The following is a 144,179-nucleotide window of genomic DNA, read 5'->3' as shown; positions in this document are numbered from 1 at the left end:
TGTGCTTTTAGGACCACTATTGGACTCAGTCCAAAATACTACTGCAAAAGCTTCAATAAGAAGCCCTGAATCTCAAGTAGTACTTTTTCTTCAAGTATCACTAATCACGACAAGTGATATTTGAAAAAAAAAAAAGACACCAATGGGGGCAATAACTCGGGGCAATCACTGGGCGCAATCACTATGGGCAATCACTAGGGGGCAATGGGGCAATAACTGACATGGAAACAAGCACGGACATGTGCAGAACATACCTTCACAGCAACAAACAAGCATCCTAGGTGGTAGAGAAAACTGTTACCACAGCCCCAAAGCAGTTAGGAGCAGGAAGAAGGGAAATTATTTTAATTTTACATCCCTACATCTCTACAAAGTATGTTTTGAAATGTATGGCAAAGTCAGACTCATTAACAAAAAAAGACATGCATAAACACTGAATAAACCAACATGGCTGCTTCGTGCTAATGGGCAAAGAATGTGAGGGTGTGTGGTCTGGATGGGAATTTTAACTTCCATCTCTCTAATGAGGTCTGTGTTTCATTAGAGAGATGGAACACGACATAATATAAAACTACCCAGTGACTAAACTAGTTACACCAGGGAATCTGGCAAAGGGAAACGCACATGTGGAAAGTTCCTGGATCACAATCAGAGATAACATGGTGAACACAGTAACCAGTACACAGTGACTGCACTTTCATAAACATTACACAACATTTCCAGTTAGATTCACTTTAAGGCAGCGTACTGTCGCTCTCTGTAAATGAACTCAACCATGATGCTAACTTGGCAGCGAACCAGAGCAATAAAACATCACAATTCAGGCAGAAAGCAGGACTAAACACAGCAACGGTCATTAGTAATCTGTAGTGAATGTGTGATCACCACAGCCAAGGATTTAGATTCGCCGTGACTGCAGTGACTCAAAACAAACCACATTCACAGCAACTTTTTGGTATCTGTCTAACACTCCACTATCATTGTTTTTAATGAGAATGATGCTTTGAGCATGCAGACACAGAGCATGCCGATACATAAAAATTACACTCCGTCATCTGTTAAATAGTTCACCAACTTTTTTGTTCTTTTCTAGTGGTTTTGCATTGGGCCTCATCACACCATCCTGTCATTGATTATTTTCCTATAACAGCATAGTCCCATCCTGGTTTATTCTTTATTTAATCTACTGTTTTTAATTAGACTGTACTGCACAGTGGGGGAAAGTGAACTCACTCGTGCATCCTGTTATCCTCAATATGGCGATGGAGGGATATCTTGTCACTGACGTAGATGTTGATGGCATAGCGCTCGATGCTGTCCTGCTCTTGCTTCTTCTCCTCGGAGTTAAGGTTCAGTCGGGTGGCTCTGCCCCACTCTCCATTTGCCCTTGGGTCAGGAGGGGGCTTCACATAAACGGGCCGCTTTAAGGTCTCTGTGTCCTCTTCTCCCTGCGTAAAGACACCCCGGGCCTGTATACTGTGTTTGCCACCGTCTTTGGCCGGAGCTGTGTTGGAAGAGCGGAACAGGAGGAGGTAGAAGAGCCACAGAACAGAGAGGAAGAAGCCGGCCTTTGTCACAAGAGCCACCTTCCTCGACCAGCGCACCCTCATCCTCCTGGCCACGGGTGGCACTCACAGCTGCCAATCAAAGCACCCTAGTCACTAAGACACAATTTCAACAGAGACATGAATAATAAACATTAGTATTCATATAATACAAAATTGCAAACATCAGTCAGGTTAGGACAAAGGTTTTGTTCACACTGTAAATCTTAAACTAAACTATTTCAGTTTGTTTGACTATAGATGCAATTGCTCGCATGTCCATATCGGTTGTTATAGTAACAATGCAGATATGCTGCGTAGTTCAAGTGAAATTTAACTAGATAGCTAGCTACCAAAATGGAGATTTCACTATTTTTGTTTTCCATATGGGCAATGCCCAGTGTTGTTTCTAAATATATTCAGCAAAAATTACAGCAACATGTACTGAAGCAAAAAAATTGAAGAAGGTGGCGAATGACATGTTTGTTGCAGCTTTGATCACTATGAGATTCTCTCCTGAGGTGCTTTCATGCTAGTTTTTATCCATATTGTCATTCTGGCCTCAAATGTTTAGCATCAAGAAGGTCTGCTCAAACTGAGTCAGGTTTATTGGGTCCATAAACCCAAATTTTAATTAGGTTTGAAACCACATACAAGTGTGGCTTGAAGTAAAATTTGTCTGAATTTGTGTTTTCTTTCCTGACATTCAGAGTGCTGAAAATCTTTCCTGCTGACATGCCAAAAAATCGGATTTGAGCAGGCTGTCTGAGCAAAGCGTTAATGATGCTTTGATGATTTGGTCACACATGGTTTAGACATTTAAAAACTCCAAATAAGCTTCACCATAATGAGATACAGAGAGAAATCAATTCTCCACACCAACCTGTAATCCGCAACACTCCCACATCTTTAACTATTCTGATGACTGTTAAATAAACCTTGCAATCAGCGAAACTGACTGTGACAGTGTCTGGCATTTATCAACAACAGGCAGGGCTGATATCTTTCTAACATTATATGTCGTATAAATTTGTTAGCTTGATCACACGCATTTCTGTCATGGTACTCCAAGCAGGATCGTAGGCTAGGGGATTTTTTTAATCATTAAACACTTAAAAGTCGTTAGACGCAAACAAACCATAAACTCAAATAAAGTTAAAATCACTAACTTAAGTAATCAATTGAGTGCTACAACAACGGTAACAAGCTACTTACATCTGTAGACGAAGTACGAAAATATGACGTCATTTGAAGTAAGGGAACGTAGTGAGCATTGATGCTCCCTGCTTTTTGCGTTGCACTGTGGGATTTTTTAGGGAGCAAACATTCCAGGGCACTGGAAGGATATTGCGATTGAGACAGCCCTTAAAATGGCCGACTCCCTGATCAGTGCCCTGACTACTGAACTAGGGAGCTGATTGAGATGCACCCATATATACTTCACCTTTATTTGGCCTCTTCCGCCTTGTGAAAGGTGTTGTATACTCACTGGACAAACACAAGCTATTCTACTCACTTTAGTGGAGACAGGAATGTGCAAGCCACCAAAAATGAATCTGACAGAATCCTACAGGACACAAGACATCCATTCCATGCATTTTATCTCCTCAACTGAACTGTCACTACCCCTCACATACAACCATTGTAGCTAAGATCCGTTATCCTTTCCGTCAAGGGCCTTTAAATTATATCAACAGATTTTTCCTGATATTTTCCTATTTACATTTGTTCTTCCACAACAACAACAACAACAACAATAATAATAATAACAATAAGTATTTTATAAAGCGCCTTTAAATAGGCCTCTCAAGGAACTTTACATGGAAAAGAAAACAGAACCAGAAGTACATAGTATAAAAGAAAGTATATAAGCATGTATCACAAACAGTTAATGTGATATTGTGAAACAGTTAAACTGATATTAATGTGACACATTTATTTATTATTTAATTGAATATAGATTGCATTGTCTTGTTTGATATTTATTTATTTAAACAGATATTTATTAGACATTCTAGTTTCGGGGAGTGTCTTGAATGTAAAAACATCTCAGGCCGTGATTTCTGAACCAAGGTTCCCGGCTCGATCCTGAGCCCAGGTACTTACTGTCTGAGTGAAGATTCACATGTTCTGCTTGGTTTCCACTCACCTCCAAAAATATGCTGCCAGGTGGATTAGATACGCTATATTGCCCCTAGATGTGAATGAGTGTGTGAATGTGTGTATGAGTGTGTGTGTGTGTGTATGGGGTGCCCTGTGATGGAGTGTCATCCTATCCAAAGTGTATTCCAGCTCTGTGCCCAGTATTCCCAGGATAGGCCCTGGATTCACTGCAACCCTGACCAGGATAAAGCAGTTACATAAGATGGATGGATGGATGGATGGATGGACGGACGAATGAATAAATGAATGAATGAGTTTTATAGTTAAAACCTGTCAAAACTGGTCACTTGAATTGAATGGGTTTAATCCAAACAACAAAAAACCAAGCAGCTCTATAAGTAATAACACAATTATAATAAAGAAATAAGCCGAATATTACTGTACACATTTAAATAATGAGTCCAATATTTGAATAGTTTATAGGATTATATTCATAGATAGAGGGATTTATTAGATTCCTCACATAGGGCTCAACACAGAGGGATGTGTGTAACAGTTAAAGAGCCCCTGACTGTAAAAGCTTGAGAACCACTGCATTAGTTTGATTAGTATTAACTCAAAGCAGAAGCTGAACACTTTTAAAAGAATAATTAGTGTTAAAATAATGCTAGAAGAAATGTAGGAAGAATAAAACGCGCTGTCTCGGTAGACAGGAGGAAGGAGGAAGGAGGAGGAGGAGAAAAAGTTTTTCAAGAACAACAGGAGCTCCTGCTCCAGCTCTGCCAGTCAGCGGAATGTAAGATGGAAGCTATTCTAGCTAACTTTTCCTTTTCCTGCTCAGTTTTCACCACTGTTTCTTTGTCTGAGCCACGGCATACACTGACACAAGGCTTATACATGTCATAGCAACAAAAGTGACGAACAGAATTGTGTTTAGCATAGCATAAAAAGACTGAAGCCTTGTTCTGTAAATCATAAACAGTCCTACCGGTTCTCGGCATTCCGTGTTTCTCCTGGACCACCACCACAGCAGCAGCAGAAAGCTCGCCAAACAACTTCACAGAAATGCTGGACGTTTAGCAAGCTAGCTGTTTTCCTGGCCGCTCGAGCGCAGTGTAATGTTATAACATTAGCCCGCTATCAGCACATCTTCATCCACAGCTCCATTCTCAGCAGGACACAGTGAGATTAGTCACTAATCAGACATCTGAAGTGCGCTGTGTCTGTGCTGGGCTGTTTTACCCTCGCATTGCTGAAGTCACGCTACAACACTGCTGCCACGTACAACACACTCGCGCTGGTACTCGTGTGCAGGATCCCGGAACAAGATCAAAAAGTAGCGCTACAGTAAATCCGCATGTAACGCTCGTCTTAACTGACACTCTCGCACGCTACCGCTGTGCCTTGGCCCCTGACACGCTGTGACGCGCTGCCACGGTCACGTGACCCGAGCCGTACGCTCGCAGTTTTGATTAACATTCTGCACCGGTTCCTTTTCCTTTGGTCATAAAACAGAAAAGCACAAATGAGCCGGAGGAAAAAGAGATAAGGACAACTGTAATGGCGATAATGACGATCTAGGGAAGAGGACTGCAGTATGAACTGAATACAAAGCAAGTCAGTTACAGCGACTGCATGAATATGAAGTAATGAAGTAAAGATTTGCAACTATTCTGCGGTGCAGTGAAGGTCATCCGCGTGAGCCTGCACGTGATAGCCAGCAAAGAGCAGCCTTACATGCACATGTTTATAGACAGACAGACAGACTGACTGACAGACAATTACACTGACAGACAGACAGACAATTACACAGACAGACAGACAGACACGTACACAGACAGACAGACAGACAGATAATTACATAGACAGACTGACAGACAGCGAGACAGACAGACAGACAGACAGATAATTACATAGACAGAGAGACAGACAGAGAGACAGACAGACAGATAATTACATAGACAGATAGACAGACAGAGATACAGACAGATACCTACACAGACAGACTGACAGACAGACTGACTGACAGACAGACAGAGAGACAGACAGATAATTACATAGACAGACTGACAGACAGAGAGACAAACAGACAGACAGACAGATAATTACACAGACTGACAGACAGAAAGACAGACAGATAATTACATAAACAGACAGAGAGACAGACAGATGCTTACATAGACAGGCAGATAAACTGACAGATAGACAGACATAATTACATATACAGACTGACAGATAGATAGATAGATAGATAGATAGAGGGGTGAATAGATAGACTGACAGACAGATGAATGGATGGATGGATGGATGGATGACCAAATAGATAGATAGATAGATAGATAGATAGATAGATAGCATTCCCATTGCCGAACCACACGTGAGGAACAAAAGTGCTCAGCTTGGATAATAATATGATTCATCTTCAGTAACCACTTTATTCTAGTCAGAGTGGCAGTGGATACAAAGCCGATTCTGGGAACACTGGGGCAGGGCAGGAATACACCCTGAATGAGACACCAGTCCATCACTGGGCACCACACACACAAAGATACACCTAAAGACCATTTGGAGCACCCAGTCCATCTGCCAGCAAGTTCCGGGAGGTGGGAAGAACCTGCAGAAAACTCCAGGAGTGAACTGCAATATTACACATCTTTGGTGTTATATTAATAGTCTTATTAATATAACATGTCATACTAACTAGCCTGCATTAAAATTAATAACTCTTCTACTAAATTTTAAAACCTAACTGGTTCACTCTACTGGAAGGCCTCGTGAAGTGTGTGCTTGAGCAATGGAATTTTAGGAATTCTTGACTATAACCAAGAAGCCATTAATCCACGAAACACTTTGCTACGTGGCAGCATTTACAGTTGACAATAAATGCTGCCAAAACTACTAATCATTCTTTGTTTCCTCTTTATTTGGTACAAGCTGGAACCCATTTACAAGTCATTCTGTAGAGTTTTACAATGTCATGCCTATTCAACAACAAGAACAAAAAAAACCTTCAAGTGCATATTCAACATATTTGATTCCAAGATAAATATAATAATAAATTTTATAATAAGAAATTATGTAGTGTATTTTACATATACTCAGGGAGTGAGACATTTATGTTTTTGTATTAATGTATTAAAAGCAATTGCATGAATTTTACAATTTTTTGACTGAGTACAAGTAATCACTTATTTATACTTATAATTAATTAATTACGTATGAGCAGAGAAACTAACCATATATTATATCAAATTTTATGGTTGATTCTCAGTCATCACAAGACCCAAACACTGGCCAATATGAGTATTTCAGAAACTGCTGAATGGTGCAGAAAACAGAAGAATAGCCAAACTGGTTTGAGCTGACAGGGAGGTTATGGTAACTTAAATAATCACTGTTTACAACCATGGTGAGCAGAAAAGCATCTCAGATTGCAGAACACATTGAACCTTGAGGCAGATGGGCTACAACAGCAGAAGACTATGTTAGGTTCCACTCCTGTCAGCCAAGAACAGGAATGTGAGTCTACAGTGGGACAGGCACACACACACACCCACTTAAGGTGTTTTGCCACCATCAGCTGCCAGAACAGCTTCAATTCACCTTTGCATATAAGCCTTCATTTGTCGCATATACTTTACAGCACAGTGAAATATTCCTTCACATATCCCAGCTTTCTAGGAAGTTGGGGTCAAAGCACAGGGTCAGCCATGGTATGGCTTAAGGGCCTTGTTCAAGAGCCCAACAGTGGCAGCTTGGTGGTGCTAGGGCTTGAACCCCTGACCTTCTGATCAGGAACCCAGAGCCTTAACTGTTGAGACACCACTGCCCAAAGCCACCACCGCCCACTGCCCTGGGGATGGGGGCAGAGTCATCCTGGAAGAGAGCACTCCCATCAGGCTAGAAATGTTTCATCATACAATAAAAGTGATCAGTCAGAAGAATTTTGTATTGATTTGCAGTGATCACTCGCTCTAAGGGGACAAGGGGAAACAAACCAAACCAGCACAAAACCGAGCATTCTTTTTTCCTTTAATTTGTCACTGGTCTGTGTATGGTTGTTTTATTTTAATACCATTCTAACTGAAAGCTTTATTTTGCATAACAATACCATTCTAACTGAAAGCTTTGTTTTGCGTAACAATGTTTTTTATAAAGTGGATGAACAGGAATTTCATATTTACTTCACACACTTTTTGAATATGCAAAGTATGTAATAATGCCATTGTCCAAATAAGCTGTTATTTCACCTTTGTACGTGGACTGACTGGTTTCCACATTCTCCACCCATTTTGTTTACCATTGGTGGAACCAACCTTTCCCTACATGTCCTGCTAATGCCGGATACCGGCTGGTGTCTATGGAGCATGACAATATTCAAACACAGAGTTTGCCAGACACCTGTGACACTTGGCATTTCCCCAACTTTGGTGATCTTTGCTTCTCTTTCTTCTCCTTGTTCAAGCCAACTGACGTCTCTTTTTCTCCTCCAGGATTCTTGTTGCAAGTGCTAGAGTTCTATTTCCCTGATAAGATCTCAAGCAACCTTTAAAAGGCAGGTGTTTATGTCGCATGTCTTACATTACTGCCTTTCTTCAGTGCACAAACCTAATCAGCCTCTGAAGCCTTTGTGTTTGTCCTTGTGTGTTCTTGAATGGATTTTCTAGGAGTTCAAAACAATTAGTTATAAATTACAGTCAATTATTAAGGGATGTATGTGTCTTTGCAGAGTAATGGATATATGTGGAACTGAATTAATATTTTAAATTGATATAAATCATTCTAATCTGCTCTTCTTGAGAGGACCATTATCCATCATCATCATTATGTGCTATCAAAGGGCAATTGTCTGATTTTTTTTTTTAAATTGGACTCAAAATAGAAATTTCTCTGTTTAAGCTAATCTCACAGACCAGAGCAGATCAGATTTAGTTGAATGATTAAGAGTGTGCTGTCACCTAGTGGTAATAATCCAGTAAACAGATTTAATTAAATGCTGCGTTAAATCATATTCACAGACATAGAATCACAATTAGCTTTTTCTTCTATGCATGAAACCATACACATGCATTTTACTCATTGATTTATTCATTTAATTTATTCTATAAATCATTTGAATTCTCGGGAGGCCACCATTTTGCCTTAATCGAAATCGATCCTGATCCACTACGTGGAATAATATAAAGAGTGACCTTGCAAGACCTTGCAAACAAAACCTTTTTTTTTTAAGTTGCAGGCCAACCTCTTTACCCCATGTTACCCTCCTTTTGGGAGTCATCACACTTAAATTATTTAAAATTTTATTTTATATTGCATGTAAAGCAAGTACTCATCCATTCATCCATATCTGAAGGTGCTGACAACCTTGATCATGATGACCATTTGTCTTTTTGCTGAATCCAACTAAATTCATACACAGGCTATCACAATATACACATTCTATCAATTTAATTAGCAGAATAAATTGAGAATCAATATTTGTGGTAAGGTTTAATTGGACATTTACACTCTTCTTATACCACACAGTTGTTCTCAAACCTGATTGGTCAGAAGGTGTTGATTAATGTTCTATAACAGCAGCTTGGACAATAGTTTCGGCTGCAAGTCAGATCACAGTTTTATATTTATGTACTGATTCTATATGTTATCATCTGTACAGTAGTGGTTCATTCACAGGGACATGTATGGTGGATGCTCCATATAATCTAACACTAATAATAAACAGATTGTTGTTATTTAGCAAAGAAAAACATATAATCATTGATATGGTGAAACTTTCTTTTAAGGAGACGTTTATTGAACATTTATGGAAGTAGTGTACAGGGTCAGCACTTTGTAAAAATAAGTAAGCTTTTTGCGCCACTGGAAAGTCTTCAAGACAGACTTCTTGGTAACATGACAAGCTGTGGAGTTTTTGTCTTACTATGTTTAAGAGAGAGAAAACTAAAGGCTGGAGAGGGAACGACAGTTTATAGCTGCTATAAAGTAAGTGATCACAGGAACTAATTTTCCTCATGGAGGTTCTACAACATTAAAAAGGTGTGGGTGGGTGCATTTTGTGTATTCTGTGCCTTATGTTATGTGTAAGCAATTTTCCTGCATTTTAATTTTTAATAAGCATTTTAATTCACATGTCTTGAAATACTGAAAATGATAAATAAACTTGACATGATTTGACAGTGGGAAGGAAAAAAATCCCTGAGATGACATGACAAAAACGATCTTGAGAGGAACCAGAATCAAAAGAGAACCCATACTCTTCTGGATGACACTGGATAGTGGGATTGTAAATCACTAAATCACAGGTATAGATGAGTGAAATCAAACCATACTAAGTGTGAAGTGTGGATTATATCTCCATTGCTGTATATAATCCTCTAATTGTCAGGAAGAGGTTTTGGATAGGTGAAATTTTTCTAGGCAATATTCACAATCAGTGAGCCTTTCATTCTTCCTTGGCTTTTCCCCACCACTTCCCCACATGACACTAACATACGCATCTGTGCGTAATGCCCAAGCAACACTCTGAGCCATTCGTTTGTGCCTTAAAGTAAGATAAAGAAAGGAATGGAAAAAAGAGGTAGCATGAAGGACACTGTTGGTTAATATGACCAGTAGGCATGAGGAAACTGAATGTACTGTACTGAAGTAAAAATCTGTTCTGGGCACTTGGCTGGGAACGGCATCTTTGTTTAGCTCACTGACAGAGTGCATCTGCAATTGTAGCTTTCTGACATATTGCCCTTGTGAAACTTGTGAAAGCAAAAGCCAAAAAAAAAAGCATGACCTGGTGACTTTTGTGACCTAGATATTCATTTGTACTGTAATATTTATTTCTATAGTGTGCAATGTCCAATTCCCTGTGCAATTTAGTTTAGTTTTGATAATTAAAACTGAAAAAAATATTATATGGTACCTGTATATGACACTTTATATGTCTTAATTGATGTTTTAATTCCACTTATATTTGAAATTTTAATGAATAATGAGTTCTTCATGTTAAACTAAGCTAAATTACTAGTCTGGCTTGCTAGCTATCTAACTGGTATATAAAGCTTTTTTCCTTCTTAGGCACATTTACACCACCAGTGTAAAATTAAGTTTTGTCCCCTTGTTAAATTGCTTTTCAATTTTAAGTGTAATTTAATGATATAGCTGTATGTTTCATTACAGCCAAAATAATATACAAATGCCTCCAGTCACATTTCGTGGTGTACAGTAATGTTTTGTTGTGATATAAAACTACTGATGTCCTGATAAATTCTAATGATGGTATAATAACCATGGTAAAAGGCAAGCAATGAAACTTACCATTATATGGAAGGATCTTTGTGGCAGATAATGATTGTTCCATTTATTATGGCAAAACAAAATTTGGCTAAATAGACCAAAAAGTTCTTTAGGTTGCCAAAAATTGTTCTCCTATGGCATTGTTCTAAAGAAACTTTTTATGCCACTATTATTTTTGTGTATATGTTTTAGTTAATCATAACAGCATGTCGCCATCCATTTTAATACTAACCAACATCTTTTTGTCTTTTGTATATCTCTTAGTCTTGCCCTTAATAACCAAACATAAAGCAAGTGATATGTGGAATCCACCTTTTCTATGGTCCTTATAATGCTTTTCTGAGCACAGCTGGAAAATTGTGAATCAGTTACAAATTAACAGTAGGCCTAAAATGGATTCACTATGAAAAATAAAGCAATCCTCACAGTTTTAGACTGTTTCACTTATAAAAGCGATCATTATCTGCACTTCCTTTCAGTTTAGTATAATAACTGTGTGGTGGTGTGCAACAGTAAGGATGTGAATTATGCAATATCAAACTTGCAACCCAGCAAATGTCACCTACAAAAAATGTTTTAACTTCTACTGAATCATTTAAAATAGTCGTAGCTCTTTGTTGATTGTGATACACCATTTTGTTTGGCTTAAAAAACCTGGAATTTCTCATGTATGTAATGTGGCAGTGATGCTTACTATAACTAGTGATATATTAACTGAAATATTGTACTGTATTCAAAGAAAATGTGGATTTAAGCACTAGAGAAACATTCAAACATCTCCAACACTCCTGCAGTACACTGTGATTGTGCTGATGTGTTTGTATTTATGTGTGTGACAGGAAGTAAGAAAGAGAGAGATCACTCCTTTGCAGTCGAGCCTCCTGAGTCTCTGGCTGGTTGCTCCTGATAACACTGGAGGAATTGTTCTTCATCTCCTCGGCACTTTTATAAATAGTTGCCACAACCATATCCTTCAGTGTGGATGCTTACTGAGGTGTTTGTCTGCTGGCCATAAAAGCACATCTTCATGGATCTCACACATCAATCTTGAGTGCATGGGCTAAGAATTTTTCTGTATTATTTCTGTTCCATTTCTGTAACATCTTTGGATTAAGCAAAAAACACCTACCCAGTTAATCAGTGTGATGCACATGAATTGTTAATGGATTCCCATTAAATAATGGCAATACAATTACTTATTGTGCTAGCAAATATTACTCATCATTTATAATAAGTAAGACTTCCTCAGCAAATATACTGTTTTACAAAAAATATCTTTGAAACAGAGAATAATGAGCTTTTTTTTACCCCGTAAGACAAAATCATGATGACAGTGAAAGACATTCTTGCTTTTTGTCAGATGACAAGTAAATGAAAAGGCCATTAATAAACAAGAATGAGGTAAAAAAAAAATGTTTTAAACAGATACAAATACAGATACGAGTAGGAGGTGCACTATTGTTATGGGTTTTATTTATTTATTTATTTTTCTTTCTTTTTTTTTTTTTTTTTAAGAAAGCTTGCCAGAAAAGTTTACATGGGCCTGGGATTCTGCTGTATGCAACTAAGAAATCTTTCAAGAGCCAGATTTTTTTTTTTTTCATGCAGGGAGCAGTCAGATATGACTGGTTGTGAAAGCTAGCAGGACAAAGAAAGACCACATTCATTAATTAATAATTCATTAATAACTCTGCCTGGTCCAAGTCATTTAATTTGGGCAACTAGTTTGTTTATATTTTGGGAAATAGAATCAGCAAAATTTGTTGGAATATGTTGAGGGTGGGTATGAACAAAAATAATAACTGTAATGACTAACAAATAAAAAACGCTTCAGGATTAGGCCACGCCCACTTTAAGTTTAAATCCGAATGCAGATTCAGATACAAAAGTTTGGGGCACTAAACAGATACAGACACAGATTGTGGCATTGTGTTACACCCCTAGTCTGCATAGGTCCTCCATTTCACACTGTATGTTCACACAAAGTGAGCTGTCTAAGGAAAATATCAATTTCCGGTATAGCAGATCCTGCAGCTACATTACACTGGTGAGTTAAAATAGTACAGTAGAGCAGTTATCCCATGCAGGTCTACACACTGTGCAGTGTGGTGTTATATCTCTGGATTTCAATTTCCAGATGTTGTAGATTGCTTTTCTATGGTCTCTTTATTGCATTTTACACCCTGTCTAGTTAGCAGTCAGTGAGCAAAAAGTGTAATATCCATTGAAGGGGAATTGCACACGGTCTCCTTCAATCATTTTGCATTTCTCGTAGCCCACAGAGAAGAGCAGATGGTGATGCGCACCTTATCAAACTCTGGCTGCCACTCCAGCTTGGCCTGCAGGGGAACGGATGAAACTACATCTGTCTGTGTCCTTCCCTGCTATGCCTCGGCGCCTTTACTGGACCTCAGCCACAATGTCGTCAAACCATTCTCAAAGTCATTCTGACCCCCAAATCTCTCTACCTCACAGTTACGTGACTTTATTTAATTACTGCACCAGATAGGTAGAAGTGCAGCTTCTGGATTGCCTTAACATCATGGATCATTTACATTTGCTCATTTGGCAGATGCTTTTTTATCCAAAGCGACTTATAGGGTACAACTGAGCCGATGAAGGTTAATGGTCTTGCTTAAAGACCCATATATGGTAGCTTAGTGGTGCTGGGATTTGAACTAACCACCTTCCAGTCTTCCCATTTTAATAAATCTCTCAGGGGAGGAATGTTGAATGAGCACGCTTTTGAGTCCTTGAATGACCTTGTCAGGTGTGGAGAGGTCTTTTCACTATAAAAGATAATTTAAAAAAAACTTTTAGTAAAGCATGTTGACACTGAGTGTAAAAGAATGCAAAGAAATATGGCTGATAAAGAACTTGATGAATGGATGTGTTAAGTGGAAACTCCCTCTCCATATTTAGCCCATAAATCTCAGGCTTGGGGTGAGCATTTGATGCATTGATGGACCCTGGATATATTTCTTTCTAAAGGACAAAGGATGACAATACCAACCATTGGACTTCTAACTTGTGCAGACCGACAATGTACCGACAATGACCGCCTGGTGCAGCAATGATCCAAAGTAAATCCCTGCATTTCATGTGATGTCACACTTTATAACCACTGCCATTTTGAGGGCAGAACAGGGGACTGACTGAATGAATAAATGAATCTGTGCTTCATTAGGAAGGTTTTTTTTTTCATTTATACTGATAAATGACTGCCCTAATACACCTAACTACCTACAATACAGTAGCTATGCACTCTATGCATAGCTATGTATCATATAACAAGCAGCAGTGCTTGTTATAGTGTATAGTTACGTTAGCTAGCTGGCTATGTTATGGGACAGCTGGGAAGTTTATCTTGGCAGCAAGTATAGCTAACATTACCATGTTAGTTAGCTGATTTTCATTTATTCCCTTCTGAAGTAAGGTGAATAATTTTATCTTTTACCTCTAGTCGACTGAAACTCCAGTTTTAGTCTAGACTGAAATGACTTTAACAGAAATGTTAGGATAGAGAAATCTTCAGTGGAGCAGAAAGACGTAGGAATAAGAAGTCTGTCAAGGAATAAAAAAAATTCAGCAGCACCGAGGAGCTTGATTGGTGCTGAGCCTATTTATTACACATGTCGTAAATTTAATCTGGTGTGCTTGATGTGCTTGCAAAATTGTTTATGCTTTGTGTCTAAAATTGATGGCAATTTACCCACTAAAATAAAAGAAATTGATGGCAACACATTCATTCTGACACATGAAAACAAAATACTGTCTTCAGCATGCTACTATGTTTGGATGTCATTATGTCATCAGCTTCTGTGTTGCTATGCCTGTTCGAAAAATATCATTATTTTAACTGCCATTAGTCTAAACATTGCAGTCATTCCTGTTCTGCTGTATTCAGAACCCTAGCGAGAGAGCTTAGACATGATTGAAATACCTTTTAGATGTACTCTTGGGTCTAAATTCCAATCAAGTGAAACTCTGACAGAAAATTATTTTGTTTTGCGAGTTTAAATTATGACTTTGGCCATGAATCCACTTCCTCAGCCTGGCAACTATGAATAGGAAGAGCAGCAACATGCAGAAAATGCAATCTTGTGTTTCTCCATCTGTGTTATTCAACCCTAACCTTGAAGAAGATTATGCACCATTAATACAGGAGCAGACAAGCAGTGTGTGCACGCTTGCACACACACACACAAATACAGGTGCAATATTGTTGACCTTGTCTATTGCTCTGCTGTAATATTTGCCTATATGAGCAAAAACTCCCATTTCAACTAGAATGGATTTACTGTCACCCAGCAAAATGTTTATGAATTTTTATTTAGGAATGCACACATTTCTGTACACACTAAACAAAAAAAAGACCACTGGAGCTTGGCTCTGAGGAGGACGTCCTTCTGATGTGCACAGCGCAGCAGTTCCACTGGCTGCAACACAAGACACGAGCGGGAGTGAGAGGCAGCTCCCATGTCCTGTGTTGCAGCCCCTGGCCCAGCCACAGGTCACCTTCAGCTTCCACGCTCCCTGAGAGACAGATAGAGAGAGCGAGAAAGAAAAAGAGACATGCTATGGACTGCATATTCATCACGCACACTCGAAATAGCCCTCATGTTTCACTTTACATCTGAGACAGGCAGCCCCTCTCCCACAGCCACTCCAGAAGAAAAAAAAAACACCACCATGGCCCAAATTGCCTGAAAGTGAGGTTAATGACATTTTAAGTCACCTTCTAGCAAAAAGACAAAAAGAATCTCTTGAGAGCTTTATGCCTGAGAAATCGGTCACTGTTGGTGCAGAATATTTTCCATTTTTATCTCAGGTATTTAAATCCCAAAAGACTGTGGCAGATGAATGGCTATCTCTCCGAAAATTCTAATGTCTTCAGAAATGTCCTTGTTTAAGGTGCTTTCTGATACTCTACATCTGAGCACTTTATCTCTCGTGAAGTCTTCCCTACTGTATAATGCATAATCTGCCTCGCTCACATTAATTTGAAAGACATAATCAGCGATACCTCATAGCTCCTTGAGTGTTAATGGGTTCAAGCTACTTCCGAGGTTACAGGACCAAGCAGCATGCGACACCAGGCAGCCCAAGGACATCGAGGTGAACAGAAAGAGGAGTCGATGGGGAAAACTTGCACGCTGACAAAACGGCGAAATCCGGCCTGGGCTCAATCAGATAGCAGGGAAATTAGAGAGCATGGATATGGATGTGCTGTTCTGTTCTGTACAGCTTTGACATTGTCGGGCCAGAAAGGACGTGTGACGTGATTTTGTATTTTGTAAGTGACAATAAATTGCAAAAGTCAACAACACTAACCGGAATTGGACAATCTAATCTGTTTTGGTTTCGACCAATATGAGATCTAGGAGAACGTATTAAAATGCAGACAAAGAGGAAACCATATAATGGAAGTCGTATTTCAGCTCACCTTAGTTTTGTTTAAGAAGAAAATTATGCCACCCATTAATGCATTTATCCCATTCCTTATCTGAAAAGCCTTTTATTATCAGTTTGACAGCAAAATAGAGTAATGAGCTTGCATGGTGCCTTGCTGCAGTGGCTGCAGGGTATTAATGAGACTTGTAATTACAGTATTGATGCAAGGTAATAAGTAGCTGTTAGACAATCAGGACAACGGCAGATACGTGACTGGGACTCTGCTTTCAGTAAAACCTCTCTCGTTGGCTGTCTTATTGTAACAATGGGCTACTGTACACACTGCAGAGACACGAGAGGCACCAAGGCCAACGGGAGTAGCCACAATGAACACTTCCGAAAGCATTTCCCACCTTAAAGCTGAGGCATAACGCGTGGGCTGTGATGTTGAGGTCGGTATGAGGCTGCTTTGTACTGTGTCCTCTTTGTACTCCAGACCCACCACAAATAGAGCCATAGCTCTGCCTGCCACCAGAACAATGCTGCACACTGTTCCATTAGCCTACTGGTACCCCACTATCCACAATCCTCAGCCCAGACAACATCCTTCCTCTGTACCAGCAGCGGCCAATCCGCATATTTAGTGCCAGGAGTGGAATCAGACAGTAAGCGTAGGAGTCCTGTGCACTTTATGTGCTTTATTCAAAAGGAAAATCTGAGTGCTCAGCATCTGCCATATTTGAGTAACTTTCCTGATTCCTGTTTGATCAGCACTAATCGCATGTAATTTCATAAGAGAAGCTCACTAGGCTGACATGACTAGGCTGATGCACTGTAAAATGGAATATGTCAAGATTGTAAAAAAAAAAAAAAAAAGCTCAGTAGAGCTTAAATAAATGATCATTTCTTTTTATCAAAACTCTTTCTGACTTCTAATCCACATGAAACACCTAGCTTTGGTTGGGCCAGGGCCATGTTGGGGAATTTATCAGCATTGTTTTCTAAAAGCTCACATCAACAGCCTATTTACCTCATGAGGTATTAGAATAAAAGTGGAAAAAGAAGTCATATTTGCCACGATTTCTTTATTCTTCCCTTCACAGACACCATAGCTAATAGTTAAGAGGTATGTATTTACTGATTTTAGCTACATTTCAAGAAATGGCATGAACTAATGTGCTCTATAGAAATACTAGTACATTTATTTTAGCCCAAATGCTCTGTGCCCTACTCTGAGCAAAATTTGACAAGATTACATGCACCTAAAATATGCTTTATTAACTTGTGGCTATTTAGGTTTATTCAAAAGTGTCCCTCCAGTTCATCATCTCTCTTATTATCATCAAAATAATTTCTAAGAAGCCTTGCCTATGCCAAACTACCAAAGGCACTTAAATGTCATTGTGTGTCTCTGATAGGTGATCTGAGAGGACAAGGATATGAGATTGAGAGCATTATTTGCACTGAATAAAAAGGAAACAGCAGTTGAATGAGGTGTTTGAATTTCTCTCATCAGTTCTCTTGGTCAAGAATGCGTTCTAATATTAGCTATTTCTACACTTCAAGGATTTTTCATAGTTTTTAACTTCAGAAAGGATTCTACTCAGGCTTTCTACATTGAAAAGTTAAGGGTTCTACTCATCACAGTGGTTCTCAAATCAATTCCTGGGGACGCCTATCCTGTAAAGTTTTTCATATTGCCAACTGATCAGCTAATTATTAGGTACTTAAAGTGGGTTAGGTTTGTTGAGGACAGGGAACAAAGCCGCAGTATTGCAGCTAAGAACCTCTGACCTATTTCGTCATACACTGAGGAAAATCAAGTGGACTAGATAAAATCTGCACTTTCCACATTCTTCCTCATGAACTGGCACACTCCTTGACTCCTTGACTTGTACATCAATCCCTGTAACACATCAGGACTGAGTGGCACATTTTTCACAGATTGGTTTAGAATGGTTGCTATATGGTTCTTATCAAGTCCTGAATGAGAAATACTGTTTTCGGGCTAATGCAAGGTATAGACTCTAAAGGACTGCCAACACACTGACACTTAAAAACGAACGGAACTGTGCAGAAAGCATTTTGAGCTGCAACCCTGTGGGGGAAAGGCACTACAGGAAATTAAAATGTCAATGTGCAAACCATTAGATAGCAAACATGTACTTCACAGCATGCCATTAGGGGGAAAAAAGGGTTCTTTGGATTGTTAATGATTCTATCTGTCTAGAGAGGTTCTACCTGGAACACTCTCTCAAAGAAAAACCTATTTCTTCAGTTCTACATAGAACCTTTAAGGGTTCTTTAGATTTTAAGGGTGTTAGATTTATCCTTATTAATATAAGACGGTAGGTAGCTAAATAAAGGAGGAGAGTATGGGAGAGACTAAGATATGTGGTTTAATTTTTATAGAAAAAAGGGAGAGAAATAGCCTAGAAAATATTACTTTAACTTGCAACAAGCTTCTATTCACACCAGGTCACACCAAGGTGAAGAATAAAGACTATCAGTATGTAGTGAAAATTGCTAATTAAACTTTATATACACTCTCAAAACAAGGTACTAAACCATACTTCCCCTTGTAGCTGGGGCGAGGTACCTTCAAGGGTACACCTTTCTTTTTTTAGGGTTTAGTATGCATCTTTTACCTAGAAATAAATATTCAGTGTGTTACTCTAGTAAAGTATTACTCTCAAAGCTAATTAAATTAAATCACGGGGTCTCAAAGTGGGGTCAAGGACCCCCAGGGGACTGTGAATTTTTTTTATTATTATTTTTATGATGAAAAGCACAACCTACTATGACCAAAGGTATTATAGTACTGAGTTTTTATAGTTAACCTTATATCTTATACTGAATGGGTTTAATCTAAACCTCAGTAACTCGAAAACACAAATTTATAAGCAATGTTAACATGGACCTAATGTGTTGTGTGGGTGGAAAGTTCAGGAATAGAAAGCTCTAGAACTCCAATGAATAATCAAAATATTATTGTACACATATAAATAATATTAATGAAATAAATCTGCACTCAGGTCAATGGAATTTATTTTACAGTTAAAGGGCTGCAAAAAGTTTGAGAGCCACTGTCTTAAATCATTTTAAAGGTTGAGAATGTCTATGTTTCCAGGTGAATGATACATACAGAAGGAACAAAAGATGTACCCTTGAAGGTGTCCTCACAGCAGCAAGTAAAGATAGAGGTTAGTACTATTTCTGATAATAATAATAATAATAATCTTCATCATCATCTTCATTATCACCTTCATTATCATTATCATCATCATCATCATCATCATCATCACCATCATCATTATCATCATCATATTATTACTATAAGAAGTAGAGAACAGGTCTAGGAATCAGAATTATAAGGTGTAATCCAGATGTTGGCTTTAGTGCGCTGCATTTACCTGACCTGAAGTTGGAGTTGCTCCTCAGGAAGCGCGCGCTGGGTTTTCATGTCTGTGTGAACCGCGGGATGGTTTAGATACTGATCTGAGCTGCTCTTTCAGCTTCATCTCTGTCTTAAACAGCTCTGATGCTTACCACATACCGTCTCTGCCTCATGATCTGCTCAGTCACGTTTATAGACGCGCAGCACTGCACGAGCGTCCTCTTCCTCCGCCTGCTCCATACCGCGTTCAGTCCTTATCATCCCTCTCAGTGTGTGCGTGTGTGTGTGTCCGCTGGCACCGCCGATCCGAGCCTTTAAATATCCAGTTTCACACACACACACACGCACGCACGCACGCACACTGCGCCACCTCGGCGCGCTGGAGAAGTCCGTGCGCTCAGTCTTGCGCGCATGTGAGAGATGACACAGCGCGCTGCGCAGACAGAGATATAGGCTGTGTTCTCTGACGATGTTAACCGAAAAGGAAGTTATTTTCAGCCTCACAACCCCTGTAATTGCGGACAAAACACAATTCTCCAAGCAATCAATCTTCATTGTCCCTGGGCGCTTAAAACTTTAACCTTCACTCCACTTTCCTGCGCGGATTGAAATTCCCGGCTCACCTCTCCAGTCCTCATGCTGCGTCTACTACCTGCAATTTCTCATCCAGAAAATAGAGCTCTGGTCCTCTTGACCTTGGCATGCCCTGAAATCACCAGTCCAGTGGGATACAGCCTACTGCAGCATTGCATCACAAGGTCCAACTAGTAACTAGGTCTAAGAGGCACTTATGCACGTCTAGGTTTGATCAAATGGATGGGTAATGTAGTCCTTTATCTCTGTAGCTCCACAAGAAGTTTATTCATTACTTATTAAGAGCATGGAGCTTTGAGCATGGAATTCGGAGGCACCAGTACACCCTAGATGGGAAGCAAATCCATCTGTGGGCATCATGGATAAACAGATTCATACATTTATTCACATCTAAGGGCAATTGAACATAGACAATCTACCTACAGGTATGATTTTGGGAAGTGGGAGGAAACCAGAGAACCCAGAGGAAACCCAGGCAGACATAGGGAGAACATGCAGAATTAACCTGAGCTCAGAACTGAACCAGGGAACCCTGGAGGTGTAATAATAATAATAATAATAATAAGAAGAAGAAGAAGAAGAAGAAGAAGCAACATTAACATTCTATTTAAAATTACAATTACAGCTATATATATATATTAGGAATGTACAGGGTGTCCTAAAATGTCCATACATAGGGGAACACTTTTAACACTTTTTAGCAAAATATCTTCCAAAATTTTCCATATTTATTTTATATTATATATAGTTTTTTCAGATAGCCTTTAAGAATGCCTTTGACAAAAAAAGAATGTATTGAAATCATTCTCATGGCTGGATCGGGAAGCTGTCGCAAGGTTGCGATGGACTTTAACAGGAAACATGGCAAGCACATCACACACACACTGTTGCCAAACTTACTAACAAATTCAAAAAGACTGGAAGTGTTGAGGACCAGCCATGAAGTGGACGTCCACGAACATCCACTGACGAGAGCACAACCGACGTGCTGGCAAACAGAGTCCCTTACGTATGGAGACTTTTGGGACACTGTGTAAATGCAATACCACTAGCTGTATCTGTTTAGTGCTCAAAATAATCGTAGCTGTATCTGTGTGGGAATTTAAACCTGAAGTGAACATGTTTGAAACGGGAAGGTTTTTTTAAAAAATATGAAATCTACCACTATGCCCCAAGAAACACTGAAAAAAAAGAACAAACAAACAAACAAACCCAAGGCAGAAATGGCAGCAGTGTCAGTACGGTCAGTGAATTCTGGCTCTGACAGTTCCTCAACCTCAGCTGCATCACTCGAGTGCATTATTGGTCTCAACCAATAATGTTTTGTTTTGTTTTTTTTTTAAATTTCCACTTGTGCAATTATTGTATTTGTCTGTACCTGATCACAATAACTAGCTTAGCTGATTTATTTCCTGAAATGTAAACAAACTAGTAGCCCGGTCCCTGGTGCTCTAGTGGCTAAGGATCCCGCGCTCTCACTGCTGTGGCCCAGGATCAATTCCCGGAACCCAGTACACAGCCACTGCGAGTGTACACTCAGTGCCGGTCCCAAGCCTGGATAAAAATGGTAGGGTTGTGTCAGGAAGGGTATCCGGCGTGTAACCTGAGCCAAATCAAACATGTGGGCCAGTGATCCATTGAGACGACCCCTAATGCGAGCAACCGAAAGAACAACAAACAACCTAGTAGCCTACAGTAAACCACCGCAATCCTGACCAAGCAGTTACTAAGGATGAGTGTCAGAACACTGTACGTTCATGTTAATGAACATCCCCTGTGAGCTTCATATATGACTGCTCATTCACACCCGCAGGAAAGTTAAAACCTCAACCTTGTGCAACTTTCTGTTGTGTCCCAACGCACATCTCAACCAAGCTTTCTAAAAATAATAATAATAATAAAAAAAAATTAATAAATAAAAAAATTAATAATGTGCTTCAAATTCATATTTGTATTTGTTTAGAGCACATTATCTGTTCAATCCAAATAATGTATCTATGTTCTGTAGCCCTTAAACCTGTGTTTTGTATAGTGTCATATATAATGAAGTTGTGTTTAGTACACAGCTACAGGAGTTTTATATATTAGGCTAAACACATAACAATCTGTCATGTTTATGTGTCGTATATTATAACTTAGAAAGTGTATGTAACCTTTTCTACAAAATATTTTTAATATTACAGCTTTGTCCTCTTAGTAATCTTTTTATTGGCAGCAAAATGGTAACATTTATGCGCATTGCTTTTATTTTCGGATAAATAACTTTTATTTTGACAAAATCGTACAGAACTGACCCGGAAGTAAAAATTTGCCGTCCTTCTCTCTTGTAGCTTGATGCTGGAACGCAAAGATAAAAGATCCCAGTTTCAGAGTTGTGTTTTTGTAAATCTGTCTTTATTTTTTAGTGCTAAACCTCCACATTGGACCTGGTTTATTTTTTTTCCGTTCTTGCACGATGGAAAAAGTGGTCCTGAGTAAAACCCAGGTGTTTTTAACCAACGCCTCGCTGCTTTATAAGGACATGTGTCCAGAGCAGGCGCGTTTCCTCATGTGAGTAACTGCTTTATTTTATTTGTGTCGAGATTCTGAAGTGTTTAATGTGTGTTACTGGTGTAATAGGATTAGATTGGCGTTAGATGGCAGAGCCAGCCTTCACTCCTGTCCACGTGTTTATACACTGAGTGTCATGAGGTACGTCTACCATCAGGGGCGGACTGGGAACAAACATCAGCTTTAAAGTTCCAACCAAATATTTCCTAAATAACATAAATGAAAGCGCATCAACTGGTATGACAACGGGATACATCAGGTCCAACACATAACGCCACACTGTCATAAATAAGAAAAATGTAGCCATAAACATCCATCCATTTTCTGTACCACTTATCCTACACAGGGTCACGGGGAGCCTGGAGCCTATCCCAGGGGACTTGGGGCACAAGGCAGGGGGACACCCTGGACAGGGTGCCAACCCATCGCATGGCACAATCCCACACACACTCACACACTACGGACAATTTGGAAATGCCCGTCAACCTACAACACATGACTTTGGGCTAGGGGAGGAAACCGGAGTACCCGGAGGAAACCCCCAAAGCACAGGGAGAACATGCAAACCCTGAGCACACAGGAGGCGGGATTTGAACCTGCAACCCAGGAGGTGTGAGGCAACAGTGCTAACCACTAAGCCACCATGCCTCCCCACCTAGTAGCCATAAAAAATAAAACAGTGTTATGTGTAAATAACAATATACAATTTGTTAACACAGCACTACTGCACAGTTTCTACTTACAGCATTACTGCACACTTTCTATTTAATTAAAATGTTTTGAGGTTTTTTGTCCATTCATGACCACTGCATAATCTGAAACTTGACTGGTTTAAATTGGCATTAATTCAAAATTCCAAAGGGTTTGGAATTTTGAATGATTTTTCTTTTAATGCTAGAGTTTGTGTGATCCATTCAGACTCATAGCAGTGTATAACAAAACAAAGCTGTGCATTACAGTATAACTAAATACAACACAACTAATTAAACATTAGCTCTCTGGCCAAGACAGCTAATGTGCACTGGTGTGCAGGGTCGCCAGGTCTTATCAAAAGTTCCACCACAACTACAACTCAAAACCCACAAAAAAACCCTATCCCAAATGAATGAATCTATCCTGTGAAATTGAGGAATTTGAAAAAAGGAGTCACATTTTTCTTCTTTTTCCATGCCTTCGCATTGGAAACATGTTCACCATGGTGCACACGCATTTCTGATTTGTTGTTTCAAAACGAGCTCAAACCTCAACCCTGGCAACCCCGTCGGCTTGATTCCAGGAGGTGTGTCTGATGCATGAGGTGCTTTATTTCACGCTGGCTAGTATGCTACTCGTGTGTGTGAACTCGTGAAAAAGAGTGTACTTAAGTGTTTTTTTTTGTAAACGCTGTAGATATAGAGGAAGCTACTTTTTCAGAGAAGGGAGTTTCGTATTGAAAAAGTTTAAATGTACTGTATATCACACCTCACGTACTACAAAGCGCAATTTTATGACAAATAAGCTACTTTATGCAGTTTATTGAATATATTGTCCGATACACAGATGCATTGAATCGAGAGCTTCATATCGAACGATATGTTACACCATATCCTTACATCCCTAATAAATATCTAATAATTCAGACATGAAATCTGCTGATTTCTCCAACACTGATACATCAGTTCAGCATTAGTAAATGGTTACAATACAGAAATAGAAGAAATATGGGATTCTTAATTTATTACTGCACTGTACCACACCACACTGTCCAGAGGAAAAGCACTATACGTTCCTGTCCCTGTCATACGTCTATATTGCATATTGTTCTCATTCCTTATTCCAATTTAATTGCAGTTTGTTTTGATGAGTTCCATAGTAGACAGGGATTAAATGAGTTTTTCCTGTAAACATTGTTGCATAATAAGCTTATGGAGCAATCATCACTTTAAATGCTTCCTTTAGGGAAACTGGATCCTGAGCACTTTTTATTTATAGCTGTGTAATCCATGATCGTTACACAGCAGTGTGGACGTCTCTTTCTTTAGATTGTCATCGATGGTTCTGTGGCACGCACCATTCATTAAAAAGGCAAAGGATTTTCTATAATAAAAAGGCAGTAATCTGGGAGAAGTTGTAATCTAATTAACTTGAGAGAGAGAGAGAGAGAGAGAGAGAGAGAGAGTGGGGGAAACAAGTATAGACTTGATTTTGTTTAGCTTTGTTCATGCGCTTCTTGTCTCATGTGAAATGCCGCTGTGTGTCCTGTGACAATGGCACGCATGCTTCGAGTGTTTGCCTTGCTGTGCATATTACATGCGCTATGCGTTTATTTATGTTCCTGCACATGAGCCGAGTGGCATTGGCTTGACTCGCACCAGGCCGTACGTGTCTCACTGGAAGCACAATTTCAGAGGCATGTGAGATGACAGCTTTGATGAAGGGCTTTACTGTGGACATTTAAGATCGTTCCTTTCTAATTTTAAACATTTTAACTGTTTGTACAAGACGAGGCAGCAGCATTGTCACTAGGACATGTGCAGAAGACTGTTTGTACCCACAGTTTGTGGGCATCAGTGAGTTTTGTTTCTTTTTTTCGGATCACGTTTCCTTCCTTTATTGTACAAGAAAGTTATTAGGTATGACGGTTATCTGTGAAGCTTAAGTGATCAGGATATACTTTCTCCTCCCTTGATTTTATCAGGTGTCTGTTGAGAGATCGCTCGTCGTCCCAAGTGCTTTGTTGATAGCATCTTGTACAGGCTTGAGTGTGTGCTTATAAGGAGATGTAGAAGAGGAATTTTAATTAGACAAGGCTTTTATGATGGTGTCCTGTGCCTAAAATACTTGTTCAGATAGAGAAGTAGTAAACAGCTATGGCAGGAGTAGATGGAACCAACTTGACAAGGTTTTAAAACACCTGCTTTTAAAAGAGATTCCACAGCTGTGGTGCCTTGTAGCCAACAACATTAAAAATAAAAAAAAATTATATATATATATATATATATATATATATATATATATATATATATATAATTTTTCCAATGTTGAATCAAAATATGGTTAACTAGCATGCATGTTAGTGGCATACAGACATTCTTATTTTTTACTTAGATTTAAAGTGAATTATTACTTTTTTAAATTATCATTTGGATAAGAGTTGTACTTTTGAAACAACCTCATTAGTCATTATCATAATATCACTGAAAATAAAGAAAAAAGAATGAGTAAACTTCCTTTTCTTCTTCTCGTGATCTTCAGGAAATTTGATGATGCCTTCCTGTGGAACATGTGACTTCATAACCTATAAAGGATGACTCATGGAAAAGGGTGTTTTAAACATGGGATATTAATGGATTCGCACATTAATGCAAATAATAAGATCATTTTTAAATATTTTAATGATTATATTTCAAGGTAATGCATAGTTATAGTGGGCTGTAGATAAGTGTTGATACACCGATCGTGGAATTACCCATAAATCCTGCAACCTGACATTCTCTCATATTGATGAACATTTTAACTGTCCAGTAGATTTAACGTCTTTGAAAACAGCTGATAAAAGTTGTATTATTTGGCCTTCACTGCTGTGGATGTTGGGCTGGTGTGTACAGTAAACATTTTGTGGCCTTGGAATTATAAGATTTAAGGATGTGTGTTCTGCTTAAAAGTGTAGTATTTTGTAGACATTGTAGAGAGAACTAATGATATTTAAACACACAGGAAAAGCTTGACAGAATTTGAACATCAAAACTTGATCTGCCACCGAGTTTAGGAGTGAAAATCTCACTGGATTAACAAACATATTGCGAGCACAGTGGCACTGCATGTTTATAACAGTCTTAGAGTCAGTACAGATATTTGCACTTTATATCTACTAGACCAGTAAAGGAAATTCCAACATGAGTTAATATTAATGAGTTATTATGGTTTTTACATGCCATTGAATATAGGAGAAGTTTTACACTAAAATAATGCTTAAAATATAAAAAATAAGTTAAAATGTTGTATCTGCACACATTATTGACATTCCCTTTATGGTTCAATATCTTAAAACCACACATCAGATAGAACCTTATAATTCTCGATTTTCTCAAAGTTCTCGATTTTTATAGATTATATTTGTCTCTCTATTTGTAGATTATATAATCAATATATTTAATAGATTTATTTATATTCTATTTGTCCAGAAGCAATGCAAAATGAAAGCTTACAGCTAAGAAAATACTGCTCATTTGGACATGTGAATTTGAATTTAAACAAACATTTATGAATTAATTAATAAACATAACATAACATAACATAACATAACATGTATATTGTGCATGTGTCTCAATTTTGCTTTCTGCTCAGTTCAGGTATTCACATTTAGCATTGTGATGATTAATTATAAGAGAGGTTTGTAAGCTTAGTTGAATTGTGTGGTTCACAATCACCGCATTGCAAAAATACACACACACACACACACACACACACACACACACACACACGGAAATTAACCAGCTGACTACTATTTTGGGAAGGTCATCTATGAAAAGAAGATACTTATTTTGTGCATGTTGCTAATTAAAATGTTCTCTTATATTCACCTAAATAAAACACGCAGCAGGCTTGAACTAACCGCTCTGTTTCCTGTCTTTTCTCTATTTCAGGCAGAAGCAGCAGATGAATGGTAAGTTCTGAAAGCAATTCTGGTGTATTGTTTGATTTTGAGGCTGGATTTTCATACACGGCTGATTTGATGTATTTCAGTAGTGGCCTTACAGCGTCTAGAAAAGATTTTAAGGGCACGATGGGTCAATAAAAATAGCAACCCTGGCTAAAATGAAATCTGATGGCACACCATACAGTCAAACCAGGCTCCATACACACTAGGACAAATGTTCATCATCTTTACAGTATGTGTTAAAAAAAAAAAATTATATTTGAAAGTTTTCTTTATAGTTCCATGACATAAGTCAATAAAAACAATGGCAAAATTAGGGTAAAAAAATTACTGTCTTTTTATTGCTAATTAATGAACATTTTTATTATGTGTCAATGTCCTAATTAAAATTTCAAGCAAAGTCCTAAAAGTGATCTTAGGTTTGATTTTCACAGTATTTTTCATGCGTTCGCATTGTGTAGCACTACTGCAATTTAAGTTCCCTTCTGTCTATGGAAGCATAAAATTATGGGCTAGTTACAGGATAAAATATTCAAATGCATTTTAAGTAATTACAATTTGAATGCAGTTTTTTAAGGACTTGACAGATTTAACAATCCAAACGTGAACATCTGCTGTTCAGAAGAATAACATGAACAGCACACATGAAAAAAAAAACAAAACAAAACATCCAAACCTTAATCCTGTATGTGAAAGAAATACAGTACAGCGGTGCATGCTCTCATCCGCTTATTTCAATCTCGGAAGACATGTTGTAAACAAGCTCTCAGAAATCAAAGAAGCAGAGAGAGAAGAAAAGCAAAATAAGCGTTAGATTAAATTATTAAATTAATTATGAGCACAGTTGTGTAATGGTATTCCTTAATATGGCTGAGTGTGATTAGAGGTTCTGTTTTCAAGGTTTCAGGATTTTAGGTAACAGGTCTAAACACATGTAATGAATGAATGCTGTTTGTTTCAGGCGCTGCGCTGCCAGACACAGTGCTGTGCTCATTCTGTTTTCAGTGGCGCCGGCCTGGAGAGTACCACGTGCGGTTACAGCCCAAGTGCAGACCCTCGGTGCGTATCAGGAAGCTGCTCAGGAGGGAGCAGGCCCACAAGAGGCTCGGGTCACAGGAAATCAAGCTTCTTCAGAGGTTCAGAAGAGCTTCCACTGTTCTGGTGAGGATCCATGTACAGTACATCTTACATCTTAAATAATCATCTTATCTTGAATTACCCCTAATCGCAGTGGTCTGAATTTTTTTTTTTTACTCTTCTCTGGAAACATTTTACTTGTCTCTCTGGGAATTGCGTGCGTGTTCTGTTTACTCTCTGACTCACTTCCACGGCAGCAGGGTAGAGAACAGACAGATAGCAGAAAGTGGCTTGTCACTTTTTGCCTGTATTCCGAGGCGATAGAACAAATGTGGCATATTACAGCGCTTCTTTTTTTCAGAGCAGGGAAAGTACAATCGACTCTACCCTCATTACTGTGCCACAGTGTTGGTATGGAAGCTCTGCTAGAGCATTTTGGCTTAATCCACAGATCTCTGTCGCCGCGCTGCATTTTCAGACATTTGTATTTTGACACTTTAATACATCTCTTTAGACTTGCTCCAGTTTGCATTTGAAACTATTTGAAGGTGAGGCTTTTTTTTTTTTTTTTTTTTTTTTTTTTTTTTTTTGCAAAATATAGCACACTATAATATCTGCTTCTCAGTTCATCTCACATTCTGGAAGCTGTCAATAAAATATCTGCTCAGAGTAAAAGCTCCGGGCTCCGTGGCGTCCCAAGGTTTGTAAGACAAGAAGGCAACTCTACTTGCCCATCAATCATGTTGCCAGTCATTTCAAAAAACTGCTCCTCTTGCACTAGCATCCAGGAGTTCTATCTTAAGCCTTTTTTGCATGGACGGCCTGGCTTACTTACTTACCAACTTACTTACTGACCTACTGACTTCCTGAATGACTTACTGACATACTTAGTGATTTAGTGACTGAATTCTTGGCATACTTACTGACTTCCTGACTGACTGACTGACTTAATTACTGACTGACTTACTGAAATACTGACTTACTGAATTTACTGACTGACTTAGTGACTTCCTGACTTGCTTACTGTCCTCTTGACTGACTGACTTATTGACTTCTCAAATTGTGTGCTTACTTACAGCCTTACTTACCTACAGACATACTGAATTCCTGTCTGTCTGTCTGTCTGGCTGACTGACTTGCATACTGATTTAAACATTGGCTGACTTACTGACTGACTTACTGACATACATACAGATTTACAGACTTACCTCCTGACTTACTGACTGATTTGCATACTGACTAACTGAGTTACCAACTGACTGATTTATCGACTTCCTGTATTGTGTACTTACTTACTGACTCACTGACTCACGTACTTACTTTATTGAACCCAGAGGAGAAATTACACTATTTAGGAATTTCTTGGATTATTTTCATATTGTAGCCATAATCATTTTTAATATGGATATAAATAATGCAGTGATTAATAAATGATATATTGTGTAAACAGAAGAAGTAGTAATAATAACTCTTAGTAATGTAGAAGTGAGGGTTGTACAAGCGCAAGAGGTGCTGCATAGCTGTGTGATTATACTGAGACACTGGGGTGCCTGGGGAAAGTTTAGCTGGAGTGTTTAGATGCTGTTCATAGTTGTGTGTGCATGTGTGTGCATGTGTGTGTGTTAATAGTGTACAAGGAGTAACATGTATGAGTAAGCTGATCTCTGTCCTGGATTGCAAAACCCATCATTTTATTTATTTTGTACTTTATTGCTTTTAGTGTTTTGTAGGTTTTGTGTGTGTGTTGGTGAAAAAGGTTTTAGTTGTTAATTGTGAATGATCCTTCTCCATTTTCATTTGATTTTGTTTGCTGGATGTTGTGGTTTTTTTTTTTTTTTTTTTTTTTTTTTTTAAATACCCTCTGAAAAGTGTTTGCACCCAGCTGCTTAATTTACATTCACTCACCAAACAAATGCTGATTTGTACTAAATTGGTTTGTCAACATGGCTTGCAATTTCTTAGTTTCGCTCAGCATCAGCAGCTTTCTAGTCTAAGATATAAGAAACGGCTTTGGAATTTTAAACAGCGAGAGGCAGCCAGATAGCGCCAGTGCGGAGGTGCTCAACCGCTATTACCTCATGTTGTAGTAACTTATTTAGGGAATAACTTTAGATTTTCTTTGTTTGAATATACAATATCCATGTTCAAGAAGTAGTGGGGTTTTCATCTGGTCAAAAAAAAAAAACACCCACTAACAATTACAGTAATAAGCAGCTCATTGGACGTTAAAGTCTGGTTTTGTACTGATCCAATACAGACTTTCCCCCACAGTGCGGTTGAATTTTTGATGCTGATTGGTCAGAAGGCGTTGATTAATTTTCTAGAACAGCAGCTCTGACAGTAGTGCAGGCTACAAGACAATTCACAGTTTTATATTAATGCACTCATTCAAGTATGGTATTGTTTTTATAATAACCTTCTACACAGGGACTTGTATTGTGGATCCGCCACATAAACAGGTTAAACAATGTGTGTAATTGTTGATATGGTGAAGTTTTCTGCAAGGAGATATTTATTTAGTACTGTTGGAAGGGGTCTGCGGTATCAGTGCTTTGTAGTAGTCAGAGGTAATGCTGTAACTTTACGTTTTCCATCATGGGAAGTTCTTTAGGACAGGGCACTTTGGTTTGACAAACTGCATTTTTTGTCAAAAACTGCAATTGTTGTCTTGTTTTTATTAATTTAAAGAGAGAGAAAATGGAGAAGCTGGTGAGCTTCTGTGTTGTGTTTTATTCCTTACATAATGCCTAATTCTAGTGAAGTGTCCATTAAAACACTGATCACTGAAATCAACTAGTGAATCTTGTTTTAGAAGTATTGTGCAAAATTGTATTTATTTCTCACAGTTGAAGAAATAGCCAATGATCTCACTGTGAGCAAATACGAAGTGCCGTTTTAAACATTGAAGTTGGGTTGCAGGTTCAAATCTGAAACTCTTTGGAGTAATCTCAAGGTCATGCAGGCAACGCGCTATATTAATCCAGCTCTATATTAATCCAGCATGCTCATGTGACCGTCTCCAGCACACATGTTGTACACTCATAAATTTGTCATTATTCTTACAAGTTTATGAATATGCTTGTTATATGGCATTAAATATTAAAGTACATGTCTAAACCACGTTTAGACGTCTGTGCAACACTGATGCCAGTGTGTTGGCATATATTTACAGAAATCCACTTAACTATTCCTTTAATAACTTTCCAAAGCCATTCCTAATGGGGAAAAAAGCTGCTCTCTGATTGGCCACTATTACCCAAAACCATTTGTATAGAGCTTAACAGTACTCAAAATAATTGAATCAGGATAATGGGATGATTATAGTTTTGACTTGCCCTTGAAAGGTTAAAGCTGATTTATAGGATGGATGGGGCTGTGTTTTCTTTCCAGTCTGCTTGCAGGTCCTGATGTGGGTGACATGCTGTTTTTTTTCCGTGAAAAGGCTGAGGGCGACCGGAATGTTTTGCCCATGTTTGGACAAGAGGAATCGATCGTCACAGAGAGCAGTCGGGTTTCAGTAATGGCTTAGGCACGAGTGCAAGTTTGCCTCTTTCCAGCTGAAACCATAGCACCAAGGTCACATCAGCCAGCGAAACCCAGCTTGCGGTGACCGAGGGAGGGTATTTTAGGACCCAGGTCTATTAATAGATTGATCTGCTGGATTGATTTTTAGTGTGTGCTTGTTTGTGTGTATGGGGTGGTGTTGGGGGTGTTCAGGAAGTGTGTAGAAGTGCTACTGGTTCAGGCTAGAGAAAAACTGACATCTCCTGTTATTAATTACCTTGAAAAGCTCCTTCATGAAACCGTGTATTCAGTTACATTTGTGGTTTTCATGCAAACCTTTCCTCACAATTTGCTGAGCTGCTGAGAGTTGTCATCATGTTGGAAATGGTCCGAGATTCTGTGTGAAGAAATCTGTAATGCAGTGCTCATGTTTCAGGCCTGACTTTATAATCTGCCCGACACTAAGCTAAATACAGCTGGTCTCACTTCACTTCACTCTTTTCACGTTCACAGCCGCTCTCTGAGCTCAAGCAGCTGCTGTTGATTGATCGCATGAGTCTCATTAGAGCTGTCAGGTTTTCACTGGTATATACGTGCATGCTTAGGAGCATTTACAAATTCATCCTGACATATATTAACAGCAGTGGCATAAATTCCAGGCTTGTGCATGTTTAATAGCACTGGATAAAATTGCATTGTTCTGGTAATAATGAAAGCAAGCTTATGGGTGTCGTCAGTACTTGTCGGATTTGGTGTGTTTGTATTCTGAGTGAAATCTGCAGCAGGATTGTCCTTGAGAGTTGGTTTTCTGGATCAGTTCTTCCATCTCTACCCCCCTGCAGAGGTTTCTGTTACAATTCTCCATCTCGCCTGCGCACCCGAGATGCCTCGACCCTGCTGCTCCTCTGTTACCTGACCTCAAACCAGTTTTTTTTTTTCTGACATTCACTCATTCAGCAGAGGCTTTTATCCAAAGTGACGTACAATTAAGCTGAACAGATGAAGGTCTTGTTCAAGGACCCGACAGTGGCAGCTTGGCAGTGCACGGACACTTGAGTAGGAAGTAAGAATGTGCAGTTCTTGAATGTGAAGTGTTTATATGACGCACCACGACATTATTACAGACGCTTCAGAAATATCAGTACTCTACATTCCATTTAGGATGCTTCTACTTCAGAAGGCAACATTTTCGCTCAGAATTGTATTCTCACATGATAAACACTCCCTATCCTTAAGTCATCGTATTACAGCTGTCGTCTAACGGGCTGTATCCCACAGCGCCGTTGAATTCTCAAATCAAGATTGGTGAGAAGGTGTTGATTAATTTTCTATAACAGCAGCTCTGGAAGTAGTTCTGGTACTTTATATTAATGTGCTCTTTCAAATGATTTAACGTTTCTATAGCAATGACTAATTCACGGTAATTTGCCAGAGGGACAACAAATGGATAACAAATGGATTAAAAAGTGTTGTTTAACAAAGAAAAACACACACAATATCTCAGAAGGTCTTCAGGACAGAGAGCTTTGCGCTTTCAGTTCCTCTGTAACATGACAAGCTGAGTTTTTTTGGTCTTATTTTCCTAAAAGCCCACCCCCTCGTGTTTTATTCTTTACTTATTTTAGCCACATTCGATGGCGCCACCGGAGAAAAAAAGTCAATAATTTGTTCCATGATCATTCCATGATAGTTTGAAAAACAAATGACATGACTGAGTAGTACATTCACAAAGATAAGTTGATTTCTCTATTTCTTTTTAAAGGAGAGGTTTATAATTATTTAAGAGCCCTCTTTCAGCTTCTTTCAGGATGAATCACAATTGCAGGGAAAACAGATAAGCCTTCTGCTTCCTCCCAACTACAGCCTCTGTTAAAACCACGCATGCCTTGTGGGTTTTCTTTTAAGGAAAACGAGGAAGACTTGAGTAGTGTTCATTTCTGTGCCAGAAAATGTAAATACAAGTCTGAAATAAAAAAAAGCCATTCCATTGCATGGCAATATTGCATATCAGTTTTAAATCTTGATCATATTTAAATTATATACTATAATAGGTCGAGATAATGGTAGACCTTTTATGTAGGATTTTACATACTGCACCTTTAATCATGTTTATGTTCCATATGTTCTCAATGTGATATCTCCCAAAGCTCTTTAATGGTTAAGACAAAAAACATGTAAGCATATTAGAAATAAATATTACAAATAAATGTGTAAGCAAGTAGAATATTGTTGTAAAATTTAAAATAAAATGTTAGGGTGGTTGTAGACATCTGGTTTTAACTACTTGACATTTTCCTGTGTCTTCCTGCTGGCTGGAGGTGTGTTTGAGCTAGTACATGGTGTGTTTGTGGTTGTTTTATAGCTTGATGGTTATCGTAGTGGGTAAGTTACTTTGAGAACGTTTCTGTCTCTGATATATTATTATAGTTAGAAGCTGAGGTTCGAGGAGCAGTTCATAGCTACATATGGATGCGGGCTCATCTTTTTATGACTAGTTTCTACAGGTAATGTGCTATTGTTGGCTAATCAGTGCTATCATGATATTTCATAGCTCTTGAATATTTATTATTGCCTACAAACCATGTATAATACCATAATTTTAAAATAATTTAGTATTCAATAATATATTAATTGTTTATTCATCTCATGCTCAGTGTAATCTTTATCTCAAAAATTGGCTTTTTTTTTTTTTTTTTTTTTTAAACAGTAACTTGTTCTTTTTTTGTTTTATTTACAATGGTCCAGTTAAACATTGAACCAAGAGACAGTTGATTTTAATTATTAGTTATTTTTTAACTATTAGTTTTTTATTTAATATATACAGTAAATCAGTAAAACAAGGTCATATTAAGTAGAATGAGTGGATAATTTCCCAGAAGTTCATATGATAGATCGGGAAAAGAGTCGACTACAGTTGAGTGCAAAAGTTTGCACGCCGTTGTGGCAAAGTAAAGACAAAGATTTATTTTATACCAACAAGATGTTTAAAGTGTTAGGTTTAAGTATTCTTTTAACATTACCATGAGATAGCAGAATGGACACACAGTGTATGTTATTGTGATATTAACAGTAAATATATTGAAATGATGTCGGGTCATACGTTTATATCTCTGATTCTGAAAGGGACGTAAATTATAAAACATTCTCTAATAACTCATAGGCCCATTTTGTCTTAATAACTTTTATTTTTTCTTTTTTAATATCATTCTCTGAGTAGCTTTTGGATCTTCTCACCAAAACATTTAGCCTTTGTTTCTTTTCAAACTATTTTTATTTAAATTTTTTACTTTTTTTTGTGTTGATTATTTTGCTTTACATAATTCTTTATATTTGTAGCTAAATTGTAAAATAGATACATTTTTTGCAGTCAGAAACCATGAGCTTGCAAACCTTTACACTGAAGGGTCTGTATTCATAGCTTGACTATAATGTTATGTTGATCACAGATTTTTCTCAGCCTGAAAAATGTTTTACTTTGTGTAACAGATTAGATTTATAAGAAACGAGGTTGTAGTATTAACCAATGGACCCACGGTTAGTCGAACTGTCTCCGCCTCAGTCAGGGTGATTGGCTGGAGTTGTGTGTGTGTGTGTGTGTGTGTTTGTGTGTATGTGTATGTGTGTCACTGTGCTTTATAATAATAGTGTGTGCAGTGTGTCTAAAGTCACAGACAACCTGTATCACTCTTCAGCTCCACCACCTGTTCCCATCAGCAAACATGGCTAACTTTGTGTCGGTGAGTTTAAACTTTTGTAAAACAAAGCTTTACTCTGCCAGTGATGGAAACTACTATTGGATTTGTAAATGGATATTTGTTCATGCTGCACAAAACAGGTTTCATGTCTCTGCAGAAGTGAGTGGGTGAGTAAGTGGCTGGCTGTTATGTCCAGGCTTTGGTCTATGTTTGGTTCATGCGTATTAATTTGGCATGCAAGTTATTCAAAGTGTTTTTGTAGGACAACTGAATATATAATTTGCTATTGACCTTTGCAATACTGATATCAAATAAGTTAGCAATTTGACAAAACACAATTTATTGTGTTATTTAAGCATTCTGACAAATCTGTGGGATTTTTGTGGGCATTTGTATAAATTGTGGGATCGGTGTTAACCAAAAAAAAAAAAAAAAAATTACATCAGGCAATTTAATGCCGTCTTTAATCATGACACATTAGGGGTTCACCAGTTCAATTTAAAGTATTTCAAGGCATACTGTCATCACACTGTATAGCAATATATTCTCCATAAGTCTTTTAAATCCATATATTCCAGCCCTGAAAGAGTCTAAGCATAGAGCTGATAGTGAGTTAAGTTTTTTTCCCCCAAATGACCAGGAGTAAGTGTAATAATTTCCCTGCCTTTTTTTTTTTTCCTCTTTTTCTAATTACAAACTAGAAGGAGCTGATGTGATGTTAAATCTGGTACTGAATGTTTAAAATTGTAAAATGTTGTACACTTTTTACAGATTTTTTCCCCCTCCTTTTCAGTTTATTTTATAAACATTAAAAGTATCATATGGAATATTTTATGATGCATATGCAGTTTTTTTTTTTTTTAAATAATCTTTCAACAAAATTTCATAAGCATCACACTTCATAGCAGAAGTACCTTTATTTCCCAGCAGGTCATCTCAAACACAGTTCATAGTTGTTTACGCAGGAGGCTTTATATGACGCACATGTTGTACCCAACTGTAATGACTCACACAATAATAATCAGCAATTCCAGCACAGCCATCACTCCACACACATGATTCATTAGTGCTGATCCTCACAATCAGCACCGCATTCACTCCCACCCCTTCCCGTTCTCTTCCTCCACTCCAATCATACAGCTTCTGAAATGTCATTTTTGACTTTTAGCCACAGCAGAGAATTAATATTGCTGCAGTTAAGCCTGCTATGTACGTGGTGTATTCATTGTTATCATTTATTGTGTGAAACCAAGTGCAGTATTTGAGAAAGTTAAGCATAAGGAGTAAGCTAAGGGCGATGCTTTTTAGTGAATTTATTGCACATTTACTGCATCTAATTTTGATGACTTTTGATTACTAATGAATTGTTGCTTCTTTGCTAACGCTGGGTTACTTTTTTGTCTCCTAGATGGCCACCTGCCACACTTGTAATAAGACGTCCAGGCAAATTGGGATGAACAGGGATTTTCTGGGGACCTTACCGAAGAACACCCCAGTGAGAATGTCAAAGTGCAGGACTCCTCAGTCTGCTAACAAAGCGACACCTCAGCCCAACCTCCATGACAAAACACCAAGCAGAACACCAGTGTAAGTTACTTCACATGCTGTTTTATTTGAAATAAAAAAAAAAAAAGGTATCCCCTCCGACAATGCCACAGATATCCATGGCGAGGAGCGAAGGGAGCAAAATTGGCCATGCTGTCTGGGTGGGAGGGGCATACACTCTCTCCCTTGTCAATCACAGTGACACTAGCCAATCATGGGCATCTGTGAGCTTATGTATGCGGAAGAGGGTGGATACACACTTTCCTCCAAGTGTGTTACGCTGCACTGTGACGCAGCACGCAGCAATAGGTGAAAGCTAAGTTTGACTGGCTTCATGTGTCTCAAAGGAAGCGAGTGTTAACCTTCACTCTCCCCAGTTGGTAGCTGTCGTATGGTAGGAGTGAACTGGCTGGTGGGAGGAAATTGGCAAATGACCAAACTGTACTTATATACTTATAATAAGTACACAATTTATATGTATATAATTTTTTTTATTATTATAAGTACATAAGTTTGCATTCCCTATATATTCTAGGTGAATGAAATGAAAATGTATCTCTGTTTAAAAATGTATCTACAAAAAAATATACAAGTTAAATATGAAAAATGGATACAGTATATGCACCAACTAGTCAACAATCCAAAATATGCAGAAAAAAATGAACAAAAAAAGGAAGGTGTCAAAGTCCAAGCTGAGAGGATCCAAAAGTGACTCGGAGGATATGAAAGAAGTTATTAAGCATATAAGTTTTTAGAGAGTGTTCGTATCACATTCAGAAATTGAGATGTAAACATATGAACTGATATTATTTAGATTTTATTACTATTAATATCTTAACATACACTATTTGACGGTTTTGGTTAGTAGTGGAAAAGAAGGAACATCCAGGAAACCAAAAGTATTGAATGTTTTAATGGTATAAATAATTTTTTATAGTGTGCAAACTTATGCAACTGTACACAACAGTATACACCTGTAAGTGCATTCTCTGTAATGCCAGGCTCACTCAGATATCCTGAAACACAAAATGCATATTCACGCAAGATAGTAGGACCTTAGAGAAATTGAGCAGTCCTCTAAATTTGCCGAGTAGAGTGTCTAACCATGTACTATGACCATTTTTAAAATCTTCTCCACAGGGCAAGATCATCTGAATGCACCAGCGCCTCGAAGTCAGGCAGCGGGAAAAAATCTGCTTTCTCACGTCTTAAGAAGCTTCTGATGCTTGAGGGCAGCCAGAAGAATAAGAAAGGGGGTCTGAAAGACTTCCTCACCTCTCTTTAAGAATCTCATGGACCACAAAACCCAGAAACCCCACAACAACATGGTCTAGCCTACTTTAGTTTAGAACAACAGGCTTACGGGGGAATGGAGCAGGAGATGGCTGGTTGTGCTCACTTTAGTGTACACTGCAGTGACACCTGGTGGATGACTCACTGAAGCCTGGTTTACAGATGTGACGCCCTTTTACCCTCCGTGTCTTCATCCCCGTCCCAGTCAGGTTGAGGACTAGAAGAGAACTGACTGCCTTTGCAGGGTTTTTTCAGTACAGCTGATAGGCTGTAAACCCTATATCTACATGAAATAAATGTTATTCATTCCTGTCACTGTTGTGATGACAGGTGTGTGTTAGCCAACATGCTTCATTTTCCCCATTTCTCCATCTTGTGTAGTGCTCCCTCAGAGACACTCACATGGTTCACATTTTACTCTCTCGGTATTCGGTGTTCATGTTTGCTTAATTCAGCAGGAATAGAGTTTTGAAAATGTGGGCTCTCCAGGAGTCTCAGAGGATTCAGTCGGCTCGAGAAAGCATTGCTCATGTCATGCTTTTGAAGTGGGATAAATTATAGATATATAGATATGCTGTGTGTATATAGATGCATTTTGGAGTTTACACACAATCTTTTTAAGTAGATCACGGCCACTTTTTGTATCTTGTACTCTTTTGTAACAGGACTGTTTTTGGACACTTAAGGTTCACACAGTGGTCAGTGGTGATTAGTATTTAAGGGCTATTAGTGCTTTACTAAAGGTTTACATTTAATGGACTGTTTTGCCCTAAAACTGTATTGCAAAGACCAAATATGTGTTGCTGTAGCCACATTAAGATACAGTGTTAAATGAATGCAACTTATATGCAAACTTCACTTATTTTCAATAAATCAGTTGTGAATCAGATGAAAGTGTGTTTTGTGAGTTTACTACATGCTGCTCCCTCTGAAGGCGACAGTCTGAAGAGTCGTCCTCAGTAGGGGCGAAAATAACAACCATTTGGAACACAGTTGAAAGTAATTTTATAAAGCCAAAGCTTCTGATTTACAGCACAGAGCACTGAGCCTTATGTTTTCAAAATAAAGGCTTCCTTTCTCTAAAGTGTTGATTAATATTCTATAACAGCTGCTCTGACAGTAGTGATGGCTGTAATTAAAATGACAGGTATATAGTAATGTGCTTTTTCTAATGTTATTGTTTCTACAGTAATACATGTGCACACACACACGTGTATATATATATATATATATATATATATGTGTGTGTATATATACATGGACTTAACAGAGATGTTTAATTGCTCACATGGTGAAGGAGATTTTATTTTATGTTAATGGAAGGAGTCTCCAGTGTCAGCACTTTGTAACAGTCGGTAAGTTTTCCACCACATGAAAGACTTCAGAAGAGAGGACTTTTCTCTTTCCGGTTTCTCTGTAACATGACAAGCTGCATTTTTTTTTATAACTTGGAGAGAGAGGAAAAAGAGAGAGGCTGGTTATACGGCTTGAGAGAGCAGTGTGTGAAGCCAGTAGTGAGCTTATTTCCTCATGACCTACTCACTGCCGCTGCTTCATTTTGTCTGTGTTCTTGACAGAAGTTCTAGCATTTTGTAAATATGTAAATAGTGGTTTGTGGTGCTGTGACCATAGAACACTTCTTTCTGTAAGAAGTAAATTCTATTCTATTCTTTTCTGTTCTGTTCTTATAAAACTATTCTTTTATATTCTCTCCTGATAAAAATTTGTTCTACACTATTGTGAAAAAAATTCTAATCTATATAATTTTCTATTCCCATAAAACTATTCTTTTCTATTCTACCCTGATAATATTCGATTCTATACTATTGTGAAAAAAATTCTATTCTATTCTCATAAGATGATTCTTGTCTGTTCTACCCAAATAATATGCTATTCTGTACTATTTGAGGAAAAACTTTTTAATCTATACTGATAATATTCTATTGTATACTCTTACGGAAAAATATTCTATTCTCTGTTTCCATAAAACTATTCTTTTTTATTCTATCCTGATAATATTCTATTCTACACGATTTGGGGAAAAGGTTCTATTCTATTTATTCTATTCTATACTGATAATATTCTGTTGTATACTATTTGGGAGAAAATATTCTATTCTATTCTATTCTATTCCAGTAAAATTCTATTCTATACTATTATGGGAAAAATGTTCTATTCTCACAAAACCATTCTTTTCGATTCTATCCTGAAAATATTCTATTCTATGCTTCCGTCTTCCTGTAACACGTTTTGAGATGCAAATGATCATAACTATTCAATCAATATGCCCGTTAGCACGTCACGTGATCCGGTGACTTGTTCTTTTAGAGCAGGGGTCATCAATCTTCTCCACAAAGGGCCGGTGTGGCTGCAGGCTTTTATTCCAGCCAGGCAGGAGTCACACCTGATTGTTTAATCATTCATCTTGGTCTCCAGTCAGCTATCAAGTGTTTGCCTCTTGTTTGGCTGGAATGAAAGCTGTAGGCACAGCGGTGTTTCTGCGGAGTAGACTGAAGAGCCCTGTTTTACAGCATTCCTCTACTTTCCCCTGAAAAAAGCTAGCGACAGCGGCAGGGACTCTTATTGTGACACACAGTTCACCCGGAAGTCGAAGAGGAGCTGTTCTATTTTTTTTTCTTTGCTATGCTTTAGCTAAACCAGTGTGAAGCATGTATGAAGCATTTTGTAAAGAAAAATTATAATATTAAAATAAAAAATAAATAAATAAAAAAGGCGCTGTAGTAGTACTATGCAGCATATAGTTGTGCACTAAAGTAACCGCCATGTCAGACAGAAAGCGACGGAGAGAAGAGCGAGAGGAAAGACGAGACAGAAAGAGGCTGAAAGACTCTGAAAAGGAGGAGAAGAAATACAACACACACACTAAAAAACTCAGCCAAGAGGTGCAGAAACTGAAACATGTGGAGACTTTGTAAGTCCGAGTGCATTTACAAGACTGAAATGTAGAGGGGTTTGGGCTTTAGCTAAGACAGATAACATTCCTGTGCAAAACAGGGCCAAGTTAACGCTATCATACTAAATAATATCTCTTTAAAAGTAGTAAGTTAGTATGCAGGTTTGAACAGCCATAAGATTTCTTACCTGCTCAGATTTTAGCAAAGTCATGTAAATGTCTCTCTCTCTCTCTCTCTCTCTCTCTCTCTTTCAGCTATGAGAAACCTCCTCCTGGACTTATAAAGGTTTGCAAAAATTTTAATTCACTATATATATATATATATATATATATATATATATATGTGTGTGTGTATGTATGTGTGTGTGTGTGTGTGTTTATATATGTATACAGTACTGTGCAAAAGTCTTAAAGTCTTAGACACCCTTTTTTTTTTTCCTTTTTTTTTTAGTACAAAGGCATTTTAGATTTCCAGCACAAAATTAAATGTTACAGAAAAATGTTTGTATGTCAATAAAGAAAGCAGCATTTTACATAAGGGACCACTTTTTTCAATAAATCAGAAAACATATTGAAGGCTGCTGGGTTTCGCTGCAAAAATAAAAAGAAATTGTGATAGTCATAGTCTCCAGAAGAACTGTGGCTGGTTCAACAACATGCTCAGTAACACTTACAGCTCATTTCCTTATAAAACTTCACACATTGTACCTGAGACTACTAATTTTTTTTTCAAGCGAAAGATCATCACACCAAAAATGCCTCTTTTTTTTTTTTTTTTTTTTTTTTTACATTTATTACTGTTTACTGCGTTTTATTTTTTTTAATGTAGAAACATTTAATTTCATTATTTGAAGGCATTTTTGCTCTACAGCATTTCTTTGCATGTGCCTAAGACTTTTGCACAGTTCTGTATGTGTGTGTGTGTGTGTGTGTGTGTGTATATAGAGAGAGAGAGAGAGAGAGAGCACCATTTGGGACGTGAAGGTTTTGTATCTTCTGCTCAGGAGGAAGAAGAGAAACCAGAGGACTGTATTCCTGATGTCCCCGGGAATGAGCACGCCAGGGAGTTCCTGGCTCATGCACCCACTAGAGGCCTGTGGATGCCTCTGGGCAAAGAGGTGAAAGTCATGCAGTGTGAGTGATCTTTTTTCCCATGTCCAGTACGCTGTTCTAATCCCTATTCCCTATGAGCAGGGAAATGCATTATGGGTATTCTGTACTCACACATTTGAACACAAACCAGCTGCAGAGCATTATGGGCATGGTGTTCAATAACACCCTGGAAGGAGAGAGTTCAGTGAGTGTGCAGATACGAAGTAAAGCAGAACTAAATGTTCCAGCTGAAGTATGTCTTTGCTGAGGTTTGTGTCGTTTAGCGGAAGAAATGGAAAGATGCATGAAAAAATGGCAGCTGTGCATTTGTAAAGGATGTAAATGTCGACGACGTTTCTGTGATGCATGATATGTTTCACAATAAAGAGATTTGCTACAAAAAGCCAGCAAAACAGTAGTGTGACATTTAAAAAATTCAAAATTATACAGAAATATTTTTAAATACAAAATTTAAAAATAAAATTTGTTTTATTTATACAAATATCTAAGACTAAAAAGGAGAAAAAATAATCTGCAAAAATGTTAACATTTTTACAATAGTAAACATTAAGTACAAAATTTTAACATCAAATCAGCTGCGTTGTCAACTTGTAATTATTAAAAAAAAAAGAAGAAAAAAAAGGATATCACAATATCTAAGAAAATTATTATGACATAATTGTCACAATATTACATTATATTATATCAGTGGTCATCAACAAACCTAATTGAGATTCATATTATTAATAATTACTAATTATCCCTAATTTTCTTTTTCTTTTTTTCTTTTTTTTTTTTTTTTTGATCCTTTACTGACTACTTCAGGCCAGCTGGTGTCACCTTTGTCCTGCAACTATGTCCAGGACATCATAGTTGTTTGTACTCCTCTCTTAATTAGAATGGTCTCATTGTGCCCTTTTTTCATTGTGAATGAGCTTTGCAGCTCACAAGTAACTGATATGAGAGTGAAATTGAGTAAGACATGTGCCTTAGTTAGTGATTCATCCTAGTGATTTATCCAAAATCCGATGAAGATGACTGTTAGAGGTGTCCTGTGTGTATTTCAGGCTGGAGATGCAAGCGTTATGGCCACAGGACCGGGGACAGAGAATGTCCTTTCTTCATCAAAGGCAATCAGAAACTGGAACAGTTCAGAGTGGTGAGTTCCTCAGAAGCATGTCTTATAATAAAATCTCGTACTAATCAGCAGCTAACGCACAGGGAATTGTTACGTAAAGGTGGTCTGAGTTATGTTAATGTTGCTGTTGCAAGAAAACAAGATCTCTGATATGTTGACATTTGAGCATGCTAAAGCTTCAAGCCTGGTTTGGCTTATATTTAAAAAATTGCAGTAGATTATTTTGATAACATGACATTGAAACATAACCCAAAGGTTATATAACTTATATTTCCTGATCTGTGTACATATTAATCAATAATTTGTTTGCAGGCACATGAAGACCCGATGTATGACATCATTAGGGAAAACAAGCGCAATGAGAAGGAGACGAGGTACATTTTCCTGCACTGTCCACAAATTTGAGTACTTGAGCTATGGCACCGTGTTGTCGTCCATACCCGCAGTTGTAATGTGATCTCTCAGATGCATCATATAACAGACATTTTAGTATCCTGGTGGTATTTCATCCTGTAATAAAGTTCAAGGGCAGGAAGCGCAATTAGATGCCAGTTAATATTAAATAATTTATCAGTTAAATGGATCGTTGCTGAGCAATTATCTGTAAACTTGCACGTTTTAATGTATTTTTTAATGAAACTGACCACATTGCTCATCAGAGAGTGTGTAAAATGAGTAAAGCCAGGCTTACACTGTATGACTTTGCCATAATTTATGCATTAATTTTGCTGTCAGTAACATTTTTTTTTTTTTGAATTGTGGTTAAATCAAGTGCAAATCATAGAGTGAGACAGGGTAAATGGAGAGGGTAAATCTGATGATGGTCTGGGCTTTGACCGGGTCATTCTAACACATTCAGGTTTTTCGTTTTGAACCACTCCAGTGTAGCTTTGGCAGCATGCCTAGGGTTGTCGTCCTGTTAGAAGGTGACTGTCTGCTCCAGTCTCATGTCTTTCGCAGACTGGAACAGATTTTGTTCTAGGATTGCCCTACCTTTAACTCAACCGATCTTGCCCTCAACCCTGGCCAGTTTCCCAGTCCCTGCTGATAAAAAGCAGCTTGATGCCACCACCACCATGCTTCACTGTGGGGATGGTGTTCTCACAGTGATGAGCCGTGTTGGGTTTCCGCCAAATCTAGAGTTTTGTGCCAAGGTCAAAAAGTTCAATGTTTTTATTTACTTAGATGAGAGAATCCCTTTCCACATTGTTGCTGTCTCCAAATATAATTTCACATGACTGTTTTTTTCGGTTCTTCTCACTGCTATTCCATAAAGCCTAGCTTTGTGGTGTGTCTGGGCTGTGGTTGTTCTGTGGAGAGCTTCTCTAAAAAAAAAATCTGGGGCCCTCCGGGAGCAGGTTTATTTATAATGTGATCACATGGTACTTTAATTCCAGCAGCAAACTAGGTTGTCACTGAGAGAGAAAAAAATCACAGCTGATTAAATCAGCACTAAGTGAACAGCGGCATTAGAGTCTTACGCGTCCTTATTTCTTTTCTTTTGAAGTTTTAGCACATAAAACTTTGCAAACAGCACACTGTCTGCTTGTTTGTGTTTTGTCAGACGGAGGTGACTAGTGGTATCATTGACATTTAACTTTGAAAGGTCACGCAATATAATTATGTTTGTGATGCGATTTTTAGCGCCGCATCAAGAGATTAAATCGTGCAGTGTAAAGTCCAGCTTAAGCATGACAGAAGACATTTGAATATAAAAGGATCTAGTGAACAGAGTAGACTTCAATGTCCCCAAGTGGAAAATTTGGCTTGGACTCAGTATGTAGTGGCCAGTCAGCACCATAACCATACATACACTCAATCACATGTGAAATCATACACACAATCCAGATACACACAAGAAAAACAGAGGGAGAGAGGAAAAAAATAAAAATAATAATAAGTATCTGTCCCTATTAATTGCTCCCTCCTGATTACCTAACCAATGCATCACACACATCACTTGCATATCACATACAGTACCATATGCAGCCAATACATGATATATGTAGTTTTGTTTCCCCTATTACACAGTGCCATAAATCCTTAATATCAACTCATAAAAAACTAATAGAACCCTACTTTATTTGTTGCAAAGTCTGGCTGAGGTTGGCACAGATTAATTTTTAAAATGATTTAGCCTACATTGAGCAAGTGTTATTTTCTACCCGATGGTAAGTTCATATTCACCGGCAGAGTGTGAGAAGGATCACCTAGAAATGCACAGGTTTAGAGGGAAGTGGTCTATTAATTTAAATGGGAGTCTTTCATTATGGTTCCTACCTCAGTGTCCTACATATATATATGTATTACATATGTAACATCTACAGAAATGTTGAAATTTTTAACATGGAAAAGAAGGGAAAAAATAAAACATTATCTGTTAGTGGCACTGAACAGCAATGGAGTCAGTCAGTGTTACAAGAGAACATGTATTAATAAGATTAATAATAAAATACTCATATTATATTATTGCCCAGCCACAATATGAAGAAAAAGGCCTTTGATTTGCGATGTCACAACATCCCCTGTGTTTTTTTTTTTCCAGTGGCACTGTAATGCATTTCCCAGTGTGTACAGCCCAAGAACATGACAAAGTTGTTTTTTTTTTTTTTTAAATAAAATAAGTCTATTCTTATCACTTATATAATTGTTCAGCTCACTGTAATTATCGTTATGTATGCAATGGTTCCTGTTACCAAGGGAGTAATTAAACAGTTCTTATTAAAAGAACACTGATAAATTGTAAACAGGAATATCAGGACTGGTTGGAAAGGTTCTTTTGATGCTTCGCCTTGCGATGTAGGATTGTCATTGTACGCATATCAAATCAATCAATAGGGATTAGATAAAAAAAAAGATTGAGGCCTGTCCTGATGTAAAGAACATGACAGCATGTGTGTGTGTTTTTTGAATAATCCTATTCACAGCGATTATGTAACTGCAGAGCTCACTGTAATTATCATGATGTATGTGATGACATTGTTTCTGTTACAAAGGGAGTAATTACACTCTGCTGGGGGAGAAATGAAGTGTACACCATGGAGTCAGTTTAGTGTCCAAATACTGGTACACAGAACTTTCCAAAGAATAAAGAAGAATTACTGTGCTGTCTTTCAGGAATGCCAGTTGATTGTAGTAACTTTTTCTGACAGTGTAGATTAGGGGGAAATATATATATATAATCATTCAGAATTTTTGTGGCCGGAACAATGTGAAATATTACTCTCTCTTCCGTCAGTTTCCGTCCAAAAAGTTTCAGTTCAGCAGTAAAGGGTTGACTCGTTTTATTGATGGTTTGCAGCCGCGTGTCAGAAAACAAAGCATGGATTATTAAAAGCCGGAGTTGAAAAACAGATTCGGCTTTGGGACTGATGCAACCGTCTGAGCAGCAGGAGAAAAAAATCAATAGAGAAAAGAGACAGGGGGTTGCTGCTGTGCAGTTCCTAGGGATACAGACGTCTAGGAGATGATGTAGAAATTCTCAGAAAGACTGATAAGTTGTGAATTGACTTTCAGGACTGGCTGAAAAAGTTATTTTGCCCTGCAGTGTAGGCAGGCCACTATATAAAAAGCAGATCAGATGTTTGTGCTTGCCCCAGTGTAAAGAGAATCAAAGTGTGATATTTTTTTTCTTTTGTACTTTTTAAAAAAAATTTTTTTTTTTTTTTTAGATAAATCGAGCTTGAGTACTATCACAAGTGTTCTTAGTAGAAACTATAAATCCTAATGGCTTCTTCATTTCCAATGCACACACTGATTATATTGATCCTTTGTCATTTGCTCACCACAGGATCCAGCAGCTGAGACAGCTCCTACAGGATACAACATCCGACTCAGACTCCAGCTCCTCTTCCTCCTCCTCCCCCTCCTCTCACCACGCCCATAAGAAGAAGAAGAAGAAAAAGGAAAAGAAGAAGAAAAAGAAGAAGAAGAAACAAAAGAAGAATCAGAAGCACGAGTCAAAGTGTAGTGATAGCTCAGACTGAGAGGAGAATGTTGTTACTGGTGGCTCTGCTGGGAGATGACAGGGGCAGCTGTAGAGACCTTTGCTAAGCCACTGAGCTCTGCTTTCTCCCCCCCGCCGCTCTTCCTCCCATCCTGCTGACTCTGCTTAATAATACATGCAGGCATTTCATTTCCCCTGTCATCAGAAACGGTTTGCTTATGTGACGTCTCTATCAGCTCTGTCTCACATTAGACCGTTGTCATGTTTGTGCCGCAGGCTTCAGACGGTCCGTGCCTGAAGATGATGTAATGTCAGCTCTGAATGGGTGTGGTGTAAGAGGAATATTGCTCGCTGCTGTAATGTATTTATTGCTTTTTCCTGTCTGAATGAGTTGAGTTTTGTTCAGAATTGATTCCTCGTGGATTCTGAAAATGTTTATTGATCAAGCAAAGCCTTGCAATAATACTGAATACTTCCCCAAAATGTTGGAGATTATATTTCTGTAAATACATGGATGAAGTGAAAATGGTGTTATTAAATACATTTGCAGTGTTTTATGTGTGTGTGTGTACTTGTTCTAAGATACTGCCAGTAAACTCAGTGTTTGGCACTTACTCAAGTCATAATCACACCCTTTTATGTTAGGAACAAACACAATAGGGTGTGCTGTTATAGGAAAATAATATATCATAGTGTTTATCGTGACATATACAAGTACACTGACCAATCAGTGAAATTCTTTTCTTTGCATATCCCAGCTTATCAGGAAGGTTAAAGCACAGGGTCAACACTGATTTAGGGCCATGCTCAAGAGCCTGACAGTGAAAGCGTTTGAACTCATGAACTTCTGAGTAGTAATCCACAAGCTTAACCACTCAGCCACCACTGCCCCAGAGTAGTCCCCTACTACTCAAAATTACCTTGATGAGATTGCCACATTTGGGGGACTCATAGATTATACTTTTTATCTGTTTATTGTTACATTTAATGTTTATTGTTACATCCATGAAACCAGTTCTTTTCTGTTATCACTTACCTTATAGCAATTATAAACAGTCGCTCCCTTACCACTCTCTTTGTTTCTTTCTCTTAAGTTTCCTCTCTTTTTCTTTCTCTTAACTTAATGTTACAAAGCACTGACACTAGAGACTCCTTCTCAAAATCTCACAGAAAGCTTTGCCATATCAATATAGTTTTTTGTTTATGTGGGGCATCCGCCATACAAGTCCCTGTGATTGAGCTGTTATTATAGAAACAATCAGGTATTAGAATGGGTGCATTAATATAAACCTGCTATAGAAAATTAATCAACACATTCTGACCAATCAGAATCAAGAGTTCAACAGTGATGTGGTGTAACAGCATTTAAAGGGCACTGATATTTGGCTGTCAATAAATGTTTAAAACATATGGCTATTTAATATGAATTCAAAACTCATACACTCTTACCAAAGCTGTTTTTATATCAAATCTTGTGATAGCCAGGCACTATCAAGCAGAAGCTAGGGCACTTTAAGCTACATTGATTATGCTGTTAACACAAAGCCCTCTGAAAAAGCCTCGGAAAGGATGAATTATACAGATTTATTGTCTGTGGTGATAGCACATACACTACAGATGCAGTACATAGATTTTTGGTTGATAAATGGTACAGCATTTAACTTCTAGAAATGGAGAAAGTTAGTGAAAGAAAATGTCGCCTCCTTAATCTTAAGACTAAAAAATCATTAATATTATAATGACAATACTCCATATGAATACATGGTGTAATTAAGAACTATTTTAATATGCGTGAGCTGGACAGCAAAAAAAGAACGCCGGTAGTCACTAAATCTGATGAGATGGCTATTAATTGTAGCCTTGGGACAGATTTTATTTGCATTTAGAATAATCTGTTGGCGTGGTGAAATTGCTGACCTCAAGCAAGTATGTCTGTGTGTGTGTGTGCATGCCACGGGCCTCCCTTGCCACCCCTCTTTTCCATGGTAACTTTATCTGGCTATGTAGCCTAAGGCATTAGATAAAAAGCAGCATTAGGACTGTGTGAGTGTGTGTGCAGCTCTTTTATCTCAGTGGAGACATCAGTATCACAGAAGAACCTTCATAATGTTCCTCAGCCACAGCGAAACCACATTCTCTTTACTGAATTTGAAAAAGGATGTTCACTTTTTTAATGTCACTGCAGCACAAGTAAAGCTGAATAATATATCCATTGGCTAAAACTTGTGTGTCACCACCCATGGAAGAAAAAAGTGTCTGAGCAGGCAGAAAATCTGCGAGTAGGCACTTCTTTTTAGAAAGTAACAGCACAAAGCTCAATTCAGGGCAAAATGTGTTTTACAGCGATACATAATTGGTGTGAAGAAGAATGATTTACATTTTTTCTAGCGTATATGAACAATGCACCAAATAGCTGTACAAATCATTATCTCTAATTCTAGGATGTCTACAGGATTCCATTTTCTATCATAGGATTTAAAAAAAGACATCTACTGACAGTGATCAGGCCGTCTAAACCCAGAGAGATAAGTCTAGTTGAAATGTTTTGCTAGATATCAAATATGTTAAATGAACAAAAGCAGTTCTGTAATGAAGTTTATGCCACTGGGATTGAAAATGAAATATGAAATTTGCACAATAGAATTCAGATTTGCCATGGTGACCTTGTCATTTCCAGATGATTGGCTTTTAAAAAAATCCAATGTTGTTTGCTTTTCCAGAGTGCTTGGTTGGAGCATTGTGTAAATTTGAATTTGAAGAACTTTTATTTTAATTTGATGAACCTGTTGGAGCATTGTGTACATTTGAATTTGAAGAATCTGATGGAGCTTCATGTAAATTTGAATTGTATACAGTGGGTTGTTTAAAGCTGAATTCTGTTTTAAAGCCTTACATACAAATGAAAAATATTTAAGGTAGCTTTGCCACTTCACAGCTCTAGCATTCCCGGTTTAACCCTGAGCTTGGGTTATTGTCTTGGGTGGAGTTTTGCATGTTCTCCCTGCATCCTTTTGGGTTTCCTCCAGGTTCTCCAGTTTCCTCTAACTTCCCAAAAACATCAGTAGGTGAATTGGCTACACTAGGTGTGCATATGCATGATTCCCACTGATGTACTGGCATCCTATCCATGGTATATTATTGCCTCGTGCTCAATGTTCCTGGGATAGACTCCAGGTCCACCATGACTGTGAACAGGATAAAGCGGCTACAGAAGATGAATGAATGAATAAAAATTTAAATCATCTTCAGAACTTGATATACAATTACAAAATTAATTAAAATTCAGATTTACAACATTTAAATCCAAATCACAGTGGCACATACTGTACATATTCCAAATATGACTAATATTAGACAACAAATTTGAATTTTCCAGTAAAAACTCTTCATGCATCAGCTTGAGATGTTTACAGCCTACAGATTATTTTAAACTGAATTCTGTTTGTAAACTATACTTACAAATTAAAAAGCAATTAAATACAAGTTAAACTGATGTCATCTTCGGATATACAATAATTTCAAAAGCATTAATAAAAAATCAGCTTTACAAAATTTAAATCCAAATCTTAGTGGCACACCTTTTCCAAATATTCATTTGAATGCAAATAATATTGTTTTGATATTAAACTATTCCTACAACATAATTTTACAAACAACCTGCAATTATTATAATATCATATAACAGATTATTAAAACCATTGTCATTTAACAATGGCATGTATATATTAGTATGACCATATTTAATAAATTTGGCTTTTATTTAATAAATAAATGAAAAGATGCTTCATTTATGTCCAAACAAGCGACGTAACACTGTCACGTTTAGCGTTCTGGATGAATGAAAGAGCTGGACTGCGTCCAAAGCCGCATACTACCATACTAAACAGTGTGCTACACTATAGGTGGCGTACTGTTGTAGCATACTTGTCTCTGTAGTACTGTAGTAGCCACTGCACAGAGGGCGCGGCTTGTTCGCCCCTCCCTGTTCAGTGGTCGGGATTTGCTGTGCTCTGATTGGTCTCTGTGGCACGCGGCGCTGAACCAACCAGCACGCGGAGGAGGAAGGAGGAAGTGAAAGCATCAGCGCTATCTGTTTGGAGGAGAGACAGAGAGAAAGACAGGGAGCGCGCAGAGACGCTACGGCTACAGCTACAGAAGTCCCCCGCAGCAGTCCTCCGGCGGAGCAGGGCTCCACTCGCCGCTTCAGGTGAGTCACATTCGCGTCAGCACGCGGACAGGACACGCGGGCTGCGGGGCTTCGGGTTTGGATATAAAACAGCAGGTCGAAGCTCGTGCGTGTTTTAGTTTAGCGCGCGGAGTGAAGCGCGCGCGCTGAGTCAATCTCCTTCTCGTGACCCGTGGCTCGCGCTGTGTCGCTCGTGTTGATGTGTCGCTGGATCAGCGCGAAAGGGCGGATGGGAGTCACACTGGAGCTTAAATCAGTTCAGCACTAAAACTGAGCTCAGTTTTACTCACTCAGCTTAGTTTTCAGTTTTTAGTTTATTTACTAAACACCACCTGCGTTTCGTGTTGGTGAGAATTGGATATTTAAGCCAGCAGAAGTGGTTTACATTGTTTCTGTGTTTAGGTTGGAGGCTGAAACAGCTAGGATTAGATTACACAAATTAGAGTTAGGATTTGTTGACTCAAGTTTTATTTTAATTTTGAGCTGCAAATCACTTCATTGTAATCCTGTCTTCACAGGGTTTAGTGCTAATAAAGGATTTGTTGATCTTAGTTTCGTTTTAATTTGAGTTGTGCTGAATCACTTCATTTTAATCCTGTCTTAACAGGGTTTAGTGCTAATAAAGGATTTGTTATTCTAAATTTTATTTTAATTTGAGTTGGAAGGCAGCAATTAGTCTTAATCCTGTCTTAACATAGTTTAGAGCTAATAAAGGATTTGCATCACATAACTTTAAACCTGGTTTAACAAATCAGTGATTAAAGTCTTAATCTGGGATTAAAATCTGATTATCTGCCAATATTTAATTTGCCTAAAACTAATCAGCAAAAATATTGCTCTTGAGATAAGTCATTTTCAATCGTTTTTTTCACCCTTTTTGAGTTAAAAAATAAATAAATAAATAAATATATATATATAAATATATATATATATATATATATGAAAACTTTTAAAGGAGCTCTTCACTGGTGCAGGCTTTGCGTTGGTGAATGGCAGGTTTAACTCTGCATGCACCACACACTCATTCACGGGGACTTGTATGGCAAATGATCCACATAATCTAAAACTAATAATAAAAAAACAGATTAACTCTGTGTAGTTATTTAGTAAAGAAAAAAATATCATCTGTGTTATGGTGACGCTTTCTGTGAAGAGATGTTTATTGAACGTTTATGTAAGGAAACGCCAGCGCTTTGTAACAGTCAGCAAGTTTTATGTCACAGGAAAGTCTTCAGTACAGCGACTTCCAGTTTCAGAGGCTTTCCAGTTTCTCTGTAACATGACAAGCTAACAGGAACTAACTTGTTTTGCAGTTGTTCCACAACATTATATGTAACTATAGATGGGTAAAAAGTATGGCTTATTGTTCTTTAGTTAATACAGAATGTAATTGTTGGCAAATTGCTGTGGATTAAGAGGAATACAGCACTTCTGGATGTACTATTATTGGAAAATAATCAGTTTCTGGGTGGTAATTGTTCACATCCAACCACATAACACCAGCACAACATTGATTATTGTCCTATAACAGCACCCCCTCAATAAGTTCTTTACTTATGTATGTAGGGCTGCTAGTGCGTTGTTAATAACGTCTTTTTCTTTTTTTGTGAAAGTGTATTATTTACCATTTATCATCTGCCAAAAATGCTACATTATTGCCACGCTTTATTTTAAGCAGTTTGTCAGAAGACTGTCTTTTCACAGTGACAGTGGATTCAAGTCATCCTGAATTAGTTGAGTCACTTGTGTGGCTGACAGTCATGTAGACGCCACCGCCTTTGCTTCGTACTAGCTCTTCTGATTTTCTGATGACTGTCAGAGAGAGAGAGATCATACTCTAGTGTGTATCCAGCAACCCAGAAACACACACCGTACACTTTTGGGTGCTAATTAAACCACTGCAAAGTCATGCATAATCATCAGGTTAATAACAGTTGATGCTCACATTCACATGTGGTTAGTGTGTAGGGCCTAACTGCTTATTTGAGGCCTGTATCTGTTATTATGAAAAGGGTTGATTATAGCGCAGTGTGTGCTCACTAAGAGCTGGGTTGGGCATCATGCATCATGTTGTTTGAATGACCACTTGATGTTTCAAATAAGCTCCAGGGTAGCCTCTGGCATCCTGGCTTTGGAAAAGCAGTTACTGACGATGAATGAATGAGTGAATAATGTCAGTATTATAGTGTCACAAGATGAGTATTGCAGAGTATCGTATACCTGATTCTTGCATATTCCTGGTTGTGGTGATCTTATGCACTTATCCTGCACACTTAGTTCACATTCTGACCTTGTTAGAGTCACTCAACTTGAAGATTGCAGCCTAAAATGAGAGCTGCACATGTGAATTTATTGCACATACCACATGGATATAAATTCCCTCATACACTTCCTTCCTCAGTCTCTCACTTTCCACTGTCAATGTACAGCAGTGTCTGTGATTTTTTTTTTTTCACTTCTCTTTTTCTAGCACCCTACCCCCCTCTAAAACATCCCAACTCACTTTAACAGAGGTGTTACTTTGTAAATTGTTCCCCTGCTGATAGATTCCTCACTGAATTTGTCTGTAGCTAATGTTTTTTTGTTTTTTGCACAGAAGTTGAAGCGCTTTGCTCACCAGGCTTTCAGGGACCAGCAGGTACTCTCAGACAGCAGGTACATCAACACCCCTCCTCCTCCTCCTCCTCTGTCCATAGTTTCCAGGCTCAGATTAATTTGCTTTTTCAGTTGAGATGAGAGTTGCCATGCATGTAATTACCGCCTCTAGATTAATTACAGAAGAAGACAGGTGCAAATGGAGGTGTCAGTGTCACAGTGTTGCAAGTGATGTACAAAGGAGGAGGAGCTTTGCCTGTAACTTGAGCACATTTAGTTCTAGTTTTCACTATACTTCTCAGTGAATGACAAATAAACTGAACTGCTCAGCAGGGTTGTCAAATGCCTTTGCTTTGAAAAGCTTTACCATTTTCAGTAAAGCTCCAGGACACTTAAATCCTTAATTGCTTTCCATATTTATGGTGGTTTAGTGGGTCACATTTTATATATGTGTATATATAAGGTGTGTATATATAATATGTATGTATGTATGTATGTGTATATATGTGTGTTCCTGCAAGTGTTAACCTAGAAAATAACTCTAGACATTTTAATTTCAAAAACCTGCAACAATACATAAAGCAAAATCAGCAAAAGAAGTTTTGCCATGAGCCTTTCAGCACCTGATTTGAAAACAGAGCAAAGTTTGGCTGAGCATTGTGCCAGAGTTAGAACGGATGTGTCTGGAAGGATTAAAAGCTCTTTAGAGGATTAGGGGTGGGTGATATGGCAAAAAGATCAAATCACAATTCTTGAAAACATCTTCATAATACACAATATTTATTGTTATATATTATTTTGCTGAGATGTTGCTGACAAAGTGCCAACGAGTAGGTTCATAGAGTGTTGTCTGGCCTTTATAAAAATTTACATTAGTTGGTGCAAAATTGCTTTTATTGTGTAGTCAGTTACTTATGCTTTATTATGACTAACAAAAGAACCACTAAACACTGACACCTGACCGTAATGATGACAGTGATCATGATATTGATATATCATCATATTGTCAAACCCTACAGAGAATACGATACAGGATGGAGACAGTTGTAAAGGTAAAGGGTAGGTGTACAGATTCTTCTTCAGTAAGTGGTTTATCCTAGTTGGGGTCATGGTGGATCCGGAGTCTGTCCCAGGAACTCTGGGCGTAAGGTGGGAATACGCCCTGAATGAAACACCAGTCCAGTCATAGGGTACCATACACACACATTCACCCACTCAGATCTAGGGCAATTTAGAGTCAGCAGTCCACCCACTGGCATGTTTTTAGGAAGCTGGAGACAACCAGAGAACCGGGGAGCCTGGAGCGGCGAGGCGACAATACTGTTAGTGTCATAGCATATACTGTTTGGCCATTTTGTTGTGATAATGAAGGAAAAACTGTCACTTCTAACAGACTTTTTGCTAAACTTCTTTGTATTTTTTCCTGTGTCTTAAGGGGATGGAAATGCTTGCTCTTGACTGTGAAGTTGAACATTCCTGATTCTTCCAGCATGCGTCATTGTGTTTAGTTTTGTTTGGTGTACACTATGTGGGCGTCTCAGACAGAGGGATGTCAATCATGCACGCTAATTAGAATTTTGCGATCATGTCTTGGAAATTTTCTGATCTGTCTGATTGGTGAATTCAGCTGATATTTGAGTGGTGTTATTACATTTTGAATTGTTCTTTCATTAAAGTTTTGTGGATGTTTAACACTTATTGTTGTTTGTCACTAAATTTCTTTGGAACAACAATCTTATCAGGTCTAGCAGGATTCTTTATCATGCACTTTGGTTCTCAGGATGATCTGGCCTTGCATTCGCTGCCCAGACAAGCAGGAAACGTTGTGCAGATGTTCACTTGCTGCAGCTGTATGCTCAGAGTCCATCCAGCTGTGCTTGCGTGGATTGCCCGTGGGGTTTCTGTAAAAGTTTTCCTCTCTGATAGTCGGCATATGTGGTGGCTTGTGGCCTAGCGTGCATGCTAGAAGTAAGGCTGTGTCCCTGTGTGGTGATCTGCTCTCTCTTGCCTCCTCTGTGCCACCTCTGCAGCTCTGGCACTGTCATTACCAGAGCATGTGAGTATCTGTTATGACGCTAATGAACCGCTCTAACGCAGATCCGCATAAATCCTGCTGCGATCCTGATAGCACTCCATGGATCATGTGGATTTAAAGTGCAGCACTTGTGGCTCAGGCCTTGAACTTTTTTTCCGAGACTTTCTCTAAAGTCAGGATTTACTGGGTATGTGCCAGGACCTGGCAGGTGCGTCGGATTTATCGCGTGAGGTGCCACTAATTCACTGGCTTTCTGTCTAAAGGAGGAGGAGTGTGATGAACAGCGTGGGACCTTGTCTCGAATGAGCCTGTGCTGATATAGTGTGAAAGAGTAAGAGTGTGTGCCAGAGAGAGCCTCTTTTCCCTCTTGTAATGCAGGTCATGTCAAACTAAAACTTATCAAGGTGAAGAGAACATTCGGATGACTGCGGCAGTGAAGTGGAAGTGAAAGGTTTCAGCCACGTTAGAAGCACAGCACATTAATTCCTTTGAAAAATCGTAGCTTGACCTGCTTTGCCTTCGCACAACGTTCTAGCAGTCTTGAATTTCTTTCTTTGTCAGCTTCAGTCGGATATCACACTGCTGACCTCAGCTTGTTTGTTTTAAGAATCTAAATTGCCTGCGTTTTTGGTTGCGTTCCATTATGTTTCGTGAGGTGTTTGTTTTGGGTGTGTCTACTTCTGCACTGCTCTCCTTGAGCTGAAAGTGATGAAAATTGTTATTGGTTTTGTTTTCACACAAGACCCCACCAAGCTTTTGTGTGCACATCAGTGTGGTATCTGTTACAGTACGAAGAGTGCTGATTCTATTACGCCGTGTCTGAGTTCTTCATTTACACACTGACCTTGACTTTCTCTGCAGAAAGCAAATAAAACTGAATGGCAGATGCTGAAATGCGCAGTTATGACGTGGACACTTGATTGACTCTTGGGGGAAAAATGACCCATTTACGATGAGATGTAAAAATGTACTAGATGTGCTGCAGCGGATCTCAGTGCAGACAGCAGATCTTTTTTAATCCTCTTGATGCACGACCGTATTTCTCAGCAAAGGCGGCGCAGTATTAAAGTAGACAAGCTGTCAGTGTGGTTGTGTAATTTTAGTTATTCGTTTGCATGCCCTATATCATTTAAGACACTCCATTTTAACCCATTCATGCCCATTTTATTAGTCCATTTGTCTCCTGGGATATGAACTGAGAAGAGCCTCCCAGCCCAGCAGTAATCAAATTTTATGTCAAACATCTGAAGAAGAACATAACAAATTGGTTTGGGCAAAATGCGGACCACCACAAAGAGACACCCTCCTCGGCGCATTTCTACGTGGTATGCATTTGTAACATTGAGAGTTAGGTTGAGAAGTACTGAGCGCAGCAAAAGGTGATACCTCTGCATTAGAGATGAGATTGCTGAGATATAATTAGAGACCACAACTCACTGATGTCAACTCATTGACACAAAAGGCACTAAAGACACTAAAACGCTCAGGACGGCATTTTAGAGACTTTAAAGTGTGTATTTCTTTGGACGAAAGCCAAAATGCAGAGAAAATCTGTGGATGATTCTAAGTCAGAGATACTTTGGGGTGTTTTCTGTTTGGTTTTCTATTGATTCATTTTAGGTCTAAGGTCACTCTTGATTCAGTAGATAATCTCACCCAGATACTGTAGCCTTCTCAGAACTGTTACATAACTTTATAACTGTTTGCCTTTACTCTTCTACAGCTGTATAATGTAATGAATTCTAATCCCACTAGCCGGTTTCTTCTTCATCATGTATCAGGGAGTTTTGCTTGCTGGTAGCAGAATAAGGCCAAATGGTCTCAGCTTTTTGGTCTCCACCAAAGTGTGATTGGTGTGTTTACACCTTCCCAAACGAACAGCACCAGGTTTCAGTTCAAATGGGCTGAATAAAGCATATGTTTTCACACCTGGTTCATTTGCTCAAGTCCTCACCAGAGATTTTGTGTGACACATTTTGTCTCTTTTTCATTTTGTTTCAGTTTGTTTCACATCGCAGTCATTTCCAAGTGCATCAAATGGTTTGCACATGCTGGTGTTCCTTGATTGGTCAGAAATTTTGCGGGGACGTTATGGGATACTTCTCACTGGCGCCAGTACCATCCATAGTTTAAGATCAATAAAGCAATATCTCTGGTGTTTCTACACGGACTTACAAAGCTATTACCATTTTCCTAGGCCGGTTTCTGCTGTCCTTTCAGAAGATGAATATTCCTTAAAATGTATTTAAGCCATTTAAAGTAAAACAAATGCACTGATCTACATATGCTCTAGAAGTAAATGCTTTGTGTTCATAAAGAGGTGATCTATATAGTTCCATATTAACACAGAGTCGTTTCCATAATTTTTATTACAGCAGATTGCTGCTGAATTCTCAATTCACTTGGTTTGAAGGTGTTGACTAACAACTCTGTAACAACTCTGACAGTAGTGCCAGCTGTAACTGTATTATGGTGGATGCTCCACGTAATCTAAGACTAATAATAAATGAATTAAAACATGCTGGTATTCCAGATTCTCAGTAACATGAGAATCTGCTTTTTTTTAAGGTCTTATTAACTTTGAGAGAGCAAAAAGTGTCTGGGATGTTAGAGCTACTGTAATTTCAGTGATAACAGAAACTAACATTAAATGTAACGCAATGCATCATTTCAATGTGACTATAAATAAACAAATTTCAACTACACATGGATTGGATAAGAAGTATGATGTGTTGTTTAATTAATCTAAAATATAATCGTTGGCAAAATAAAACAACTTGTGATGGGCTGTTTTAGGAAAATAATCAACATCCTGTTTTGTTCCTTACTTAAGACTACAAAATGTGGAGTGCATTATTCTATGTGGTCATAGCGATGCGAATGTGTAATCCTGTAAGGGATACCACAGTCCATCCAAAAGTATAGATGAAAAGACGAAATTTGATCTCCCGAGTGGCGTGATAGAAGAACGTTCGCCCTATCATCTGGAGATTGCGAATTTGAATCCTGACAATGTCACAGCCATTCATGGCCGGGAGTCCAAGAGAGCAGAACTGGTTTCTTTGGGTGGGAAGGGTGGCATGCTCTCTCTCCTCTGACATTCAGAGTGATGCTAGCCAATCATGGGCATCTGTGAGCTCATGTATGAGGAAGTGGGTAGATAGTGCTTTCCTCCAGGTATAGTATGCTACCCTGTGACGCAGAAAACACAGTGTGATTCAGGAATTGATTCACTTGGATGAGGATGTAGATCCCTTTTTTGTTAGATCAGTGTGCCTGTGGATGGATGGATGGATGGATGGATGGAGTTATCACCCCTGTCAAAACAAATGATAAAGAATAAGATTAATTAGCATTCAGCATCAAACAGCATGGGTCTATAAGCACAATAAAACACAAGTTATCTGATGGAGAAGGTTGACTCTGTTAGTTTGACTCAGTTTAACTGCTTTTGACTCTTCAACTCGACTGATTAAAGTGGATCACCAGCTGTGTTAGGAATCTGGATGCTGCAGCTGGTAGGAGACCATCACAGCGACTTGTTTTTCCTCCCATCATTATATAGAAAGGTGACTGTGCCAATGCAGCTGTGTTAAAAGAAACTGCTGCGCCATGAATCTTTCCTCATTTTGACAGAAACTCTCCTGAGCCTTCTAACGCTGGCGCTGATGCACTGCTGCTTTCTAACAAGCGCTGTGTGAGCTGCACCGTGCCTCTGACAGCACTGATACCCATAAGCAGTGTGTATACATCTGCAGGCAGTCGCTTTCCCTCTGTGAAGCCTGAAATCATGGAGACGAATTGCTACGTGGTGTAACAGACTGTGAATCTGTTTTTCTTTTGTACATATGTGAGCTGCCGGAGTGCTCCCATGCCAGTCTTCTGTTTGAGACATGCTTGACGTGGCATACTGCTTTAGTCGGGATGCACGTCAGGTGGCTTTCTTCTCCGCTGCTGCGCTTTAGTTGTGCTCTGTTTGATCTGATTATCGCTGTGTCCGTTTCTCTCTCTCTCTCTCTCTCTCTCTCTCTCTCTCTCTCTCTCTCGCCAGATGAGGCATCTGTCCACAGTACGCTTCTTCACCCTGTTTGCCCTCTCAGCACTGTATGCAAACAAACCGTAGCAGTATCGTGCAGTGATTTAACCAAAATGAAGCCTCAGTAGGGACACGTCTGCATCATCATCGAGTCAAGTGCAAAAGTTTGCACCCTCTCAGAACAAAGTAATTTATTTTATACTGATCAGACATTTAATCTATTAGCTTTCATAGATATTTCTTCATAAGTGATGGGTGGTCAAACAGAGTGCTTTAAGATACTAATAAAGGAAAAATAACTTCAATAGTTTGTATTTTCCTGTCTGAATATGATCTAAATATTGAATAAAAAATATTTAGGATGGTCCAGCTGCATATAATGGCTACAAAAAAGACACAACAGTTTGAAGTGGTTATGATTTTGTTTTTGCACAATATCACGTTTGAATAGCGCTGCACATTCTGAACAGATGACACGTGTTTTGAAGTGGAAGTGGAGAATAAACACATGCTCTGCTGTCCAGTCATGCTTAAACATTTGGCTTTTGTCACTTTTTTTTTTTTTCAACCAGCCATGTCATCACTTCTAATCAGACCAGAGAGGGTAAATTCTGCAAAAGTCTGTGAAATCTCTTCCCTTTTCTCCATTCTTTAGGTAAATAATTTACATGAACTCGAACAGTTTGGAGACTGAGAAGGCTTTTTAATGCTTTTTAAACTATTTTTATAGTATAGAGTTTCTGTTCTCTTCATTTCCATGTGGGTTTCCTCTGGGTTCTATGGTTTTCTCCCACTACCCAGAAACATGCAGGTGGATTGGTACGCTAAATTGCCCCTGGGTGTGAATGAGAGTGTGAATGTGTGTGTGCACGGTGCCAATCCAGGGTGTAGGCCTATTCCTGCCTCATATCCTTTGTTCCTGGGATAGACTCCAACTCCACTATGACCCTGTGATAGAAAAAAGAGCTTAATGAAGCTGAATGAATGATGAAAGATGAATATTTATACTGTAAAATATGGTAGATATTATCCATAGATAACTAATATCCTAAAAAATAAAATAAGCAATATGTATCTGGACGCAGTAACTATGTAGCACATAAAACTGTTATCAGAATGTACACAATTGCAATTTAAGCAAATCTAGTTCAGTGGAAAACATCTTGTAGGGTAATCTTCTTATGAAGATGCATAGGGAATTTTAATTAAAAAAAAAAAAATTATGTGACTCTGGCAAAGATAAGCAACTTTATTTAAAATGAAACAACGAAAAGTTATTATTTGTTGTCTACAATCACTAATCATTGATAAATCCTTCAATTACTGGAATTGCTAGTTTTGGTTTTTCTCTTATTTAGGGCTAGCCTTGCTGCCTTATAAGCCATTACACACGTGCACACACACACACACAGACATCCGTCCTCTGTGTGTAGAGGAAATGTCTGAGAACAGAATCAGGTGAGTGACTTCCTGTTACAGCCCGCAGTGGGCTCACGTTCATTTCCTGCTTTAATACACACTTGAAGCAGTTATTGCACTTATCTTATGCATTTATCCCAGATTCTATCAGAGTAACTTTCAAGAGGATGCGAGTGTTATGTCAGTTGTTGTTCATGAGCAATCTGCAGTTTATTATTAGCTGTTATTTTTTATAATCAGGTAATCACAGATCGCAGGCTTTTTAAAGCTGAAGAGTGTTTTTCTACTGACATGTTTTTCAGACTTGTTTTTCCTGTCTTGCACTTGCAAAAAAAAAAAAGTGCAAGCCACAATTTAGGCATAAAAGGGCAGAAAATAATACAGTGGTAGGTCAACATGCCTCTGTTCCTAGCTGAAAATAGACTTACAGCAGTCACATCAAAGCTTGTGCTCCGAAAGCGGGACGTCACTCAGAGTTGTAAGGTTTAACCACCATAAAAAAAAAATAAATAAAGAGAGCCTCAATGAATGGGCAGGGCTGAGGATGAGGAAAAGTGTGTGTGTGTGTGTGTGTGGGAACATACTAACAGCAGTTTGGCATTGTGGGTGGGGTTTAAGGGCGTTCCCACTGGCAGAGCTTGGTCTGGTGGCAATGACTCGTCCGTCTGTCCGGTCAGCGTGTTAAGCCCTGGACCTCCGGGACTCTGGGCTAAGGGTGTGTAGTAGACGCAGTGAGGGTGAAGGAGGAGTAAAGGACAGCTGGGTGGCTTTGTGTGTGTGAGAGAGTGTGTGAGTGTGTGGTGGGGGTGCTTAAATCACAGTGTCGTCTTTGTTTCCCTCTCTGTGCCAGTCACAAAGTGAATCGTTTTAAGAGTGCAGCCGCTGAGAGAACGCTGAGCCTCAGTGTCAGTGTGCTGCTTCACTCCTTATGGATCATGTAAGGCTTAAAGGGAAAGGCTGGAGCTCGGAGCAGGCCATAGACAGGCCGTTATCATTCAGTCATAGTGCTGCGTGGTAATTACAGTGTGTTAGTCATATAGTGTGGAGACTGGAGCATTAAATCTGCTGCTATGAAGTTTACTGTGTTTAAAAACCAGGTTTCTGAGGGAGTGAAGAGCAGCACTGAGGCTGCTGGGGAGTTTAACCCTGTTAGTGTGCCTTATGGTAGCTGTGTGTCTGCCTCTGTGTGTGTGTTTGCCTGTGTGTGTGTTTGTGTGTGTGTGTGTGTGTGTGTGTGTGTGTTTGTCTGTCTGCCTGTGTGTGTGTGTTTGCCTGTGTGTGTGTTTGTGTGTGTGTGTGTTTGTGTTTGTCTGTCTGCCTGTGTGTGTTGTATGTGTGTGTGTCTGTCTGCTTGTATGTGTGTGTGTCTGTCTGCTTGTATGTGTGTGTGTCTGTCTGCTTGTATGTGTGTGTGTCTGTCTGCTTGTATGTGTGTGTGTCTGTCTGCTTGTATGTGTGTGTGTCTGTCTGCTTGTGTGTGTGTGTGTCTGGCTGCCTGTGTGTGTGTGTCTGGCTGCCTGTGTGTGTGTGTCTGGCTGCCTGTGTGTGTGTGTCTGGCTGCCTGTGTGTGTGTCTTTTGTGTGTATCCACATGTCCGTATGCTTCTGTATGTATGTGTGTGTGCGTCTGTGTTTATGCATCTGTGGGTGTGTACATCTGTGTGAGTGTCTGTGCGTGCGTGTTTGTGTGTGCAAGTCTGTGGATGTGTGTCTCTGTGTGCACATTTATGTTTCTCTGTGTATCTGTCTCTGTGTGTGTTTGTGTGTGCACATCTGTGTGCGTATGTTCGTCTGTGTGTATCTCTGTGTGCGTCTTTGTGTGTTTGTATGCGCAAGTCTGTGTGTGTTCATGTGTACACGTGTGTGTGTGTGTGTGTGTGAGAATGGAAACACGTTTATTTTTGTTGCTCTCAAGAATAGTTTCCTGTAGAGGAAATAGACAGTGAAGCTTGAAGCATTGCTGTGTTGTGTGTTTGTCACAGTGAATGCTAGCTTGTTCATTTTGTCTAGGGAATTTTGAACTTATCTTTTTTAAGATGTTCTGTACCTTGCTGTCCCTGTCTGTGCTGAACCATTTTTCTTGAAGTAGGACGTATAAAAATAGCAATAAATCAATCATGGAACTTTCCAGGTCTCAATCTAGGCTAGCAAAACCCGTCGGGGATTTTCTCTGATGTGCTGCTCTGATTAGCAGAAATGCTAACCTTGCCATTTAAAACTGGATTTTTTTAATGTTAGTGTAGCCTGTAATTTTGCTCTTTAGACACAAGCTTGTGTAGAAATGTCTAATTTGACTTTTGACTTTGAGCAGAGAGTAAAATTTGCTCTGAGGGTTTGAAAATATTTTTTTCTTCTTTATGAAAAGGACAGGTCACCATGGTTTTCAAAAACAAGAATGTAGGAATGATAGTGATTAGAAGACATTATAGATGGAAAAGTATTTAATTCTTAGATGCATCTCAGTTCTTGCAGAAAAACATCAGACGTTTCCATAAAAATAAAAAAGATTTTTTTTTAAATTGAAATGGTATTAACATTTTGCTGACAAACACTAGGGCATTTTATATTTTATTATGAAAGGATAATTTTTTTATTATTATAACAGCCCTTTTTTTTTTTTTTTTTGAGATTTTATGGCTATTCATCACATTAACAGGAGGATTTTGCTTAGAACAGATATACTGGTGTATTCGGTTTTGTTTAGTGATTTAGGATGTTAGGAAGAAGTCCATATTAATTCATTTTTTTTGTTGATAGTATTGTGTTGATAAACAGTAATGGAAATGCATTAGGCCTAGTGTTTTTCATGATAGATGAAAATAATATGTTTTGAAAGCAGCAAGAGGTCATGCCAGGAAAAAAAATCATAATGAAGGCGGTGAAATAAATAATAAAAAAATCAATATGAATCAAAGTTAGAGAAAGCATGATATCACTTGTTCTTTTCAGGTAGCCATACTGAAACCTTAAGTATCGGCCCATTACGATACTGATCGCAGATTTTCACAGCTAAGCTTTTAAATGAAGTGCTGTACAGGAAGAGATACATAACCATCAACATGACTTACACAAAAGTACAGTTTATTTAAATGAGCTCTTTCAAAGGGAAAAAAAAAACCATCACAGGGTGAATGTGTGCAAAAATAGACAATTTTAAATCAAAGGTAATGAATGAAATTAAATGTAATTGCACTATAATATGTAAGGAATAAACCATGATGACATGGTGTGATGCAAAGTCCTGACACTGGAGACTAATAAATATCTTCTTACAGATGTTTTTTTTAATCTCCTTACTTATGTTTTTCTTTGTTAGATAACAGCACATTTTAAAAATTTGTTTTAAATTATGTGGAGCATTTGCTGTGAATTAGCTGTTACTGTAGAAACAACAAGTTCAAGTCCAACGGCGTCAACAGGTTATGCCTCCACCACCACCAAGTCTGGTCCTTCTTGTTACTAATTTATGTGCTAAAAATACCCTTAAAATATACTTCAGACATAAAGCTGACCATAACATTTGGCCTTGCTGTGACCTTGACCCTGTTTGGATCAGTTCCAAAATCTGATCAGTTCATCTGCTGTTTATAGTGATATTTACATATAAATCTTACAAACAATCAAGCACTCGTTCTTGAGCTATCACAGTAACGAGAATCTCAGGCAATCTCGGAAAATTAAGCAACACCTTCTGATCGGTCCGATTCGAGAATTCAACAGCGCCAATTAGCTAGCTGTTTACCTGCTCGATGGCACATTGTTACTTTACAAGCAATTCTGTGATATTTCAGTCAAGGTTTGATACAGAATTGTATCAAAATTTCTTTTTTTTTTATCAAAATGAAATTTAATCATACCATGGTTAATGATTTACACCTCTATTTGACATAGTTGCACAGATAATGTTGTAATTTAGCCTCTGTTCCCTTACAGGACGATAGTAAGGTACAATCTCCATTTTTGTAGTTCACCTCACAGAAAGGTAAAATATGTGACCTAATTTACACTAGTTCACATCCTGTCTGAGAATCCTCCTGCATACACCACGTGTGGTACTGAACATATTAACAGACCTTTCAGCAAAGAGACACAGAGCCGTAGTGTGAAAGTGCTCAGGCCTGGGAATCCGCTAGCTAAATGACAGTCGTCATTAATCTCTTAACCGTGTGATATATTACGAGCAGTATGTTGGGCCACATAACACTGGTGTGTTTGTTTTCTAGATTGCCTGTGAATAGCTCGGTCTGTCTGTAAGTCTGACCGCGGCTGGAACTGATGAGTGCCGAGTACTCCTCGTGTCATGTGGACTCGCCTCACCTCACCTCACACAAGAACAACCAGAATGGTAGATTTACATGCATTTTAGCATGCTGCAGTACAGAAAAATGAATTTGTCTCTGTTTACAGGGAGCACTTTAGAGGAAAAGACTTCGGCTGTAGGGCGAATAAGTGTAATGGAACGTAACGCCTTGTAGTTATGGTAATGTTTTTGTTTGCTTGTTCCTTTTCTGCGATGGGGGAAGGATTATCCTCGTGGTTTTATCACTAATGAGGGAGGCAGAGTGTTTAGCTTCAGCACTGTGTTTATGTAATCCTGCTGCTCATTGCTGGCTCCAGCACACAGGCGTTTCCCAGAACCGTAGATGTGCTCCACCAGTTTTATGAATGAAGGTCAGACTTGAGCTTGACTGAATATTAACCCTCCCTCTAACTTTGTTATAAATTTCCTCAGCTCACTGTGGCATTTTGTTCAAAAGGATTAAAAGTTAATTACGTAAGCTTCCTCACAGGCAGATACATTAGAGGCAAAGCACTAAAGGTGTATAAGCACCCTATTTTAATTGTATGATTTCTTCTTATTATTTCTTCTTATATAGTGTAGAAACACGAGTCCGGTTTCTCTGATGCTTTGGGTCGTGTTGAGTTTAACGTCATGTTGAATTTTCCACCATTTGGAAATTTTTTCTAAAACAGTTTTGTTGCTCCTTCTCTTGCAAACTTTGTCTGTTTATCACGAAATTCGGATCACTGCATCATGAGATCAATCCAAACAAAAGGTGTTTCTTGGATTTTTGATATGCAGAATGGTTCATCCATAATGCGCATGCGAATTTGATCACAAAGTTACCAAACAGGAAGTGAGGCCAATTCTCAGCAACACTTTTAAATATTGACACCCAACTTGGCACATACTATTTTTAGCAGCATGACCTGATGTTGACCAGCAAGCTTTGAGTTTGTTTGCAACTTGGGTGGACTAATGAAAACAGGAAGTGAAGCAGTAGCTCAGCACCAGCTTGACACTTTGCCTTGAGGTTAAGTATATATCCTAGGGAACAAGCGCATGGTGTCAATGGCTTTTGGTCTTCCTCCATCGCTGAGGGGTTGGGCAAAAAAGTGCTTGGCCCCCTTAATCACTGCTTGCAACTATATTTAAACTTGGTTTATGGTTTATCCTGATGGCCAGAAATCAGCCAGGATGTATTCACAGCATAGGCAGCTATGGCCAGTAAGTGTCCAGGTTCTGTTTAGGTTTTGATGGTAAAGATCAGACTTGGAAGCATCAGTATGTAGAGCCACAGGACAAAGAAACATTTAGCTGTAGATGTTTTATGTTTAGCTGATGAGAGTAATAAAAGGTAAGTGTACTACAAAACAAGATCGGCCTTAGTCCACTGCAGGGTTATTAAACTAAAATATGTGAAGTTCCATTTACATAAAACGTCTTGCTTTCAGGTGTCTGGGTAAGTGGCTGCCATGACTGAATGTTGACAACAGTTATCTTTTAATGCTTAACCATTAGTGATTATTTCATTGCTATAAATAAGATGCATCAGTTCAAAGTAGTTATTTTCTGTTTCATAATGGCACATCACGCTATCGCTTTTGATTAGTGCCATGAACTCTTAGCTGATGAGGCATCAGTTTTGAACTTGCAGGAAGAATAAATGCATGCTTCTCTGTCTTCAAACATTCTGTTCCTGCCGTCTACTTTTCTTTTTGTTTTTGTAAAAGCCATGTCGACACATTACTAATCAGACAAGAGAATGTAAATGAAATGAAAAAAATGTATGAAAGTCTCTGAAAATTTGTCGCTTTCTGACCTAAGGTCTCTAGCTCGTATTCAATAATTTACATAAATGCATATGACTGGATAAGAAACAGCAGAGAATCTGGTCCAGAAGCTGTGCTGGTTCATGGTTAGCAAATTGGAGTCACTGAACCGTTTTTTTTTTCCCTTCCATATGGTGCTTGGCTCTGCTACTGTATTTTTTTCATACAGTACCTCAGTCTACCAGTTGTAAATACCTGATCAACTATATTCAGTTGTCTTAAAAAGTGTTAAACCTTAAAAGATCTTTCTTACAGCAGAAAAAGCTAATATTCTAGTTAATGTCAGAATATAAGAGCATTAAATATAACAGATGTAAATTAGTTACATGCAATGAAAGTTCTCTAAAATCTCAGCATGGCTGTTCTCCTAGATATGACCTTGTAATACTTGTAAAAGGTTACAATTTCATTCCTAGCTGCTTTGTAATTTCTGATGACACAGTGTGTTTTGTTGAATTTCATGTTTGAAACCCTGTATTCCCCTTGTCAATCACTGTTTTAAAGAACTGTTTGAATAAAGAGCCTAGACATGCCCTATTTTTACATTTGGGGGAAATGTGCTCTTCCACTTCCTTTTTTTTTTCTTTGCGTTTACACAAACTAAGCCAAACCGAAGGTCTTTTATGTTTCAATATTGCTTTTCAGCTGGAACAACAATAACGTGCGTACGAAAAGTCTTGCATCTCGCATATTGTGCTGCCTAACTTTGGCAGGAAGCCAAGAGCAATAGAAAAGAAAGAGGTGGCTTAGCGTTCTCCCAGTGTGCTTCCCGATGTACATTACAGCCGGCTCTTTGTGCTCCTGACGTTAACATAGAAGATTCTACCTTTATTTTGAAGACGAGTTTTGCCATTGTGTGGGACTTTAATAAGGAACTGGTGCTCTGTGGTTAAACTGAGATTTCTGATATCCTGGTTACCTAACAAACAGTTTATTTTCAGTGTAAGGTATGTTTCATAACCCACGTATCCAGGCCACTTAGTGCTTTTTATAACACTGAATATTTTTGAAAGAGCTGTTTAGGATTTTTTTTTTTTAAACATACCCAAAACTGCCCACTCTGTGCAAAGTAGTGCTGAGTGCAGCAGTGCCTTCATGTTGTGCATTCATAGCTGTTTCAATATTATGGTGCTTTTGCTTTCAGAGCTGCTGAATAAAGGTTTTCTCTTTCTCTGGAGATCTTTGCCTCTCCCTCCTCCACCACTGTTGGTCTGTTTAGACGAGGACAATGGAGATGGAGGGAGGTTCCTCTTTGTCCGCCTGTTTGCCAGGGTCGAGGACAAATGGCTCGTGCAGTCAGAGGTCAGCTCTGATTTTGTTCTTTTTACGCAACCATGCTCAGAAAACATTCACGTAACCACCTTATCGATCTCCACCACGTCCTTGACATGTGTCATTTAGTTTCCTGAAGTATGTGCTAATCCCAAGTTGTTAAGTGTCAAAGAAATTGCTGATGCCTTCACCTGACTTGATTCTTGAAGAATGATAAACCCTCAGAGACTCATGACAAATGAGAGTTTAGTCTTGGCTGGCCTTGGAGGGCTCTGCTGATGGAGAGTGTTATAAAAAATCCAGACCGTGCCGGTCGGACCATTAGCATCCAAGCTCACATTCCTGACACAGAGCTGTTGTTCAGCTGTGAATGACTCCAGCCTCAGGCGTAAGTCCTCAGCTATGTCAATTACCCATTTCAGTGAGCCAAGAGTCATGCTGGTCTTATGGGGATGTAGAGGAAATCTCTAGAATTTCTCTCCTCCCATCTCTTCCCCTGTTAGATAAACATAATTAAGTGGAAAAGACCACTGTGATCTGACAGAAATTGATTTAAGAGCACAGGGTATCTCCATTTAATCAGGGTGAGAGAGTTCACAATGACAGTTCAGTCAAGTTCTTCTTACTGTATACTCTTTCACATTAACAACACCGGCATAGTGAAGTGAAATGTGTAATGCATGAAGAAATTTTAATACACTTCCTAAAACAATGAGTTCCTAGAATTTTGGTCTTCCATTATAGATCTGCCTACATATAAAGAACAATCTCAGTTCCAGTGTCACTTTCTGTCTGTTGGTGATAGTGCTTGCAAGCTTGACTCCTCTGATCTCTCTCCTGCCCGTAGCGAGTGTGTGTTGGGCTCAGTTAGGAGTGACGTGATTAGCCTGTTGCCTACTGAGCGCCTGAGCCTGGTAGCAGAAGGTCACACACTGAGAGGTCATATTCACAGTGAGAGGAGCTTTAGCACTACTGACCCTTTAGGTTGCTTAGCCTTTGATCTTAACAGATCCCTGACATGCCAAGCCATCATTTGAGAATGAGGGTCAGCCATGACTGACTGATCATCACCGCCTGTCTTGTGTGAGAATTTGCATTAAAATGAATTGCAAAGGTTGATGGTGGTCATATCTGTGTCAAAGGAAATAACTCTCCAAATTAGGAGTTGGCAATAACCTATATTCATACAAAAAAAAAAAAAAAAAACAGTCTGCCCATCACTGTGGCATGAGAAAACCTAAATTATATACTGTACTAAATAGTATATCAAAGTAGTACAATGACCATGTGCTAGTGTCAATATCTGTAGTGAAGTATGATATCGACATTTACTAGAGAGTGTGGTATGTTTTGTCAGAAATGTGGTAAAGACCTGCCTACTTTCACAGAAAGAGACCATTTGACTGACAGTTAAAATGACTCAGCCTGGACTTTTTCCTCTTAGCCCATTAGCAAATCTCATTTACTCACCGCTAACTGCTTCCAACAAAACCTCTGAAGATGGTATTCTGGAAATGTTTGTCATTTCAGTCCAGTGACTATATCTTGACCCGAAAAGCTTATTGTGACACAGAAGTGTGATTGCAGCCTTCATTATTCTGAAGCTTGTGGCCAGGAAACTGCGGCTCAGATGCTCCACAGGCCAAAGAGTGCCTGAAGCTGAGACTAATTGGCACACTATTTAGTTCCATAGTATGCGGCTTAATTATGGGATGCAGCCAAACAAATGAGGCTATGCACCATTTTCATTCCACTGTACATGTTTCTTTGGAATTTAAATGGTTTGTTATTTTGTTCCAAAAATTGAGAAGTTGTTGAGAAATATTGAGCCGGAGCTGGAAAATTAGATGTTGTATGTGTGTCCTGTTGTGAGGGTGCTTGCTTGCTTTGGTTTCTATTCTCTTGCCTTGATCAGAAAACTTTCTCACCATAGACCATTGACATTGATTCATGATGTTCATTTAGTCAATTCAGCACTGATAAAGGCCTATTACTGCCAATTGTTCAGTACGTGTAATCAAATTTTATGATGATGGCCGGCTTTAGACAGTTGACTTGTGTTCTTAAACGCTAAGCCATGTGCTGTCTGGACCTTTTTTTTAAATCTATTGCTGCAGAAAGTCAGATTTTTCTTGGAAGTCAGTTTATCGACTGCGACCAGAATATCATGGGAGCTAAACTGCAGCTTTGACTTATGCTGCTATTTCTGCTCTCTTCTCCCTTCCTCATCTAGGATAATATTACACTAAGGCACCGTGCTATTGAGAACACCACGGGATTTCATTTGAAGGCAGCAGATTGTATTTTTGTAGTTTAAGAGCTGATAACGCATGGCCTGTTAAGAGCATACTGCAGCAACATTACGTAAGACTACTGTCTTGGAGGATTTTATGTAGATTATAGGGGATAAATGGATTGCAGCGATCAGATGTTTAGACTTCTGTCATCCCTTCTTAGAAGCTTACTTATTAAGTGGTAAGGTTTAGAGAAAAGATAGGAGGCTGGAATTCAGCCCTTCAGTGAAAAATGCTAATATAGATTATGTGATATTTTAGGTTAATGTGGAAAAAAATAATTTGCCACAGCATGTTTTCTTCAGAGTCTGACTTGCAGCAGTAATGGTTCAGAATGCCCCATGCTGTGTGTGAATCATTCACACCTTCACTGCAGACTTGTTGTTCAATACAGAGCTACTGGGGAGTTTTTAGAAAGGCAGTGATGCGAAGGTCACATTTTTAAATTTAGCCGCATTTGTTTTTCTGGAAAAAATGTCGTTTATAGTGTTGCGCACATCTGTCGGACCTCTAATTCACCACGTCATCACTTGAGGCATGTTTCTACCAAGTTTCTGGAACATTTTGACAAAAAGTGTTCCAGACCTATTCTATGAGAACGATGTTTTTCTTTTTTTTTTTTACATGAATAATCAATGAGCGCCATGACTTCAACCAGTCACCGAGAATGTAACGGTAAATATCTCAGTGAGAGAGCATTGAATCTGCCCTGAATAATAAAATGCTGGAGAAGAGAGTTAGGTGTTTTGTGGAGCTTGAATTTGACCATTAGCTGATGTTCAGTACAGCAAGCTGTCTCAGCCTCGGATGTTCCTCCCACAACCAGCCCTCTGATACTTATTGTGCACTTCGTTAGCCACACGCTTTAGCATTCTGATTGACTATTCAAACTTCTGTGTAGACAAAATTCTGTACACTGTTTTCTGTGGGAAGTCGAACACTGTGGCGCAGTGAGCTTTTTAAAGTGAGAGCATCCTGACTTAAACAAAGCTCTGCAATAACTTTTTAACACAGTTAGTGATTAGTAAATGAGATATACTCGCATATTGACCTACAATGGCTATGGGAAAAGTGTGGGCACTTTGTACAAAAGTAGATGGTTGTTGGTCACATTTAGTAATAAAAAGTACAAGAATCTTTAGTATGGCTTCGTGAGACTAGCACTACTACAGTCGTTCCTGGGTGTCGGAACTAAACACGATTCTGAAAGCTCAACTCAAATAATTTCCATGGGTATAATGGCATACAGCATGGGCTTCAAATGTAGATAGAGCCGAGTATCGTCAGCATAGAAGTGGAATTAAATGTTGTATTTCTGGATGATTTTGCCCAATGGAAAGCACATCTAATGAAAAAGTACTGGACATAATATTGATCCCTGGGGTACTCCAAAGCCAATGGCTGCAACCAATTTTAAAAAAATGTTGCCGAGAGTGAGAGTCTTGTGAGAGTCTTGTGAATAAGAAGTCCAGTAATACCCCCTTAAGACCCAATAAGGATCTTGTGATTCACAGTGTCAAATGCGGCACTGAGATCTAACAAGATTAGAATTACGCAGTTAAATGAATCAGCAGATCGTTTATCTTTTAACAGGACATGTTCTGTACAATGATAAGGTTTGAATTCAGACTGAAGAGTTTCAGAAATGTAATTTTCATGCCTCCGCCACTAGGTGGTAATTTCGGGTTGTTTGTGTGTCTGCCCGTGCATCCGTTTGAGATACTTGTGATATCTCAAGAAAAAGTGGTCGAAGGTTTGTTGGATTTGTATGGAATTATCATTGTAACCAGCAGATGACCTGATTTAGATTTTTGGCACTGATCCAAACAGGGTCAAGTTAACAGCAAGGTCAAACGTCTGAAAAAGTTTTTCCTTCCTGTTTGTCATGTAGAGATGTTACTTACACGTTTATGTTCAGGAGCTCAAGGTCCACCAGATGAACTGATTTCATTTTGGCATTAATCCAGATGTTTATTAAGGTATATTTTTATATGTATTTGTGTGTATATGAGGCATACAAATTAGTAACAAGAGGGACTGACAGAGGAGGCATTGAGGTGTCGAGTTCTTCTTGTTAATCTGCTGAACCCACATGTGTGAAAGAACATCTTTGTCCAGTACTTTAGAACGAATTTGAGGTTTTGATATCAGCTGGAAACATGCCTAAAGTCCCAGCATTCCTGAAAATACACCTTTTGATATACATATGTGCTCATGGGTGTGTATTATCATCTTTCTGTGCGCCGCTGTCTCACTGATCTTAACAATCCTGAAGCTAGAGGAGCAACTCCACATGCCCGGCATTGAGTTTAAAAAAAACAACAACAACAAAGTCCTCCACCATGAGACCAGTGCCTGTTTTCAGCAGAACCCTGATGGTTTGAATCCCAGTTAACCAGTTATCCAAAGGGCCAAATACACAATCATCTCCCTCCACTTGAATGTACACAGTGATGGCTGAAACTCATGTGCTTGACACCTACCTCTTTCCCTTCACTCGAGCGAGGAAGAGAGCAGAGAGCAGCTCCTACTGTTGCCTCAGTAATAAGGAGAGCATTCAGTCTTTTAAAGGTCGTGAATAAGGCAGAGGATGTGGGAAATTAAAGAAGCTAGCATGCTGTAATCAGCAGCTCTTGTTCAGGGTGTTTTTTTTTTCTTTCTCTCTCTCTTTGCCCTCGTTCTAATTAGCACACTGTAACTGGTGTTTGTGATATTCTGGGGCGCGATGCTTTTAGTTCTCCTATTCAGCCGTGCCATTCTGAGCTATTCTACTGTCATAAAGCCTTCTAGTTGCCTCCAGTTAAGGAAGCAGTTATGTTCTGATAAACTAATCAGGGAGCTCATTTTCATTATCGTTATTTATGTGTGTAAGTGTGTTTGATGAGATTTGAAATCATGACTCTGGATTGTTTTTAAACATTATGAAATGCTTCAGTCTTGCACATTTATTAGGCCTGTAGTAAACCTGTCACATAGAAACCAAACTTGATTCCTAGAAATTATAACACCATGTTTTTTTTTCCCCTCTTCACACTGATAGGAGATTTTCACTTACATGTGCATCGAGTGGCTTGTGACTGAGTCAGTTTCCTCTCTGTTGCTTCAGTTGTGTCTTAACTTTGAATTTTGGCGCTTTGTTGTTCGAGGGTACGAAAAGGCCGTTTCCTCTTCCTCTGAAGAACGCCTACTTCCTCCTTCTGTTCACCTCTCCTTCTCTTTCTTTCTATGCAGCCAAGGCGAGCGAGAAAAGTAAAGTTTTATGCTTGGAAGCTGTTTGGCTCCAGTAGCTTGTGCTGCCTTGGTGTTGATGTATATCTGAGCAGAAGCTGCATTCAGGGCTTCCTGGCACTAATCGGCTTAAAGAAGAGGGAGCAAGCAGCCTGGCGCGAAGGTTTCCGGGTGAGTTATTCTTTAGCTCACAGCAGAGGTTTCAGGGCTTCAGGGTGTTGCCTCAGGCAGATTAGGCACTTCTGATGTCCTTCATATCCTGCTGTACTCCACCTGACCTTAGCTGCACTGCATCACTTGTTTTCTTTCTTTCTTTTTTTTTTTTTAGCAACTCCACATTTTTTTCTTGTATTTATTAGTGTATTTTAGTAACAAGCATCTGTTCTTATTCTTAGTATTATATATATATATATATATATATATATATATATATATATATATATATATATATATATATATATATTTACTTTCGAGCACCTGCCTTTCAGGTACCAAGCATCAACTTTTTTATTTGTAGTATTTTAATGAAGATTACAACTGCCTATAAATCACATTTTGAACACTGGAACACATCTCACAATTCTGCACACACATCAGTGCATCTGAATCTGTCCAACATGGTTTATTCTTAAATTTATGCTAACATAAGCATGAGTATTTCTGCTGGATAGATTAAATGGAGATTAAAGCTACAGCTCCTGTGTGGAGATAAGAGTTGTAGTAGTCTGAAGTGTAAAGTGCTGTGAGATGGAGAGCCTTGGTGGAGTCACCTGACAGGAAATCCTGGTTACTACATGACAGAGTTAGACCATGTAAGTGAAATAAAAATGCCTGTCGAGGCCCAACGCTGATAACCTTCCATGCTTCTGTGCTTCTGCTGTAACAGCTAATTTATCTTTTTGATGAATATACAAAATAGTTTTAGTCCTATTTTAGTCATTTGGTTCTTGTTCGTTTTACTGTAGTTTTAGTTGATCAATTTTAACAATCAGTGAAAGCTAAAGGTTTCATATTATTTTTTGTTCTGCAAATTTCCAAACACACAAATGCAATATTCTCTTCAGTTTTGATTGCTTCTTAAATGGAAGTGAAATGGAACAGATCCTTTTACACATGCACACTGCCATTATAGGCTTACTAAATCCATCTCCTTCTCCTCCTCCTCCTTTGAAGCGTAAATAAAAGTTGTGCAGTGGCTAAAACTATCACATGGCTATGACTGTGTCACTAGCACACAGCAACTCCATAAGGAAGTGGGTGAATTTAATAACGTCACCCTAGTAAGTAAGGATTAAACACAACTTGGGGCGCTGTTCTGTGAAAACAATCAACAGCAGACTCAAATCAGAGTTACTGTTTCACCCTAAAGTTAATTCTTTTCCTATAACAACATGTAGATTGTTGTATTCCTCTTATAACACACTAGTTTGTCAAGGATTACAATTTTCATTTGATTAATGAATACCACGTCATTTACTTTACTTTACTTTTTTACTGTTTATTGTTACATTTAATGTTGTGTAACGTTACTACTCGAGAAAAATCCCTGTTACTTGCATTAGAGCATCTATAAACAGTCGTTCCCTCTCCAAAACCGGGTTTGACATTTTAATCTCATTTTCGTTCATTGAAGGAAATGTTATTATATTTTGTCATATATTTGAGTAGAAGGATGAATTTAGTTAGCTTTTGGTATTCCCGTTAGGAAAAACATGTCGTCGGTGAACGTTATTCATCTTAGTTTTCATCAATATATATATATTTTTTTAATAAAAATACAATTACATGTGCTAATTATATCTTTATATTTACTACTTGTCTTTCCCAATTTCAGTCTATTGCCTAACCCGCAGAGCTTAACATGGCTTCTCAAGTTCTACTTTTCTTCTTTTTCAACCTTGGCCATGTTTTGTGCTGCTTTGGTTCACTTAGACTGTCATACACTGTTTTGTTTTGTTTTGTCACAGAGCGAATTGAAATGCAGGAAGCCTCCTCCTTTAACCTTGAAAACTTGCACTCAGAGTCTAAACATGCGTAAGCGCCTATGTTAATCAAGACAATGGCATATCAAATGTGTTTTCTCAGATCTATGTTGCAGGTGTGTGAGAGTGAAATGAGAGCAGGATTGAGTAGTAATGAGCCAGTGGCTATATCCTGGGCTTTTGTTTCCCGAGCAGAGATAAAGGCCCCTGGTCTTTTGTAGCAGCGCTCGCCGTGTTCTCACTGCACACCCGGGCCCTTTGTGGAGGTGTCAGATGCATCGCCTAAAGGGTCTTTTGAAATCCATATAGCATGTGAGCGATGGTTAACCAACCCCCTTTCTCGTTTTCACACAGAGAAAGAAATAAACGTTACTCAAGCTCTTATCATGTTCAGCTTCTGAAATAACTTTTAATGAGCACATTTATTTGTGTCTGGTGTGTGTCATCTTTACATAATGCTAGCATTACTTCAGCAGAATTTAGATCAGTGTAAAATTGGCCAGAATGCCTTGATCGGTTCTTAAAATCTCTGTGGAAATGCCAGCTATATGGAAATGCTTTAGTGTGTCTAAACTGCCAGCATGGTGTGTCCTCACCTCTCCCCAGGGAGAAGGATCGCATGTACTGCCTGCCTGAATTACTGAGCTGAAACTTCACCATAAAATCCTTTCTGCTCCCTGAAGAAATTAAATCCCTTCACTTGCCTTCAACCAGCCTGCATTCCATCCTTTCCGGTAAAAAGACCAGAGTTTCAGAGTTATTTTAACACCCTGTGAGGTGATAAAGCTGGATGACGAATTTAATACATTGCTCTCATTTTCTGAACCACCGTTGTGCACATTTAGCACAGCACCACTGTAAAACAAGCTCTCATGTGGTTTTAGGTGCGTCAGTGCCGGGAAAATACAAAACTATGAAGTGAAATAGATAACCAGTAGTCCAGATGTACTTTCCTGCATATATTCTTTATATCAAAAGGTACAGTGAGTGGTGGATAAGATTTAGATTAGTGATGGGACGGTGACTGATCGGGTGCTCCTCTTGTCTGTGTTTGCTACCTAAAATTTCAATTCTAGCAATAGTTCGTTACACTGAAACTGAAACTTGCTACACTTACTACAGGATGTCAGTCAGTCTGGACGCTACATTCCATTAACGGGCCAAAAGTAAACAAAATATCTGACCATATTGTGTCTGAAAAGTCAGGTACTTGATATTAATTTTTTATTAATAGAACTGTTATTTATATAAAAGCAATATCACACTCGCAGTCGTGCTGTTGTACTGAATATCGACACGGCTGTGAATACCTGCATCTGAATCACATCTGTGTCGATATTCAGTATAACAGCACTCTTGCTTGTGCGATATGCTTAAGTATAGGGCACACACTCAGTAGGAATGTAACAGAATATGAATAGATTATTTGGAATGAACAGATAATGTGTTCTAAACAGATATAAATACAGATACAAATACGAGGCACACTATTTTTTTTTTTTTTTCTTCTGGTTGGCTTTTGGGGTTTGGCTTTTTTTTTTGGGTTTTTTTTTGAGGTTTGCCAGAATGGTTCACAGGTCATCTGGTTGAGACTAGCAGGAGGTTTTTACCTTCATGCTGGCACATACGAGCACTTAAGAAATAAAGCTTAAGGGACACTTAACATGAATATATGCATTTACAGTGTTTATTCATTGCTTAGGTCATTTTCACACTTTAGTTTTTCTGGACTCTGGGCTGCTTGAGCCGCAGGTTCATGCCGGGTAATGCGTTCAACTTCCTGTTTCTACTTTTGTTGTGCCGGTACTTTCAGAGCGCTGGAGCACTGCAATCAGCTCACCTTTCTGACAAGATTGTGTGCACTGAGAGCACAGTTATTAAGGTATGTCTTGTGCCTGCCTGTATATCAGAGCAGCTCCCTGATTGCAGGTATTTCTGCACGATGACAGAATAACAGAAACAGCAAGTGGATGAGCCCAGTGCCTACCATTTTGTAAGCCTGTGTGCACAAATAGGATGTATGGAATAGTGCAATGAAGCCACGGTTCTTAAGCAGTTTTTCTGTGTGAATGCAAACCTGTGAAAACGACCCCAGAATCTGTCCTGCGACTCGAGTATTCAGACCAAGTGTGAAAACACTGTGAGCAGCTGCTTAGTAATGGTCATGGTGGTTTAAACTAGGGTGCTAGTTTGTTTTTAATCTGGGAAATAGAATCATCTAAATTCATTAGAACATATTGTGGACTTGTACAAACAAAAATAATAACTGTGTGAGCGAGATTTAAAAAAAAAACGTCTCCCACATATTTGCAGTTATGAACTCGACCAATTATGAACTCGAGTGATGCAGCTGAGGTCGAGGAACTGTCAGAGCCAGAATTCATTGACCGGTGCTAACATCTCTGGGTTATTTTTCCAGCATTTTCCAGTGTTTATGGCAGCATAGTTGTAGGGATATTACTGGATTTAAAAAAAGAGAGAGACCACACCCACTTTGGGTTTAAATCGAAATACAGATACGATTATTTGGAGAACTGAAGAGATACAGGTGTAAGTAATGGCATTTCGTTACCCCCCTGGTACTAATGTTTGTCTGCATCTGGTAATACCCAAAACAATTTTTTAAAATTACTTTAATGCTTGAACTAACCTAAGGTTGATGTGTAATATAATTTATTTAGTGAGATGCCTAGGTTTTGCCTCTTTACCTAAAAAGAATAAAAATATTTGCTGTTAAGTAAACCAGGTCCATGCACACATCAGACGACTTATTTACAATATCAGGAATCAATTACAGATTTTTTTTAATGAGTTAGATTAATTAACTAAAATATTGCTTGAAATGGCCATTGCTAATTTTTGGTATGGTTATTTTCCACACTAAATTTTCCATCTAATGTAACTAACAAATAGATTGTGATGATTACTTAAAGAGCTAAATCAGGCTGTGATCACTGTGCGTTATATATACAACTTATATATAACTTCTACTTGTTATTTGTGAAACCTACATTTCATGGAAGGCAGTGGAGTAAAAGGGATTTTATAACACAGATTAGGCGTAGTGTGAGATATATACAGAGAGGTTGTGAAACATTGCCACTTGTATTCCTAAACGGTTGCTGAAAATCTGTTACCTCAGACAGTGCCGTGTGGTCTCTGACCACATCCTTGTATTTTCCTTAGCCATGTTAGCAGTCCATGTGGTAAATACAAATTTTCCTAGAATGGAGAAATAACCTTAGGCTTGTTTGGCTTCTTGGGGGAAAAAAAGGACCCAGTTTGACAGCACCTTGGGAAATAGTTAAACTGTATAAGAAAGAATATGATGAAGACTGAAAAATACTGAGAAACAATGTCTGTCCTGTCCGTCATTCTTGTCAGGATTTGTGAATTTTAGCATTTAGCAATGAGAAATGTGAATAGCATTAGCATAGTCTCTCACACTTTTTGCATCATCAGTACACAGTCAGCTCAGAAAAACAGAAGGGATGTGTTTTTTGAAGCCTTTCTCCCAAATCCTTTACAACTAACATTACGCAGAGATGATCACATGAAGCTTTGTGAGCTTGCAGCTTGCTTAGTCTCCCGCGATCCACACACACACACACACCTCTGCCCCCTCCAAACAACAGCTTAAGAGCTTTACTCGTCGTCTGTTTGGGGAGACTCAGACATTCTAGTTCACTGAGTCAGCGTCCAGAGAAGGGCAATCAATAAACCACATGGTTTCAGATCTCTTTCTCCTGATGGTGGACCACAAACAAACGCATCTCTACTTCACTCAGTGCCAAATCCTGGACATTCATCATGAACCTGTGTTTCTGTTTTTCTTCCAACACTGAAGAAAAATGTCCCATATAGCATTCTAATGCATTGTTTGGTTTGTCCCTCTGTTGGATCCTTTAGTGATTCTACATATGACCCTGCATTTTTTCCTCATCACAAGTTTTCAAGTAGAACCTTATTAGGAAGCTTTAAAACCCATAACTTTCCAAAGAAAACCTCTAAGACCATAGAAAAACGATCCCATCTAGCATCCTAATTGGTTTTGTGGTTTGTCCCTCCAGGGAAACCCTATGTAGTACCCTTCAAAAGTACCCTTCAAAGAGGAGACTCTCTTTAGAAAGCAAAAACCTCCCAAAGGTTTCCCATCAGGAAGAAACCCTTAAAGGTTCTATGTAGAACCCTACAGTAGAAGTAGAAGCCCTTAAAGAAGCCAAGAACAGTCAATCATCAAATGTTCTTGTCAATTAACCCCTTGTTTATATACTCTTGTAATAAAAGCTTCCATCTAGGATCCTAAAGCGTTTCCTGATTTGTTCCCCTGAGGGTACACCTAACTGATCTGATGTAGAAACCCACAATAGATTGATTTTCTCCTGTAAACCCAAGTGCATTCACAGAGGCTGGTTTACATTTAGTCACGCCCACAAAACGGAGCTCAAAACAACAAAAAGCACTTTTTCTGTTTAAGAGTCAAACACTTCCAATAATGCAGCTCAGCCATTGCAGCGTGTCTGCTACTCTAGACACAGACCAGTGGCCTTGGAATACTTTATGCAGAGATGATATTCAGCTGGCTTCCACAAACAATATGACATAATTGTAGAGTAAACAGGCATTGTGCGTAAGCTTGCCACGTGGCAGCTGGGCAAATTCTGCAAATGAGCATGCCACATGACAAAGCCTGTGATTGGAGCATTCATACTTGATGGCCAATATGAAATTGCTGAGAGTACCCGAGCTTGTAAAGCTTGCAGAGGTGGTTTGTCTTAGTGCAACACTCACAGATGTCGTTTCTGTATTAAGTATGCTAAGCTCTTATTCTGTGTTTGTGGGATGTTGTAAGTGGCAATTTGCAAGTTGTAATGACATCATTTTCGACTTGGTCATGTTCAACGTGCAAAGCGGGGGGGAAAAAATGGATGCCTCCACAAAAGCGTATCTGTTGTAAAGCTCATAAAAAGCTACTTTAACCACACTTAAACCTTAAACGCAGCATTACCTCTTCCTCCTTTTATACGGTGGTATTTCTTTTGTCCTGATTGAATGTCTAGACCTACTTGTTTTATTTGTTTTGGATTTAATAAGAAACAACTGTGTTTCACAACGAGATATTTAAACTTGACAACATAATCTATAAATAAAATCGCATTATTATATGCCAATTATATGATTTGAAGTGTATCATTGAGGTTCACATAGTGAGTCTTCTTATACATAAATATTGCATAAAACTCTTATAGGATGTGAATTGTTTTTCCAAACTGAATTTTTATGAATACCACATTTCCCGGGTAAGCGCGCTTGCAAAACATTTACAAGTGACTGTCATAGAATGCAGTTTGATAATGAATGAGGCACAATGCAGAGTGAGTAAAGAATATACGGGATTGTGTTGTTACAGTGAAGTATAACCCCAGCATTATATCATGGTTTGAGTGGGCAGACTGCATGATTCCTTATGGTAACTAATCTTATACCATGACGCAAGCACACACACACGCTCCTGAAATTTACCACCTCATTTATTCCAGACTTTGCCCAAGAGCTTTGTACATCTGTGTGAAGAAGGTCAAGGCCCTCCAAGAAGGCTAATGTTATTCTGATCCTACATTCATATAGATCACACACAGAGGCAAGGCGTGAGGGAGAGAAAGGCTCATCTGATGCTATCCAGGGGGAAACTGGAGAGGTTGGAGGAGAGATGAGATGAGGCGAGTGGTGTTGTGCCATCGGCTGCGTGTTTTAAATTACACCGAGCACTAGATCTGTTCTTCTAGCCACTGGAAGGAAAACAACCAAAGTGAGCTACGTTTGTCTGCCCACTTCCACTGAGAAGCAGTTTACACATTACCCGAAATCCTCCCTGGAATGATGGATGCAACTAATGATGCAACAGCAACCCTGGCAACTGGCCCTCTGAAATGTCTGTGGAGATTATTATGGGATGAGTCATGGTTGGCGTATTTGAATAGACTGCATTGATGCCTACTACACTGACTGGAAGTCTTCTTGTTTTGTCACAACAAAAACATGTTACAAAATGGGCGATTGAAAATGTAAACAGGTTCACACACACAGGAAAGAAATGACAGGGTGGAGAGCTGAATGATTGATTGACACAGACATAGTGTATTAGATTTATTATTTAATTTTATTATTATTTAATTATTAATTTTTTGAGAATTATTTATTAATTATTTATTATTCAGCTGTTTAATGGCATGGCGTTATGTAATGATGTGCGTTTGCATATGGAAATTGTTGAAGATTTTTCACAGCTTTTACGTATGTATTGTATGTTTTGTATTCTACAATATCAAGAGATTTTATCAACCAAGGCAGGAAGTGCATCTAAAAATGCTCCTCACTGTATGTGGGTAGCCACATTAACGTGTACGTGTGTTATCGATGTGCACATTGGCTTGGTTTTGCCCTTGTTAACCAAATTTGTACTGCACGAACTTGAGGTTCTGATGAACCTGACTTCAGGTTTTCTTTGCGATTAAATCAGAATTTGCTTTGACCCTTTTTGTGAATTTGTGTTTTCCGTCTCTCACCATAGGTGTGAATGAGAGCTAGGCAGCTGTGAGAGGCTTTTAGCGCCCAACGCCGCAGCCATGCCGCCCCCCGCGGACATCCTGAAGGTCGCCATCGAGTGGCCGGGGGCCTTCCCCAAACTTATGGAAATTGACCAGGTCAGTGTGTGTGCAAAAAAAAAAAGATAGAACATATTGTGTGCATTATCTAAAGTATCATAATGAAAGAGTGGCTCACAGTGACCTAACACACCAAGGTGATTTCATGGCCACTGTCTAAACCATGGAAACATAAACAGAGCTGAATAAAATGTTCAGTGATGTCCTTGATTAATGATTAACTGCGTCCCTGATAAATAGGTAAAAGGGTACTCATTTTGGTATCAGTATTCGTATCAAATAGCACCAAAAAAATCTACTCATACTTTGTCTGGGGAAAAAAAAGTAAAAAAAAATTAGCTTCTCTGTATTGTCGTTGTTTTAGTTGAGGGAAATGTGTAGCTTTTATAGGCATCTCTTTATTATACAAATGTAATGGTCACCTTTTGCATTTTCTACTTCTGTTTTTCCACAGAAAAAGCCTCTCTCTGCAATCATTAAAGAAGTCTGTGATGGGTAAGGAATTAACCATTATTAGCTTCTGCTTTTGCTTGACTGAATTACATTTGTTCCATTACAATACATATCTGCAAATCAGTCAAAGGGCAACCGCATTGGCACTTCGCATTTTCCCTCTCTAGGTGGCAGCTGCCGAACCACGAAAACTACGCCCTACAGAACGCCGACTCCACTAACTTCTACATCACTGAAAAGGTGTCAGGATAACTACAATTACTGAACAAATATTCAATGTTTTTGAAAAACGTGCTCAAAAGTTCATCTTCTCTGCTCCACAGAACCGCAACAACATAAAAAATGGCTCCATCCTGCGCCTGACTACGTCTCCTGTAAGTAGCAGATAAGCGGGATTTTTTTTTTTCCCCAGGTGGGGGTTCATGAGGACACGCTCAGCCTGAGAGACCTGTCTCTATCCCTGCTCCCACTTCGCTTTGCTAATCCCCAGCGTGTGGCGGCTGATGGGTTAGACTGCTCAAACTTCCTGACGTGTCAGCAACTGCGAGAGACACTTGCGTGATGGGTTGAGCTAGAATCAGGGGCCAGCTGCAGCTGTTGTCCCTCAGTTGCTTTACTAGCAGCTGAGTGGTGAAAGCTCTGAGGAGTGTGTACTCGCCTGCCCATTACAGGGATAGCGAGTACTTCACAGAGGTGCTGATAGAAAGAAATCAGGAAAAGGCCTAACCAGTCAGCCAAAAAGAAATGCCATATTTGAGTGTTTAGTACAAGGGCTTTGAGATTACATTTTGCAAATTAAAAGCCGTAGTACTTATTGAAATGTCTGAAATTGGCCTGAAATTAGGCTACACGCATACACAGATGGGGTAACTCTCATGAAGCTGGGATGTGCATTAAACTGGGGCTATGTTAGCTTTGTCATTTTATTTCAGAAAATCAATTATAGATTCTATTTATCTATTATAGATTCTAATATCTGTTATATTCAAGAATAGAATAGAAAGGAATAACAAATACTCTCAGTCTGACTTCATACTATGCCATATTTTCTCTAAAACACACTTTGATGGTATGACTTCTATGGGACATGTATTTCGTGTGTGTCCTATGTTGGTCCTGTATTCCATGTGAAGTACTGAAAAAGAAGTAAAAACTTATAAACGTAATGCTACACTGCATAAGGTTTTTTTTGTGTTAAAAATGAAATAATTATTGAGTCAGGGAGAAAAATACTCTAAAATAGGAGTATGAAACATTACTATCCAGTAATAGTAATCCATAATTAGAGCTTTGGGGTCAGAGTTTTTTGGATGCATGCGTCATATACAATCATCCTCCCACTGTAAGCAAAAAAGTAGTGCAGACTACATAGTGCAAATGATACAAGCTAGCCAGCAGTGCAGAAAGTGAAGATGTAGTATGCGGTTTGGGACGTGGCCTTGAAATCTCCTTGAGTGTGCATTAACCATTATATTAGTCCATGCGGGTGAACAGGGTGCAGCACAAGCCTTGTTAGGAAATGTTGTTCCATCAGAGAGAGCTTTACATCGCAAATTCTCCACATCATATTGTATCAGACAATTTGTTGGTGTTTGGTTTATGTTTGGTATAGCTACATTTGGTATATCATGACTGAAAATGTGAAGTAGCATTGATGAGAATTAAAAAGTAATAATCTGTATGAGTATTAAATACTCCGGCTTTGTTAAACAAGAAACAATATGAAATTTAATCTGTGTTGTTTGTCCCAAGCGCAAAAGCCTTTAGATGATAGCTTTGCATGTCAGCCTGATGTAGCAAAATACTGTTCAGTGTTTGCTATCATGTATGGAGAAGCCGTAATATATGGAGAAGGCGCTGCTATTTATACCGTTGATAATATTGTTACGGTCCATGTTTTAACTGTGTGATGGTCTATTTTTCTGTATTCTGCATCTGTATTGTTTATATTCTGTATTAATACTTTGCTGAGTAGATATAAATAAATTGTTTAAATACGCGTGTGTATGTGTGTGTAACACGTGCGTGAATGTGTCTGCCCCGTTGGCATCACTCCCAGGCCCAGATGGCACTGCAGCTGCATGAGCGCATCCAAACCGGCAGTCTGGATATGAAACTGGACGCTCTGAAGGACTTGGCCAACTCATCCCGAGACATTACCTTCGCCCAGGAGTTCATCAACCTGGACGGCATCTCGCAGCTCACCCAGATGGTAGAGAGTGGCACAGAGTAAGTGAACCTTCCCGTAAACTCGCTATTCTTGACATTCTTTTTATTTTCAGCTGTGCCCACGCAGCAGGACTGAAGCTGTTGAGTCACACTGCAAGGCCCACTGACTTGTACTGTTATTTTATGAACGGGTATAGCTTCGGAATTAGTGACTACTGAGCGGCAGTGGCTGCATGAAAAAAGGTTTTGAGGTCTTGAGAGCAGAAGTGAGTTCACAGTAGAGAGGAAGTACTGAGGACATATTCTGCTATTTCAGTCTTCTTTGTCCTCCTGTTAGCAGGAATGTGTGTGTGTGTGTGTTCGAGTGTTTCTGCAGTTGTGAGGCACAGTGTGGTTTGGCCTAGTGGATTGTCCCAATTCAAGCGTGGCTAGACGGTCTCTGAGGTGGAACTTTTGCACTCCTCGTCTGACAGAGGCCCCTTGGGGAACCTGCAGTAACCTGACTGCAACATCACCTGCAGTGATGAAACAGCAAGAGAAATTTTAAGTTCGAATGAAGCGAGTTGTGATACAAGGAAGAGAAAAGGAGAGAGAACAGGGGGAATTGAAAGCGAAAAGGAAGGCAGTGAGGACTAAGATGTAGCAGTCACATGTAGGACAGCCAGGGAATAAGCTTAACAAAGTTAAAATCATTATATTTAGATATTGGAAGGCAAAAAAACATTAAAAGTTTTTAGTGCTACTTTTAGCCACCTAATGCAAGTTGAAACACTAATTTTGCCTACAGTTCTTTTTGGCTAAACGATACCTAAAAAGAAACCTAGGAAGATTTTTTTTTAATAAATGCATGATATTCATATTTTTAAAGTTCTATATCAATTTTCTATATAAAATATTAAAAAAATGAACAGATATTAAGTTACATGTAGGAGTTTCCCCATAGGCACTGATTGACACTACAGCTACTGGGTTCTATCCTATGTAGTGAGCATATATAGTAAATATATGAAAGAATATTTTTCACCTCTTGGAACTGATCGAAACTATGATTGAATATCAAATGGCCTTCCATTGGACATATAGTGCTCTACTTGAGCTCCATCCTCAGTAGTGAGTATATAGAGTGAATAGGTTGCAATTTTTGAACTGTCCTCCAGCTGTCCTTCTGTTGAGCATATAATGAATTCTACCCTATGTAGTGAGCATATATAGTGAATAGGAAGCAATCTGGGGTTCAGCCTGGTGTTTAACCCTGCAGTGTTAATAACAAGCACTTACTGGAGACTCAAATGGCTCAATCTGAAATGCCATTACACGTATAGTGCACTAGACCTTTCTAGGCACTAGAACATGCTTTGTATACTCCTTTGTAGTGAGCATATAAGAATAGAAAGCCATTTGAGATTCGAGTAAACTAAAAAGAGTTGAAATGGCAGTTTGTTGTACGTGGATCGAGGGTGAAGCAGAGGAAATGTTAAAAATTCTAAACGTTGAAGTTTGTGATAAAATTTCAGTTACTTTGCTTAAGAAGGATGTAGTTACAAATATATAATTTAGCGATACTTCCAATATTTGTATAAAATCATAGTATTGAATATTCAGATGCATTCGAATACTGAATCTTTTATGTAATTAAAATTCAGAGATATTTTTACAGTATATTGACAGCCCTACTGAGGTGTCAGTGGTATGAAGAGACTGACACAGGGCGAGATTATGTGATGATCATGTGATGTGATGATATCTCTACTGATGCACTACAGCTTCTTCATAAAGCTCTCATGTCTCTGAATGGTTATGAATGTTAATGACTGTCTGCCAGTCCCGGCTGTATCTTGTCCAGGCCGATCAGCCTCAGGACAGCATGGAGCCACTCAGCATGGCCTCTGTGGGGGTGGTATATCACGCTTTTGTTTTCTCTTACACGCTCTCCTAATTATTCCTCCCCCCATCAAGCAGTAAAGAGCAGGAGAGCAGGATGAATGTTTTTTTTTTTCTCTCCTCAGTCAGGTCTTCCAGGCAGATAGTTTTCTAATTTGATGCTGCTGTGGTGATGGAGAAATGTTTACCTAAGGCGGCTTGTTTATGAGCTCTAATTCAGAGTGTTGGGTGAGGAGATTTTCTTTTAGTTCTGCACGAGAAAGCTCTGCTCCATTCCATATAGGGAGTTGGACGAGTTGTTTGTTTTACCCCTCTGGTTTAACCTCATGATTTTCACATCATCCTCTGCTGAAAGTATTTCCAAACCACTGTGAATTGGTTTCTATGGGCACGCCATACATAAAGCAGCTCTGTGTCAACATCTCCTGCCCTCAGAGAGTTTCTGTGTGGGTTTCTGTGCAGTCCATTCATACCAAAAGGCACCACGACGCGCTCACACATATACTGTATGTTCATGCATTGGCTAAGACTCAACATTCCTGCCATAGATTCTTGCTCTGCACTGACCATGCTGTAATTATTCTGGAGGCTGAGGCATGACGGCGCTCTTGAGGGCACAGAAACCGTGCTCCGGGATCGGGCTGGTGACATCATGAGGCATGCATGTGTGTGAAAGCCTGGTTGAGCAATAGGAGGTCTCCCTCTAGTGGCTTTCGGCTCTCATTAAACCACGTTTCATATGCGCCACGAGAGCCGACGTGAGAGAACAGTGCAAGGCAGTGGGCCAACAATTGTGCTGCCACATGAACAATGTGCTCCTGCTTGAAAGAACAGCACGTCACACAGTCACAATCGGTTTTATACGACAACCAGAAAGGCATGTTGTCATGCTGAATTATGTGATTACATGTGTATACTAGGGGTGTAACAGAATGCCACCATCTGTATCTGTTTAGTGCTCCAAATATTCGTATCTGTATCTGTATTCGAATACAAGTCAAGTGGGTGTGGACTAAACCTGAATCCTTATTTATTTTTTTTTTTTCTTTAAACATCATTCACATTCAAGTTAGTAAATGTAGCCCACGAGCTTCATGTCTGACTGCTCATGAAAGTAAAAACCTCCCACTCGCACAACTTTTTTGCTCCGTCCTACAGGATCCCAGGCCCAATGCATACTTCTAGTCTCAACCAGATGCCATACGAACCATTCCGATAAAAAAAGATTATAGTGAGCTTCTTATTTGTACGTTGTTTGTATTTATATCTGTTTAGAGAACATTATCTGTTTATTCCAAATAATGCATTCATATTCAGTTACATCCCTAGTCCATACAGATGGAAATGAATTGGGTAAACTTATTTTTATGGTTATTGAAAGATTTTATGCATTGTTACAGCTCTGTTCCTGCAGTACAAATTTTGTTTGTATACTTCCTTATATATGTACATGCCTACATAGATTTATTTTTTTTTGTTCAATATTTGCGCAAAGTTTGTTTTGCCTGAACGTGTGCATTGTGTTGTGATTCGATATGAGTGCTGATGAGATTGTGGTGAGCAGTGCTCTGCTTTCTCAAGTGCTCAGCTTTGCACGCTTATAGGATCCATGTCTTTTTGTTCGTAACTTTTCAACTTGTGTGATGTTAAAGTTGCATCAATTCTCATAATTTTTTTTTTCCATGTTGAATGAAATTGTTTGCGGTGTCACTAGCCTGCTGTTTCTCTTAGTGCTGGCTCTGATTTCAAATTGTATCAGAAGGAGCCCAGTAGATCAGACCATTTTGTTTTTGTTCATTTTGCTGTCTTCCTGACGTCAAAGTTTTTAAATCTTTGCAGACGGTATCAGAAACTGCAGAAGATGATGAAGCCCTGGTAAGCCCCCCAACCCTGAGCTGGATAACCCAAACTGTCTCTTAGCCTCTAATCCTACACAGTCTGCATGTTCTGGCTGAAACTGATGGGGAAAATCACGGCACCCACTTCAGCCGCAAGCAGTCTTTAATGAGTTTTATGGTTTTGATTATTTTTTCCCCCATATAACTCAATCAGCACCTTTCCTGTTTGCATGTGGTATTGGGCAACTTGGGTTTTTAAAACGTAGATACTAACTACCTTTCTCACCTGGCACATGGAGCAGTAGATTAGCTGTATTTAACATTAGGTATTGAATCTTTTTGCACATAATGCTAACGTTCTTTTTCGCATTCCCCATGCGTAAAATTCACCACAGTTTTTGACTTTTTCATGTTTTGAGGCATAAAACATAACTTAAAGCGGTCTTTTGAAAAGCTTATGTGCTGTAGGTTTTTTAACCCAAGTAGTTAGATGAGGAATAAAACAAGACAGGGTGTGCTGTTATAGGAAAATAATCAATGACTGACTGGTATGATACGGCCCGGTGCCAAGCCGAGTTATTATCACCCCAAAATTGATTATTTTCCTATATATGCACACCCCAGAATGTTTTATTCCTCTTCAACTACAGCAATTTGCCAATTATTACAATTTCCACTTTATTATTGAACAACACATCGTACTTTTTTATCTGTTTATAGTTGTATTCAGTGCCTCGCTTAAAGTTGATAAGACCAAAACAAGTAGAACTTGGGAATGCTGCCACCGCCAACAAGTCTAGTCCTATTGAAGAAAAACTGTTTCAGACATTGGACCTTACCATGACCTTGACCATGTTTGGATCTATTCCAAGATCTAATCAGTTGGTCTGCTGGTTACAATGATGATTCCATCTAAATTCTACAAATATTCGATCAGTTGTTCTTGAGAGATTGCGCTAATGAGAATCTTGGATGGAGGGATGGACAGACACCTGGTGGCGGAGGCATAAACGCTTACTGACCGTTAAATAAGCGCTGACAGTGGAGACTCCTTCCATAAATTTAAATTTAAAATAAATGTGTCCTTACAGAAAATTCTACCATATCAACAAATATACATTGTTCTTATAAATAAAATGTTTGGAATTTGTTCATTATTAAGCATTGATTATGTAGATTGTTCGCCCTGTTGTTGAGTTGTTACTATAGAAACAATAACACATTAAATTGAGGCTGTTAATATAAAGCTCTCATTTGCCTTACAGCTGAGCTTCTATCCAAGCCATTCTATTATAGAAAATTAATCAACACTAAATAACTGTCCATCTAAGACCTCAGCTTCTCCTAAATTTCTATATTTAACCCAAAAACAAGTCTTTGGAGCAGTTAGATTGTTGAACTTTTGCATATTCTTATTCATAATCTTTTAAAAGCCCGTAAAAATGTTCAGCCACATTGTATTGGTTTAGGATTATGGCTGCTGCTCAATTCCAGGTGCAAATGCTTACTTACTTCTAACTTACTACTATATTCAAATTAATGTCTCACTCAAACAAACCTAATTCCAGATTAACCCATCTTTATCAACCAGTCTGTCAATCTCTAACAATTTACCGACATCCTTTATTAGTCTTGGACATAATCTGTGGTACATTTTTGTTGTTAGTTTCATGTTTTGTGTTGACTTTCTTGCTTCTGTAACGTTAGTTTATTTAAAAGCTGCTTTTATTTAAGACCTAAACTTTAGGAGGAAGATCGTATTCAGTGATGCTTTGCACGTTAAGATATGGCAATGGAGATATCTAAACACGCAAAATACAACAGATTTTTTTTTTTTTAGCTTCACACCATTCAGAGTTGCTTGCTTCTATTTATGACTAAGCACAGAATATTACCAGTTCTGTACTCTGCTTAAAATTCATTCAGAGCTTTTTCTCAGATGATCTATGACCTTCCCCATCAGACTAATAATTTTATGCAATTGCACGAGATGCTGTACAGTCGTGTTGCTGAAATGCTGACGCCTCGCCCCTGCTGACTGTCTCATGCTCTGTGGTCTTGTAGAGTAGTTAGAGGCTTTAGTGCCATGCTGTCTTTGCCTTCTCCTACAGTCAGGTCCATAAGTATCTGGACAGTGACAGGATTTTTGTCATTTAGCCTCTGTACACCACCACAATGGGCTTGAAATGAAGCAATCACAATGTGATTGAAGTGTGGACTTTCAGCTTTAATTCAAGGGGTTTAACAAAAATATTGCGTTAACCGTTTAAGGAATTACAGCCATTTTTTTTTTTTGCATAGTCCCTCCATTTTCACAGGCTCAAAAGTAATGGGACAAACTAACATAATCATAAATATTTGGATTATTTTTAATATTTGGATACAAATCCTTTGCGGTCAATGACTGCCTGAAATGTGGAACCCCTAGACATCATCAAATGCTGAGTTTCCTCCCTTGAGATACTTTGCCAGGCCTTTACTGCAGCTGCCTTCAGTTGCTGATTGTTTGGGGGTCTTTCTGCCTAAAGTCTTGTCTCCAGTAAGTGAAAAGCATGCTCTGTTGGGTTGAGGTCATCAGACATTTAAGAACATTTAATTTCTTTGCCTTAAGAAGCTCTTCGGTTGCTTTCATGGTACATTTTTGGGTCATTATCCATCTGTACTGTGAAGCGCCGTCCAATAGTTTTGCCGCATTTGACTGAATCCGAGCAGAAAGTATAGACTACACCTCAGAATTCATCCTGCTACTTCTACAGCAGTCACATCATCAGTGTAAACACCAGTGACCCAGTTCCATTAGCAGCCCATGCTATAACACTGCCTCCAGATGTTTGACAGATGATGTGGTATGCTTTGGATCATGAGCATTTCCTTTCCTTTTTCCATACTCTTCTCTTCCCATTATTCTGATACAAGTTATTCTTGCATCAGAACTGGTCAGGCTTTTTTTTTTTTTTTTTTTTTTTAAAGCAAAGTGTAATCTGGCCTCTCTGTTCTTGAGTGTTACAAGTGGTTTGCATCTTAAGGTAAACCATCTGTATTTACATTCATGAAGGTGTCTCTTGATTGTAGACTTTGACAGTGATACGCCTACCTCCTCCAGAGTGTTCCATTGACACCTCTTTGGATGGCCTATTGAGAGTTCCCATGAACAGCTACCAAATGCAAATTCTACAATCAGAATCAACTCCAGACCATTTATCTCCTTAATTTGTCATGAAATAACGAGGAAACCGAAACTGCTTATCAGTCAATTGTCCAATTACTTTTGAGCCTGTGAAAATGGAGGGACACTTTTAAAAATGGCTGTAATTCCTAAACAATTCATGCAATATTTTTGTTAAACCCCTTGAGTTAAAGCTGAAAGTCTACACTTCAATCACATCTTGATTCCTTCATTTCAAATCCATTATGGTGGTGTACAGAGGCAGAATTACGAAAATTGTCACTGTCCAAATACTTATGGACCTGACTGTATGTCTCTCAGCTCTCTGTGGCTCCCCTTTTTTATGGCATTAGCTAAAAAAAACTCCTGCAAATTCCCCTTCCCCAGTGAGGCTAAGGCTTAGTTGTGCTCCAGATCAGCTCAGTAGGTAGACATGAACCTAGTGGCTGTCATCTTGTTTCTTGCAGCTTCGGAGAGATACTGTCTTACACGTTGACGGCCTTCGTGGAACTCATGGACCATGGAATCATCTCGTGGGATACATTCTCGGTGGCCTTCATCAAGAAGGTGTGTTCATTAGGCAGTGTGGGATGGTTATTGTATGCCGAGTATACACTGTATGATTTAAAATCTCAGATTAAACCTCAGAATTGGTATTTAAACTGGCATGTTGTGTTTAGCAGACATGCCCGATTTACTGACCAAACAATCTCAGTCTCACAAACTGATTTTTCCAAAATGTGTGCGTCTGCCCAATATCGCTAACGTAATACACAAGAACAGTGCCTTCCTTAACAGCAGATGAGTAGCATGTCCAGGTTTTTAGATATGGAGTGGCAAAGAGTGGTCAAGAGCACCTAAGGGGTGGGGCCACCTGATTATCTATAGGTGGCTTTTGCAGAATGTAGTTGTGACACTCCCTATGTTACCAGGGGAATGTAGACGTGGCACAGCTCAAAAAGCGATTTTAACATTATGGAAGCTTGCTTTTCAGCCTTGTTCCTCAAAATCACACGTGCGCACATGCAGATTCACACAATTCAGAACGTTACAACTCTCTCTCGTGGCTATTCTCTCTCACTGAAACAGAGAAAATTCATTAGGAGATTCACCCACAGGTGCTGCCTCAACGTTACCACACACTCTCCCGACTTCGCCTTCCATTCACAAACCGGCACTTGACCAGACCCCCACCGCCACAGTAATATTAATTCCTGCAAAATTAGTGGACAAAAGAAGGCTTTGCAGTTGCTCTGTATTTCCTTATACTCATGATATTTGGTTAAAATACCTACAATGAGCTAGGTACGATTTATTCAGTCAGCATGACGGCTGCATTCTTGAGAACATTTTCATATCTGTTCCATTAACTGTCTGTTTCGCAACCATTAATTTCCATAGGAACAGTTCCTTCACAGACATGCACAAAATTATGCTGGTCATCTGTTAAAGTTCACTGGAGTTTAACTGTTGATGCAAAGTACACTCATGTGGACGTGGCCATGAGTCAGACATTCTGAGTGAGGCTTCAGTCATTCATGCTGATTAGATGAAGATAATGAAGGAGAACATAACCGTTGTTGTCAGTTTAAATCCAGAGATGTGCAATCCAGATCTCAAAATCTGTAAAGAAAACTGTAAGAACACTGTTAGTGTGTGTGCAGGTCTATTAGGTTATAGCTCAAAATATATAAAATGAATCTCCACCCACAAACACGCCTACAGCAAACCTAACAATGTCAATATGTTTTCTAACTAGTGACACTATTGTGTAACAAACAAACTTATATTATATTAGTATTTTACTTATTTATTTAATCAATCTCCACCCCCAAACATGCCTAATACAAACCATCACCATAACATTAGGTTTTCTAACAAGTGCCAATATTACAATCAGCATTGGGGTGGCAAGGCTTATTTGAAGAGTGACAGCTGCCACCCTGTGCCACCCCCTCCAACATGTGTGTCTGGACAATATTTCTTCATCATCCTACCCTGACAGGCAGGAACAGGAAACATTATTGTGTGGGTCTGACGGATCCACCAAGGCTGAGAGGAAAAAAAATTATTGGAAACAGTGTGAGCACCATGTTGTGCCATTAGACTCACCGTGTTTGCATATAAATCCAAGGATTCAACTGTACACAATAGGCTATTCAAACATAAACAAGATTTCTAAAATAATACAGTGTATACCTGCTTCTACATGGCTGATTATTTTTCTTGGGTGACTCGTAAACAGGATTTTAATCTTTTCTTGTTTGCACTTCCACTGCAGATTGCAAGTTTTGTGTGTAAGTCGTCCACAGACTCGGCAGTGCTGCAGAGATCTCTGGCCATCCTGGAGTCTATGGTGCTCAACAGTCAGGACCTGTACCAGAAGGTGGCGCAGGAGATCACTATTGGCCAGCTCATGCCTCATCTTCAAGGGTACGGAGAGCTGCTGTCCCACAGGGACCCCGTTCAGAACTTGTTGGTCCTGCATCAGAGATTATGCATCATCAGTTACAATAACAAAATTGACAAAGACTGAGTGTTCTGTGCTTCTGTACCCCTGGGTATTGTGTTTCTCTCTGTGTTCAGGACGGATCAGGACATTCAGACTTACACTATCGCAGTGATTAATGCTCTCTTCCTGAAAGCCCCCGAGGACAAGAGACAGGTACAAACAAAAGCACACAACTCATATTTTCTTCATGATGTCCTTTCTTGCTAGCAAATTGCACTAAGGGGACTCAGTATGATGAACAAAACTTCTGAGGAGGAATGCTCGTTCAGGTGGCTGGTTATATTGGTTTTATTTCAAACACCTGACAAGATTTTGTGTTAGAAACCACTCTTGGTAATATGACTTTTTTTTTTTTTTTTTTTAAATAAAAATGATAGTTTTGGTTCTGACACAATATACGCACACCTGTGACCACATCACGATAACTGAATTTTGTGTTAATGTGCCAAGTTTTCTGTCTGTATATACTAATTTTTGCCTGCTATATTCTGAAGCTTACAGTTATCAGACTACAGTGTATGTCTGAAGAATTGTTCTATTACGTAATATTCTAAATAATAAATTGAATTATTTATTGAACACTGAATTGTATCATATTGTTATAATTTTATTAAAGCAATAAGCCACTCGAGGCTGAGAGTTACAGTGATTTTTATCAGATTCCCCTTACCCATAATGCAATGCAAAGGCTTAACCTTTCTCTGAACCTAATTACACTGTAAAAATCTGTCAGGAACATACCATCATCATTTTTGTGTTTCCCTAGCACTAATTAAATCAGTAGACATCTAACATTAATATTAAACATAAATTAAGCAAGCAGAGTTTCCAAATTCTGAAGTGTTGAGGAACTCCGACCTCAAAAAACAAAAATTTTAATTATGAGCTTATTCTAACAGCATAATTTTGTTTGGCTCAAAATATTCAAAAATGCCAGTATGATCAAGTGCAATACAACTATTTTGTTCCTAAATTAGCTGGATAATTGTGCTACATAATTAGATTATGCTAAATAATTAATGATATTGTGCAAAGTAATTGTGATCATCATTTTAGCCATTATCATATGGCCCTACATATTAACTGAACTCTCTTTGCAGAATGCTAGATGTACTAACTTTGCTGTCTCACTGCTCTCTGCTTTCTGCACTACTAACAAAATTGCATTTGCTTCTCTTCTCACTTTGTTACTTTTATTTCCTTTCCGTGCTGCATTTGTAACGGTAGTATGATCCGAACATTGTCAACATCCTTGATTGTCCCCTTACCGTAAGTGCATTCAGACTGCGATATAAAACGCTTTTCTACAATCCTGCTGTATATTCAGCAGCTTAACTGTAATTCCTGTGTGTGTTTTTGTGTTTGCAGGAGATGGCTCACATTCTGGCACAGAAGCAGTTGCGCGGCATTATCCTTTCTGTGAGTGCCTTTGTTTTTCTCTTTTTTCTTTTTTTTCTTTTGGCTTTCTTTTTTCTAATCTCTCTCTCTCTCTCTCTCTCTCTCTCTCTCTCTAATTCTATCCACATTAAAGCTAGCTAAAGTTTTATCTCTGTGTTTTCTCCTTATGTCTTCCAGAATGTAATCAGGAGCCCCAAGCCCATTAATGACGAGATGGCCCACCAGCTTTACATGCTGCAAGTGCTGACCTTTAACCTTTTGGAGGATCGCATGATGACCAAGATGGACCCTCAGGACCAAGTGTGTCTCCCCCCTTGATAATGTGACATAATGAGTGCATTTTAATGTGCCTTTTTTGCATGTAAAAATAATCTGATAACTGAAAAAAAAGTCAGATTATGGCAGTAAATGTATGTACTTCAGTAATCTGATAATAGTGGTAGCTCAGTGGTTATGACATTGGACTTCTGATCAGAAGGTTGTGAGTTCAAATCCCAGCACCGCCAAGCTGTCACTGCTGGGCCCTTGAGCAAGGCCCTTAACCCTCAACTGCTCAGTTGTATAAATGAAATAATTGTAAGTCACTCTGGATAAGGGCGTCTGCCAAACGATGCAAATAATAGAAAGGCTTTGACATGTTATAGGTGACATGTTAGTAGTTAGTGGGATGGAGAAGCACTGTTAAATTCTGGGTCCAACTTTTGAAACTTGAAATCATATAGTTTGCTGTTTACATGACCACTTAAATAATCAGATAACGTGTGTGTAAAGACATGTAATCCTCTCTCTCCCTGTCTTACACACAGGCCCAGAGAGACATCATCTTCGAGCTGCGCCGGATCGCTTTCGATGTCGAGTGCGAGTCCAACAGCAGCGGCAGCATGGAAAAGCGCAAGTCCATGTACACCAGAGACTACAAGAAGCTAGGCTTCATCGTAAGTCTGTTTCACAGCCTACACTGATATCTCATCAGACTTGTTGATCAGAAGCATTTACAAATGCTCACATCGTGTTATTACACTCAAAAGTCAGGTCATTATCTGCAGGCCTTTATTGGGGACAGACTTTGTGTTATTTACATTTTCAAAAGGGTGTTTTATCAGGATGCCCCCATTTTAAATTTGCTGGTCACAATGGACTTAGTGGAGTTAGTTTATTGTCTCTCTTTAATTCTTCCTCTAGTTCTTATAATAAAAAAATTTTATAAGAAAACGAAGCACTGTAGCGTTAATTGATGCTACTGGGTCAAAACAAGTAGTTTAACTACTTAACATCGTCAGGTGTCTGAGATAGGCAGGATATCAGGCCTGGTGCTGTGGCTGCATATTTTATAACTGTATTCTGCTGAGAGGACTTCTTGTGTGTTTTTGTGTTTTACTGAACACGTCACACTCTCCTCATTATGGGTTTGGCATATCTTCAGAAAGATAGTGTGAGAGAGAGAGAGAAGGTGAGCAGATAAGAGGGGCATAAACAAGAGAGAGAGATGGTGAGGTTTGAGAAAGTGAGAGAAAGCATATTACTGGGGGAGCTATAGCTTTCATTTTCTATGGATTGTTAAAGGCCCCACATGCTGCTGGATGTTGTCCACTGATAAGGAGTGCTCTAAAATCCTATACACACACACACACACATACACATATACACACACACACACACACACACACACACACACACACACACACACACATACATACAATACCCAGATATTGTAGGTAGGGTGAGTGATTAGAACCTCTTGCTTGCTTGCCTGTTCTCTAGTAGCAGTTTTTGCTTCATTTTTTTTTTTTTTTTTGTGGAGACATGCAGGGACTGTTTGGATCAGCTGTGCTAATGAGCCATATGTTCCCATATGTTCTGGCTCTCACAAGATCCAGGTCATGCAGATGGCTGTGAAAGTAGCCAGGAGTTTGCACTGTGGACTTTGCCTGTCAGAAACAAAAGTCAGTGTTTGAATACCATTCGAGTTTTCATACTATTTATGTTAAGGCAAAAAAAGCACATTGTGAGTGTTTAATATGCCATGTCTGTTTTCTCCAAAGTATGCATTTCCCAAGCTTTGAAGTAGGAAATCTGCTCTGAATAAGTGAATTCATTATTTTCTTTGACTGACTCTCAAACAATGTTCTGTTAGGCACTATGTAAGTGCTTAAACACTGTTATGGTATACCCTATGTAGTGAGCACATATAGAGAGTAGTCAATTGTTTGAGATTTTAGCTAAGCTGTTGTAGGCTTAAATTGAAAACATGAAACATTACAGTGGATAAATGAATCAAAACAGTGGTCACTTTCCATGATTTAGGAAATACAAACACATAGTGTAGCACTGCCGCTAATCTTTTCTCTCCCTGTGATAGCATAAAAGATTTAAAGAAACCGGACAGTCCTAATGATGGCATGTTTCAACTATAGAAATTTGCTTGTGCATCCTCTCTCTCTCTCCCTCTCTCTCCCTCTCTCTCTCTCTGTGTCTTTGGTGCTATTTTTCTGCCTCTCAGAGAGTATAACACAGCATGGCTTATGACATGTTGCTACCAGCTCTTTTAATATTTCTTTTCAACTGAAATGATGCTCTTCAGGTCTTTGTGCTTGTGATCTTGCCTTTATCTTTAATCAGCTGTTGACTCATCTCTTTTGTTGAGGCCCTGTGAACCATCAAAGCTTCTTCACTCTTATAGAGATAGAGAACAAAGCCAGCAAAAGTTCAGATCACAAGAACTCCATTTTTAATTTAAGCGGAAATGTAACCCCTAACAATGAGCATGTAAACCACAAATACTGCCCAGTTAGCACAGGGGATTCTGCTTTTTTTGGCTCTGGGTAAATAAAATGCTACACACTGGATAAGTTCAGCTGAGTGTTCTTGCTGATGCCTGTGTGAGACTCAGTACAAATGTTGTGTCTAGCACATTTTTTAAAATAACTTACGCCTTTTTTCCACAGCACATCCAAACCATTCTTGTGGTCCACATGACTCAGAACTATAACCCCATCATTATAAATACGTGTCTTTATTTACTAGCCTGTCATGTTGTTCCCCCAAGACTCGCATTTATTTGTTTTAGCCTCGGCAGTTCTAAAACACATGTATTTTCCAGGGGTGTGGCTTTAGAGGAAGCATGGAAGGGATGGGCTTATGTAAGCTGTTCAATTAAAAATCTGTACCTTTAGTTCCAACATGGAAATAGTGTTTAGATAAACTAAATTAATGAAAAATGGGCAGCATGGCAGCAAGTGTGCCTTACAACTCTAGGGTCCCTGCTGTGATCCTGAGCTTGGGTTATTATCTGTGTCGAGTTTCTGTGTATGTTCTCTACGTGTTCCACATAGGTTTCCTCCCACCTCCCAAAAACTATGCTTATCTGCCCTACATGTGAGTGAGTGTGTGCATGTGCATGGTGTCTTGCAACGAACTGTGTGTATTTTCACCTAACTCTCAGTGTTCTTGGGATAGGCTCCAGATCCACCATGCCCCTGACCAGGATAAAAATGAATGAAAATCTGCTCCATGACAAATTAAAACAATTTTAGAGGGAAAAAATGACACTGAAAGGATGCACATATCTGCACTTCATCAGACTGTTTATCACCTTATATTTTTATACTTTTTTAAAATACTTTCCCATTTTCTAACTCTATGTAAATTCTATTTTATGTCACAGATAGTCATAAAAAGCATTTCACTACACGTCGTACAGTGTATGGTTGTGTGTGACAAATAAAATTTGAATTTGGATTCGAATGTTATTAATGCGCTACAAGCCTACATGAAGTTTCACCCCATAATATCAAGAAGCAAAATTATTTTTGTTAAAAATCTTTAAAAATCATTGTCAACGTTCAGCTGTTTTTGATGGCACAAATAACACAGATGATCCAAACTTTTTTGCACTACGTGTAACCCGACAGCAGTGATCAGTGATGTTATTTTCATCTCCAAGTACCATTAGTTCCTACACACAACTTTAGGCTTGTACCTGACCAATGGGAAAAAATGCAGTTAGAGTTTTCTGTCCAGAAGTCCCAGAAACTCTTTGTGTAGTGATGCTGCTGTGACGTATTGAGAATGCTGTGCTCTCAAATTCTGTTCAGATCTTTTATTTTTTTTTATCGAAGTTGATTTTGCTGATGTTATTTATGATGTAATATTATGTTATGATGAAATGTTATGTACTTATAATAACAAAATAACATATGATGTTATTTTGTTGAATGTAATTAAGTAGGAACAGCTGAATCATTCCATTCAATTATTTTCATGTGGAAATAATTCTTTATAACAGCCATTTCACATTCTCTAAAAATATCAGATTGGTTTTGACACACAATGAGAGGAAAAATTAATGTCTTATCATCTTCTGGGAGCTTAGATGGGCTTTTTGTGTATCAGTGATATGTGCAATTCATAGAATTATAATCTTTTGTAATGAGCTGAACGGAGTTTTGAGCAATGGAAGCAATAAGTAAGTTGATCTATTTGCAGTAAAAACATGCACATAGTATTATGTCTTAGAGCATTATGTAAGTGTTGAACCTGACTTAAATAGTTTAGGATGGGAATATAAGCCCATGTGTTCCTAATTCTGTGTGTATGTTTGTATCTATAGAATCACGTGAACCCGGCAGTGGATTTCACACAGATTCCTCCGGGGATGCTGGCTCTGGATAATATGCTGTATTTTGCCAAAAACCACCAGGATTCCTACATCAGGGTAAAACCATATCTTTTGTCTCTCTCTGTCTCACACACACACACACACACACACACACACACACACACACACACACACACACAGGAAGAACAGGCAGTATAGGATTCCTCCTAATGATCCAGCTTAGTGGAAACTGCCTCAAATGCCGCATTCATTGTGCCGAAGGGCTGAGCAAGTTAGAATGCAGTGCCATTGCAGAAACTACCCTAATGCCTTGTTTCTAGGTAGTTCAACCATAAACCAGGCTTTAGAGTAAAGAGGAACTGTTTAGAGATATGAAATGCTATAGCAATCATGTCTTTGTTTAAAGCCATTAATATACTCATATACATATACATATACATACATTTTTGAAACAGCGCACATGTATAAGTTGTGTAGAGCCTACACTTTTATTGAGCATCACTCTTAACGGCCAACTTTATTTTTTTTCTCTTTTAAGATTGTCCTGGAGAACAGCAGTCGTGAAGACAAGCACGAGTGTCCGTTTGGCCGTAGCAGTATCGAGCTTACCAAAATGCTGTGTGAGATCCTCAAAGTAGGAGAACTGCGTAAGTGTGCTGTCTTTTTCTCTCAGATCTGTCTTTGATGCTTTCTCGTGGCTGGGTTTGGACTGTAGAAGTGTGTTGTGTGTTTTATTACTGGGTGTGCATTCTATGTGTATTTTATTAACTGATCTCTAGCCTGTTAAACACATCAGGCATGAGCTGGATAGTGTTAGCACACTAAGCAAATCACAAAGGAATAAATATGTTACACACCAGGGGCAAGTTTGTGTTGCTCTTTATTTTTAATATATATTTTAAACATCTCCCATCCTAGTATCTTGCTGGCTGTCATGAGTCTTCTAGCTAAAGAAAAGTTGTGTAATGTAACCAATTCCACAACAATGTTAAATCTGACTATTCATTAGCTTTCTAATAAATTAGAGACCAAATAAATGCCTATAATAATTACCTGTTTAGCAAATAGCTACACCTTAATCAGCATCATGCTCGCATCTTACAAATATGGGCAAATATACATGAATGTTAAGGTAGTAATACTGAAAAAAGTTTGCATCCCCCTTTCTGAATATGATACAAATATTCTCTGACAACAAGTTTTCCCATTCTTTGCATTATTAATGCCTCCAATCACTTTCCGAACAGTTTCTGAATCGTCTTATTAGGACACACCATCTAATTTTTTCCTAAAGATAAATTATAAACTAGAGATACATAGATGAACACATTGACATTCTCATGCGTTCTCATTCTCAGAGTGGTCTTTAGTCCAGATTATATGATTTATTCCAGATTATACGGTGGGTTGTGAATCAGGCCACACATTTAATGAGGAAAAAAGAATTAATATAATTATAAACAGAGATAAAATGAAAAATATGGAGAAGTGTGATTATTATACAGAGCAGGAGATGATAAATATGAGGGTTTATGTAGGAATCAAAAGGAGATGAGAGTGCATTTTCTGAGCTCTGTTTTTAATACAATCACACAGGACACACAATCCTGTCTTATGAACGCATTTTTCAGGTATTTTAAGCTGTAGTTTGGTGTTTTGTCTGGATTCTGCCTTTGCCTTTTCCTTGTCAGTGGGAAAAAAAAACTTTCCTCAAAAAGCATTATTTTTCTTGGTCTTTTGCATTGATTTTGACTCTCAGTGAAAATCTCTGTGCACACACAGGACCGTGTGATTCGTTTTTTTGCATGTATCTGCAGAGAAAAGGAAAGCACAAGCACAATAAATTCATTGCTCTATTCATTTATGGCACAGTGCAGCCTACAGTCTAGTCCTTCCACAGAGATAGAATAATACTTAGCTTCTGTCTCTGACGAAGCATTTTATCACGTGAGCCTCCATTTAGTAACGCAGGTAAGCAGGGAGGAGGTGGTAACATCTCGCAGCTCCTGGGAAGAACCACGGTTGTTATTTTTAAGGCAGCACCTGTGCTTTATGAAAATCTCAGCACTAAACTCAGAGGTTACCACAGACAGTGATACGCAGCACTAAACTCAGAGGTTACCACGGACAGTGATACGCAGCACTAAACTCAGAGGTTACCACGGACAGTGATACGCAGCACTAAACTCAGAGGTTACCACGGACAGTGTGGACCGTGACATGATTCTGCATTCGACCACTCTTTCACCAAAAATAACTTAAATCAAACAGCAGATGACGCTGGACCTAATTCTTCATTAAAGAGTAATGTGTTCCTTTTTAAAGCGTAGTTAAGCCCCATACTGCTCAGCCAAGACTTACTTATAAAAGGATTATTTATGAATATTTAAAAGAAGAATTAAAAATGGATTACTTAAAGAAATGTAGAACATCTTTAGAAGAGGAACAGATGATCAGTTTTTTATCTTCCTCAATTAAGTAAACAGCATCTACTGTGATATTGGTGAGGTTAGCTAATGTTAGCTAATTAATGTTAGATATCATCTTTTATTGACTTGACCAAAGCATAATGGGCCTGCAGGCGAAGACGATTTCATTTGTCCACATGAGGAAAAAAAATATCAGTTAAATAATAAATCACATCTCCATGCTGACTTGTTTAGTTTCAGTCTGTTTATATTTAGCATTTAAAAAATCTAATTCAATTAATCAGTTTTAATGAACGTCAGTAAGGATTCCAGGATTTTGATTCAAATATTGATAAGAAAACAGATTTATAATTTACAATGTGTGGGGGAAAAAAGCTAATATCCTTTTAATGCAAAATGATACATTGATAAACTTGCAATAATTTCCTGTTAATGTAAAGTGATACAATAATAAATAGTAGCAAAAGAGTTTTGTTACTAAATTAGCCGGGTAATTGTGATTTACCAATCAATGATTCAGTATTGAGCAAAATAATCATGATTTATCATTTTAGCCATTATCATACAGCCATGTTTTATGGTCTGCTGTGAGCACCAGTGTAGTTGTGGTCTAAGATGCACTCATTTTCAAAAAAAAAAAAAAAAAAAAAAAAAAAAGGCTTTTCTTCATTCTGTTAAAAAATGTAGTCTATTTTACAGACAGCAGATATTCTGTTGTCTGTAATATAGACTTCATTTACTAAGTTCATACACTAAGGTTCTAAATTCGTTGTTTTTGCACATGAACTAATTTTTTTAGTCTCTTTTCAAGTTAATATTCTTTTTATGTTTGACAAAACTGAACTAAAAAAAAAAAGACTTGGAAAAGACAAAAGACAAAAACTCTGATTGATTTATAGTTCTGCCATTTTACTTGTGTATATTTTGATCATGTAATGGCATGAGGGCTTCTGTTTGGCAGAGGCTTCTGTGAACATATGCATCATTTATGAGCTGTCCTGGTGTCCCCACCTCACCTCATCTCTGAGAGCCATTTCACCCTGAAAGATTTATAGTCGTCCATGTTTCTTGAGCGAACACCTTAATGGAATCCAAAGTGGTCTGCGCCACACGATGACTTCTTACTCCTTGGTTTAAAAAGCATATGTAATATTAATCAAGAAGTTGAAAATGAATGAGGACAGAGTACGTCTGCTTATTGATTCATGGTGTTGTCAGCCTTTTTGACTTTGGAAAGGGCACTAAGAAGTTTCGTCTGTTGTTGGGATGTGGCTAAGGAGTGAGAAATGAGGTCAGACTTTTGGGGCTGGAGTTGCACTCCTTTGAGCCTGTCATGTCCCTGCTGGCAGTGAACATGTTCAGATAGGATTAGGAAGACTAATGTCAACAGCTATTATCGTCACCTAACTTCTCTAAAATGAGGGTCCTGAGATTTCTCCCACTGAGACATCGCACACTTTCCAGATTGGCATCATGCCTGGGCAAGACTGTGAAGCTGCCTCTGGGACGAAGCGTCCAGGCAGGAAGTCGAGCCAGAGCACTGCTCCATCATCTTTAATTGTTGCCCAGATGTCATGTGAGACGATGTAGTGAGGATATTTCTTGACATGGTGCTCCCTAAGGCCTTGTTAAATATAGAGGTATATTTGGTACTGAGTCTATATTCCTGCATCCTCAGTCTGTTTCCACTGCACCACACCTTTTCGGTGAATGAGGCTTTCATTAATATATTGTCAGACTTTACTGCACTCACACTTAGCCATCACTTGTTCACTCCTGCTGTGCTCACTAATAAGAGCATCCACATCTTCAACTGCTGGAGTAGAGTGGAGACAGTTCAGGCTGATTTATCCTTCTGCTACAATGCACTTAAACGTATCTGTGTCAAAACATCAACATTGGAGTGACAGACCTGAAGGTGCTTAAAAATTTGAATATGATTTGAATGTGAGACTTACTTCAGCATAGTATATCCATTATTACACCACAGCGTTGTTGGGTTCCTGATTCTGATTGGTCAGAAGGTGCTAATTATTTTTAACAGCGGCTATGACGGTAGTTCCGACTGCAAGGTTTATAATAATGTGCCAATAATGTTTTAATACATTATCATTTCTATATTAGCAACTTGCACAGAGACTTATATGGCAGACGCTCCACATAAACTGATTAAAAAGCATGTTTAATTGTTGAAATGGTAGTATCAGTATTCTGTAAGGAGACATTTATTTATGTAGGGAAGGAGTCTCCAGTGCCAACTTTACATTTTCTGACACAGGAAATATTTCAGGATGACCTGATTGTTTATATCTGTTATAATGAAAGTGCTAACAGGAACTTAATTGTTTCATGGACATTCCACAACATTAAACGTAACTAGAAATGGATAACCGCAACTATACACATAACTATAAATGGATAACAATATGCTGTTCCTAAGTATAAATTGTTAGTTTTGGCAAATTGCAGTGAAATAAGAGGAATAAAACACTTTAGGTCAGATAATGTGATTATCACACCGCCCTATCATTGATTATTTTCCTATAACAGCATCCCTGTTGTATTCAAGCAACATTTCTTTATCACATCCAGTACTTTGCTTATTCTATCCAGTAGGTTTGCTACTGTGAATTAGAAGACTTTACTCGTTTTTCATTTTCTGAACATCTTTCATTTTTGAATGCAACACTTCCCCCTAGTGCACACTATATTATATTATATACATTATATTCGCATTATATTCCATACAAGTATGTTATTCCATGCAAGTATATATCTGTGTGAAGGTCTACGCATGACACTTGTGCATGTTCTCGGAGTCGCAGATTGTAGAGTTTAAATAAACCGGTGTGTGTACGCAGGAGATTTAAGTCAGGTTGGCTAACAAGTAGACATTAAATCTGGTAGTTTGATGTTCAGGAATGTGAAGTGTTGAAGCATAATGGGCATAATGAGGTAAATGAGGTAAATGAACTAAATGGAAATTGGGACAGCTAAGTGGTGAAGCAGCTTGTATGCAAAAGATTCATATGTGTATGTTTATGTCATAAGTTGCTTCACCATTTAGCTTTCCTAATTTCCATTTAGTTTACAAATGCACCTACTGACACTATAATTTCTCAAATACATGATTTATACATCCATGCACAGTGTCTCCTACAGGTGTGAAGAACATCTGGAGGGTGAACCAGCTGTGGTGGGCTGATAGTGGAGATGCGTTTATTTTGAAGTCTGCCTCCTCGCTAGAAACTTTGTATTGTAAACTTACTAGGTCTCATACAAATAAGGGCAGGATAAGCTTTACCAGGTCTGTCAGGTTCTTCTCTTTTCCCACTGGTTTCGTCTGCTGTCTCTCATTTTTTTTTAACCAAAATGTGAAAAATTTTAGAAATGGCACAAAATGTGCTGGGGTGGTTTTCAAGTAATTGGTGCTCTTGGGCAAAATAGATGCATGGTCCAGCTGGAAGTGGAATGAATCGCTGAGTGTCCTCTGAAGGATAGGTGTGAAGTAAAAGTGTGAGCATGTCTCAGAGAAGGGATGTATGAACAGATCGGCCTTTCCGAGCTCTCTCCCTGGTGGATTAAAAATTGTCCCTGAAAAGAAAATGGCCCTCACATTTGGCCATGCATTTATCAACCTGTCTTGTAGTGCTATCTTATAAGATGCCCATTGAAAGCTAGGACCATTGTTCATGCTGCAATCCAAGGCTAATGGATAATAACTAAGGAACAAAAAAAAACCGTCTAGGCCCCTGAATTTCTAAAGATTTCCATATGTAAAAAGGCATGCAAGGCATGTTTGCAATTTGGGGCATTTCTACAGACTGTAGTCAGTGCAAATAGATTAATTTTGCACCTACAATATTGATTTACTAAACCTGAATGTCTGAAATGAATGGAGATTTTGTGTGCAAAAGAATACAACCAAAAAAACTCACTTTTTAGTTTTACGTTTATATTGTATTTTGAACAGTTTTTGTCTTCAAATTGCAATTATGCTCAGGTTTAGTTATAGTTTGAATCTTCTGTAAGTTAGTTAGAGGTCTTTCTCACTGCGTCTATCAAAGAAATAGGGGGAAAAAAAAGCACACATACATATTGTAGCCTACAATGTGTAGGAATTGTTCAAAATACGACACTTGCACAGTATTTGATGGACACCAGAGGAGCTGTTGACTACCTTAAGGCTGTAGCTTAGACAACTGATGGGCCCAGGTGATTATTCTTTTCTGGCTTGTCATTGGATGACTGACAGGCCTACAGGGTTTTTCATTAAGATCAGGATGGCATCCATCACTACACATTTATCATTCTATCTCATCCCTTGTCTTCAAGGTGACTTCCAATCTTAGTCTAGTGTGTTCCCTCCTTGCTTTTGTCACCCTAAATGGTTTGCTTAGATGTTTACTCACTTATTTAGTAACTTTTTTTTTTTTGCCTGGGTGTATCTGTGCTTCAGCCTGTTCTTTGCTGTGATTGGTGGCCAGATGTCTTCTCTTGCTTCACTGTGGATTAAGTCTGATGTCAGGGCAAGGAACCCACTCACAGCAGAGCTGCCATCCTTCACAAATTACACACAACACTTCAGGAGTGGTGCATTTGCTGTTTTACTATAAATGTATTTATCAGCTTGAAAACACAGATTGTAAGAGCTCTGATGATGAAGAGTGCTTAAGTCCTTTACTTAGCTCCTCATTCTTAAAAATGTAAGAGAGCCATGACAAGCACGTGGAAGCTTGTGCTCAGTTAGTTAATAGGGCTTTGTACTGACAATTAAGACCACCTAGTCAAGGCTATATGCTACTCTGTGGCAGTCTTTTTCAATCATACTCTGCCAATTTTATTTCAGGTTTTGTTCAGATGCTTAAAAAAAGTGCTTGATTTCTTTAGCAGTAACATTTTGTTAACATTCTGCAAAATAAGCATTTAACATACATGTGTTCTGTGTGCCTACTGAGCCTGCATTGTCAGATATGTTCTACATGAAGTTGGCGGTAATGTTCAAAGTTATCCTTAGTAATCTGTTTCCTAGGCACTGATTTTAGCACTAAAAATGCATATTGTGAATACGTTCTACAAGGGGAAAAAAATAGATGTCTTGACATTGACTGTGTTATCATGCTCATTTGGTAACGTGACCACTATTGTAACAATAGATAACTCGCTAGCAAGGTTTCGCTGAAGCCAATTTTTATGCATTAGTTGAAATGTTAAGCTCTGTTGCACTGACAAAATATGATTCATTTGAAAGCTTTGGAAATTTTTCAATTAAATTTGGTTTTAGAAAAATTGTAAGCGCCCCATTATGTTCATACCCTATATAAACCCATGTAAAATGTGTTAATGAGCTCAGATGCTTCAGAGTAGATTAAATATTAAAATATGGACTGGACCTGAACTGAACACTGTTCTATGTAATTGCTTCACTGTTATTAGTTTCACTGGAAGATTATTCAGGGTGTAACTACAGATTGATTACAGATTGTAATCGAAAATGTTCTCCCCATACTGTGACCTTAGTATTGTATGGTTCTGTCTGTGTTACGACTGAATGGCAGATAGAACCTTATAATATTAAAGTCACGATATATTATAGTGCCGTGAGGAGATTCTTTGGTTCTGCTGTATATGAGTCATCTGTTTGTTATAAGGTTCCTCTCTTCCCTTGAGAAATTCTATTGAAATTTCACAACTTGACTTTGCTATAGCATGACGTAACTACCAGGTCATTCATTTCTCCAAAAAAAAAACAAAAAAAAAAAAACTCCGGATCACTCTTTTTTTGCATTCAGAAATCTGGCAGTTCTGAAACGGTATCTTGAATGGCATTGCAGATGTGTATGTGACACCAAGCATTTAGCAAAGCTTGCAAGGCGACATCAGAAGAATCACAAATGTGTCAAGGCTTATGATTTTTTTTTGTGTGTGTGTGGCTTTTCAGTCTGTCACGGATGGAGTGTCCCTGATACGGTATTCAGTGGGCTTATGATGGTTTATGGTGGGTCAGACGGGTTACTGAGCTGCCAGATTAATGTCACACTTTGCCTGATGAAATCTGGCTTGTGAGAAGAAGATAGTAATAGTTTTGGGGTTTTTGAGCAGAGGTGTGTCACTTATTTGCATTGGAGCTTTGCCTTCCACTTTATGGAGACTAAATGTACTGTATTTCCTGATAGCCACTGCTAACATCACCTGCTTGATTTGTCACCAGTACGTGCAGATGTTTGAGGCCCTGTCTGATTTATAGGCATCCTCAGTTATTTGTTTCCATTGGGAAATGATGTGAGTTGTTATGATGAAATATTCAGGGTTTTGAATTGTACAGCTATTCTTCAGGGAGAAGTTGCCCTAGATAGAGGCATTATAACAACACTAAATCATTCTGCACTGAGAACGCAAAGAAGCAGCTGGAAAAAGACCAGATGAGGTTTTTCCAATCTTCAGTTGCCCAGTTTAGGTGAACCTGTGTCCACTGTAGCCTCAGAATCTGCTTCTTGGCTGACGGGGGTGGAACCTGATATGGTCTTATGCTGTTGTGCTGGCATGTTGTGCATTCTGAGATGCTTTTCTGTTCACCATGGTAGTAAACAGTTATTCGAGTTAGCATAGCCTTCCTGTCAGCACAAACCAGTCTGGCCATCTGCTCTCCCATCGAGAAGGCATTTTCACATGCATAAGTGCCACTCACTTGGTGTTTTTGTTTTTTGCCACTATTCTATGTAGACTGTAGAGACTGTTGTGTGATAAAATTTCAGAAGATCAGCAGCTTCTGAAATACTCAGACCAGCCTGTCTGGCACCATCAGCCATGCCATGGTCAAAGTCACTGAAATCACATTGTTTCCTCATTCTGATGTTTGATGTGAACTTCGACTGGAGCTCTTGACCTGTATCTGACTGTATACATTGTGCTGCTGCTACATGATTGGCTGATTGGATAATTGCTTGATTGAGCAGGTGTACAGATGTTCCTATTAAAGTGGCAGGTGAGTATATAGACACTTAAAAGAGCAATGTGTCATTCATTAATAAATGTAAAAAATTGACATGTTGGCAGATAGCTATGGTATAAGAGGAGTAACACACCTTTGGTTGTGCAGTTATAAGAAAATAAGCAATTATTCTTTTTTTATGTGGAGCCCAGGATTCTCCTTCCACTATTTCCAGAGGCTCTTGAATTTGTCTTTTGGAAGTAGAAACTCCTAGATGGAATCAGCCTCTCTGAGTGAACTTTTTTAAAAAGGATAGAGTCCTGTGACATTGATAGTTTGTTTATAAGGCTGCTTTCTAGCACAGTGATGGAACTACTGCATGCTATTGGCTGGAGCAGCCACATCTCTTCGAATAAGGGGTCCTTGTTGCCCTGAAGGCATCATTCATTATGCCGTGAAGTTTCAATTTCTGCAGAGCCAATGCAATTACCTGTTCTCTGTTAGAGGCCCGTTCCTGCTGAGAAGCCTCTAGGTCCATTCTCCAAACAGGGCCTTGGATTCAAGTTGGTATCATGCTGTGGCATACCTGCAGTGGTCTGGTCCTGTATATAACACTGGTGCATTTGCTGCAGGGGGTCTGGCCAATCGCAGACACCATTTCTTTTTCACCTTCAACAATGCTGCTTATGAAAACTTATCACTTTGGCCCAAAACTCTTTTTAATTTCAAAAAGAGCATAACATTACAGACGAAGGATTGATTCTCTCATCCAGCTATTCAAGCTCCTCTCTACAGGAAAGGGTTTAATAAGCATTTATTAAGGAATGAGAAAGAAAGAATACTTGTTTTTGTCTGGGTACACAAAGCCACTACTCTTTTTTTTTTTTTTTAATTTTATTTTATTTATTTATTTTTTTTTAAAACAAATTTATTATTATTATGCTGAGCCAGTCTGCAGAAGGTGAGAGGTTCCTTACCCACAAGAGGCACATCTGGATTTTTGAATAAAGAGCAATTCGCTGCAGGCTGGCGTGGAGTACTCTCTGAGAAAATGTGCTCATCAGAGTGCCATTTATAGCCAGGCGTGTGCATTGTCAAGGAGTGTGTAGGTGTCTTGAGAGCTGAGAGCTAAATCCTCTGGGTTGATCTTGAACATGTGATCTTTTTCAATTTCAGGATGTTTTAGTAAGGTGCAGTATCCACTTCCTCTCCAATCCCGGATATGTGGTGTGTGGATTCGTGAGGAACACTTGTGAGCTGAAAATTAGACACTAGTAGAAGCAAATGATATAGAAATCCCACTCGCACATACCTTTAACTTCAACTTAACTAACCATCTTGTTTAGTGTTTCTTAGTCCTTGTCCTGGCATACCACCACCGTGAACATTGTGGTCCTCTTAATTCACCTGATTAAACTTGATGAAACTTTAATTAAACTGTGTACATTAGAGGAGGGAAGACACCAAAATGTGCAGGTAGATGGCACTCCAGAAAAGAGGTGTGCATTGGGATTGGGATTAGGATCCCAAAGGATCCAACAAAGAAGTCACAGGAGTGGGCAGTTTTTAATTTCATGCAGGCAGAAGTGGGTGGTTCAGAACGAGTGGAACTGGTCAAACTTTTTGCAGGAGTAGGCAGGTTTGGTCAAACTGTCCATACGAGTGGACAGGATTGGTCAAACTGTCCATATGAGTGGGCAGGATTGGTCAAATTGTCTGTGTGAGTGGGCAGGATTGGTCAAACAATCCGTGTGAGTTGACAGGATTGGTCAAATTGTCTGTGTGAGTGGGCAGGATTGGTCAAATTGTCTGCGTGAGCGGGCAGGATTGGTCAAACTATCCGTGTGAGTTGACAGGATTGGTCAAACTATCCGTGTGAGTTGACAGGATTGGTCAAACTATCCGTGTGAGTTGACAGGATTGGTCAAATTGTCTGTGTGAGTGGGCAGGATTGGTCAAATTGTCTGCGTGAGCGGGCAGGATTGGTCAAACTATCCGTGTGAGTTGACAGGATTGGTCAAACTATCCGTGTGAGTTGACAGGATTGGTCAAATTGTCTGTGTGAGTGGGCAGGATTGGTCAAATTGTCTGCGTGAGCGGGCAGGATTGGTCAAATTGTCTGCGTGAGTGGGCAGGATTGGTCAAACTATCCGTGTGAGTTGACAGGATTGGTCAAACTATCCGTGTGAGTTGACAGGATTGGTCAAACTATCCGTGTGAGTTGACAGGATTGATCAAACTATCTGTGTGAGTTGACAGGATTGGTCAAACTATCCGTATGAGTTGACAGGATTGGTCAAACTATCCGTGTGAGTTGACAGGATTGGTCAAACTATCCGTGTGAGTTGACAGGATTGGTCAAACTATCCGTGTGAGTTGACAGGATTGGTCAAACTGTCTGCGAGAGTGGATGGGAATGCTCAAACTTTCTGCGGGAGAGGATCAGATTGGACAAACTGTCCATGTGATTGGACAAGATTGGTCAAACTGTCTTCAGAAGTAGGCAGGCCCGATCAAGAGTGTCTGCGGGCGTGGGCGAGATTAGGCAAGAGTGTGTGAATCATTATGCAAGGCGCTGTATTGTAAAACCATAAATTTGGTTTTTGGTAATTAGGTTTTTGGTAATGAATTGCAGTCTGTTGATCTATTGAATTGGAGTCTGTTGATTTATTATTGGTCTAATAAACAGGTTTTTTTTTTTTTTGATCTGGCCCATTTGAGTTGATGATTAACACTTTTTATATCCACTTTCTCCACAGCCAGTGAGAACTGCCATGACTTCCACCCCATGTTCTTCACTCATGACCGCTCTTTTGAGGAGTTCTTCTGCATCTGCATCCAGCTGCTCAACAAAACCTGGAAGGAGATGAGAGCCACGTCGGAAGACTTTAACAAGGTAAGGACAGCATTGTGAATAAAGATCTCTCTGGCTGCATAGATAAAGAGCTCATATTCTGTGTCTCTCTCTCTCTCCATTTCACTCTCCCGCTCTCTAACACTAATACACACAATTATTTTTGAGAGATTGAATATTCAGGTGGCATTAATAAGTTGTAACTTGTAATTAGCCGTGGATTTCATTTAGGTCGGTGTGGAGCAGAGCCTAGCCTCTGCCTGGAAGTGTGCATGTATGCTACAATGTTATTTGTGTAATTATAGTAATCACACTGCAAACCTGTCCCTGCAGTTGCAATGCAGTAATATCCATAGTGTTCACAGCTTTAATATTACAGCTTAGTGCATATGCATAGGCTTGAAAAGTACTTCTCAGGATCACATATATAATCTTTTTCTGGGTTGAACTATAGCTTGTGAACATGCAGTCCGGGTGGTTCCGCTCAATGTGGGGTTTTGTTAAAAATAAATTTGATTCTGAGAGACATGACTTATGACAAGTTTCCTGAATAATAAGGCAGTGCTGACATGATGATGTTTCTAAAGCAGTAGAGGAAAAACCTGCAGTCTTAGATCACAGTGGCTCCTGTAGGCAAAATCATTTGCTTGAAGAATGTAGTATAGAATTTTTACACTCCGTCACACTGAGGGGGTTGTTAGACCTGCACTCATTAAGAATCACGGCTTGAAGGTGACGCTCTAATTGTGAATCAATGCTAATTCAGCAGCCGCTCCCCCTGTTCAGCTAGCAGCAAGAAAAAATGCTGCATTTCTATATTTTGTCACTCATTAAAATCTGCAGCTCCACGGAGGTGGTCTGGCTAAGATGAGTAAGGCATAGGCTTTATGAAGAAATTTATGATTTCTTCATGTTACTAAGATGTAACTGATGTTTCTAAAGTGGAACATAACAAAGATTTAATCTTTAAATGCATTCTGGATGTTTGTATAGTTGTTCAGCCAGATGTAACTGTAATATAAGTCACATTTTAAATAATGCTAACAGTTAAAAGGTCATGGGTATAAATTTTAGCGTAGGTTGTGTACATTTTGTTTTCTACCACCTCATATCAGAACTTAAAAAAACACTGACATTTTGACAGCCGGTATCTGATTGCATACTGAACTGATGAGGGTTACGTCCATTTCGCTACGGCACATAGCTATCCAAATAGCCTGGCATTCAGGGTGTGAGGAGGTCACATCCTAGCAAGGTTTATACTTCTGTAGACAGACTGACTCCTTATCCAGCATGATAACTGCAGGAAGACAGCCAAGGCAAGATTAAAAAGTAAATAAAAATACTTCTACATCATTTCAGTAAAACACATTTATGGTTTATTGAAAGTTGAGGTGTCAAAGTATGTTATAAATAGAAAAGGGAATTTTATTTGTCTGTTTGCCAGAACTCAGCCACAGCAACATCCAGTGGGTTTTCCCAGACCACCACACATTTTTTCCAAAGACTTTCTATACAACTCTAGCAATTAAAGTCTAACATATCTCTATGAACTTGAGCAGAAATATACGAAATCCTATACAAAAAGTCTTCCTTCACTGGTCTTTTGGAGGTTGGCATGGCTACATGAAAAAGGGGGCACAGTCATAACCACATAGCTTCATCACTCATGTGTTGAATACGAAGATGAGCCACATCAGTGTGTCAAGGGGATGTTTTATTAATGACTCCCATTTCACGATTGCTCTGTAATTAAATTTGCTTTCAGTGTCATTTCTTCAGAGGATGGGGTGGGAGAAGGGTGCGAGGTCAAACATGCTGCTGTCCCACAGCTCTGTTTATTTATGGAGTGCAGATGTGGGGTCGTGGTTAGACTAGGGGTTTGGGCTGAATTTCTCCTCCCATGTCTCCTGCCTGTTCTGTTTTATTCCAATGTGCAATTGATGTTAATTGCAGAGAGGTCATCTGGGTTGTTTTCTCACTAAAATTGCTATCTTTGGCTGTTGAGAGGGGAAAATTAGGCAAGATAGGGATGCACCAATCCCACTTTTAGACTTTTGGCAAATACACTATATGAACAAAAGTATGTGGACACTTGAGCATCACACCCGCATGTGGGCATTCCCACAAAGTTGCCACAAAGTTAGAAGCACACAGAATGTCTTTTCCCTTCATTGGAATTAAGAGGCCCAAACATGCTCCAGCATGACAATGTACCTGTGTAAAAAGCGAGGTCCGTGAAGACAGTTTGCTAAGGTTGGAGTGAAAGAACTCAAGTGGCCTGCACAGAGCCCTGACCTCAACCCCTTTGGGATGAATTGGAACGCCAACTGCTCACTAGGCCTTCTTGTCCAACATCAGTGCCTGACCTCACTAATGCTCTTGTGGCTGAATAGACAAATCCACACAAAATCTAGTGGAAAGCCTTCCCAGAAGAGTGGAGGTTATTATAACAGCAAAGGGGGACTAACTCCGTATTAATCAAAGAGATGTTTAACAAGCACATCTGGTTGTAATAGTCAGGCGTCCAACTACTTTTGGTTTTATAGTGTGATACTTATCCAGTACCTCGTGCTTTTTTTCCACTTATATATTGGTTACTGCTTATGGTCTTACCATCACTAATACAAAAAAAGGGTTAAGATATCAGGTATGCTAAAGTATCAGACCTTTGCTCAATTTATGATATTATAGATAGTTAGTAGTCATGCCACTAACATACTCACTTAATTGCAATTATTTAAGATGATTAGGATTAACCTTTAGATTCTGTAATCCTGTGTTTCCATGTGAATACATAAAGTCTGTCAGACTGAATGCATTAGGTATCAGTCTTCTTATAATTAGTTTACTGATATGGTCAAATCGCTGCTCATATATTTTTATACTCATTCTCAATTCTCGGGCTTTGAACTATTTATAGCTTTCTTTTATTGTTTGTCAGTAAGATTTAGTAGAGTCGTAATGCCAGTATCACTAAAACTTGTTGTAGATGACAAGGATATGACCTGTTTTTGCCATAATACATTATTCACCTACACAGTTTTTAAAATATGAATATATATTATTTATTGTTCAGGTACCTCCATATGTATTTCAGTAACGTTTTAAATGTTTAAGTTATTATTTGCCGTTTGGACTGTGGAAAAATTAGCAAGGCACAAACAAATTATATTTATTTACATGCGATGATGGAGCATGCTGTTACAGGAGAATAATAGATGATGATAGAGGATGGTATGATGAGGCGAAGCTTGCCACAAAGTGTTTTATTCCTCTTGTAACACACTGATTTACCAACGATTACATTTTTAAAATGTATTAATGAGCAATACACCATTCTGTTTAACTAGATATACCTGTGTGGTATCTGGCACCAAGACATTAGCAGCAGATCCTTTAAGTCTTATAGGTCCTGATCCTATAAGTTGCGAGGCAGGGCCTCCATGGATCGGACTTGTTTGTCTAGCACATCCCACACATCTCAGTCGCATTGACATCTGGGGAATTTGGAGGCCAAGTCAACACCTTGAACTCTTTGTCATGTTTCTCACACCATTCCTGAGCAATTTCTGCAGTGTGGCAGGGCATATTATCCTGCTGAAAGAGGCCAGTGCCATTAGGGAATACCACTGCGATGAAGGGGTGTACTTGGTCTGCAACAATGTTTAGGTAAGTGTCATGTGTCAAAGTAACATCCACACGAATGCCAGGATCCAAGGTTTTCTCAGCATCACACCGCCTCCACCGGCTTGCCTTCTTCCCATAGTGCATCCTGGTGCCATCTCTTCCCCAGGTAAGCGACGCACACGCACCTGGCTGTCCACATGATGTAAAAGAAAATGTGACTCATCACACCAGGCCACCTTCTTCCATTGCTCCATGGTCTAGTTCTGATGCTCACGTGCGCTTTTGGCAGTGGACAGGGGTCAGTATAGGTACTCTGACAGGTCTGTGGCTACACAGCCCCATACACAGCAAGCTGCAATACACTGTGTGTTCTGACACCTTTCTATCATAGCCAGCCAAAACTTTTTCAGCAATTTGTGCTACAGTAGCTCTCCTGTGGGATCGGACCAGGCAGGCTAGCCTTCGCCGGTTCACCGTTTGTCCTTCCTTGGACCACTTTTGGTAGGTACTAACCACTGCGTACCAGAACCCCCCAAAGACCTGCCATTTTGGAGATGCTCTGACCCAGTTGTCTAGCCATCACAATTTGGCCGTTGTCAAATTCGCTCAGATCTTTACACTTGCCATTTTTCCTGCTTTCAACACATTATTTGAGAAACCATTGAGAAGTCCTCTGTCCTGAACACTTTCCTGTAGTGGAAAACTTATTGACTGCTGAAGCGCTAATTCTTATATGTTAAATATACAGTACATCTCCTAACAAAGTTTCACCATATAAACTCTTATTATTAGAAGAAACGATCACATATCAGAATGAACGTATTCATATAAATGTGTAATTGGCCTTGCAGCCGGAATTGCTGTCGGAGCTGCTGTAGAAAATTAATCAACACCTTCTGACCAATCAGAATCAAGAACTCAAAACTGCTGTGGTATATAACACTACTGTTAGGCTTTGATTATCAGAGTGAACAGAAAAGACAACTAAATCATTAATTGCAATTATTTGTCTGGCAAATAGGCATCATAACATAACCCTAGGTATCACTTTAGCTGTAAATAAAATGCATTTATATTATTACTGATAAATATAATACTCTTTACTGCTTTTCTTTGTTCAGCATGCTATCTGCGTGTTATTGTCTGACCTCCATTTTGTGTTGAGCATTGAGAGGCCGGTCAGACATACCTTAAAACGATGATCGTGAGGTGTGTTTATGGATGACTGCACACCCTCAATCTGATGAACCCTTATGTGCATGCGCATCTTGTATTTATATGCACACCATACACTCTCTGTTACCCCTCCCCCAATCTATCTCTCTCGCTCCATGGGTTTGCCTGTCACATTGAGTAAATGGTGTGTGTGTGTGTGTGTGTGTGTGATGCTGAAGAGAGAGAAGCCAGACTGATGCTCCTGGGGCAAAAATCTGACGGGCAACATTTCGCCTGTTTCCATAGCAACCGTATTCTAATTACTCCTACTCCAGCTCCTCTAGGATGAGATGGAATGCCTATTGTGTGTGAAAGAGAGCGGGAGCAGGAGACACAGGAGACGGAGTGTTTGCTCACGTACAGTTCCCCTTCTTCTCCTCCCTCCCTCCTATCAGTGACGTAAGCATCTACGGCACCTGAGTGGAATCTGCCGCCTGGGTGCATCAGAGCGTAGTAGTGATGTAGCAGCTCTGTTTAAGCTAGCAGCCTTGCTCCTAATCCCCCTCCCACCGGGAAGCCCATGTGACTTCCTCGCCTGGACTACCATTGGTCTGATCCATGCCATGTCTGCCCAATAGGGTTGAAAGGCTGGGACGGACATAAGCGAAGCTGCTGGGTGATGCTCTCGCTCTTTAGAGAGCTGATGCTGTGGAGAGGAATGAGCAGGTTTCTGCATGCCCTTGTTTCTGGCTAACTCGGCGGTTCCAACAGCAGCACGCCCACCCAGTGCCCTCCATCAGGCACCTCAGAGATCTTCACCTTTCTCATCCAGAGTGGTTGCTTCACTGTTCGACTGCTTGTGAGCTGTGCCAGCGTGGAGCCGGCTCCCAAATATGGAGGTGACGCCAACATGTGAGTATAACACTCACTCGAGCCGATAGAAACAGCACTCGTGGTTGACTGCTATTAGACACAGCTGCTGGAGAACAAGATTGAAATAATAAATAATAGGAATAAGAGGGCTCGGGGCTGGAAGCATGTTTGTATCATCTCCTGGACATGGACAGATGGGACAGGCTGAGGCTGTGGCTCATGTACAGGTCGGCTGCAGGCTTTGTAAGAGGTTGCCAGAGTAATTGGGTTAGAGGCAGATTTCAGCTTGTGATTAAATGTCCCTCAATCTAGAGCAGGCGATCGCACTGATCTGTACCCTCTCATCCTCACCACGCTGGTATTATGAATGAACTCATTACTTGTGTCCGTGTGGCTCCTTTTCTCAACCACTCCACTCAGTGTGCATTGATCTGTCTGCATTTTTGTATTAACATGTATGAGATGTTGCAACGCACATCTGTTATATATTAGTATTTTCAGGGTTTAAGATAACATATTTGTTAGCGTGTTAATATTTTTCTTTTGTGTAGTTTCAGGCTATAGAAATAGCTCTTAAAATAGACTTAATCCTCTTTTGTGTTTGCTCATTGTTTTGGCTGAGCTGAACCTGATTGAATATTCAGACGATTGGCTTCTGTAGATAATCTAAAAAGAAAAACAGAGCAGTGTTTCTAAAGACTGGATTGTCAGCACACGCATGGATTTGGTACATGATTTCTGGCAGCAAATTTGCTCCGTCATCATCTGAATGTGATTGATAATGCTGCTGTGGCTTGCAGGGTTTATCAGAGACAGTAATTAGTGCCATCATGTAAATCATATGTATGTAATATGTAAATCATATTACAGGCCTGAGATAAAGCAGGTCTTAAACAATAGTTCTCTTCTCTTCTCTTCTCTTCTCTTGATTTCATTCTTTCTGATTTTGTACTTTTTGTCTTTTTGCTTGTTTCTTTTCCTTTCTTCCTAATTTCTGCATTTCTAAATTACTTTCTTTCTAAATTTTTTTCCTTTCTCTCCTTTCCTTCATTCCTAAAAGTATTTATTTCTGAATTTCCTCCTAATTTTTCATTTTTCCTTTGTTCCTTCCTTTCCTTCCTTCCTTTCTAAATCTTTTTCTTTTCTTGCCTGCATTTTTCTCTTCCTTCCTTCCTTCCTTCCTTCCTCCCATTTTTCCTTCTTTTTATTTACTACCCTCCTCTCTGGTAGGCTATTTATACACTCGTATTTTCCTCACTGTGGTAAGGCTTGTGAAGTTGTGTTTCCATCCTTGTGTGTCTCTCACACTATCAACGCTGTAGCTCCAGCATCATGCCAGACCTCGATCTACTGAAACAGCCTTGGGCATGGATATAAAGCTTCTATATTTAGTCAAAAGGCATGTGTGGCCTCGGCTTGTTCTTTCTTTTTTTTTTTTTTTCTTTCTTTGGCTATACGAGGTATAAGTGATGTTGAATTACTCAGCTCCAGGACGGAAATGCATTTTTAAGCTCAATGCTGAGGCCTTCAGGTGCCTTGTGTTAGTGACTCATTGCATAAATCCACATTTGTGTGTGACAGTGCTGGAGCACTTTGCATTACTGAAACACTCAGCAGCTTTTCCTAAAAGGCTCAGATAAACTTATAACCAGGGTTGTCAGAAAAAAATACAACCAAGGCAATGCAAAAAGAAAATGTGTTAAGCCTTTTTGCTTCCTTCATCTGAAATGTGTGTGGGTTTTTGTATTTGAGGCCACCACAATATTTCACAGCCATGTATCAAAAATATAAAGGTGCTTTGTCACCTGGGGCAAAGGTGGTTCAAGTTAAGGTTTGGGGCTACTGATCAAAAGATCATGAATTCAGGTAGCTCCGTTGGGTCCATGAGGACGGCCTCCTTAATATGGCAACTTATTGCAACGCAGTGACCAACTTGGTCAGCTCTGACCTCTTTTTCAAGTAAAGCAGAGGTCAGACTGAACAAAAATAAAATTTGCCTGGTTGAAAAGCCAATTCACTGAAGGGGAAAAGATACAGGATGTGGAAGATACGCATTTGTTTCTAATAGTGGTTTCTTTCATTTTGGGCAGACTTTATCAATTTAATGAGCATAGTCTTGTGAACCAGTATAACCAATTGAAAAGAGGCCGGGGTTGTGGTCTATAGTTGCTAAAAACGCAGGGTAGAATATGCTGTTTATTACTTATGCTGTTAGCATGGAGCAGTTTCATCCACCGACATATGCTAGGGCATTTGTGATAAAATTCTGTTTTCTCAGCACCTGCTAGGATCTTCTTGTTAGCAGTCTTGTTAGCAACTCTGAAGTTGTAGGGAAAATATAGATATACACTATACAGCCAAAAGTATGTGGACACACCCATACGTCCTTTTTGAACATCCCATTCCAGATTTATTCCCCCCTTTGCTGTTATAATATCTTCCATTCTTGTGCAGGAACCTCGAGTTCTTCCACTCCAACCTTGTCTTCATGGAGCTCGCTTTGTGCACAGGGGCATTGTCATGCTGGAACATGTTTGGGGCTCTCTTTGTTCCAGTGAAGGGAAACTGTAATGCTACAGCATACAGAAACATCCTATACAATTGTGTGCTTTTAACTTTGTAGCAACAGGGTGTGATGGTCAAGTGTCCACAAGCCTTTGGCCATATAGTGTAGGTATAAGAGATATATTTAACCAGACACAGTAGTTGTATCACATCATCCCTTTTAATAGTCTGGCTCCATGGGAAGTCTGTATGATTTCACATTCTTCTTTAAGGGTAAATTATTCTAGATGGAGCTAAGAAAATGTTTCACCACAAGCTAAAAAAAGGCAGTAGTAATTCTTATAGAAAAAGTCAGAGGTAGAAAGAAAGGGAAAATGTAATAAGAGACTGTCATGCCTTGAGAACCAGTTAAGAGCAGGTGAGCTGTGCGTGATGGAGTCATGGCTCCCAGTCCCTCCGTGATCTTCATGATTCATTATGGCAAATAATGTAAAGTATGGTTACCCTCTTTAACACGTCACGTAGCCAAGTATGCACATTTTGCTGTTAGTCGCTGGAGTTGTGGTAAGAGTTTGGGAGGTCATGGATGTGCAGTGAAGCCTGCTGAGCATGCAAATGTGTTTTCTGCTTCACCTGCTCCCCTCACTACTAATAGCCTGCCACGACACAGCGCATACACAGCAAGCCTTTCAACCCACCTGTTTAGACCTTTAGAATATACAGTCCATGCTCAACTGTTTCAGATCCAAATAAATTATGACAGTGCTGTTGAATTCTGGAATCTGATTGGATCTAAGGTGTTGGTTAATTTTCTATAACATCAACTCTGAGTGTTTCTATAGTAACAGCTAAGACTAATAATAAACATTAAAAATGTGCTGTTTATGAAAGAAAAATGTATAAGCATAGATTTTGTGAAGGTTTATTTAACATTTATGGAAGGAGTCTCCAGTGTCAGCACTTTCTAACAGTCAGGGTTCCACTATGGGAAAGACTTTCTAGTTTCTTGGTAACATAAGAAACAAGAGGCTGCTGTGGGAACAACTGTTTATAGCTGTTAATAATAACATGAGATAGACGGTCTGCAAAACAAGTTGATACTAAATGTGATTAAATGATAAAAAACTGTGACATGCCATTCTTTAATTAATAAAAATAATGTAATTGTTGGCAGTTTGCTGTGGTATATGAGGAATAAAATACTGTTTTTAAAACGCTGTTTTATTCCTCTTAGGAACATGCTGTTATAGGAAAATGATCAACTTCTGAAGGCATCACACCACCCGAATGTTGTTTTCTATGACATATTCTGAAGTGTATTATTGGTAAGGACCTGTCAAATGTGGCAGTTCCCTGCATCTGCTGATTCATTTAGAGCCTCGCCTAAAGTAGTCAGCGCTTGATCGTGTGTCCGTTTTTGCACTAATCATGTCTGTTTGTGCCACACAATAGTGCATCATGCTTTGATGTGGAGTGTTATTAAGTAGTACAATAGAAGCTAGGATAATAATAATGCAATTACCATGTCAATAGTAAAACGGATAATGTTCCCGTTTCCACCCAGTTGTCCTACGGTATTTTCAGATTCGCACCAGGTGAATATTTTTTGAATGAAAAGAGGAGACAAATGGGGAAAATAGGATGTGTTCATGATTCATGTAGTGCCAGCTCGCTTGGCAAATGTGTCGTAGCAGTGACTGGATTGATTCTTTTGTGTGTTTCTAGACAGGCATCCTGTGAACGTCTGACTCGACTGGATTGAATATTAGGCTGAGATCAATGTCACGGTCAGGTGGAAAGCAAGCAAACTGGAGCAGTGTCGTTGATGACTGTGGATGTGTAGATTTCAGTTTGAATCAAGTGCACAAAAATAATTGTTTTGTTCATTGTAGTTACCCCCTCGTTGTAGTAATAAACAATACATTTTCATCTGATTTAGGCTTTGACTATATTGTGTAGAGAAAATCAATTTTGTGTTTTGTATGAGAATATGGTTTTCTTACTCACTAGATGAGTACCAAAGGGAGGAGACCCTTGTCTATATGTATGATGGATAACCAGGCAAAGCTGTAATTAAAATTAGAGACAGGAGTGATGAATCTTACAAGCCTTGATTACCAACAAACCAGCACTGTGCTGTCAGTGAAAAACTGACTGGATTGCTGAAGATACAAAGCAAAACGTCTGCCTTCACACATGCAACAGCGCATGTGGAAATGAGATCCACTGTGTGGACCTGCCTTTAAGACCATATAGGGGAATGTGGCCATGCCGTTGGTTTCATATATGAAAGTCTTCAAGCAGGAAGAAGGAAGTCAGTGCCATTCATACAGTATATACTTGCATATTTTCACAGATTTTGTCAATGAGTAAACGTGAGCTAACCGGACAGTATTAATGAGAAGTCCTGTTTATAAATGTTCATAATCTTTTCTGCAAATGTTGGCATGAGCTACACGTTAACATTAGCAATCTAGCTAACATGGGTTAACCTGACAGTATTACTGAGATATAATTTTCAATGCTCATAATCTTCACTGCTATTGGTAGCCAGCTAAGTGACATGACTTGCTAATGTTAGCCAGCTAGCTAACTTGAGCTAACCTGACAGGGTTACTGAGAGGATTTTTTAAAAGTTGTATTCATAAATATGAAGAAAGCTTGAAATGAAAAATAACTTGAACTATAAATGTTTGTAAGGCTTGCCAGTTAAAAGCATCTTTGAACAAAAATAAGGGATCTTGGCTTCTATTGTGTTGTATGTACCATGAATTCTACATATATTTATTTTTTTTTTTCCATCTGGGTTTGTGTAGGAGCATGACTCACGAAGTTTTTAGATCGCTCATTTGGAATATAATAATGGTGTCTGTAATTTTAACCGGAGAAGAATAGCACTGGCTGCAGAATATGGCTATGTAATGCACATGCATTACAACATTGGCACATCCTTATTCAGAAACATTAGCTAAAATAACCAGCTACCTAAACACATCACTGCACTAATACTGCACGTAAGCGTCTAAATTAGCTGATTTTACCTCTGCAGCAGGAGCTTTTGGATTGTTGTAGGCTGTCAAGTTTGGCTGTAAGGATAGGTATTATATTGTGTAAACCAGTAGTCAAGGTTGCTAGCAAGTGTAATTAAAACTATTAGCCAGGGTGGTTAGAATAGTGTTTTTTTTTTTTTTTTTTTTTTTTTTAAATTGCTTCTGCCATAAAATAATAATCTAGAAAATCCAGATTTGTTTAGGGGGTTGAAATATTTCATCTAATTTTAATATTCCAAGGAATCTTCCCTTAAACCCCTTAAATTCTTTTTTTGTTTTGTTTTGTTTAATCATTTTTGTGTCTCAGGTAAGACAGAATATTTGTCTAAAGCTAATCCAGCAGTTTGGTTTGAGCTTCAGCTGTTTATATGGAGGCTTTTAAAAGTGTGATATAATTCCTCATTATGGGTTCATGTTTAAGTTTCTGTTCATAGGCTTGCGAGATCATGAAGAAGTAAATATCATAAAATATAAATCTGCTTCTGTAACAGAGTGATACTGGGATTAGTGCTTTGTTTAAGTTTTGGGAAAGGCATTGTGATCTTGACACTGGAATGCTTTAAATGATGAAGTGGGTCAAATGAAGGACTATAGAAATTTCAACTCATGATTTCATGAATAAAAGAGACGCTGCGTTTGTCTCTAGCGAGCACATTTTTTTTTCGCACAAGCGAAGATGCATCCTCTCCTCCCCCTTCATGTCGCTCTGCATTATCTGGGAGCTGACACGCTGTGGGTGAATGCGCTCCCTACATATCAATGCCGGACAGAGTAGAGAAAGAGCAGAAGAGCGGGAAAGGGTGGTCGGTGGATGAAGACCTCAGCAGTCTTGGTGAAGCAAAGATACTCTCGGTACGGCTCACCTAAAAAATCTGTTTCCCTTTTTTTTTTTCATTATTCATAAATACCACCACCCACCCATTCAGCAACAACAGTCCTGTCCTCCTCCACCTCTCTGTCTCTCCACAGGAAATCACACTTCCATTCCTAAAGAAGCCTACCGCTGAAAGCAGCATTGCTTTTTTACAGGCTTTGGAAAAAAAACACATTTAAAGGAATACTCATTTTTTCAAACAAATCCCTATCCACCATATCTGTAGTATATGTGTGAGTACTATGGACAATAATGGTGACACGTTTTCCTTTACTGTGAAAACAACAGAAAACCAGTTTACTTATAATGGAGGTCTGGCAGATGATGAATTTGCAGATGATGAATTTGATGATAAATGTCTAAAACATACATATTCAAAACACTGTAACAAAAAAAACAAAAAAAACATTGAAAGCAAAAATGACCAAAACTGCTCTTGTGTCGTTTAATTCCAACTTTCCAACACTGGAACAATCCATTAAAAAGCAATTTTGGTTACTTACACCTTCCTGAAGATTCTATATATCCCCTTTAAAAAGTTTGCCAATCTTTGAAACGATGAATTATTGACATTTATAGTTTTATTTATCTTTGAAGAATTTATGAATGTGTTCTATGAAAATGTTTTCCAATAAATATTTATTGATGTCTCAGCAACTGCCCTCAGACTTTCATGAGTTTCGAGTCAACTATTTTTCTGCTCCTTTCTCAGTTCAGAGCAACATGTTGATTCCTGTGTGCAGTAATCGCACATACACTACAGATGTGGTTCGAGTGGTACTACGTTGAACAACTCTGAAGTATTCCTCTAATCCTTTAAAACAGCATTTGAAAAATTTTCTCCCATATTAAAGCACACCGATGGAGGTTTATGTCCATTTATCAGTTACTCAGCCTCTTTCAAAGCACAGACACAGATCAGGGCAGTTATTTGGGAGGAAACCTTTACCCTGTGCTCTTTTTATCACTAATTAAAAACTCATCTAATCCCAGTGCTGCGTAAGATGCAGTGTGTGGAAACAGCAGCTGGACTCAAATCCAGAGCAGCTGTTCAGCCAGCCGGGACATGCTGTGTTCACCGGCCCACTCTCTCCGCTCTGCGCTATGATTTATCAAAATGTAGCAGTAACAGCCCGAAAGTAAAGGCCAGGCTTTATGTATGCTCTTTCGCTGCTGTGGTTTCTGTGATAGATGGGCTGGTATTGTATTTGATAATTGTAGCACTAATATTACAGATGACTGTAATAGCAGTAATACAAATGATGGGTAGCTAAACATAAATTTAAATCAAATCAAACATTCTCTTAAGAACAACAACAAAAAAAAAGAACAGTGACTGAGTAAGAGATATTAACAAGAGTAAAAATCCCTATGCACAGTTTGAACAGAACTGGCTTTCACTTCATTTTTATGCATTCAGTGCATTCATTTTATGAATTCTGAGTTTTTTAATCAAGCTAAGACAAGGTGGCTGTACTGTCATTGGAATGATTGTTTGTGTTTGTGTTCACATTGTCAAGAAAGAAATTGAAGCACCAGTCGTGACTGAATTTATCTTCACTTAAAATGAATACAAACAGTGATAGCCTCTGACATTGTGGTCCATTTGTCTTAATGATTGTAATGATCACTGCTGCCACTTCATCACTGAACTAGTAATGCCTGATTAATCATTGTAAAGCATGAAGTGTCTGTATCCGAGTCAATATCAGGACTTAATCTGTGTTTGTATGTGTTGTAGGTGATGCAGGTGGTGAGAGAACAGATCACTCGTGCTCTGACGAACAAGCCTAACTCTCTGGACCAGTTTAAGACCCGCCTGCAGAACCTGAGCTACACTGAGATCCTCAAGATCAGACAGTCAGAGAGAATGAACCAGGAGGACTTTCAGTCTCGGCCCATTCTGTGAGTAACACACACACACACACACACACCCCACAACCTTTTACATGGTCTAATATACAGTGTACTCTCATACATACATGATGCATCCATGGTAGCAGCAGCTAGGTTTTTGGAAGACCAAAAATGATAGCAGTTTAATAATCTAATAATGTTTCTCATCTCTGGCCTTGATTGTGGTGCCTGAATATGAGAACACACTATTTAATTATTGCACAGGAAAGAAATACAGAAAAAAAATAAATAAATAAAAACATGCAAATTAAATAAAGGAATAATTTAAGGGGAATTAAAAAAAAAAATAAACAGGTTAGGAATGTATTTTTATATTTAACAGGAGGAAATAAATTACAGAACCATATGAATATAAAAATAAATAAATAAAGACATTAACAAAAGCAAAAACATTTATTTATGTATTTATGTATTTATTTATTTATTATTTTTATTTTTTGAGTCATTTATTTTTCCTTTTTTCTGATCTGGTCCACCATAGGTTGCAAGCACACATTAAAAGGACATTTCCACACAAATGACATTGGAGTTGTAGGGCAGTCTAGATCTCATTAGACTAAGAGGACGCTCAATTAGAGATTTTTTCGTAGCTGACGGCACGTCATTTGTGCTGCAATGTTCAGTTTCAGAGAACATGCCGGCAGGACTTTGTACAACATTTAAACTCTTAAAATTTGCTCTTTAAATCTAATGAAACTTTTCAGTTGAAAAACAGTTATATTTTTAGGTGCATTCATTTCACTTTTATACTCTGTACACTTACTGGCCACTTTATTAGATATGCCTTATGTTTTTGCTCAACCTTGCAGATGCAGCAAAACTATAGCTCATGCACAGTTCATGTTAATCATTCCCTAACCATACATCAGTTTCTGTCCACAGCAGCATATTTCAGTGGACTGTGTCTCAGCCTACTTCACACATACACTTTTGTCTATAGATTCTCCTTTTGACTTACCAGAGAAATAATTTTCGACAGGTTCTCAAACCAGTTTAGCTAAGGTGCACGATTTGAAAGCAGATGAATGATACTACTGGAGTGTCAGCAAGCTTCTCCTCTTCTCCAACTCAAACTCACTTCCACTCTCCTCCAAGCCATGCATAATTTAGTTTAATAGCTGTTTTATGCATGCCAGGCAGAATGCACACCTCTGTCAGGGGAGCCTGCAGAAAATGAATGAGTGCACTTCATGCAGCTCTTACCTTCAGACCTGCGTATTGAAAAATTGCTTTGAGAAAAGGAGATGGCGAATTTTGGGTGTGTCTGTTGCCTTTTTCGATATACGCTACTGTTGGTTGAACATGTGTGTGTGTGTGTGTGTGTGTGTGTGTGTGTGCACTCCTGCTTTACAGGGAGCTGAGGGAGAAGATCCAGCCTGAAATTATGGAGCTGATCAAACAGCAGCGTCTCAACCGCTTGTGTGAAGGTACCTGCTTCAGGAAGATCAGCAGCCGCAGGAGACAGGGTAAAGCTCACACACACACACACACACACACACACACACACACACACACACAGACACGCTCTTTCTAATATGCTGTACATGTACATATTATCAGGCGGTAAACATTTTTCCACTTGAGTCTCCACCAGCCATTGACCAGAAGCACAGGAATTGATTGCAGTAATGGAGGAATCGCTTAACTTAATTTAACACAGTGGAATTGCTTAATTTAATTCTACAGCTTCTAAAGTAGTCTAGCTGACCACTAAGCTTCCGACTGACTATGGGGTTAACGGGAAATCCACTGGCTAATTACGGAAAAAAACATGCATCTAGTATTAAAGTATTAAAACTTAAGCAACCTGGAAATTTACAGACTAGTTCTCCAGTCATGGAAAATATCTAGAAAATGAGAAAATGGAGAAAATGTCCTGAAAATCCTGGAAAGAAAAGTCCTGAAAAGGTGTAAGGTTAGTCATTAAGCCATTGAAATTGCATATGTGAGAATATTTCCTCATCACCCAGTAGTCAGTCTACGAAATGTATTTACTTTACCCAGGACAAGACTGGCATATTTTGGAATTCCAACCAAATTTTTGATATCTATAGGCTTTTCATGGTCATTGTTCTACAATCCTTATGATTCAGATGTTTATTATTTATGTATTTATTTGTATATTCTCTGTCAGGGAAAGGGAAGGATTTAAACTAATTTAAGCATAACCATCCTTTTAAATTCTCATCCTGTTGGGATGAAATAAAATCTAGATCCGAAATATGCTTTGTGACAATGTCTCTTGTTAAAAGCACTACACAAAATTCTTTTTTTTATTGAAATTGTTCTTCATATTTAAGACACAGTCAGTGCAAGACACAATCATTTTGCAATCACCAGCAGAGTCTGAGGATGCCACGTAAGAGAAGGTTGCAACTCTGCATGACACAAAGCCTGAACATTATTATTGGTAACATGACAGGCATGAGTCATTTTAAGATGACCTTCTGTGAGTGACGTCCGTCATGCATATGTCTTGGAAAAGTTCTAATTTCCTAAAAAGACTGATAAACCTAAATATAAATGGCTCTATTCTCCACGAATGGTTGCTGTTAGTCTCGAGTAGAGCTGTTGCAGATGTCGGAGTAAGCAGTGAGAGAATAAATAGTAACAACTGGCTCCTGTTTTAAAAGTAGTGTTAAAGCTTTTACAGTGTGGAGTGGAGAGCAGTTAATACTGGCTTTCGTACAGGCTTTCACGAGATTGGGCCTGTCTACTCGAACAGAGGGAGGCTTTATCAGTTAGCCTGGGTAATTTAACACTTTTCACACTACATGATTAGATCGCTGTGAGAGTGGACACCTTGTTTCTGTTCTCTCGTTCTCCATCTCACACTTTCCTACTTGTTGTCTGTCAGTTTTAGCCCTTTTACTTCTATCTGATCTTTCTCTGACCTTCACTCTGATTTTAATTAGAGGTTCCGCTAGGTCCAGTAACAGCATGTAACTGGTTTTATACATTATCCCACAAAATGCTGCAGGGTAACTTTACAAGAAAGCCATATTTTGTTTCATCCACTTATAAATAGGCCAGTTACTTCAGCTCACTGTCGTGTGGAAGTGCAGGATCATTAAGCTGCATTAAATGCATCCCCAAACAACTTAACATTTCTCCCTGCAGAATTCAGATAAATCTCACGATAATCCTCAGTATCTTTCACCTCCTCTGTGCTAGTAGTGTTAATTATGCTTTGTGTATAACACCATAAACCACGAAAGTCTTTCATTTCTGTTCCAGTTGCTGGACTAATTCAGGATAAATGGCATAAATTTTTCGGTTACATGTCTGTTCACTAATTTTACAGTAGGACATCTGTAATGATTATGATTGATTTGCACAGTATAAGAGCTTTCTGTATAAATGACAGAGGTGGGAGTGTCTACACTATGTACTCATTGTTGTCCTTCCAAAAACTTCCACATTATTCCTTAGTTATTTATGTACATTTTGTATCTTCGGCAAACTCAGTGACATATTATAACTGCTTGATTAAGGGCTTGTGTCTGCACAGGTTAAAAATTAATGACATTACATGCCTATAATGTGTATGTATTCTGAGCTAGCAATGCAAAAATATGGTAACACTTGTTAAAGTTATTAGCTTGTTTTTACCAACAACACATTCATGACATGCTGACGAAGTTGTAGAAGGTACACACCGTGCATCATAGCAGTGTTATAAATGTAGATTTGATTAACATTTTAGTTTGAGGCCGTTAAAATATGGGCTTTATAAATAAAAAACTGTATTGGAATGGCACTCCATAATCATTTTAATACATGCTCCTATAAGTAATAGATACCATAATAAAGTATCATAATGACAATTAATAGTTGTTGTTCTCTCTTCCGTGTAAAGATAAAGTTGCATAAAACCTCCCGTATCATCTTGCAGGTTTTGACCTAAGCCTTTCATAAAAATTCTCCTTTTATAAAATATTTATGCAATGCTTATGAATGTATTATAAAGGCAATATGTAGGTAACCTTTAAATAAAGAAAAAAATCTAATGTCACTAGAAGTGTCACCTATATACTATATATTAAAAAAAAAAAACTTTCTGGAATGGATTCATTCTCATGCAAAATGCTTTTTTCCCATGTGATATGAGAGTCACCAGCATGGCAATTCGCATGAAAATTGATGTTATTTTTACATTTTAGTAAATAAAAGCTGGCATAATCTTTCCAATCATTCCAGACATTTAGTCTGTGAATATTACGGATCTGACTTATTCGAACGTGATGAAAAATGAGAAAGAGAGCCTGGTGATAATTCCTTTACCCCAGATTCCCATCTTATACTAATCCTGTCAAAATAGGGCTCAGTTCTGAAAACTGGAACATTAGCATTGGATCTTGTACATAAACTCTTTTGCATTATTTTCTGTTTCTGAAAAGTTTCTGATTAGAAATGTTTGTGGTTTCCTTTTTCACTTCATCTGAGTAATTTCATGGCACAGTCTGCACATCACTTTATTTTCACTGTCTGTTCTTTCCTCATGTGTTTGTGTTTAATGGATGTTGATCAGAAGTTTGTGTACTACGTAAGTTTATGTATACACTCATACAAATCTATTGTACTTGCATGGGTGTGCTACTATATTTATGGGTTCTTTTTTAGAGTCTGGTTCTTCTCAAGGTTTCTTCCTCATGTCATCTCAGAGAGTTTTTCCTTGTCACTGTTTCCTCTGGTTTGCTCATTAGGGATCTTAATCTGCCTATGGATTTCTGTATAGCTGCTTTGTGATAGTGCTATTGTTAAAAGCACTATACAAATTGAATTAAATATTAAAACTTTGCACTGTGCAGAAAATGTCTCTCCACCCAACTATACTTAAAGAAGTCTTTTCCTCTTATTCTGATTCCCCATTTCGTTCTCTTTTTATCCTTAAAATCCTTCTGCCAACATTTTTACTTGAAGAGCTCCACTCAAACCACATCTGCCCATCAAATATTCATCAAGCTGCTCTTAAATGTAAATTACTTTGCTCGCTCTCACTCTGTCTTTCTGTACTTCCTTATGTGAATGTGTCTAACAGTTAACAAAGAAATCTCTCAAACTGCATCCAGGATCCCTACATAGGAAACCTCACTTGTAAAGCCTTGTTTTATTATTTGTTTACACCTTGAAAATGATCAGCGTACTTGATTTCTTCTGACATCTTGTATACACACACAGATGGTTGGCGGTTCCACCGTCTGGCTCCTCACAGCCGCTAGGTTTGTGTCTATAGATAAATAAGCTTCAGTCGGGTGGGTATGTTTGTTAGGCGGATGATGCTATAGAGAAAGAGTGTAATGAGCAGTCTGTTTGTATTAAATCCTGTCCTCGGCTCATGCCATGTGAGAGCTTGAGCGGGCTGCAAAGTGCCACTGTGCACGATTCTGCATGGCTCGGCAGATCCCAGACTCTCCACTCTTTGCCACATTGCCAGGATGCTATTCTCAGCAATTAGGCTTTGGATGGAGGCACCAGAGCAAGTGCCAGCCGTCAGCCTATGTGTGAGCAGCACTGACACTTTGTGCCAGCCTTCTGTCCGGTGCAGGAAGTGCCAGCCAGGGGTTGGAGAGCCTTCAAGCCAGTTAAAGATTTATTCAGTCAGCAGGCCAATAGCACCTCCTGAAGTCTTGCCTTTACATGTACATGTACACTACAGACCAAAGTAGTCATTTCAGAAGTCGTTTCTAAAGCTTAATTTAAAAAAAAAAAAAAAAAAAAAAAAAAAAAATTGAATTTTTTTTTTTTAAACACATCATCATTGTTGACACATGGAAACGGTATGCTACAAAAAATGGTCTTGTCCCCACAGTAGAGCTAGGTGATAGGAAATTATGGTACTGATATCTTGAAAAGCATTTCTGATAATATCATGTAAAACTTGTATACCTCTGTAACATTGAGTAAATCAATCATTACACAGTAACTATTTCACTGTCAATAATTGTTCATTTCTTTTTAAATATTGTGGAAGTATATAAGTTATGGGTATGTCCAAAAAAATCTAATAATTGACATTTACAAACACAATCATGCAGTTCGTGCCTATAATGTCTAGAGGAGATTCTGATGAATGCAGAATGTGTAATAAATAATTATTCATAATATAGAGATCAGTAGTGAATACAGGTCAAATTTCTTTCTCTCCTTCTTAGATAAGTTCTGGTATTGTCGATTGTCTCCTAATCATAAAGTACTCCACTATGGGGACCTGGAGGAGAGTCCTCAGGGAGAGGTGCCTCATGATTCTCTACAGGACAAATGTAAGTACAGCTGACTGCATCACTGTAGTGCAGAACGATTACTCCAGAAGCCTGGAGCAGCCCTGGATCATAGCTCAATGCTCCTCTTGTTTCTTGACAGTGCCTGTGGCTGATATCAAAGCTGTTGTCACCGGTAAGGACTGTCCACACATGAAGGAGAAGGGAGCCCTGAAGCAGAACAAGGTGAGTGTGTATGTTGGAGGAGGCTTGATTACTGTATTGATCAGTGTTTGCCCATGGGGTTACTGTGCATCAGTTAGTTGCCATTTGTGAATGTGCTCTTCACAAACATTCGCTGGGGTAATATCAAATGACAGCTCCAGGGGCCCTGGTTTGATCCAGAGCTTGGGTTATTGTTTGTGCAGAGTTCTTCCTGTGTCTGCGTTTCCTCCAGCTTCTCCGGTTTTCTCCCAGATTGCTGGACTGGCTTATCTAAATTACCCCTGGGTATGTGTGTGTGCGTGGATAGATGTGTGCATGGTGATAGACTGGAGTCCAATCCAGGGTGTATTCCCACCTCATGCCTAGTGTCTCCGGGATAGGCTTCAGATCCACCATGACCCTGACCAGGATAAAGTGATTAGATGAATGAGTGAATGAATAGACACAAACTACAGTAAAGCTGTGAGACTCCAAATCCACATTGCTTTCTAATTTTAGACCTCATAAATGGTGTTATTTTGCTTTAAAATGGAGAGAACTCTGTGTACTCAGGTGAATTCAGCTGCCTCAGGCTTTCCCCTGAGTCCTGCAGGCTGACTCATAAAAGACAAATTTAGCATGAAAAACAAAGCCACATTGTGGTGCTCTGTCAGCTATGTTTATGGTTTTATCACTGAGAATGCAGCAGGAAGAATAGCTGAGGGGCACAGAGAGCACCATAGCGCACTACTGCCTCTGCTCAGTGAGATAGAACCCAAACACACCCAGATGAGATCTCTCATTCTGAACAATAAGACAGACCAGTCTGTGGAAATTCCTATACACAATAAGACTGCCTCCTACAGAGTTCCTGTCAAACTACATACAAAAGACAAGCCATGAGTGGTTACTTAGTAAGGAATAACACACGACAGACCATGCTGTTAGACGAATAACACGCCGGCGGGGTGTAATATGGCACGACACACAAGCGGAGTGCCGCTACCCCCTGAAGTGCATTATTTTCACATCACAGCAGGGTCTGGAGTGTGTTATTTCACTTATACCACATCAATTTGCCAATGATTACAATGTTGAATTCATTAATGAACATTTTAACAGCACATATCGCATATTTTAACAGTTTATAGGTTTTAATGTTTAATGTTGAATGTTGAATGTTGGAATGTTGGAGAGAGAAGTTAGTTCCTGTTCTCACTTATGTTATAGCTGTGATAATCTCTCTTTCTCTCTCTCTCATGCACATATACGCACACACACACACACACACACACACACACACACACAAAGCATACCCTGTCATTTTAGAGAGAAAATGGAAATCGTATGTGAGACTGAGAGTGCTTACAACTGAGATTCCTTCCATATACTGTTAAATAAATGTCTTTAAACTTCACCACATCAATGCGCACATCAATGCGTTAATCCGTTTATTATTAGTCTTATGTGGATTGTCCACCATAGAAGTCCCTGTATATGAGCTGTTACTATGAGTGCATTATTATAAACTTATCATTCATGTTACAGCCAGAACTATCTGTGCTGTTATACGAAAATAACGCGCACCTTCTGACCAATCAGATTCGAGCATTCAACTGTGCTGTGTTTATAAACATGAGTTAGATTTGCTGTATGAGTATTAGAAGGGCAACAGCAGTGGTGTTGCTGCCTCATGGCTCCATTACTATGCATGTTCTCCCATGTCCGTTTGAGTTTCCTCCTGGTACTCTGATGTGGACTGGTTACTCTATTAGCCCCTACGAGTGAGAGTAGCCTCTGCATTGGATAAACTGATAAGTCATTGAACGTACAAGTATTGAGAAAACTCCAATAGACTCAAGGCTCCCTGGTGCTTACACATGCACTTAGAACAAAAGCAAATCAACCTTCAGGGGTAAAGTGAAATTTTGTTAACTTGACAGTGGTATTCACTAATCAAAGATTTTAAGTATGTCATATTTTCTTGTATTGCTCTTTTTTCCACTTGCGTCTAGTTTTCATTTTCCAAAATCTGTTACCAGAAATTTGTCCCTGACTATAAAAACACTTCAGTTTATTAAAGAATATTTATATTTACATTCAGAATGAAATGACACTTTTTTACTGATATAATTTTGAGTTGTTTCATTCATTCATTCATTCATTCATTCATTCATTCATCTATCTATCTATCTTCAGGAACCTCTTTTTAGCACCTACATTTGCCACCCATTTTGAGTTATTTTCTGACTATTAATACCTTAACATACTTTTAAGCCATTTAGCAGTATTTATGAGAAATAGGAAACATAGAAAATCAATTCTATTCTCACCTCAAGCAATTTAAAATCCTGCACCAGTAGAACAATTAAAGAACAAAAAGGATTTGTGACACAAATTATTGATTTAAGAGCCAGGTTTGTCTGACATGAGAACAGTTTTGTATTCAGAAACATTTGCCTGGTGGTAGCTGGTTTCCTGACAGCGATCTGAAAAACATTTGTCTTGTGCAATCTGTCAGGAGCTGAGGAGCATCTCGTTACAGTAAAGCACTGAAACAGTCCCTGTGCTGGCTGTTCACTGGTTCCCAGCAGAAGTTGAGGCATGCACACACACTGTGACAGGATAAGCCATCTGCTGTAGTATATGCGGAGGAGACGTGTAAATGGCTCAGAAACATAAACTGATTCTTTTTTTCTCTTTTTTTTCTCTCTCATTCTTAGGAAGTGCTGGAGTTGGCCTTTTCTATCCTCTATGAGTCTGATGAGTATTTAAACTTCATTGCTCCTGACAAGCATGAGGTAAACAATGCCACAATATGAAAAAAATCACTATTTTATCTGCTGTTTCTTTTAAAAGCTTCACAATTTCAATAACAATGGCGTAGTGTTTTATAATAGTAGACATAAAGTTAAAATCATTACACTTCAAATGCTACTCATTTACCAGTTCCCATTATATATGATCATTTCTTCATACTGATCAAACCTGTATGTGTGCACAGTAAATATGGCTATGTGCAAAAGTTTTCACACCCCATGGTTTTTCGATAGAGAAATAGAAAATGTATGTATAATTTACAATTTATCTGTTTAAAAAAAAAAATTCCATAATAACAGTCTAAAACACAAAGCAAACTAGTTTGAAAAGAGATTTTGCCATGAGCCTCTGAGTCTTCAGAGGTTTGAAAAAGACAGAGTTGTACAGTAAATCTGGCAAAGTTATAAACACGGGTGTGGAGTGTGGCCTATATGGGGCTGAACATTACTAAGAGACTCCAAAAGCTGCTTAAACGATTTGGAGGCAGTTATAAAGGCGAATGGTGGACATAATATTATTAGAGAATATTTATATCACAGTCTTAAAGGGAAATGCACACTTTTGAACTTTTTTGCAATTAATATCTCAACATATGTTATTTGACCATTTGTGTTACTTGAAACTAGAAAAATCTGTGAAACCCAACACACTAAAAAAAAAAAAAAAATGTGAAACCCAACACACTAAATGTCTTGTTGCTACAGGTATTGAAGTCTTCATTTCAATCATTTCATTTCATTCAGACTTTTGCACTCGACCGTAGATTAATACCTAATGTGTGTGTTTGTGTTTCAGTACTGTGTGTGGACAGATGGGCTGAATGCTCTTTTGGGGAAGGAGATGACCAGTGAATTCACTCGCTCTGACTTGGACACTCTTCTGAACATGGAGATGAAGCTCCGCCTCCTGGACCTGGAGAACATCCAGATTCCAGAGGCCCCGCCCCCTATCCCAAAAGAACCCAGTAATTATGACTTTGTCTATGACTGCAACTAAAGCCCTCCACTGGACCAAGTTATTTTTTTTACATGCAGACTGGAAGAAAAAAACTTTTAGGAAACAAAAACAAACAAAGGATCAATTTTTATTTCTTTCTTTCGCTTAATTCTTTTTTTCAAAATCTTTTTTTCAAACTCAGCTTGCTCTTCAGGTGTCTGACATATGTCCCATATGGCTGGATCCACAGGTCCAGAACCTGCACCTCATAAAAGTTTCAGTTAACTTTGCAGTAACTACACACACACACACACACACACACACACACACCTTGAACCTGGTTTAACTCTGGCTCACACATACAGTCTGTCATAATGCTTGTCCTTTCCGTTTTTATTTCCATCCATCCTGTTTGAGGTGAGAGCCCCGCTGCTGAGTGTGTGCAGAGCCTGGGGACTTTGGCTTTTAGCACTTCCTGCAGCAAACGTCTGTCTCACACAGGCGGCAGCTAACAGCACAGAAAAGACAGTGTAAGTGGCACTAGTGTTAGTGTCCAAGTCCATCACCATCAGCGCACCCTGTCTATGCTTCACAAACGATAGACTGTTAACTGAACTCTTGTCTCATATTAGCCCTGATCTGAGTCTGTCCTTCCCTCAGTGGTCTAGCCAGCCTGTGGGACTGTAACCTGAAAATTCAAATACAAATCCAACGCTCGCTTCTACTTGATACCCACCAGACTTGTGGTAGACTGCTGTAACATTCCAAAGCAATATATTGAGCTTCTGTTTTTGTAACATGGTGTAAACTTTAGTGATATTTGTGCAGCCAAGTAGTCAGTATTCACTTGTGTCAGTTAAGAGATTTTTTTTTAGGAACATATGATAAATTTGATCATTAATGTTAATTTAAGTTAAATGATGAATACTCTCACTGTTTTATCCTCATGAATTATTTTTTTATCCCTTCAGATGTTTGTTATGTATTTTAGAGCCCTACACCATGCTGTTTACATTAAAGATCAATTCCAATTCAGCCTTCTGATTGCATTTCTATTCGATAACACTTTGGAAATCCAGCCGTTCTTTATGCACCTCCGCTGGAACAACAAGCCGTGATGTGTAATTGCAATTTCTAACACTTTAACTTTTGCATTAGCCACCTTGCTCAAGGGCACAGTGGGAGCAGCAGGCTTTTATCAGCTGAGATCGAACCCATTACCCTTTTTACAGTTCACTGCCTGTACTTCTGTGAACACTAGGCCTTATTACTTGGTGGAGTAATTAGGAAAAAAGCAATTTAGTGTCAGTAAAGTAAAATAAGTTAATTCAAGAAAGTACAATTGCAGGCAAAAGTTTGCATCTCCCCCATGGTTTCTGGTAGGGGTGGAACATAATGCCAATATCTTTATCTGTTTATTGCTTCAAATATTCTTATCTGTATTCAGATTTTAACCCAAAGCGGGCGTGACCTCAGCCCAAAGGGCCAATGTGTGTGTGTGTGTGTGTGTGTGTGTGTGTGTGTGTGTGTGGGTTTTCTTTCCAATCAAGCAGGAGCCACACCAGATTCCATGAGTTTAATGAGGTGTGGCTACTGCTTGATTGGAAAGAAAACCCACACACTTCTGGTGTAGCCAGAAGTTCATTTTATTATTATTATTATTAAATACGGACCCCGTGCCCCTCCATTATGCCCATGGAAACACTGTAGAACATTTGGGATGAAAAGGGTAGAAAAGTTGTGGTTTAAATTAGGCTCTTGACCCTGAACAGGCAGTTAAGGAAGGAAGGATGGATGAATGAATGAATGAATGAATTGTGCAGTGACTCACGTTCATGTTAATGAATGTGGTCTTTCTTTGACTGTGGTCTGACCGTTCACCCACATAAAAATGCCTCCATTTTACTGTATCTGAAACAGAAATCTATGTTTCCAAATCCATGTTTTCCATGATGTTTTCTGTAGAAAACTTGTCACATTGCCTTAATATTACTGCAAGTCTGGATCAGCAATTATCTTTATTATCAAACTCGTTCCTGTTGAAATGCTCCAGTTATTAAAAGTACAAACCAGCTCAAAATCTCAAAACGGTTGTCTTGAGCAATCACGTTCTGTGTCAGATTTCAAGAGTCAGTGGAATCAGGAAAACAGCCATCACCTGTCTTCAGACAGAAATACTGACATTTCACAGAGCTGGAGAAGGGCATGAAACAATATCAAACCGTTCACTAACAGAGAAATACCACCATTCAGAAACAGAAAACACACAAACACAAAAAAACACCCAAAGTGTGGAAGAAAAATAGCTGAACAAAACTGCTACATTCACAAAAAGCTAAAACAACCTGCATGAGACATGAAGAGTGTTTAGGAACTAGTGTAATAAATTAACATTTAGAAATATTTTGACTGTTTTACTATTACTATCTTAATATATACTTTTTGACCATTTCTGTTACTTATGATAATGAAGGAATATCTGTTAAAACTCATTAAATATCTCAACTGTATGTAATCTGAAAAAAATGGATATTTCAGTTTGTGCTGATGTACAAGTATGATTCTGACATTTAAAGCATATTATTTCTCTGTAAATTACAAATGGTTTTTAGTAATTACATGAACAGTGGAAGAAAATCACTTTTTGCTAAATAACCAAACCTATTAATTTGCAAGACATATTTAATTCTTTGTACAACAGTAATTAGAATACCATTAGTAAAGATGAAATTTGATAATGCAGTAATGTGAATACCACTGATTTCATTCACAGTGAAATAGGAACACAGCGTTAAGGGTCTGATTAATGGATTAGATTCATCAAATGTTTCTGAAGACCTGATTGTTTTGCAGTTAGTTTGCTATAACAATAATAATGACCTTGATTCATTTATTTCAGCACAAATTGAATTGTAAAAGGAAGTGATTCAGTCTTATCAGAATTTCAATCTTAGCAAGAATATTTTACCTTACAACTGTCAAAAAAAAACATTCTGCACTGCCATAAAAACTTGCTTCTAGTCTTGTGTTCTCATTACCTGAGAGTACACTGTCACTGCTTTTTCCTCTCACATTGAACTCAGTTTTAAAGTATAGCTTCGCTATTTTTAAACCCATACCAATTTGTTGTTTCATATTCATTATAATCACAAATATATTACTTATAATTGCCAATATCTTTGGTGCTGAGCAACTTAACCACTCCTCTGCATTTGTAAATCATTCCACAGGGTTTAAACACAGATCAGTGGTGTGGCTGTTGATTACAAACCACGCTTTCTAACAGGTTTTTATAGTACATTTTTTTATAGTACACAACTGCAATATTAATAGTTCACAGGGTTAAAATTAAAACATTTTGCACTTCCCAAAAGAAATGTATGTCCAAATTTCACCCTTGCTTTAGTGTATAATCTCACCTGGACACTGTAGACTTATACCTAAGAACTGCTGCTGTAATCAAAGACTGTCCTGTGCTCATCCCAGGACTTGCTCGTTAGGGATCTAAGTACAATACAAATAAAACTGAATGGAATTGAACTGATAAGTTGGTAAAATTTAACATATGTTGCTAAAAATATTTAAATAATACCAGATACTCTGAAGCCTTATACTGGGGTAATGAGAAGCCCAGGATACACTCTTAGGGAAAAAAAATGGTTGTTCATGGGTTGCTTAAGGGCTAACTGGGTGATTAAGGACTGTTAGCCTTGTCAAAAACCCTTAAGGGTCCTAAATTACATGAGTACACAAATTTCGCAAGGTTTAATAGTGTGTCATGTATCTAAATTACTTCATATTAGCATTTAAATTTGTGCTAAAATGGATACCTAAAAGTTTTATAAGTATTTTTATTCTCAACTATAGAGCCCTAGGTTATATGGGCTTGTGGCAAAGAACCTGCTGTTACTTATTATTCAACACACGAATACCAAGCAACATGCTGACATCAAGGATGCATGTACTGTAGATAGAAAGCTTTATAAAACTACATTTTTTATAATGTATAAGAATGTATTTTTCAGGTTTCACTAATACAACTCCATCATGTGTTTGTTGCATCCTCCAAATTTTTTCCATCCTAGTAACATAATGAAAAGTGAATGTATAGCACACATACAGTTTAAAAACCCTGTGCTTCGGTTTATTCATCCCAATACAATACTCGCAATATCTTAATACTAACATCTAAATGAGTAGCCATTCTTCTTCTATCATATCAGATACAATTAGTTTCTAGAAAAGATGCTTTCCAATATTTGAAATGCAAGTTAATGGCCTTTTATTAAATGTCAGGAGCTTTGGCAATTTGTAACCTTTTGATCAGGAATGTCTGTGAACTGTAACACTGATTATTTCTACCCAAAAAGTGCTTGTAGAAACCACCATCTTAAAGAAGAAAAAAAAAAAAAAACTTGCCATACCTGAAGCACAGCATGCATCTAATCTTTTTCTGGTTCTCTGCTAAGTACTTAATGCCATGTGATAAAGCTAGCTTAAAGTCTTTATCACCATTTATTGGTTGTTGTTTTTTTCCTCACAGCTTGAATAGAACCATGAGGGTCATTATCTCAAATGGGTGCCTTTTTTTGACCTTGTAACTTTTTTTTTTACTTTTTCATTCAAAAAAAGATAAGTTTGACTTGGAAAAACATATCAGTCAATCTATAGGTTATATTAAACTTTTTGTCACATTGGTCATGTTTAGATCTGTTTAAGTGACTTAAAAAAAAGGACATTCTGCAAAAACAAAGAAATCAAGTGAAAATATTTCACAAGCTAATCACAGTGAAGGTGGGCAGGCAATTCAGACGCGTCACTTTCAGAGAGCAGAAGCTCCGACCCATTTAAAATTCCTTTCTCACTCTCAGAATGCGCTGGAAGCCTGTTCAAGCAGTTAGTAAAGTGAGCCTTATAGCAGAGCCCAGGCTTAGCCATGCCCTTGGAAGAGCATCACTTACAGACTCAGTAGCCAAGGCAGAACACATCCTTCCTCACTTTATTAAAGGAATATTCCAGTGTATTCCAGAATATTCCAACGTAATCCCTATCTACTGCATCTGTAGCGTATCTGTGATCACAATTTTGAAACCATTGACACCATTAAAATGGAAGTGAAAGGTCAGATGTTGGAATGTCAATAATGTTTGTGTAACACATTTTTGGAGAAGGTCTTCATGAATTCTTCAAAGATCTTTAAAAATTAATCTCCAATTCTGTATAAATTCATCCCTAGAGATGGGGCTACTTTTTGCAGAGGATCGAATAAGTAGCCAGAAAACTATACTCACAACCCACTTTATTAGGAACATCTGTACACCTGCTCATTCATGCAATTATTCAATGAGCCAATCATGTGGCAGCAGCACAGGGGACAAAATCAGAATGGGGACAAATGTGACCTCAGTGACTTTGACTGTGACATGGTTATTGGTGCCAGATGGGCTGCAGATCTCCAGGGTTTTTCACTTACACTAGTCTCTAGAGTTTACACAGAATGGTTCGAAAAACAAAAACCATCCAGCGAGTGTCAGATCTCTAAGCGGAACCTTGTATCTGCATCATTTTATGCATTGTGCTGCTACCACAGTGGGATAAATAGCAAGTACAGATGTTTCTCATCTTAAAACCTATTGTTCTACTGTAGCTATTGTAGTTTTGAAATTGCCTTATAATCATATATTTTAAATTTGTATATTGATGCAGTTCAACTGCCCTTTATGTGTGTTTCTATTATGTGTTTCACATCAAATGTGTTTTTTATTCTATTCTCAGTACAGGGAAATATACGCTACAGATGTGGTAGATGGAGAGTACATTGAAAAACTGCTAATTGAATAACAGAAGCTTGTTGGCATATTTGTCTAGGATTTGTTGAAAAGGGATTGTATTATGTATTTTTCTCATTTTCTGTTTGTCTCAGTAAATTTCATTTGCAAAAATCAGGCATGTTCAACCAGATAACATTGCTGAGAAAACAGGCCACAAGCCAAAAGTGTTTTTTTTTTTTTCAGTAGTAAATGCCAGGTGAAGGTTGAATTCTGTGTTTAAATCCAGCAAACATCAGAGACCAATTATTTATCACAGCTGGAGACAGATTTAGTGGAGGAAAGCCTGGAATAAATAATTCACAGTACATCAGTCCCCCTGAGTCTCTTTCCCGCTTGCCTGTGAGTGAAGTTATGATGCTGACTTTGTTCGGCTCTGAATGCTGTGAAGCTCAACA

At 38.7% G+C, this 144,179-nt stretch overlaps 4 protein-coding genes across 11 annotated transcripts in view; 3 read left to right on the top strand and 1 right to left on the bottom strand.

Moving 5' to 3' along the window:
• Positions 1 to 5,069, bottom strand: part of poc1bl (POC1 centriolar protein homolog B (Chlamydomonas), like) — a 16,846-nt gene extending 11,777 nt beyond the window's left edge. Inside the window, exons 1-2 of the mRNA XM_026929682.3 lie at positions 4,636 to 5,069; positions 1,234 to 1,661 (exon numbers count right to left, since the gene is read on the bottom strand). Of these exons, the coding sequence (XP_026785483.2) occupies positions 1,234 to 1,610 (377 nt within the window). The 5' untranslated portion in view covers positions 1,611 to 1,661; positions 4,636 to 5,069. The remainder of the gene's footprint in view (positions 1 to 1,233; positions 1,662 to 4,635) is intronic.
• A 17,567-nt stretch (positions 5,070 to 22,636) lies between these two features.
• On the top strand, positions 22,637 to 39,516 carry c23h18orf21 (chromosome 23 C18orf21 homolog). Its single transcript, XM_026930178.3, has 5 exons — positions 22,637 to 22,872; positions 27,498 to 27,517; positions 28,473 to 28,672; positions 37,196 to 37,374; positions 38,473 to 39,516. Exons 1-5 carry the CDS (start codon positions 22,778 to 22,780, stop codon positions 38,615 to 38,617), a joined length of 639 nt encoding a protein of 212 aa, XP_026785979.3. The 5' UTR covers positions 22,637 to 22,777; the 3' UTR covers positions 38,618 to 39,516.
• A 1,503-nt stretch (positions 39,517 to 41,019) lies between these two features.
• rp9 (RP9 pre-mRNA splicing factor) lies at positions 41,020 to 48,270 on the top strand. Its single transcript, XM_034298346.2, has 6 exons — positions 41,020 to 41,557; positions 41,795 to 41,825; positions 42,544 to 42,673; positions 43,699 to 43,790; positions 44,082 to 44,143; positions 47,560 to 48,270. The coding sequence occupies exons 1-6, from the start codon at positions 41,409 to 41,411 to the stop codon at positions 47,753 to 47,755; spliced, it is 660 nt and encodes a 219-aa protein (XP_034154237.1). The 5' UTR covers positions 41,020 to 41,408; the 3' UTR covers positions 47,756 to 48,270.
• A 3,496-nt stretch (positions 48,271 to 51,766) lies between these two features.
• On the top strand, positions 51,767 to 138,988 carry elmo1 (engulfment and cell motility 1 (ced-12 homolog, C. elegans)). Of its 8 annotated transcripts, none has more exons than XM_034298478.2 (24): positions 51,771 to 51,922; positions 54,498 to 54,556; positions 83,447 to 83,579; positions 83,995 to 84,035; positions 84,161 to 84,233; positions 84,317 to 84,367; positions 86,053 to 86,222; positions 89,883 to 89,918; positions 93,515 to 93,614; positions 95,329 to 95,480; positions 95,634 to 95,712; positions 96,787 to 96,828; positions 96,928 to 96,978; positions 97,135 to 97,257; positions 97,764 to 97,892; positions 101,567 to 101,671; positions 102,114 to 102,222; positions 113,695 to 113,831; positions 127,618 to 127,781; positions 129,147 to 129,259; positions 133,949 to 134,056; positions 134,157 to 134,239; positions 136,921 to 136,998; positions 137,813 to 138,988. In XM_034298478.2, the coding sequence occupies exons 3-24, from the start codon at positions 83,502 to 83,504 to the stop codon at positions 138,011 to 138,013; spliced, it is 2,223 nt and encodes a 740-aa protein (XP_034154369.1). In that variant the 5' UTR covers positions 51,771 to 51,922; positions 54,498 to 54,556; positions 83,447 to 83,501; the 3' UTR covers positions 138,014 to 138,988. The 8 variants fall into 8 exon arrangements, with proteins under 8 accessions (XP_034154368.1, XP_034154370.1, XP_026785379.1 ...); XM_026929585.3 differs by lacking the exon at positions 54,498 to 54,556 and adding an exon at positions 74,897 to 75,064 and having other exon boundaries at positions 51,775 to 51,922; XM_034298477.2 differs by lacking the exon at positions 54,498 to 54,556 and having other exon boundaries at positions 51,767 to 51,922.
• Positions 138,989 to 144,179: the final 5,191 nt, after the last annotated feature.

Source organism: Pangasianodon hypophthalmus, chromosome 23 (assembly GCF_027358585.1).
Source record: "Pangasianodon hypophthalmus isolate fPanHyp1 chromosome 23, fPanHyp1.pri, whole genome shotgun sequence".
Classification (NCBI taxonomy): Eukaryota; Metazoa; Chordata; class Actinopteri; order Siluriformes; family Pangasiidae; genus Pangasianodon; species Pangasianodon hypophthalmus.
The sequence above is the reverse complement of the archived record's forward strand: the minus strand, read 5'-3'. Positions and strand labels throughout refer to the sequence as shown.

Excerpts from the sequence above, each read along its gene's own strand:
- c23h18orf21 (XM_026930178.3), top strand. The coding sequence starts at position 22,778 with ATGGAAAAAGTGGTCCTGAGTAAAACCCAGGTGTTTTTAACCAACGCC. Across the intron at positions 22,873-27,497 it reads GAGCAGGCGCGTTTCCTCAT|GCAGAAGCAGCAGATGAATG; the intron begins GTGAGTAACTGC and ends TCTCTATTTCAG. Across the intron at positions 28,673-37,195 it reads GAAGAGCTTCCACTGTTCTG|ATGGCCACCTGCCACACTTG; the intron begins GTGAGGATCCAT and ends TTTGTCTCCTAG.
- rp9 (XM_034298346.2), top strand. The coding sequence starts at position 41,409 with ATGTCAGACAGAAAGCGACGGAGAGAAGAGCGAGAGGAAAGACGAGAC. Across the intron at positions 41,558-41,794 it reads CTGAAACATGTGGAGACTTT|CTATGAGAAACCTCCTCCTG; the intron begins GTAAGTCCGAGT and ends TCTCTCTTTCAG. Across the intron at positions 44,144-47,559 it reads CGCAATGAGAAGGAGACGAG|GATCCAGCAGCTGAGACAGC; the intron begins GTACATTTTCCT and ends TGCTCACCACAG.
- elmo1 (XM_034298477.2), top strand. The coding sequence starts at position 83,502 with ATGCCGCCCCCCGCGGACATCCTGAAGGTCGCCATCGAGTGGCCGGGG. Across the intron at positions 95,481-95,633 it reads CTCATGCCTCATCTTCAAGG|GACGGATCAGGACATTCAGA; the intron begins GTACGGAGAGCT and ends CTCTGTGTTCAG. Across the intron at positions 134,057-134,156 it reads TGATTCTCTACAGGACAAAT|TGCCTGTGGCTGATATCAAA; the intron begins GTAAGTACAGCT and ends GTTTCTTGACAG.